Source organism: Macaca mulatta, chromosome 3 (assembly GCF_049350105.2).
Source record: "Macaca mulatta isolate MMU2019108-1 chromosome 3, T2T-MMU8v2.0, whole genome shotgun sequence".
Classification (NCBI taxonomy): Eukaryota; Metazoa; Chordata; class Mammalia; order Primates; family Cercopithecidae; genus Macaca; species Macaca mulatta.
Genome location: NC_133408.1, coordinates 43,190,996 through 43,332,754, shown reverse-complemented (window position 1 = coordinate 43,332,754; position 141,759 = coordinate 43,190,996). Strand labels below are relative to the sequence as shown.

General features: G+C 46.7%; 4 protein-coding genes across 19 annotated transcripts in view; 2 read left to right on the top strand and 2 right to left on the bottom strand.

Moving 5' to 3' along the window:
• The window catches only part of LOC100430902 (uncharacterized), a 25,800-nt gene extending 128 nt beyond the window's left edge, over positions 1–25,672 (top strand). Inside the window, exons 1-7 of one of the 2 annotated variants that reach the window (XM_077996110.1) lie at positions 1–257; positions 7,641–7,753; positions 10,522–10,563; positions 16,974–17,045; positions 17,126–17,251; positions 17,931–18,026; positions 23,319–25,672. The exon at positions 1–257 is cut by the window's left edge and continues 128 nt beyond it. In XM_077996110.1, the coding sequence (XP_077852236.1) occupies positions 17,020–17,045; positions 17,126–17,251; positions 17,931–18,026; positions 23,319–23,505 (435 nt within the window). In that variant the 5' untranslated portion in view covers positions 1–257; positions 7,641–7,753; positions 10,522–10,563; positions 16,974–17,019 and the 3' untranslated portion in view covers positions 23,506–25,672. Of the gene's footprint in view, positions 258–1,456; positions 1,531–7,640; positions 7,754–10,521; positions 10,564–16,973; positions 17,046–17,125; positions 17,252–17,930; positions 18,027–23,318 lie in introns of those variants that run through there. The other variant, XM_077996111.1, reaches the window with a different exon arrangement.
• Positions 25,673–51,157: 25,485 nt separating this feature from the next.
• RBAK (RB associated KRAB zinc finger) lies at positions 51,158–74,412 on the bottom strand. Of its 7 annotated transcripts, none has more exons than XM_077996094.1 (6): positions 74,275–74,412; positions 73,893–74,028; positions 72,236–72,294; positions 62,643–62,769; positions 62,285–62,380; positions 51,158–56,604 (listed from the first exon to the last, which is right to left on the bottom strand). In XM_077996094.1, exons 3-6 carry the CDS (start codon positions 72,248–72,250, stop codon positions 54,695–54,697), a joined length of 2,148 nt encoding a protein of 715 aa, XP_077852220.1. In that variant the 5' UTR covers positions 72,251–72,294; positions 73,893–74,028; positions 74,275–74,412; the 3' UTR covers positions 51,158–54,694. The 7 variants fall into 7 exon arrangements, with proteins under 7 accessions (XP_077852220.1, XP_077852221.1, XP_077852216.1 ...); XM_077996095.1 differs by having other exon boundaries at positions 62,312–62,380; XM_077996090.1 differs by having other exon boundaries at positions 74,385–74,412.
• A 7,517-nt stretch (positions 74,413–81,929) lies between these two features.
• On the top strand, positions 81,930–89,537 carry LOC720392 (putative speedy protein E7). Its single transcript, XM_028845079.2, has 7 exons — positions 81,930–82,200; positions 83,173–83,391; positions 84,353–84,411; positions 85,621–85,706; positions 88,082–88,325; positions 88,445–88,548; positions 89,399–89,537. The coding sequence occupies exons 1-6, from the start codon at positions 82,065–82,067 to the stop codon at positions 88,526–88,528; spliced, it is 828 nt and encodes a 275-aa protein (XP_028700912.1). The 5' UTR covers positions 81,930–82,064; the 3' UTR covers positions 88,529–88,548; positions 89,399–89,537.
• A 3,175-nt stretch (positions 89,538–92,712) lies between these two features.
• On the bottom strand, positions 92,713–125,432 carry LOC100430543 (E3 ubiquitin-protein ligase RNF216-like). Of its 9 annotated transcripts, none has more exons than XM_077996113.1 (12): positions 125,292–125,432; positions 123,479–123,597; positions 122,818–122,953; positions 114,684–114,848; positions 110,607–110,721; positions 106,483–106,622; positions 102,562–102,610; positions 100,733–100,852; positions 97,417–97,947; positions 96,819–96,897; positions 94,914–94,980; positions 93,694–93,811 (listed from the first exon to the last, which is right to left on the bottom strand). In XM_077996113.1, exons 4-7 carry the CDS (start codon positions 114,750–114,752, stop codon positions 102,578–102,580), a joined length of 357 nt encoding a protein of 118 aa, XP_077852239.1. In that variant the 5' UTR covers positions 114,753–114,848; positions 122,818–122,953; positions 123,479–123,597; positions 125,292–125,432; the 3' UTR covers positions 93,694–93,811; positions 94,914–94,980; positions 96,819–96,897; positions 97,417–97,947; positions 100,733–100,852; positions 102,562–102,577. The 9 variants fall into 9 exon arrangements, with proteins under 9 accessions (XP_077852242.1, XP_077852246.1, XP_077852244.1 ...); XM_077996117.1 differs by having other exon boundaries at positions 97,799–97,947; XM_077996116.1 differs by lacking the exon at positions 97,417–97,947 and having other exon boundaries at positions 92,713–93,811.
• Positions 125,433–141,759: the final 16,327 nt, after the last annotated feature.

Below are 141,759 nucleotides of genomic sequence, written 5' to 3'. Positions count from 1 at the left end.
GCTGAGTGCGCGAGAGCGTGGCCGGCACCCACCTGCTACAGGGCCAGCACTGCACTGGGGTCCTGGAGCGGCTCCTCCCAACGTCTCCGCGGGTTGTCGGGTTGTCGAGTTGGGCTGGGGGACGCTACAGGTAGTGGGTCCCGAGCAGCGGCTGGCCCCTTATCTCACTGCCCCTCCCCGCAGCTCTGCCTCCTCGGACCTCACCGTCCCTTGGAAGCTCGCTCAGGGCACCTACCGCTGTGACCACCTGGACGCAGGTGAGCTGGGGGCTCGTTCTCTGCACAGGGGACCCCGCTCTTCCCCAAGAGTGGGTTTGTTGCTGTCCCTTCCCCTGAAGCTTCTCTGCCCATCCAGGTCCCTGAACTCCACTGCACTCCGGTGCCTGGGTCTCTAGGGGGAAGAGGGGGGCTGTTGGGGAAAGTCCCCGTCTCTTGCAGAGGGTAACCCCCTTCTTTCTCTCCAACCTGGCTCATACAGACCTCTGATCGCAGCCAGTGGTGGGCACTGAGCTAGGAGGGAAACGAAGGCAGGGTGTGGAGGGGTTATTTCAGGCGTCTGGGCTCATTCAAAACATATTGAGTGCCTGGGTCCAATCTGGCGGAGCAAAGAGCTGGGGTCCCTCGTTGGATGCAGTCCTACAAAGGTGTTGGTCACGTTAACGTGGGGGCGATCCAGGGGTAGGCGCCCTGTCAGTTACCCCAACTATCAGGATGCCTGGACACCCAGGGGAGGGAGGGTCAGTTTCAACTGGGGAAGGAATGACTTCAGGTCGGACTTAAAGAAAAATAAGATGTTGGCCGGGCGCGGTGGCTCAAGCCTGTAATCCCAGCACTTTGGGAGGCCGAGGCGGGTGGATCACGAGGTCAGGAGATCGAGACTATCCTGGCTAACATGGTGAAACCCCGTCTCTACTAAAAATACAAAAAACTAGCCGGGCGTGGTGGCGGGCGCCTGTAGTCTCAGCTACTTGGGAGGCTGAGGCGGGAGAATGGCGTGAACCCGGGAGGCCGAGCTTGCAGTGAGCGGAGATCACGCCACTGCACTCCAGCCTGGGAGACACAGTGAGACTCCGTCTCAAAAAAAAAAAAAAAAAAAAAAAAAAAAAAAGAAAAATAAGATGTTGCAGATGAAAGGGCAATAGGGTCTTTCAGGACCAGTGAGGAGCATCCCTAAGGGGTAATGATGGGTGACACTGAGGACTCGGCACGGGAGGCGCCCGGGGCCGTGAGGCTGGGGGCGGGGTGGGGGGCTGACTGGCAGGGTCCAAGGCTGGGGTCTCCCTCTTGCTCCAGCTGCAAATGCAGTGCTTGAAGGCAGAGGCACGATCATATTTGGGTGTTGGTCAAAGCATCCCTGCAGGAAGTAGAGTTATGAGGGTTGGACCCAGGGTGTGAGAAAATTGAGTAGGGAGATGTGAGACGCCTGATGAAGGCGGGACAGTGCCAGCACCTCTGTTGCAGACTGGAGGAGGAGGCGGCAGCTGCGCCAGTTCCATGTAGACTGTTCTTTTCCAGCCCTTGGTGAAGAAAGGTGAGCAACACTCGGGGTGGTGTGAGGTGATGGAGTTAGCGGAGGATGTCTGTCTTTGATGCTTTTTTTAAAGATGAAACTGACTTGAGTTGGGGAAAGAATGAAACTGGTACTATGGTTTTAAATGTTGATAAGACCAAATGTTTTTGTGGTGGTGGTTTTTCTATCACGACTTGCTCTTGGGTCTTATTGAGAGATTTTTCTTTTCTTTTTTTTTTGAGACCAAATCTCACTCTGTCGCCCAGGCTGGAGTGCGGTGGTGCAATCTCAGCTCACTGCAACCTCCACCTCCCAGGTTCAAGCGATTCTCCTGCCTCACCCTCCTGAGTAGCTGATATTACTGGTGGGCGCCACCACACCCGGCTGATTATTGTATTTTTAGTACAGACAGGGTTTCACCATGTTGGTCAGGCTGGTCTCGAACTCCTGACCTCGTGATCCACCCACCTTGGCCTCCCAAAGTGCTGGGATTACAGGCACGAGCCACCTTGCCCGGCCTGAAGGAGGTTTTTCCTATGACATGTCCATAATTCTTTTTTGCTATTTTTGATTAGTAATATTAGAAGAGATCTAAATACAGAGCAAAGTAAAAGAAAAAGAAACCTTTGTGCTCATGATCCAGATTGAACAGATGTCAAAAGTTTACTTCATTCTGAGCCGAATGGATGTGGAAAAAAAAAAGTATGCTGGGTTCAGATTTTCTACAGAACTAAAACCTCATAAATACTGTTGACCCTTTGTACTCTCCCTCACTGAGATTAAACTGAAACTTAAAAATGCTATATATCTTTTATTTGTGGGGGTTGAGTCTCTTGTCACCCAGGCTGGAGTGCAGTGGCCCGATCTGGGCTCACTGCAACCTCCACCTCCTGAGTAACTGGGATCACAGGTGCCCACCACACGTGGCTAATTTCTGTATTTTTGGTAGAGACGGGGTTTCCCCATGTTGGGCAGGCTGGTGTTAAACTCCTGACTTCAAGTGGATCACAGGCGTGAGCCACCACACCTGGCCAAAATTGCTGTATATCTATGTTTTTGTTTATTTACTAGACAGGAGTGTAGCCATAATCAGTGTAAGATTGCTTTGTATGTTCATAACCTTTGCCTGTATTTCTTTCGGGGTTGTCTTATTCTTATTTTTAGCATTTTTTTCATATATTTTAGATATAAATTCACTTTGAGTTGTGGACATTGCAGAAATCTTCAGTAGAATGTGATACATTCCCGGCGTTTCTCCGATGGCTGTATTTTTTAGGATGGATCCACTTAATGTTGAGTGGTTTATTCTGGTTTTGTGTTTGTGAATTTTAGTAATTTATATTTTCTAGGAAAGTGTCCCATTTAATTTTGAATCTGTGGCAATTATTTACAGTAATCTTACAATTATAAAACTCGACTATGGCCAGGCACTGTGGCTCACGCCTGTAATCCCAGCACTTTGGGAGGCCAAGGCGAGTGGATCATTTGAGGTCAGGAGTTGGATACTGGCCTGGCCAACATGGTGAAACCCCGTATCTACTAGAAATACAAAAAAAAAAAAAAAAAAAAAAAAAAAAATCAGCTGGACAGTAGCGGCACACGCCTGTAATCCCAGCTATCAGAAGGCTGAGGCAAGAGAATCGCTTGAGCCCGGGAGGTAGAGGTTGCAGTGAGTCAAGCGTATGCCGCTGCAGTCTCATCTGGGCGACAGAGTGAGACCCTATCTCAAAAAAAAAAAAAAAAAATCAAACCTCGACCGTATCTGAAATTGTCTTTTTCATATCTTCTCTTGCTCAATTGTGCCTGGATTCTGGTCGATTTTATTAATCTTAAATACAAACCAATTATTTTATTAGTTTTAATAAAACCTTTCCAAGAATTAAGTTTTTTCTTTTTAACTTATTATTGTAGTCCTGATATATGTATTAAATAAAAAGTGAAACGTAATAACATTCAGCTGAGGTGGCTAGCATGGAAAAAAGAATAGGGAGCATCCACCCCCATTTGTCCAGTCTGTGTCTCCCAGAAAAAGACATTTAAAAAGGAAAAAAAAGCACAAACCCCCAAAGATAAAAGCATATGAGGAGAAATTAAAAAGAAGAGAGGAATACTTACTCTGTTTTATGGAATAAAGTGTTTTTCCACTTAAAACAAAAAAATAGAGCAGGTTAAAAAAGAAATTTCTGCCACAAATGTGTCACCTGTATCTAATCATGAGATATTAAACCTAAATTGAGTAATGTTCTTTTTTCTTTTATTTTTTTTTTGAGACAATCTTACTCTGTTGCCCAGGCTGGAATGCAGTGGCACTGCCTCGGCTCACTGCAACCTCTGCCTCCCAGGTTCAAGTGTTTCTCCTGCCTCAGCCTCCCCAGTAGCTGGGATTACAGGCGCCCACCACCACACCTGGCTAATTTTTGTAGTTTCAGTAGAGACGGGGTTTACACAATGTTGGCCAGGCTGGTCTTGATCTCCTAATCTCAGGTGATCCACCTGCCTTGGCCTCCCAAAGTGCTGGGATTACAGGTGTGAGCCACCACGCCTGGCCTGTTTTATTTTTTAATAGAGAGAGGGGTCTCACTATGTTGCCCAGGTTGGCCTTGAACTCCTGGGCTCAAAGGATCCTCTCGTCTTGGCCTTCCTGAGTGCTGGGATTATAGGTGTGAGCCACCATGCCTGGCCCCAGTGGTTTTAATCGTAGCCCAAGTACATGCAGATTTATAGTTATTTAGAGATCTCTTGCTGTGCATACCTGGGAAAATGCACCTAACATCTGCTGGCCATGTATAAGACAAACCATGTGACTATCAAGACCCCAAGGCTGGCTGGGTGTGGTGGCTCATGCCTTTAACCCCAGCACATTGGGAGGCTGAGGCAGGCATATCACCTGAGGTCAGGAGTTCAAGACCAGCCTGGCCAACATGGGGAAACCGTGTCTCTACAAAAATACAAAAATCAGCCAGGCATGATGGCAGGGGCCTGTAATCCCAGCTACTTAGGAGGCTGAGGCAGAATCGCTTGAATCCAGGAGGCAGAGGTTGGAGATCGTGCCACCGTACTCCAGACTGGGTGACAGAGTGAGATTCCATATCAAAAAAAAAAAAAAAAAAAGACCCTAAAGCTCTCAGAGATACCCAGGAGCTGGCCCTGCCCCCTCTCCTTCTGGGTCATGAACGCCAGCCATGCCACAGCCCTGGGATGGCGTCTAGTACGAGGGGCTTCCTGCCCGCATAAAGCCTCGCCCAGGTGCCGCTCGTGTGTGCTATGCCACCTTGTGGTGGGACGTTTTTCATCAGCCCTGAAGTCCCTCCAGCCGCCTGCACAAATGTGGTAAAATGTTAGTATTTGGAAGATCTAGATGAGAAGGGCATTTGGAAATTCTTTGTACTATTCTTGAAACTTTCCTTTGAGTCTCAAGTCACTCAAGTAAAAAGTTAAAAAGCTAAAATCATTTATTGGAAAGGATGTGTTTAACCCCCCCCCCCCAAAAATTTGGTTTGTATTCAAAACTAATAGACAAACTTCAGTCTGCACTGATCAAGGGAGAACAGAAATAAGCTATTTTTAGAATGGAAGACAAGATAATTTAAGATACAGTAGATTTTCTTTTCTTTCTTTCTTTCTTTTTTTTTTTTTTTGGAGACAGAGTCTTGCCCTGTTGTCCAGGCTGGAGTGCAGTGGCGTGATCTTGGCTCCACTGCAATCTCCATCTCCCTGGTTCAAGCAACTCCCCTGCCTCAGCCTCTGGAGTAGCTGGGATTACAGGTACACGCCACCACACCCGGCTTATTTTTTTGTATTTTTAGTAGAGATGGGGTTTCACTATGTTGGCCAGACTGGTCTCGAACTCCTGACCTCAGGTAATCCGCCTGCCTCAGCCTCCCAAAGTGCTGGGACTACAGGCGTGAGCCACTGTGCCTGGGCTTTTTTTTTGTTTTTGAGATGGAGTCTCGCTCTGTTGCCCAGGCTGGAGTGCAGTGGCATGATCTTGGCTCACTGCTACCTCCACCTCCTGGGTTGAAGCAATTCTCCTGCCTCAGCCTCCCCAAGTAGATGGGACTACAGGCATGTGCCACCATGTCCAGCTAATTTTTTTTTTTTTTTTTGTAGTTTTAGTAGAGACAAGGTTTTACCATGTTGACCAGGCTGGTCTCGAACTCTTGACCTGAGGTGATCCACCCGCCTCGGGCTCCCAAAGTGCTGGGATTACAGGCATGAGCCCCCGCGCCTGGCCAGTAGATTTTTTAAAAATAAGATGTTACTATAAATTATTTAATGGCATAAATCTGAAATTAAGTAAGACACATTTGTAGAAAATTGTAAATTGCTAAAATTGACTGACATAGAAAACCCGAATGAACCACTTCTACACATTGCAAAAGTCTTGAAGAGAGTTTGATAAAATTCCTAAAAAACATATAGGCCTGGTATTTCTTTGGGAATATTTTCAAGTATGGATTCATTTCATATTTAGGGGTTTAAATATTTTTTTATATTTTTATTTTCTAATTTTATTGTTTTTTGAGTTAGTGGGATCTATGCAATGTATATATTTTTGTTTTGATATTCAGGTTTGCTTTTATGCTTGCCTCTTTTTTTTTTTTTTGAGATGGAGTTTTACTCTGTCACCCAGGCTGGAGTGCAGCAGTGCAATCCTGGCTCACTGCAACCTCTGCCTCCTGGGTTCAAGCGATTCTCATGCCTAGCCTCCCAAGTAGCTGGGATTACAGGCATGCACCACCATGCCTGGCTAATTTTTGTATTTTTAGTAGAGAGAGGATTTCGCCATGTTAACCAGGCTGGTCTCAAACTCCTGACCTCAAGTGATCCACTTGCCTCAGCCTCCCAAAGTGCTGAGATTATAGGCGTGAGCCACTACACCTGGCCTGTAGTAATTTTCTATTGTTGTATGATAGACTGCCACTCATTTGGTGACTAAAACCACACCCACTTACTAACACAGAGTTTGGGAGGTCAGAAATCCTGGCAGCCTCGCCTATGGGTTCCACGCTCCAGGTAGCATCTGGCTCAAAGGAAAGCGTAGGCTGGGGCTGGGCTTTTAGCTGAAGGCTCTGGGAAGAATCTGCTTCCAAGTGCATTTAAGGTGGTTTGCAGAATTCTGTTTTAAGACTCAGATCCCCGATTCCTTGCTGGCTGTCAGCTGGGGGCCACACTCAGCTCCCTAAGCCCACCAGCTTGCTTTCCAACGGGGTCCCCCCATTTTTTTTTTTTTTTGAGACAGAGTCTCGCTCTGTCACCCAGGCTGGAGTGCATTGGTGCAAACTCGGCTCACTGCAACCTCTGCCTACCGGGTTGCAGTGATTCTCCTGCCTCAGCCTCCCTGGTAGCTGTGATTACAGGCATGCGCCACCACACCTGGCTAATTTTTGTGTTTTTTTTTTTTTTTTTTTTTTTTTTGAGACGGAGTCTCGCTGTGTCTCCCAGGCTGGAGTGCAGTGGTGCAATCTTGGCTCACTGCAAGCTCCGCCTCCCAGGTTCACGCCATTCTCCTGCCTCAGCCTCCGAGTAGCTGGGACTACAGGCGCCCGCCACCACGCCCGGCTAATTTTTTGTATTTTTAGTAGAGACGGGGTTTCACCATGTTAGCCAGGATGGTCTCGATCTCCTGACCTTGTGATCCTCCCGTCTCGGCCTCCCAAAGTGCTGGGATTACAGGCTTGAGCCACCGCGCCCGGCCTAATTTTTGTGTTTTTAGTAGAGATGGAGTTTCACCATGTTGGCCAGGCTGGTCTCAAACTCCTGACCTCAGGCGATCCACCATCTCTATCTCCCAAAGTGCTGGGATTAGAGGCGTGAGCCACCGCGCCCAGCCAGTCCCTCCATTTTCAAAGCCAGAAACAGCATGGGCTCCGTCTTGTGTTCCAGGCTTTCTGACTTTCCCTTCTGCCACCGATTGGTTTCTCTCCATCGGGGTAAAGGTATCCTGCTCATGTCTTCTCTTCCCCCTGTAGAGGCGGGGTGTTTGTTGACCAGGCTGGTCTCAAACTCCTTGGCCTCAAGCGATTCTCCTGCCTCAGCCTCCCAAAGTGCTGAGGTGACAGGTGTGCTAATGTTTTCATGTGAGCCTCACTGCGTCATTGTAATTTCGGGTTTTCCTCGTGTCTTTGCAGAAGCTCAGGATCGGACTTTGTCAGGAAGGTGGGTCCCTCCTCTCAGCACCTCAAGCTTGTTTCTACCCCGGTCTGAGAGCTGCAGAGGCTGGAGCTGGAGTCCCCACCTGAAGGTAAGTTCTCAGTAGGGGAGCGGAGCCTTGGCAGCCAAGTGGATTTGCGCAAGTATTCGAGGCCCAGGCATGCCGGAAGTAAAACATTCCTGTGAAGAAGAACTTGACCGCAGGGAGCAGGAATCTGCTTTGGAAAGCGAGACCCCAGTTCTGAGACCTCTTCACATAGCTTAGGGCTGAAGCCGGAGGGCCACGTGGAGGGTGGCAGCTCCCAACGTCCGTGTACCTGGGGCCAGGCATGGTGGTTCATGCCTGTAATCCCAGCACTTTGGGAGGCCGAGGTGGGCGGATCACCTGAGGTTGGGAGTTTCAGAGCAGCCTAGCCAACATGGCAAAACCCTGTCTCTACTAAAAATACTAAAATTAGCTGAGTGTGGTAGCAGGTGCCTGTAATCCCAGCTACTCGGGAGGCTGAGGCAGGAGAATTGCTTGAACCCGGGAGGCAGAGGTTGCAGTGAGCTGAGATCATGCCGCTGCACCCCAGCCTGGGCAACAAGAGCGAAACTCCACAAAAAACCCCAAGGTCCACGTGCCTGAAATGGCCCCTGCCCGCAAAGCCAGCGCAAACCTGAGTGGTCACGTCGAAGGATCATCTAGGTTTCAATTGAGTGGAAGCCTTGCTAGGAAGAGAAAGAGGATCTTGCTTTAGGGAGTGTGAGTTTGCAGGCTCAGGGCCAGAGCATGTCCCTGGTGCTTAGAGGACAAGCCCGGCCCACGCTGTCTCTGGATCATTTGCAATTCCCATCATCCTCTCCTGCCTGCGCAGCCCGAGCGTCCGCTCTGCCCATCCCACTGGCACCTCCGGACCTGGCTTCTACCACGATGGAACCAGGGGTGTGCAAGGGAGAGAACACAGTCATAGCTTCTTAGTTTCTGTTTCTGGTTGGGCCAGTAAAGCACCTTCCTCATCCCTCTTTTCCACTTAGCAGTAGAGACAGAAACGAAAAACCATGGCCTCAGGCTGCTAAACAAAACCAAAACAACAACAAAATAAGGTGGGTTGAACAAGCTTGAGTAAATAAACTCTTACACAATGTCAAGCCATAGAATTTGCTTTCTTTTGGGCGGGGTGGGGGGAACCAATCTTTTTTTTTTGGGGGGACCGATCTCGGCTTTCTGCAATCTCGGCCTTCTGGGTTCAAGCAATTCTCCTGTCTCAGCCTCCCAAGTAGCTGGGATTACAGGCGTGAGCCACCATGCCCGGCTAATTTTGTATTTTTAGTAGAGCTGGGGTTTCACCATGTTGGTCAGGTTGGTCTCAAACTCCTGACCTTAAGTGATCCACCTGCCTTGGCCTCCCAAAGTGCTGGGGTTACAGGCGTGAGCCACTGCCCCTGGCCCATAATTTTTTCTTTATAGATGTATGTTTACAAACTTATTACATGTGCTGTAGTTTGTGGTGGATGTATACAAACAAGAAACAGGCCGGGCACAGTGGTGCATGCTTGTAATCCCAGCACTTTGGGAGGCCAAGGCGGGAGGATCACTTGAGGCCAGGAGTTCAAGACCAGCCTGGGCAACATAGCAGGACCCTGACTCTACAAAAAGCATATATATATGACATATATATGTGCTTTTATATATATATATATACAGCATATACATACACACACACACACACACACACACACAAATGAGGTTTTTTAGACGGAGTCTCACTTTGTTTGTTGCTCAGGCTGGAGTGTAGTGGTGCGATCACAGCTGTCACTTCCACCTCCGAGGCTCAAGCGATTCTCCTGCCTCAGCCTCCCAAGTAGTTGGGATTACAGGGACAGGTGGTAGGGAGCCGAGATTGTGCCATACCACTGCACTCTAGGGCGACAGACAGAGACCCCATCCCCTTAAAAATGTTTTCTTACAATATTTTTGGGGGGATGGAGTCTTGCTCTGTCACCCAGGCTGGAGTGACACAATCTCGGCGGTACGGCTCAATCTCGGCTCCCTGTGACCTCTGCCTCCCGAGTTCAAGAGAGTCTCCTGCCTCAGCGTCTTGAGTAGCTGGGATTACAGGCATGTACCATCACACCTGGCTGATTTTTGTATTTTAGTAGAGATGGGGTTTCACCATGTTGACCAAACTGGTCTTGAACTCCTGACCTCAGGTGATGCACCTGCCTTGGCCTCCCAAAGTGTGGTGATTACAGGCGTGAGTGTCTGTGTCCAGCTGTTTCTTCAGAATAAATTTATAATAATTACATTTTTGGGTAATGGGTGGGGGTTGTAGTAAATTGCACATCGATTACTGAGACACAGATACACATACTCATTAAGAAAAACTCCAGTCAGTCGTGGTGGTTGACCCCTGTAATCTCAAGGTTTTGGGAGGCTGAGGCGGGCAGATTGCTTGAACCCAGGAGTTTGAGACCAGCCTGGGCAATGCAGTGAGACCCCCATCTCTACCAAAAAATTTAAAAATCAGCTGGGCGTGTGACACACCTATAGTCCCAGCTTCTTGGGAGGATCACCGGAGCTTGGGAGTCCAAGGCTACATTGAGTAGTGATTGCATCGCTGCATTCCAGCCTGGGTGACAAAGTGAAACCCCGTCTCAAAAAACAAAAATCCAAGTCAGGCCTCACCAGAGTGAGTCCCTATGACATTTGCAAGGTGAGGGCTTTGCTCTGATAATGGGGACCCTTCAGAGAAGGTTTTCTCCCACCTGTGCCCGTGAGGGGTGGGGTGCGGGGTGGTCCCAGCAGTTGATCAGGAGCCCCTGGACAAGCGTGGCCTCTCACATCCTCTCTCCCCATCCCGACGTCTGCCTTCACAGGTGTCTGCTTTCCCACAACAGCAGAGAAGAACCATGGCCCAGGTGAGTGTGGCATGTCTTTCTACTGCGCTTTTTCAGCAGGGATTTCGGATGCTCATAAGAACGTGTCTAATAAAGGCTGGGCGTGGTGGCTCACACTGGTAATCCCAGCACTGTGGGAGGCCAAAGTGAGCAGATCACCTGAGGTCAGGAGTTCGAGACTAGCCTGGGCAACGTGGTGAAATTGCATTGCAGCCTGGGTGACAGTAAGACTCTGTCTCAAAAAAAAAAAAAAAAAAAATCTGGTAAAATGCAAACAGAAGTGAGGATCAGTGAAAACAGGAAGGAAGGAAGATCACAGCTGTGGGAAGGACAGGGGGGAGAGACTGGAGAGGCTGCTGCAGCTGTGAGATGCCTTGTAAATTTTTGAGACAGGGTTTCACTCCGTCATCCAGGCTGGAGTACGGTGGCATAATCTCGGCTCACTGCCATCTCTGCCTCCTGGGTTCAAGCAATTCTCCTGCCTCAGCCTCCTTACAGGCACCTGCCACCACACCCAGCGAATTTTTGTAGTTTTAGTAAAGATGAGGTTTCACCATGTTGGCCAGGCTGGTCTCAAACTCCCGGCCTCAAGTGATCCACCCACCTTGGCCTCCCAAAGTACTGGGATTACAGGTGTGAGCCACTGCGCCCAGCCCAATGCCTGGTAAATTTGTATCTGACATTCCTGTCACTTGAAAAAGGCAGGCAGATTCCATCTAATATACGACTTGTGTTGTCTGTTTTGGACAACCGTGTCTACTTCTCAGGAGAAATACGGCTTTTTCAGGCATTTAAAAATATACTTGATCTTTGTATGCGAGATGTAGCAGGCCTGTTCCTCAATAACCACCACAGCAAATCTCTTGTGAGTTTCCTCCCCCTCTGTATAAACAGCAGGTATTATGCCAAAGCTGCCGTCTGTGGTTCTGTTGGTTTGGTTTGAGGATGCAGAACACTCAGGCCTACAGAGACAGCCTTGTGTGGCGCCAAGTGACCTGGATGTAACACTGCATTACCTAGAGGAACGAATGAACGAACTGCGTGTTCTTGAAATGACCTGCCATGTCTACCGCCACACCACCCGGAACGTGCCTGATCTCATCTGAAATTGCTTGCCATGATGGTTTTTATTTTTTAAATTAAAAAAAACTTTTTTGGCCGGGCGCGGTGGCTCAAGCCTGTAATCCCAGCACTTTGGGAGGCCGAGACGGGCGGATCACGAGTTCAGGAGATCGAGACCATCCTGGCTAACACGGTGAAACCCCGTCTCTACTAAAATACAAAAAAAATTAGCCGGGCGAGGTGGCGGGCGCCTGTACTCCCAGCTACTCGGGAGGCTGAGGCAGGAGAATGGCGTAAACCCGGGAGGCGGAGCTTGCAGTGAGCTGAGATCCGGCCACTGCACTCCAGCCTGGGCAACAGAGCTAGACTCCGTCTCAAAAAAAAAAAAAAAAAAAAAACTTTTTTGAGATGGAGTCTGGCTCTGTCACCCAGGCTGGAGTGCAGTGGCACGATCTTGGCTCACTTGCAACCTTCACTTCCCGGGTTCAAGTGATTCTCCTGCCTCAGCCTCCTGAGTAGCTGGGAATATAGGCAGGGACCAACACGCCCAGCTAGCTTTTGTATTTTTAGAGATGGAGTTTCATCATATTAGCCAGGCTGGTCTCGAACTCCTGACCTCAGTTGATCCGCCTCCTTGGCTGCTAGCTCTCTTTGCATGTGAGTGACATCAGTGTTTTCCATCAGTCTGGAAGCTTTCTCCTTCTTCCGCTCTTCACCCCGGGTTCTAGGAATGTGTGAGTGTGGAGTGCACTGGTCAGAAGTTCTAATTCAAGTTCTAATCCTTGAAGTTTTAAGAGCCAGAAATCCAACTAGAAGTAGGTTAGGATTAAAAAAAACAAAAAGTAATTCTAGAACTTTGGGAAGCTGAGGCAGGAGGATTGCTTGAGGCCAGGAGTTCAAGACCAGCCTGGGTAATGTGGCAAGACCCCATCTCTACAAAAACAAAAATTAGCCAGGCATGGTGGCACATGCTTGTATTCACAGTTGCACAGGAGGCTAAGGTGGGAGGATCACTTGACCTTAGGAGGTTGAGGCTGCAATGAGCTGTGATCATGCCTTTGGACTCCAGCCTGGGCAACAGACAGAGAGCCTGTCTCAAAAAAAAAAAAAAAAAAATCTATAAGGCAGCATGCAAGCCTTGGGAAGAGCAGGTGTGCAGTCGGGCTCCAGAGGCATCTGGCAACCCAGGTATCGCCAGGAATCTTTCTTGTTCCCTGTTCTCTGCTTCTGCGACTTTCTCCTCAGGCTGACTTTGTCTATGTGGCCAGAAATAGCGTAGCCACAGCTCGTCTCCTGACAGCTGCAAGTTCTGCCGCGGTGAGGGACTGAACCTCCTTTCACTGATCCAGTTTGAAAGCTCTCTGGGGAGGATTCCATTGGTCCAGCCTGGCTCAGGTGTATTAGGCCCTCTGTCCGGGCAGCTGTGCACAGGGCAGGAAGGGGTTGGTCCCAGAGGAAGATGAGGCCTCGTGAAGTTTACCACTGTCCACTCCAGGAAGGAAAATGCTCACAGAGCCTGGGTTTCTTTGTGCTTTGTGAAGCCAGGGATGTCTGGGTGTTTCACACCAGAAATGTCTCAGAGCAGTAGAAGAGGCTAGAACAAGGTGGCGAGCCACACCTGCCCTGTCTGTGAAGCTGGACGTTTCACTTGCTGTCTTCCTTGGAAACACTTTTTTTTTTGAGGTGGAGTCTCACTCTGTCACTCAGGCTGGAGTGCAGTGGCACAATCTCAGCTCACTGCAACCTCCGCCTCCTGGGTTCATGCCATGCTCCTACTTCAGCCTCCTGAGTAGGTGGGACTACAGGTGCCCACCACCACGCCCAGCTAATTTTTTTGCATTTTTAGTAGAGACAGGATTTCACCATGTTAGCCAGGCTGGTCTCGATCTCCTGACCTTGTGATCTGCCCGCCTCGGCCTCCCAAAGTGCTGGGATTACAGGTGGGAGCCACTGCGCCCAGATGGAAGCCACTGTTTTGTAGGAAGCCAAGTGCCACTGGGAATGACTCCCTGTTAGGGCAATCTGGGCACTAAAGATGACAATGACCCGTTTCAACGCTGTCTGTCCAGCACTTTTGTGGTCTCTGTGCTTTTCATATGTTATTTCATGAATAAACCCATGAGAGGCATATCTACAGAAATTATATATTTACTTAGCATTATATATTTATATAGAAATCATATATGAATAAATTACATAGAAATTGCAAAGACATATGTATTAACTATGTAGACATTGTGTATATATATACTAGACATATGTGAACTACATTATATATTTATATGTATGTATGTATATGTACATATACTACATAGACGTCTGACATGATAGCTCATGCCTGTAATCCCAGCACTTTGGGAGGCTGAGGTAGGCAGACCACCTGAGGTCAGGAGTTCGAGACCAGCCTAGCCTCATGGCAAAACCCTGTCTCTACTAAAAATGCATAAATTAGCTGGGTGTGTGCCTGTAATCCCAGCTACTTGGGCGGCTGAGGCAGGAGAATCACTTGAACCTAGGAGGCGGAGGTTGCAGTGAGCCAATACTGCACCACTGCATTCCAGCCTGGGCAACACAGTGAGACCCCATCTCAAAAAAAAAAAAAAAAAAGGCCGGGTGCAGTGGCTCAAGCCTGTAATCCCAGCACTTTGGGAGGCCGAGATGGGTGGATCACGAGGTCAGGAGATCAAGACCATCCTGGCTAACACGGTGAAACCCCATCTCTACTAAAAAACACAAAAAACTAGCCGGGCGAGGTGACGGGCGCCTGTAGTCCCACCTACTCGGGAGGCTGAGGCAGGAGAATCGCTTGAACCCGGGAGGCGGAGCTTGCAGTGAGCTGAGATCCGGCCACTGCACTCTAGCCTGGGCGACAGAGCAAGACTCCGTCTCAAAAAAAAAACAAACAAAAACAAAAACAAAAAAATCCAGTCACTGGCTTCAGCAGCCTTTAGCCCTTGGTCATAAGTTTTCTAGAGATCGGAGTGTGGAAGAGAACCCAGGCTCCTCAGGGTGATTGGAGATCTGGGCTTCTTTATGGATTGCCTCTCCCCCTCCCACATAGCTCCCGGTCCCTGCTGCTGCCCCCGGGCTGTGCCCTGCTTCCTGACCCTCCTCTGCACGTACTTGTCCCACTTTTGGGGACACTTTGGGTCACCCATTTGCCTGTGAGCATCCCTCACCACCCCAGCAGCCTGTGTCCGGGGCGCCCACTGCAGCCCTCTCTACCCAGCATCCCCCCTTGATCTCCGCCGCAGTGACGAAAGCACCCCAACCCTCACTTTTGTTTTTTTGAGGCAGACTCTTGCTCTGTGGTCCAGGCTGGAGTGCGGTGGCGCCATCTCGGCTCACTGCAAGCTCCACTTCCCGGGTTCAAGTGTTTCTTCTGTCTCCTGAGTAGCTGGGATTACAGGTGCCCAGCACCATGCCCAGCTAATTCTTTTGTATTTTTAGTAGAGATGGGGTTTTACCATGTGGGCCAGGCTGGTCTTGAACTCTTGCCCTCAAGTGAGCCACCTGCCTCGGCTTCCCAAAGTGCTGGAATTACAGACGTGAGCCAACCTGCCCGGCCTCAAATTATTTAAACTTTCATTAAACAACATAGTGAGACCCCACCTCTACAAAAAATTTAAATAAAATTAGCTGGGTGTGGTGACATATGCCTGTAATCCCAGCTACTCGGGAGGCTGAGGCGAGAGGATCACTTAAACCCAGGAGTTAGAGGCTCAGCAAGCCATGATCACACCACTGCACTCCAGCCTGGACAGAGACAGACCCTGTCCCAAAAAGATCTAAGGCCAGGGGCCGCGGCTCACACCTGTAATCCCAGCACTTTGGGAGGCTGAGGCGGGCAGATTACCTGAGGTCAGGAGTTCAAGACCAGCCTGACCAACGTGGAGAAACCCCTTCTCTACTAAAAATACAAAATTAGCCAGGCGTAGTGGTGCATGCCTGTAATCCCAGCTACTCAGGAGGCTGAGGCAGGAGAATCGCTTGAACCCGGGAGGCAGAGGTTGCGGCGAGCCAAGATTGCACCACGGCACTCCAGCTTGGGTGACAAGAGTGAAACACTCTCCAAAAAAAAAAAAAAACAAAAACAAAAACAAAAACTCTATATGTGTGTATATATATATCTCTATATATACAATATATAGATATAATAGATAATATCCTTGTATTTTATATATACACACACACACACACACACACATACATACACACACACACCTCTTATATTTTCTTCTAAAAGGTATAAATTAAAAATGTTTAAATGGGGGTCTTTAATTCATGGAGAGGGGATGGGAGGGGTGAAGGACCCAAGCCCTGTTCTGCATCTGTGGAATCCCTTCTCTGCATTTCTCTTGCTGTTTTAATTTTGAGCATAGCTTATATTGAGGATTAGAATCGTGCGCTAATTTAGCTCCTGCTATCCTCTTGTCTGGCGCCTCCCACCTTTTTTCCACATCAGATCATCTGTAGTTCCCCTCCTTAAATACCGTGAGATGCGAGTCCCCATTTCCTACAGGGGGAAAAAAAACCAGGCACTTCTACGCACGCTCTCTCCCTCTCCCGCACACACCTTACACCCTGCATTTTCATTCTCTTTGTGGCTCCTACCAGACTTTTCCGTGCCTCCTTTGCCCATGCCAGGCCTCTTGCTAGGAATATCCTTCAGACCTCAGATCACTCTGTTTATCTTTCATGATACTGCTCGCCCGTGACCTCCTAGGAAGCTTCACTTGACAGTACGTTGGATCTGGCTGCTGTCTTCCTCGTGTCCATTCTGTATGTAACCACATGTCTACCACCGCCTACAGCGTAGTCTTACGGTACAGCTCTCTTCATGTGTTCATCTGCAGCAACACTTCTAAGCACCTGTAGAACAGGAACGATTTTGTGTTTAGCCCTTGACCCCAAGCACCTGGTAGAACACCGGCAGCGTGCCAGGTCCTTGAAAGGTGCTTGATTGTTGAAGGAATGAAGAGATCCAGTAGGAATGAAGAGATCCAGTAGTGATTTTTTTTTTTTTTTTTTTTTTTTTTTTTTTTTTGAGATGGAGTCTTACTCTGTTGTACAGCCTGGAGTGCAAGGGCAGGATCTCAGCTCACTGCAACCTACGCCTCCTGGGTTGAAGCGATTCTCCTGCCTGAGCTTCCCTAGTAGCTGGGATTACAGGCACCCACCAGCACGTCCAGCTAATCTGTTTTTTGTAGAGACGGGGTTTCACCATGTTGGCCAGGCTGGTCTCAAATTCCTAACCTCAAGCAATCTGCCCGTCTCAGCCCCACAAAGTACTGGGATGACAGGCGTGAGCCACTGCACCCGGCCGAGATATTTTTTCTAATGATTTTTTTGTTTTCTCTTCCACAAAGTGTAGTACAAAGTTAGGGGCGTGCTCAGCTTCCTACCTAACCTAACATGGGGAGAGCGGACCTCAGAAGGTGGTAAGAGCAATCTCCTCTACGCCTTTGCCATGGTACCCAGTGCCAGCCACTCCACATTCATCAGCCATGTGCTGTCCCAGGGGTCACTGTCATTCGGGGACGTGGCTGTGGGCTTCACCTGGAAAGAGTGGCAGCAGCTGGACCTGGAGCGGAGGACCCTGTACCGGATGTGATGCTGGAGAACTACAGCCACCTGCTCTCTCTGGGTGAGGAGGACTTCCCCGTGGTCCTCGGGTTACATGAACTCTTTTTCTTAGTTGTATAAAACTGGGGAACTGCTCACACACTAAAAGTGCTAGGCTGGGCATGGTGGCTTATGCCTGTGATCCCAGCATTTCAGGAGGCCGAGGTGGGAGGATTGCTTGAGCCACAGGTGCAAGACCCGATCTATACAAATTAAAAAATGAGCCAGGTATGGTGGCATGTGCCTGCAGTCCCAGATACTTGTGAGTCTCAAATGGAAGGATCACTTGAGGCCCAAGTTCAAGACTAGCCTGGGCAACAGAGCAAAACCCCATCTCTACAAAAAAATTAAATTAGTTGAGGGTGGTGATGCATGCCTGTAGTCCCAGCTATTTGGGAGGCTGAGACGGGAGGATCACTTGAGTGCAGGAGGTTGAGGCTGCAGTGAACTGTGATTGTGCCATTGCACTCCAGCCTGGGCAACAGAGCAAGACCCTGTGTCAAAAATAAAAGTGCTTGGCCTTGGGTTTCAGTGGTCAAAGAGTCTCGATGCCACTTGGGGTCCTTGTGAAGTTACCTGCCAAGCGAAACAGCTCTTCTCTGGCTGAGACGTCCACCGTTTGTTTTGCAAGCTGAACTGTCTGCTTGCTTGGAAGGCCCAGCTGGCTCAGCACAAATCCTTTAACTGTTTCTCCCGAACAGGGTGTCAAGTCAGCAAACCAGCTGTGATCTCCAGTTTGGAGCAGGGGAAGGAGCCATGGATGGAGGAGGAAGAGATAAGGACGTGGAGCTTCCCAGGTGAGTGGGTGGCCTGCAGGGGGCTGCGGGATGAGGCTCCTGGAAGTCTACAAAGCAGAACGCATGGATGTTTTCGGTTTTTTTTTTTTTGAGATGGAGTCTTAGTCACCCAGGCTGGAGTGCAGTGGTGTAATCTCAGCTCACTGCAACCTCTGCCTTCCAGGTTCAAACCATTCTCCTGCTTCAGCCTCCTGAGTAGCAGGGATTACAGGTACATGCCACCATGCCTGATTAATTTTGTATTTTTAGTAGAGACTGGGTTTCACCATGTTGGTCAGGCTGGTTTCAAACTCCTGACCTCAGGTGATCCACCCACCTTGGCCTCCCAAAGTGCTGGGATTACTGGCGTGAGCTATGGCACCCTGCCGGATGTCCTCTTGTTTCAGGCAACTGTTCTTAAAAGCCTGGAATCTTGGCTGGGCGCGGTGGCTCGCGCCTGTAATCCCAGCACTTTGGGAGGCAAAGGCGGGCGGATCATGAGGTTAGGAGATCGAGACCATCCTGGCTAACACAGTGAAACCCCATCTCTGCTAAAAATTAGCCGGGTGTGGTGGCACGCATCTGTAGTCCCAGCTACTCGGGAGGCTGAGGCAGGAGAATCCCTTGAACCTGGGAAGCAGAGGTTGCAGCGAGCCGAGATTGCGCCACTGTGCTCCAGCCTGGTGACAGAGCGAGACTCATCTCAAAAAAAAAAAATAAATAAATAAATAAAATAAAAGCCTGGCATCTTTGCAAGCAGCTGTGGACATTTGGCCCTAAACCGTGAGATGCCTCAGTGATCCTGCCACCTGCACACATCACTACACGATTCCTTTCCTGTCCTTGGATTTTAGAGAAAGGCGCATTCTATTTTTTTTTCTTTTTTTGAGACAGTCTGGCTGTTGCCCAGGCTGGAGTACAGTGGTACGATCTCGGCTCACTGCAAGCTCCGCCTCCCAGGTTCAAGCGATTCTCCTGCTTCAGCCTCCTGAGTAGCTGGGATTACAAGCACGTGCCACCATCATGCTCAGCTAATTTTTGTTGTTGTTGTTAGTAGAGATGGGGTTTCACTATATTGGCCAGGCTGGTCTTGAACCTTTGACCTCAGATGACCCTCCCCCACCTCTGCCTCCCAAGGTGCTGGGATTACAGGCATGAGCCACCGCTCCTGGCCCTCTTTTTTCTTGTTTTGAGAGAGGGTCTTGCTTTGTTACCCAGACTGGAATGCAATGGAGTGATCATAGATCACTGCAACCTCCAACTCCCGGGCTCAAGCGATCCTCTTACTTCAGCCTCCTGAGTAGCTGCTACTTCAGACACATGCCATCACACTGAGCTCTTTTTTTTTTTTTTTCATTTTTGTAGAGATGGAGTCTCCCTATGTTGTCCAGGATGGTCTGGAACTCCTGGGCTCGCGCGATCCTCCTGCCTTAGCCTCCCAAGTAGGTGGAACTACAGGCATGAGCCATATGCCTGACTGTCTATTTTCATTTGTCCTTTGATTCTGCTTTGCTGTCCCCACTAAGACCTTGATTGCTAAGTCTTCCTGTAGAATCTTCCGTATTTTCCCTGTGGTTATAAAACAGGCCTTCTCCTGTGTTCAGAGATTCATTCATCTGCCCTTTGTTAAAACAGCTATTACTTTGTGCCATTTGTTGTTCTTTTCATCTTTTTCTTTCACTGTGAAGTGCCTTAAAAACATATTTGCTACATGTATAATTTAGTCCCCATTCTCTTCTTCACACCCACAAACTGGTGAAAGCTATTCCTGTCCTTTAGTGTACTTAATGACTTTATTTATTTTTGAGATGGAGTCTCCCTCTGTCGTCCAGACTGGAGTGTAGTGGCGCGATCTCGGCTCATTGCAACCTCTGCCTCCCCAGTAGCTGGGACTACAGGTGCGCACCACCACACCTGGCTAAGTTTTGTATTTTTAGTAGAGATGCCATTTCACTGTGTTGGCCAGGATGGTCTTGATCTCCTGACCTCGTGATCTGCCTGCCTCGGCCTCCTGAAGTGCTGGGATGACAGACATGAGCCCCTGCGCCTGGCCAACTTGATGACTTTAAATCACTGCTGTCTCCCTCTCAGCTCACCTTCGCGTGGCATTGGTTCATGCTGATCACCAAGTTTCTGCTGTAGAAAATGAAGGGGCTGGGTTATCTGGAGCTGGCAGCATCTTTTCTATTAAACGCTCATTCAGGGGCCAGGCATGGTGGCTCACGCCTGTAATCCCAGCACTTGGAGAGGCTGAGGCAGGCAGATCATATGAGGTTAGGAGTTCAAGACCAGCCTGGCCAACATGGTGAAATCCCATTTCTACTAAAAATACAAAAATTAGCCGGATATGGTGGCGTGCGCCTGTAGTCTCATCTAATCAGGGGGCTGAGGAGGGAGGTTTACTTGAGCCCAGGAGGTTGAGGCTACAGTGAGCTATGGATCCTTCAGCCTGGGCAACAGAGCGTGACCCCATCTCAGAGAAACAAAAATGGAAGTTCAGCTAGCACCAGTAATGGAATCAGAAGTAATTAAACCCTCCAGGCATGGCAGCTGTCACCTGTAGTCCCAGCACTTTGGGAGGCTGAGGCTGGAGGATTGCTTGAGTCTAGGAGGTCGAGGTTGCAGTGCGCTATGATCACACCACTGCACTCCAGCCTGGACGAGACCCTGTCTCTTTAAAAAAAAAAAAAAAAAAAAAGAAAGAAACTTGGCTCATCTTCCAGGTTTTTTAGTAGAGATGGGGTCTCACGATGTTGCCCAGGATTGTGTTGAACTCCTGGGCTCAAGCGATCCTCCCACCCCGGCCTCTTAAAGTGCTGGGATTACAAGTGTGAGTCACTGTGCCTGGCTGATCTTAGAGGTTAATGTCAGCTTTGTCTACTTCATGCATCTGGTTACTCTACTGTCCAGCCTGGTATATGACCTTTTATATGACTTTTACATTCTTCTTTCAAGACCGTGTAATATGGCTCTATTCTGCCTAATGGGCTATACTCAGTATAACCCCACGGGGAGAAGAGCTGTTATTTCATTTGTCCATGTTTCTTCAAGAAGCTCTGGGGGACACTCCTTTAAACCCTCTTTGGATCAGGACAAGGATTCTTTGTCAAACATTTGTTCAGGACACTGCTAATTAATTGATGATCCACACCGAAATTACTTGGGGAACTTTAAAAATACCCCTGGCCTGGGTCTCACCCTAGAAATCTGATGGAGATGAACAGGTGGTCTTCACCTCAGAAATTTAGCAGTTCGGCTGGGCGCGGTGGCTCACACCTGTAATCCCAACACTTGGGGAGGCCGAGGCGGGCAGATCACAAGGTCAGGAGATCGAGATCATTCTGGCTAACACGGTGAAACCCCGTCTCTACTAAAAAATAAAAATAAATTTTAAAAATTAGCCAGGCGTGGTGGTGGGCGCCTGTAGTCTCAGCTACTCGGGAGGCTGAGGCAGGAGAATGGCGTGAACCTGGGAGGCGGAGCTTGCAGTGAGCCAAAATCACGCTACTGGACTGCAGCCTGGGCAACAGAGTGAGACTCCATCTCAAAAAAAAAAGAAAAAAAAATTCAGCAGTTCAGCTCAGGAACTTTTTTTTTTTTGAGACAGAGTTTCACTCTTGTTGCCCAGGCTAGAGTACAGTGGTGTGATCTCAGCTCACCGCAACCTCTGCCTCCCAGGTTCACACGATTCTCCTGCCTCAGCCTCCCGAGTAGCTGGGATGACAGGCACCCACCACCACACCTGGCTAATTTTTTTGTATTTTTAGTAGAGATGGGGTTTCTCCATGTTGGTCAGGCTGGTCTCAAACTCCTGACCTCAGGTGATCCGCCCACGTCAGCCTTCCAAAGTGCTGGGATTATAGGCATGAGCCACCGCGCCTGGCCAGGAACTTTTTTTTTTTTTTTTTGAGACAGAGTCTTTCTCTGTAGCCCAGGCTGGAGTGCAGTGGTACAATCGTGGCTCACTGCAACCTCTGCCTCCCGGGATCAAGCAGTTCTCCTGCCTTAGTCTCCCAAGTAGCTGAGATTACAGGCATTCACCACCATGCCTGGCTAATTTTTGTATTTTTAGTAGAGATGGGGTTTCACCATGTTGACCAGGTTGAGTCTCAGACTCCTGACCCCAGGTGATCTGCCCACCTTGGCTTCCCAAAGTGCTGGGATTACAGGCGTGAGCCACTGCACACAGCCGGGAACTTCTAAACAGAGGAGTGACTCCCTTGAGTCGGACATGAGCCTCAGAGGTGAGGCAGCAGGTAGTGTCTTTGGTTTAAAATGTAAATGAAGATACACCAGGTGTGGTGGCTCATGCCTGTAATCTCAGCATTTGGAGAGGCTGAGGCAAAAGAATCACTTGAGGCCAGGAGTTCGAGACTAGCCTGGGCAACATAGTGAAACTCCATCTCTACAAAAAAAGAAACTAGGCATGAGCCACTGTGCCTGCCTAATTTTTATAATCCCAGCTAATTGGGAGGCCAAGGCAGGAGGATCACCTGAGGGCAGAAGCTCAAGACAAGCCTGGGCAACATAGTGAGACCCCCATATCTACAAAAACAGTTTTAAAAACTAGCTGGATGTGGTGGCATGCACCTGTAGTCCCAGCTACTTGGGAGGCTGAGGTGGGAGGATCGCTGGAGCCCAGGAGTTTGAGGCTGCAGTGAGCCATGATCGTACCCCCATTCTCCAGCCTGCATGATGGAGACCGTGTCCCCCCAAAAAACCCAACAAAGTGGTAATACAGGCATCAGGAGACAGCAGGGAGTCTGACTCTGAGGCCAGGATGGCTTGTGTGGACTTTAGTATTCTTCTGTTAGACATCTTAAAGATCCATAGGTCCATGTGAGGATAAGTCACTGCAGAAAATGCCTCTAGCTCCAAGATAATTCCTTTAATAATAAAGATCTCACGGCTGGGTGCGGTGGCTCACGCCTGTGATCCCAGCACTTTGGAAGGTAGAGGCGGATGGATCACCTGAGGCCAGGAGTTCGAGACCAGCCTGACCAACATAGTGAAACCCTGTCTCTACTAAAAATACAAAAAATTAGCCGGGCATGGTGGCGGGTGCCTGTAATCCCAGCTACTCAGGAGGCTGAGGCAGGAGAATCGCTTGAACCCAGGAGGCTGAGGTTGCAGTGAGCTGAGATCGCACCACTGCTCTCCAGCCTGGACAATGGTGTGAGACTCCATTAAAAAAAAAAAAAAAAAAAGCTGTCTTAAATCTCTTTAGGGGTGATCATGTTCCACATGCCTGCAGCATCTGGGGAGAAGGCTGGGAGGCTCTCCTGCTCCAGGGCTACGGCTTTTGTGTTTCAGGTTCCCTGACACCAGCCTTAAGAAACCACAGAGAAGGATGGAAAATGGTATGAAGAAGAGACTCTTCCTCTTTCCCAAGACTCCTGAAGCCATTGGTGGCTTCCTTCTTGGTGCGCCTCACTGGCATAGACGTAATTCTTCCCAATCAGCCTTGACCGGCATGCACGTTCGCCAGCCAGGAGGTTAGGTAGGCAGAGGCTACCTGCACTGACCATGCCTCTGAGGTTCCTGGCTCCTAAATGGTATTTGTTTTTGAGACAGGGCTTTGCTTTGTTACCCAGGCTGGAGTACAGTCCTGCAATCACAGCTCACTGCAGCCTCCACCTCCTGGGCTCGTGATCCTCCCGCCTCAGCCTCCCATGTAGCTGGGACTACAGGCACACAGCATTACACCTGGCCAATTTTTATAGAGGTGGGGTTTCACCGTATTACCCAGGCTGGTCTCAACCTCCTGGGCTCGAGATCCTCCTGCCTTGGCCTCCCAAAGTGCTCCAGTATGCCGAGCCCAACAACATTTTTGATCATCACGTAGGGGAGTGGGGTGGAGGGTGCCACTGGCATCCAGTGAATAGAGAAAGATTCAGGGTGTGGCTGAGCATTTTATAATGCATGGGACATCCCTCAACAGCAAAGAACCATCCAGCACAAGACATCAACAGACGCAGCAGCGCTAGGCTGGTGTTGGATTGGCGGTCCTTGCGTGCCATACTTACGTTTACATCCAGTAGGCGTTGGGGAGGCTTAGATGGCTCCGAAATGGTGAGATTCCCCTCAGTGGGGGAAATCTCAGGACAGATACTGCTTGGCACCCAGCATCAGACGAAATCCACCTGGTGACCCATCCCCGGCGTCCTCTGGCCGACCATGCGTTGCAGGGCCTCCTCCATGTCCTGGTTCCGCAGTGTGTAGGTGGCTGGTACAGCAGCAGGGTGACGACGTAGATGAGCGAGACCAGCTTGTCCTCCTCAAGGGAACGGCTGCTCAGGGGCCTGGCATACATGGCTGTGGCACAGCCGTAGTGGAGCACGGCCACGGTGAGGTGGGATGCCACCGTGTTGAAGGCCTTGCGGCGGCCTGCGACCCTCCCAACGCCCAGGACGACCACCAGCACCCAGGTGTAGGAGAGCAGGATGAGGAGCAGGGGCAGCAGCAGCAGGCAGGGCACCAGGAGGACGCGCTCCTGTGGGGCCCGGGACCCGCAGGCCAGCACCAGCATGGCCGGGAGGTCACAGAAGACGTGGTTGACCAGGCCGCCACGGCAGAAGGCCAGCTGGAAGATGGCCGTGGTGAGGCCCAGGGCCGGGATACAGCCACCCGCGCAGCAGGCGGCCAGCAGGCCCCAGCAGACGTCTACGGTCATGAGCTGAGGGTAGTAGAGCGGGCAGCAGATGGCCAGGTAGCGGTCGAGGGCCATGGCAGCCAGCAGCAGGCACTCGGAGCCCCCCAGGGCCACAAAGAGGCCCATCTGGGCAGCGCAGGTGGAAGGGGCAGGAGGACGCCGGCCAGCATGCGTGGCATGAGCACTAGCGTGTAGGCTGCCTCCACCGCGGGCGCTGCCCCCAGGAAGAAGTACATTGGCGAGTGCAGGGCAAGGTCCACCAGGGCCGAGCCCAGGATCAGAAGGTTCCCCGCCAGGGTGGCCAGGTAGAGCGGCAAGAGGAGGGCGAAGAGCAGCACGCGGAGCAGCCCAGGATCACCAACTCCTGCAGGGCTGTCCCGTTGGACTCAGGCCAGCAGCTCGCGTTGGGGTCAGCGGCAGGGACAGGAGTGCAGGCTGGAAAGGTGTCACTGTAACACCTCCCTCCCAGACACCTGCATGCCTTTTGCTTGTCCTAGCCCCAGAACCCCATGCCCAGCCTTCCGGGGACCCCCCCCCTTGCTTCTCACTCTGACCCCACATTCTCTCAAGAACCCAGAATCCTCCCCTCCATCAGTCCTGGGCATCCCTCACTTCCCACTGTCCAATGTCCCCCGGAAATTCAGATGGCTGGAGCTGCTGTGCTGTGCCCTGCATGCTTCCAGGCACCCAGGGGTCTCCTTCAGACCTGGCCACCCGCCCTCCCCATTCTATCCCACCTCGTCCATACCTAGGGAGCCAGGCATCCTGGTTTCCAGCCTACAGTGAGGAGGAAGAGCTGCACCCGGCGGGGAAGAAGGACTGGAGGGAGTCCGGGTTCTCCCGGGTGATCTCTGCGTGGAGTGGGCTTGGTTCTGAGCGGCAGGAAGGACCAGTCCTGCAGACAGAGCCATGTGGGTGAAGCCTCAGGAGCAGTGGGAGTATCCTCTGTGCACAGAGGCCGCCTGACCCCTGCACGCCTCCCAGCCCCATGCTGATAAAACAAGCGCATCCGTCATCTCTCCTGCCCTGGGATGAGTGCTTTATGAGTCCCTTTACTTCCCCTTTGCTGGATTCAGGACAAACCCATTGCAATCCTGGGTTCATCATTTCTCCCTCAGTCGCAGAGAAAATAACTACCAGGGAGGAGCATCCATCCTCTCCAGGGAGGCAGCCGCCTCGTGAGGAAGAGCAGCCTTCACGAGTCAGAGCACCTGCTGCCATGGTCGTGAGGAGAATTCCAGTCCTTCCTCTTAGATGCAGAGTCATATATCATCATCACTACTGAGACTGGGTCTTGCTCCATTGCCCAGGCTGGAGGGCAGTGGTGTGATCTTGGCTCACTGCAATCTCCACCTCCTGGGTTCAAGCAATCCTCCCATCTCAGTCCCCCAAGTAGTTGGGACCACAGGTGTACACCACCACATCTGGCTAATTTTTTTAATTTTATTTTTTGAGATAGTGTCTCACATCACTCTGTTGCCCAGGCTGGAGTGCAGTGGTGCAGTCTCAGCTCACTGCAGCCTCTGCCTCCCAGGTTCAAGCGATTTTCCTGCCTCAGCCTCCTGAGTAGGGGGGACTACAGGCATGTGCCACCATGCCCAGCTAATTTTTGTATTTTTAGTAGAGACAGGGTTTCACTGTGTTGGCCAGGCTGGTCTCAAACTCCTGACCACAGCTGATCAGCCTCAGCCTCCCAAAGTGCTGGGATTACAGGCATGAGCCACTGTGCCTGGCCTAGTTTTTCTATTTTTTTGTTGAGACAGGGTTTTGCCATGTTACCCAGGCTGGTCTTGAACTCCTGGACTCAAGTGATCGTCTGCCTCGGCTTCCCAAAGTGCTGGGATTACAGGGGTGGACTACTGCACCCTGCCTTTTTTTTTTTTTTTTTTCTTTTGAGACAGGGTCTCACTCTGTTAACTAGGTTGGAGTGTGGTGGTGTGATCACAGCTCACTGCAGCCTCAACCTCCCAGACTGAGGCAGTCCTCCTCCCTCAGCCCCCAAGTAACAGACCATGGGTGCATGCCACCATACCTGGCTATTTTTTTAAAAAATTATTTGTAGAAAAAGGGTCTCCTTATATTGCCCAGGCTGGTCTCAAGTGATCCTTGTGCCTCAGCCTCCCGAAGTGCTGGGATTACAGGTGTGAGCCGCCACACCCAGCCCATATGTTTAAAAAATTTTTAAAAACTTTACATTTTTTAAAATTTCAAGACTTTAAATTTTTTTAATTTTAAAAAATTTAAGCATTTTTAAAATTTAAAGAAACTAAAAAATTTTTAAATTTTAAAAATCTTAAAAATTTTTAATTTCAGAAAAGCTTTAAATTTTTTTAAGTTAAAAAAAAAAAGTTTTTTATAGAGATGGGGTCTAGCTGTGTCACCCAGGCTGGTCTCAAGCTGTGGGCTTCAAGTGAAACTCCTGCCTCAGCCTCTTAAGTAGCTGGGACTACAGGTGTGTGCCACAATGCTCAGTTAATTTTATTTATTTTATTTGTGTAGAGATGGGAGTCTTGCTATGGTGCCCAGGCTGGTCTCGAACTCCTGGGCTCAAGTGAGCCTTAGCCTTCCCAAATGCTGGGATTACAGGCGTGAGCCACCACACCGAGCCCAGAACCATATTTTCCACCGCCTCCTAAACACTTCCACCAACCCTTCCAACTCAACCTGTCCCAAGTTCAATGTGTTATTTCTAACCCAAGCTTCTCCCATCTTTCTGGGAATGGAGCTGGCCCAGTGCCAAAATCAGGAAGATTTATTCCAGATTAATTCTCCTGCACCCTCGAATGCAACTGGGCCCCACAGACGTACCTCCACCTTGGAAGTTCTTCTCTTTCCCCTAAGTACTGTTTTCCCTTTCCTTTCTGAGAAAGAGTCTTGTTCTGTCACCCCGGCTGGAGTGCAGTGGCGAGATCTCGGCTCACTGCAACCTCCGCCTCCCTGGTTCAAGCAATTCTCCTGCCTCGGCTTTCTGAGTAGCAGGGATTACAGACGTGTGCCACCACACCCGGCTAATTTTTGTAGTTTTAGTAGAGAAAAGAGCTCACCCTGTTGGCCCGGCTGGTCTCGAACTCCTGACCTCAAGTGATCCACCCGCCTTGGCCTCCCAAAGTGAACCACCGGGCCTGGCCATGTCTTTCTCTTTCCTAACAGATCCTCCTTGATCTTCCAGTCGCAGCCAACTTCTGAATCACTTTTCCATGCCACCAATTGGAACGGCCCTTTGGATCCACAGGTATCAATTCTTTGCTTAACAATCCCTCTCGACCATCAGGGTCGAGTCCACACTCCTTAGCATGGCATGCGTGTTTTTTTTTTTTTTTTTGGAGACAGAGTTTCGCTCTTGTGGCCCAGGCTGGAGTGCAGTGGTACAATTTCAGCTCACTGCAACCTCCGCCTCCTGGGTTCAAGCGATTCTTCTGCCTCAGTCTCCCAAATAGTTGGGATTATGGGTGCCCGCCAGCACGCTTGGCTAATTTTTGTATTTTTAGTAGAGATGGGGTTTCGCCATATTGGGCAGGCTGGTCTTGAACTCCTGACCTCAGGTGATCCACCCACCTTGGCCGCCCAAAGGCACTTGGGGTCATTCATAAGGTCATGCCCGGCATCATTTTTTGTTCCCTTCCCCTGTGCAACACGTACCCGGGTTGGAGTGAGGGACTCACATCCTGAATACACCGTGATTTTGCTCAAGCTGTTCTCGTTTCCTGAATTTACCTACCTGGAAAAGTTCTAGTCGTCCTCCAAGGCTGCATGCATACGCCACATCCTGGGTGACAACCCTTGTTCCCCAGGCAGACTCGGTGCCACCCTCTAATCCCACCGTCATTTAGGCAACTCCACTAAACTCCGTTTCCTGCAATCAAAGATTTGAATTGTGTTTATCTGTGTTGTTTGCTGAATTATCGTAAGTGAAGGAATGGCCAGGCGCGGTGGCTCACGCCTGTAATCCCAGCACTTTGGGAGACCAAGGTGGGCAGATCACAAGGTCAGGAGTTGGAGACCAGCCTGGTTAACATGGTGAAACCCCGTCTATACTAAAAATACAAAAATTAGCTGGGCATGGTGGCAGGCACCTGTAATCCCAGCTACTCAGGAGGCTGAGGCAGGAGAATCACTTGAACCTGGGAGGCAGAGGTTGCAGTGAGCCGAGATCGCGCCACTGTGCTCCAGCCTGGGTGACAGTGAGACTCCGTCTCACAATAAATAAGTGAAGGAATTAGTTATGCTATCCTTATTTCTCCCTAATGTGTGCCTCCTCTCAATGTTCCCCTGACTTGGGGTTCTGTCCCTGGAACCTCAGAGAGCCAGAGGCTCCAGCCTTGTGCTGCAGCCAATTGCTCCAAATTCTGTTGGATCCTCCCCTAAAAATGCCCCTTGGCATTTGCCATCAGTTACCATCAATCTCAGATGAGGTACCTGCAATAAATCAGCTTCATGGTCAGTACTGCCTCAAATTACTAGAATCACGTCCATCTGCACACCCAGCCAAAGGTCAACCACCCAGTCTTCCTCTGGACTCACTGAACTGAGGCACATCCTTCTCCTCCTCCTCTGTTTCTTCATATATCCCAATCCTCGAGACTTTATATTCCTTTAAAGATGCCTTAAAGAATTAAAGGTAGATCTACCATTCGATCCAGCAGTCGTACTCCTGAGTATCTACCCAGAGGAAAAGACATCATTATATGAAAAAGACACGCATATTTATAGCAGCACAATTTGAAATTGCAAAAATATGGAACCAGCCCAAATTCCCATCAATCAACGAGTAAAGAAAATGTGTGTGTGTATACATATACATACACATACATATGCATATATACATACACACACATACATATACATATACATATCACAGAATACTACTCAGCCATAAAAAGGAAAGAAATAATGGCATTTGCAGCAACCTGGATGGAGTTGGAGACCATTCTTCAAAGTGAAGTAACTCAGGAATGGAAAACCAAACATTGTATGTTCTCACTTATAAGTGGGAGCTAAGCTATGTGGATGCAAAGGCGTAAGAATGATACAATGGGCTGGGCATTGTGGCTCACGCCTGTAATCCCAGCTCTTTGGTAGGCTGAGGTGGGTGGATCAAAAGGTCAAGAGATCGAGACCATCCTGGCCAACATGGTGAAACCTTGTCTCTACTAAAAATACAAAAATTAGCTGGGCATGGTGGCAGGCGCCTGTAGTCCCAGCTACTCGAGAGGTTGAGGCAGGAGAATTGCTTGAACCCAGGAGGCAGAGGTTGTGGTGAACAGAGATCACGCCACTGCACTCCAGCCTGGCAACAGAGCAAGCAAGACTTTGTCTCAAAGGGGAAAAAAGAAAGTCATTTGAGTGGGGCTTTTCCAGGCAGTTGCCTTATAGGTGAAGTACTGACAATTCTCTGAAGATAGGGCTTTTTGGCGAGTTTCAAACCCATTTTCTCTCAAATGGTTGCTAATTTTTTTTTTTTTTTGAGACGGAGTCTCGCTCTGTTGCCCAGGCTGGAGTGCAGTGGTGCGATCTCGGCTCACTGCAAGCTCCGCCTCCCGGGTTCACACCATTCTCCTGCCTCAGCCTCCCGAGTAGCTGGGACTAAAGGCGCCTGCCACCTCGCCCGGCTAGTTTTTATATTTTTAGTAGAGATGGGGTTTCACTGTGTTAGCCAAGATGGTCTCCATCTCCTGACCTCATGATCTGCCCACCTCAGCCTCCCAAAGTGCTGGGATTACAGGCATGAGCCACCACGCCTGGCTTTTTTTTTTTTGAGATGGAGTCTTGCACTGTCATGCAGGAGTACAGTGGTGCAACCTCGGCTCACTGCAATCTCTGCCTTCTGGGTTCACGCCATTCTCCTGCCTCAGCCTCCCAAGTAGCTGGGACTACAGGCTCCCGCCACCACGCCCGGCTAGTTTTTGTATTTTCAGTCGAGGCGGGGTTTCACCGTGTTAGCCAGGATGGTCTCAATCTCCTGACCTTGTGATCCGCCCACCTCGGCCTCCCAAAGTGCTGGGATTACAGGCGTGAGCCACTGCGCGTGGCCTAAATTGCTGGTGTTTACAGCTACTGTGGGTTTTTTTTTTTGAGATGGAAGGATCTCACCCCCCATTGCTCAGATTAAAGTACAGTGGCATGATCATGACTCACTGCAGCCCCGACTTCCCAGGTTCACGCAATCCTCCCACCTCAGCCTCCCAAGTACCTGAGACTACCGGCTTGTGCCACCACGCCTAACTAATTTTTGTATTTTTTGTAGACATGGGGTCTCGCCATCTTGCCCAGGCTGGTCTTAAACTCCTGGGCTTAAGCAATTTGCCCACCTTAGCCTCCCAAAGTGCCGAGATTACAAGTGCGTGTCTGGCCAAGTCTATTGGATTTTAAGGCTATCACAGAGCTGAGAAGAATGAAATGGGAAGGTCGTATGTCACAAAGCTCATTGGTCGTGTGAAAGGAAATTGAATCTTGGGAACCCAGGCTGGGCATGGTGGTTCACGCCTGTCACTCCAACACTTTTGGATTTATCTGCCAGATAACCTGGGGTCAGGAGTTCGTGACCAGCCTGACCAATATGGTGAAACCCCATCTCTGCTAAAAATACAAAAATTAGCTGGGTGTGGTGGTACGTGCCTGTAATCCCAGCTACTCAGGAGGCTGAACCAGGAGAACTGCTTGAACCCAGGAGGCAGAGGTTGCAGTGAGCCAAGATTGTGCCACTGCACTCCAGGTTGGGTGACAGAGTGAGACTCCATCTCAAAAAAAAAAAAAAAAAAAAAAATAGGCTGGGTGTGGTGGCTCACACCTGTAATCCCAGCACTTTGGGAGGCTGAGACGGGCGGATCACGAGGTCAGGAGATCGAGACCATCCTGGCTAACACGGTGAAACCTGGTCTCTACTAAAAAATACAAAAAGTTAGCTGGGCGCGGTGGCGGGCGCCTGTAGTCCCAGCTACTCGGGAGGCTGAGGCAGGAGAATGGCGTGAACCCGGGAGGCGGAGCTTGCAGTGAGCTGAGATGGCGCCACTGCACTCCAGGCTGGGCGACAGAGTGAGACTCCGTCTCAAAAAAAATAAATAAATAAATAAATAAATAAAATCTTGGGACCTCAACCTCATTAAGCCAAAGGGAAAAGTCAAGCTGGGAACTGGGTTGTGCAAACCTGCCTCCCCATTTTTGGGTTTCTAAATAAGATGGTTACAAGATGAAAAGCTACAAGCCTCCCCCACATTTTGCCCACAAGGAAATTCCTAGTGAGCTGCAAGATCTTTAAGGTGTTTCTGTTAAAATTTCACCATGGCAATGGAAACTGATAGCATATCTTTTAAAGGGGCAGTCAACCCGCTGCCCACCAGACACAAATGCATATCAGATTGCTCCCCTGCCCCATTTTCTCTATGTTATCTTGTGTAAAAAAAATGCCAGGCAGGCATGGTGGCTCATACCTGTAATCCCAGCACTTTGGGAGGCCGAGGCAGGCTGATCACTTGAGGTCAGGAGTTCGAGACCAGCCTGGCCAACATGGTGAAACCCCGTCTCTACTAAAAATACATATATTAGCTGGGCGTGGTGGAGGGCACCTGTAATCCCAGCTACTTGGGAGGCTGAAGCAGGAGAACTGCTTGAACCCGGGAGGCAGAGGTTGCAGTGAGCTGAGATTGTGCCACCGCACTCCAGCCTGGGTGACAGAATGAGACCCTGTCTGGGTGCGGGGGGTTGGAGGGAGAGCAGATTCACTGAGCCAGACAAAAGGCATGAATGACTATTTTTCCTGCCTCCTTCTTATACGAAAATTGTGTACTTCTCAGTATCTCACCCCTTCCCCTTTAAAGGTGGAGCCCTCAAAATTATCTCTGGAGAAAGACATAGACGTGTCTCCCTGGCATGTATCATTAACTTTGGCAAAGAAACCTCCTAAAATGATTGACAACTTGTCTCATCATTTTTCTCTGTTGACAATCTTAGAGATATTCAGCTATTTTTCTTAAACTCCCCGAATTGTTATAAGCCTTTGGTTAATTTCTAAAGTTCTGAAAAAGTTGGTTTTGACTATTTTTGCCAGGGTTTGTGTGGCTTTTATGGAGATTTTCAGTTGTTTTTGGGGGCTTGTTTTGAGACGAAGTTTTTGCTCTTGTCGCCCAGGCTAGAGTGCAGTGGTGTAATCTCAGCTCACTGCAACCTCCACCTCCCGGGTTCAAGCAATTTTCCTGCCTCAGCCTCCCGAGTAGCTGGGACTACAGGTGCACACCACCATGCCTGGCTAATTTTTGTATTTTTAGTAGAGACTGGGTTTCACCATATCGGCCAGGCTGGTCTCGAACTCCTGACCTCATGATTCGCCTGCCTCAGCCTCCCAAACTGCTGGGATTGCAGGCATGAGCCACTGTGCCTGGCCAAGGTGCTATTTCTGTTCCTATCTTATGGATGAAGAAATGAGATCATAATGGGGTGTTTGGGGTAGAGGGCTGGAGATCTGGAGTAGAGGGCTGGAGATTTGGGGTAGAGGGCTGGAGGAGTCACTTCTCAGCAGAGACCCTCATAGGGCTACAGCCAGAGTCTTTGCCTGCAATATTGTCCCCCATTTCACACATCCCAACACTGAAACTTACCCCATTGCTCTTGCAATAGACTGAACGTGTCGCCCCCCCCAATTTATATGTTGAAACCTACCCTCCAAGGTGATGAGACAGGGGCCTTTGGGAGGTGATGAGTCATGAGGGTGTTACCCTCACCAATGGTATAGTGCCCTCATATTAATAAAAGTGATGGCTGGGCGCGGTGGCTCATGCCTGTAATCCCAGCACTTTGGGAGGCCAAGGCAGGTGGATCACGAGGTCAGAAGTTCAAGACCAGCCTGCCCAACATGGTGAAACCCCTTCTGTACTAAAAATACAAAAAATTAGCTGGGTGCGTGGTGGCAGACGCCTGTAATCCCAGCTACTTGGGAGGCTGAGGCAGGAGAATTGCTTGAACCTGGGAGGCAGGGGTTGCAGTGAGCTGAGATCATGACACTGCACTCCAGTCTGGGCAACAAGAGTGAAACTCCATGTCAATCAATCAATCAATCAATGGGACCCCAGAGAGTTCCCTCCCTCTTTTTCCACCACGTGAAGACACAAGAAGTCTGCGATCTAGAACCCAGAAGAGGGCCCTCACCAGAAGCTGACCAGGCACCCGGATCTCAGATCTTCAGTCTCCAGAGTTGCAAGAAATAGATGTCTATTGTTGATAAGGCAGCCAGTCTATGGGACTTTGTTATGGCAGCCCAGACTGTGAAAGACAGCTCTAGAGGGGCTATGTGTCCAGGAGGGGATGAATCCGTCTTTTTCGTCTTCTTAAGTCAGGGTCTCGCTCTGTCACCCAGGCTGGAGTGCAGTGGTGTGATCTCAGCTCACTGCAACCTCTGCCTCCTGGGCTTAAGCAATCCTCCCACCTCAGCCTCCCCAGTAGCTGGGACTATAGGCACGTACCACCACACCCAGCTAGTTTTTGTATATTTTGGTAGAGACAGGGTTTTACCACATTGCCCAGGCTGGCCTTGAACCCCTGGGCTCAAGCGATCCACCCACCTCAGCCTCCCAAAGTGCTGGGATTATAGGCGTGAGCCGCCGAGCCCGGCCTCTCCTTTAGTTCTCAGCTGTGAATGTTCTCCCACATCGTCAAACTCCCAGCCTGCCCCCAGGCTTCACAGAGTCTTATCTGATGAAGTAAGGGAGCACAGCCACCCCCTTATCTCCCTGGCTCAGTCTATCCCCTCCAGGGCGTCTGGACTTTTCTCCAGGGCAGCATGACCTAGGGGCGACATGGGAGTTTCCTTGACACAGGTACTATCTCTGAACATCTCTGCCTCCATCTCTGTTTTGAGACTGGTCCCTGGAGTCAATGAAGGGGTTCCCTCCTTTCTCCCAAAACCCTTATCTTAGCTCCTGCTTTTCCCAGGCCCTAAGATCCTGGGGGCAGGTCTTGTAGAGGGGGAGCCCTTGTGGGGCTTCAGGGACTTGCAGTCTTTAGGAACGGGCACAGGTCTGGATGTTGATGGGAAATTGCGGTCAGGGTAGATACACCGCTGCCACAAGCGCCTTCCATCCAGGGCTGCTGCCAGGCAGACGCTGCAACGCCCGTTCCCGGCATCTCCCACGATCTGGTCTTCAAGCCTTCATCTCATTCTCTGCCCACCTGGGTCTTGTCAGCCCCAGAGAGAACCTGAGTTCAGAGGAGAAGCGGAACCCAGGCCAATGGGCAGTGGCCACCTCAGACACACCGACATCCCTGGGAGAGCCTGAGCCCACCGCCCAGAGTTCAGAGCCTGAAATAAGCAGCCCAGCTAAGAGCCCCGCTCCACTGCCCAGAGGAGAACCAGAGTGAGCTTGGCCTGGAACCCAGAGACCATCTTCAAAATCTCATCCCAAACCTCTTATAGATGCCACTGTGTCCCTGGCCCCTCTGTAATTACTTCCTTCAGCCCCTTGTTCCCTTCACAGTAGTAATTTTCTTTTTCTTTCTTTCTTTCTTTCTTCTTTTTTTTTTTTTTTGAGACAGAGTCTGCCTCTGTCGCCCAGGCTGGAGTGCAGTGGTGCCATCTCAGCTCACTGCAACCTCCCGCCTCCCGGGTTCAAGCAATTCTTCTGCCTCAGCCTCCCAAGTAGCTGGGATTATAGGCCCCCATGCCAGGCTAATTTTTGTATTTTTAGTAGAGAAAGGTGGACTCAAACTCCTGACCTCAGGAGATCCGCCCGCCTGGGCCTCCCAAAATGCTGGGATTACAGGTGTGAGCCACCGCGCCTGGCCGATTATTTTAATAAGATGATTGACCATCTTTCTTATTAGACTGTAACCCACAAGGGCACTTCTGTTGCCGTGGTGTCTCCAGATCCTGAGGCAGCCCACCTGCTGATGCAGTTCTGAGTGCTGCCACCAGGTGGCAGGGCTGCCTCACACTTGTCCCGGGGACAGAGGCAGGAGGACCCTCACCTTGAGGGCTTTTCCCTTGGTTGGTTTCCTACCTGCACTCCACTCTCTCCCTGAGGTGTGAGTAGGGATGCTCCCAGCTCCAGGAGACACAGCTGTGGTGTCGCTGGCCAGGATGAAGCTTTCTAGAGAGGTTCCACTTTCATACCTCCAAGTTCAGACATTTTCTTTCCCTCTTATAGGCTGGGGCGAGCTACCACCCAGCCCACAGTGTAAAAGGGGTCTCATGTCTGTCTTACCATTTTTTTTTTTTTTTTTTTTTTAAGACATAGGGTTAGCTCATGCCTGTAATCCCAGCACTTTGGGAGCCCCAGGCAGGCAGATCACGAGGTCAGGAGATGGAGACCATCTTGGCCAACATGGTGAAACCCCATCTCCACTAAAAATACAAAAATTAGCCGGGTGTGGTGGCCGGCACCTGTAATCCCAGCTACTCAGGATGCTGAGGCGGCAGAATTGCTTCAACCTGGGAGGTGGAAGTTGCAGGGAGCTGAGACCACGCCATTGCATTCCAGCCTGGCAACAGAACAAGACTCTGTCTAAAAAAAAAAAAAAAAAGACAGGGTCTGGGGTCTGGCTCTGTCTCCCAGGCTGGAGTGCAGTGGTGCAATCATAGCTCACTGCAGCCTCCAGCTCCTGGGCTCAAGCAATCCTCCCACCCCAGCCTCCCGAATAGCTGGAACTACAGGTGTGCACCACCACACCTGGCTAATTTTTCTATTTTTATGTTTTGTAGAGATGGGGGTCTCACTATGTTGCCCAGGCTGGTCTCAAACTCCTGGGCTCAAGAGAGTCTCCTGCCTTGGCTTCCCAAAGTGCTGGGGTTACAGGCATGAGCCACTGTGCCCAGCCTTCACTCTGACTTTGAACAGGTCCCCTGTTTGCAGCCCACTGCACATCTCCACCCTCTGGCATACATGTTTCCTCCAATCCCAGAGCCTTTTCCTCTTTGACTCCCCTCCCAAGGAGTGTTTACCTCTGCAGAACTTGGGCTTCTGGGTTTTTGTTTGTTTGTTTGTTTGTTTTTTTGAGACAGTCTTGTTCTGTTGCCCAGGCTGAAGTGCAGTGGTGTGATCTCGGCACACTGCAACCTCTGCCTCCTGAGTTTAAGCGATTCTCTGCCTCAGCCTCCTAAGTAGCTGGGATTACAGGCACCCGCCACCACACCCAGCTAATTTTTGTATTTTTAGTAGAGACGAGGTTTCACTATCTTAGCCAGGCTGGTCTTGAACTCCTGACCTCGTGATCCACTTGACTCAATCTCCCAAAGTGCTGGGATTACAGGCATGAATGACTGCACCCAGCCTGGGCTTCAGTTTTGCTCTGCCAGGCGTTGCCATTAGCAGTGTTTCTCCTAACACTGTGTGGACATTTCTCTTCTACCTTCAACTGTATTCATGTTCCCTTTATCTTGGTGGGGTTAAGCCAAAAAAGGGGGATGGGGACTGCATGCAGTGACTCATGCCTGTAATCCCAGCCATGGCAGGAGGATCACTTGCGCCTGGGAGCTCTAGACCAACCTGAGCAATATAGCAAGACCCTGTCTCTACAAAATAAAATTAAAAAAAATAGCTTGGTGCGGAGTGTGTGCCTGTAGTCCCTATTACTCAGGAGGCTGAGGCAGGAGGATCTCTTCAGCCTAGGAGTTCAAGACTAGTCTGGGTGACAGAGCGAGACTCTGTCTCAAAAAAAAAAAAAAAAAAGTCCTGGTTGTGGGTTGAGTGAGATGCAGTGGGGGATTGTTTGTGCCAAATCAGTCTCTTACAAGCTCCTCAGTAGGTTTCAGGGGAAGCTTCAATGTCACGTCCCTCAGATTCTGGGGGACAGTTGCCGCTTTGGCCTGGTGATTATCGTGAGGCAGTGGGATGGAGAGAAGCAAAGGCGATGCAGCTGGTCCATATCCCCAGCAAGTGCAAGAGCACATAACAGACGCACTGCAATCACACATAACCGTGCCAGACACATTGCAAGTGCAGATAACCATGCTGGATGCAGGCAAGCACACGTAACCTTGCCGTATGTATTGCAAGCACAGATAACCATGCCAGGAGCCATGGCAAGCACTCATAACCATGCCGGAGGCACTGCAAGTGCACATAACCATGCTGGACCCATTGAAAGTGCAGGCAGCCATGCCAGACGCATTGCAAGTGCAGATAACCACGCTGGATGAAGGCAAGCACACATAATGGACGCATTGAGAGACTGCAGGCGCATATCATCATGCTGGACTCATTGCAATCCACTTAAGCATGCTAGTTTGGGGGTTGATACCAACCCCTTTTCCTTTCCTAACTTTGTAATCCCCCAAGCCATGAACACCAGCGTCAGATGTATAGAAGTCAAAATCTGTTTTATTATGAACGATACTGAATTGGAGGAAGTAGAGGGACTGGGGTTGGGGGCAGGGGGTGGCGCGTGGGTTTCCCAGCACTTTGCACCTGCCAGTCACAGGTGAAGTTAGAAAAACACAAATTCTGTTAGAAAAAGCAGAAGGAACTGTGGACAAGGCTATCCCAGAGAGACCAGCTAGGGAGGGGACAAGGTCTGCTTGCTCACTTGGCACTTTTGCAGCACTCACCAGCATGGTGAATCCAGGTGAGAAGAGGACTAAGGGACTGGAGACACCCCCTGCTTCCTGGAAGGCGTGAAAATAACCCCCACCCCTCCCCAGCGGGAGACAGAAGCCCATCACCTGAGGCATTTCTAAATCCCAGTTTCTTTCACCCAGGCCGGCTGTATTGCAGTTGCGCAATCTCAGCTCACTGCAACCTCCACCTCAAGCCATTCTCCTGCCTCAGCCTCTCGAGTAGATGGGACTACAGGCACCCACCACCATGCCCGGCTAATTCTCTCTCTTCTCTCTTTCTTTCCTCTGTTTTTCTTCTTTCTTTCCTTCCTTCCTTCCTCCCTCCTCCTCCTCCTCCTTTTTCTTAAATATATTTTAAGTAGAGATAGGGTTTTGCCATGTTGGCCAGGCTGGTCTTAAACTCCTGGTCTCAAGTGATCTGCCTGCCTCGGCCTCCCAAAGTGTTGGGATTACAGGCACGAGCCACTGCGCCTGACCCAAATCCTATTTCTCAGTGGCAAAACCTGGAAACCCAGTTTTTGGAAATAATTGAATCCCTGGCACTTTCTTCTCAGATGACTGGGCATGACGCACCCCAAACACATGGTAAAGGGAAACTGGGATACAGCAAATAGTGACTTTTTTTTAAGCAAAGAGGCCCAGCATGGTGGCTCAGGCCTATAATCCTAGCACTTTGGGAGGCCAAGGTGGGAGGATCGCTTGAGCCTAGGAGTTTGAGACCAGCCTGAGCAATAGAGTAAGACCTTGTCTGTACAAAAAATAAATTAGCCAGCATGGTGGCATGTGCCTGTAGTCCTAGCTACGTCGGAGGTTGAGGCAGGAGGATTGCTTGAGCCCAGGAGGTGGAGGCTGCAGTGAGCTACGATTGTGCCACTGCACTCCAGCCTAGGCAACACAGTGAGACTCCATCTCAGAAAATAAAAATAAAAAAGTAAAAATAAAAATAAACACAACGCTTTAACAAAGAAATATCAGCAGCCTAAAAGTCATCAACTGTGTGCTTCAGTGGACTCAGGCTGTGGGGAGGGATGTCTTTTCTTTTGAGGTGGAGTCTCACTCTATCACCCAGGCTGGAGTGCAGTGACCGGATCTCAGCTCACTGCAAGCTCCGCCTCCCGGGTTTACGCCATTCTCCTGCCTCAGCCTCCCAAGTAGCTGGGACTACAGGCGCCCGCCACCTCGCCCGGCTAGTTTTTTGTATTTTTTAGTAGAGACAGGGTTTCACCGTGTTAGCCAGGATGGTCTCGATCTCCTGACCTCGTGATCCGCCCGTCTCGGCCTCCCAAAGTGCTGGGATTACAGGCTTGAGCCACCGCGCCTGGCTGAGGGATGTCTTTTCTGAAGACTGGAAGGGAGTTGAGGAGCTCCATACCTTTCAGGTGGCCACAGAGAGAGCCCCAGCAGAAATACCCACGGGGAGAGGGAACCTGCCATTCTGTGGGTCTGAAGGGTGAAGAGGTTCCCCCATTCGTTCAGAGCCAGGTCCTCAGAAGGCCATTTTCTAAAGTCTTAAAAAAAAGAGACAGGGTCTCACTGTCACCCAGGCTAGAGCACAGCAATGCAATCACAGCTCACTACAGCCTCAACCTCCTGTGTTCAAACAATTCTCCCTCCTCACTGGGACTACAGGCATGCACCACCATGCCTGGCTAATTTGGAAATTTTTTGTAGAGACAGAGGGGGTCTTGCCATGTTGCCCAGGGTGATCTTGAACTCCTGGCCTCATGAGTTCTTCCCACCTTGGCCTCCCAAACTGCTGGGATTACAGGCATGTGCCACCAAGCTGGGCCATCGTGGGGGGATTTTAAGTTACAGATTCAATTTCTTGTGTCAGTTTCAGTAATTTTCTAGAAAGTTGTTGGTTTTATCCAAATATTTAAATTCATTGGCATGGCCAGGCACGGTAACTCACACCTGTAATCCCAGCACTTTGGGAGGCCCAGGCGGGTGGATCACTTGAGGTCAGGAGTTTGAGACCAGCCTGGCCAACGTGGTGAAACCCCGTCTCTACTAAAAATACAAAAATTAGTCAGGCGTGGTGGCACATGCCTGTAGTCCCAGCTACTTGGGAGGCTGAGGTGGGAGGATTGGTTGAACCCGGGAGGTAGGGGTTGCAGTGAGCCAAGATCATGCCACTGCACTCCAGCTTGGGCGACAGAGCTAGACTCTGTTTCAAAAAAAAAAAAAAAAAAAAAAAAAAAAAAAAAAAAATTAAAAGCAAATTAAAACATTAAAAAGGAATTGACATAGAATGTTGATACTATCTTATAGGCTCTGCAATGATGTCTCACTTTTCTCCTTCCTAATGGACCAGAGGTGAGGACAGAGGCTGGCATTCCAAGCAGTGCAACAGTGTGAGCCAAGCTCCAGCACAAACGTGGGAACAGCAGCTGGCCCTGCCCGTCTGGGGGTTTAGGCAAACACCGGGGATGCAGAGGAGGGTCCCAGTGCCAGGTCCTGCTGATACCTGATGGCATTCACCTGCTGGTAGAAGTAGCTGCCATATGATTGGGTAGTTTTATCAGCCTGGGGTCATGGAGGCAAACAAAGTGCCACCTAAGCCACATTGTTTCTTGAAGCCAAGGGACAGGGAAGCTGTCACATCTCCTGAAGCCTCTCCTTGCACCATTCAGGGTCCCCCCTTGCTCCTGATGTCTGCACTACGCACATTCACCCAGGCCCAGTGTGGGCTGCTCCTCCACCACCAGCCCCACCAGCCACACCTGCCCCACCTGAGCTCAGCTGATTGTCCCAGCCCTGCCTGTGCACAGTTCTGCCCTCTCTAGGTTTTTTTTTTTTTTTTTTTAAAAAGGGATCAAGTCTCGCTCTGTAACCCAGGCTGGAGTGCAGTGGCATGATCATAGCTCACTCTAGCCTCAAATGCCTGGGCTCAAGCAATCCTCCTGCCTCAGCCTCCTGAGTAGCTGGGATTACAGGCACAGGTCACCATGCCTAGCTAATTCTTAAATTTTTATGTAGAGATGGGGTCTTGCTTTGTTGCCCAGGCTGGAGTACAATGGCATAATCATAGCTCACTGCAGCTTCCAACTCCTGGGCTCCAGCAATCCTCCCACCTCAGTCTCCCGAGTAGCTGGGACTACAGGCCCTTGCCACCACACCCGGCTTAGTATTATTTTTTTATAAAGATGAGGTGTTGCTATGTTGCCCAGGCTGGTCTCAAAATGCCTGGACTTAAGCAATCAACCCACCTCAGCCTCCCCAAGTGCTGGGATTACAGGTGTGACCACCATACTTACCCCTTTTCTTTTCTATTTTGAGACTGAGTCTTACTCTATCACCCAGGCTGGAGTGCAGTGACACGATCTCGGCTCACTGCAACCTCTGTCTTGCAAGTTCAAGCAGTTCTCCCATCTCAGCCTCCGAGTAGCTGGGATTACAGGCACCTACCACCACGCCCAGCTAGTTTTTGTATTTTTGGTAGAGACGGGGTTTCACCATGTTGGCCAGGCTGGTCTCGAACTCTTGACCTCAAATGATCCACCTGCCTTGGCCTCCCAAAGTGCTAGGATTACAGGCATGAGCCACTGCGCCCAGCCAAACCCCTTTTCTAGATCCTCCCACATCTCCCTTGCTCTGCTACTGAGCCTGGTGAAGGCCAATGTCACCCTGGGCCTGCTCCTCTGGCTTGGCTCAAGTGAAGACCTACTAGACAGTGAGCCTGTGGCAGTGTAGAAATGCCCAGCTATGCCCCCAGCGATGTCCAGGACACAGCAGGAGGAGAAGGTGTCATCACTTTAACCACAAAGCTTTAAGAAATAGTGGTTTTAGGTCAGGCACTGTGGCTCTTACCTGCAATCCTAGCACTTTGGAAGGCCGAGGCAGGCAAATCACTTGAAGTCAGGAGCTCAAGACCAGCCTGACCAACATAGTGAGACCCTGTCTCTAGTAAAAATAGAAAAATTAGCTAGGCATGGTGGCACACACCTGTAATCCCAGCTACTCGGGAGGCTAAGTCAGGAGAATCACTTGAACCTGGGAGGTGGAGGTTGCAGTGAGCTAAGATTATGCCACTGCACTCTAGCCTGGGTGACAGAGGAAGATCCTGTCAAAAAAAAAAAAAAAAAAAGGAAAAAAAGGAAAATAAAGAAAGAAGGGAAGGAAGGGAAGGAAGGGAAGGAAGGGAATGAAAGGAAGGAAGGGAAGGAAGGGAATGAAAGGAAGGAAGGAAAGGAAGGGAAGGAAGGGAAGGAAGGGAAGGAAGGGAAGGAAGGGAAGGAAGGGAAGGAAGGGAAGGAAGGGAAGGAAAGGAAGGAAAGGAAGGAAAGGAAGGAAAGGAAGGAAAGGAAGGTTGGTTGGTTGTAGGCTGGGCGTGCCTGTAATCCCAACACTTCGGGAAGCCAAGGCAGGTGGATCACCTGGAGTTCCAGGCCAGTCTGGGCAACGTGACAAAACCCTGACTCTATTGAAAAGAATTGTAAAGAAATAGTGGTTCTTTACCTCCCAGGAGAGATCAATGTGCTCCTGTGAGTGGTCAATTTATTTTTTTGATACGGTCTTGCTCTGTCACCCAGGCTGGAGTGCAGTGGCGCAACGGGCTCACTGCAACCTCTGCCTCCTGGATTCAAGCGATTCTCCTGCCTCAACCTCCCAAGTAGCTGGGATTACAGGCATCCACCACTATGCCTGGCTAATTTTTGTATTTTTAGTAGAGATGGTGTTTCACCATGTCGGCCAGGCTGGTCTTGAACTCCTGGTTTCAGGTGGTCTGCCCGACTCGTCCTCCCAAACTGTTGGGATTACAGGCATGAGACACCACACCCAGCCCCATTAATTTTCTGTCACTGCCAACTCACCCATCTATCCATGAGTGTAAATTTCGCTTTTCGGCCTTTGAACAAGAGGACTCTAGCATTCTACGCAGTCCCACGCAATCACCATTGGAGCAACAGTAACGTGGAAATAGGGGCTGGAGCGTCTGGGAACAGCCTCTCTGCACAGTGTGTGGCAGACACAGTCACCTGAGTGCTTGTCCCCGGTGGGAGAAAAAGCCTTTGAGAACTGAAGGTCTGCCAAGCTCTCTGCTGAGCGTCGTGTGACACAGCAGGAAACACGGCCCATTCCTGCCATCAGGAGCTTGTAAGACGGTTTATGGCAAAGGAAAGCAATCATTTTCGTGCACACACACACTTGTATGCAGAAGACATCCTATCCTGGGTTTGTGGCTACAATAGTCAAATGCCGTTTCTGCAAACTATTGGTCAGGACATTTCAGTTAAAATGGACAACAGGGCTGGGTGTGGTGGCTCACGCCTGCAATCCCAGCATTCTGGGAGGCCAAGGTGGGCAGATCACTTGAGGCCAGGAGTTTGAGCCAGTCTGGGCAACTTATGAGACCCCCGCCTCAAAAAAAAAAAAAAAAAAAGAAAACAAAATTTTTTTTTAAAGATTAGCTGAGGGTGGTGGCGCATGCCTGTCGTTTCAGCTACTTGGGAGACTGACACAAGAGAATCACTTGAGCCCAGGAGTTTAAGGCTGCAGTGAGCCATGACTGTACCACTGCACTCCAGCCAGGGTGACAGAGCAAGACTCTGTTGAGAGAAACAGGAAAAGGAAAGGGGAGAAGGAGAAAAGAACATTCACGACGCGGGTGTTGGCCCGAAGGTTTCAGCATGGTCAGCAGCTGTGGGTGTGTTGGGTTTGGGGTTGTTGGGATGAGGAACAGATGAGCTGCATCACAATCAACCACTTGGGAGTGGAAGCTTTACCTGGGCCAAAGATGATGGGATACAACTGGGTCTCAAATAACTTATATCAGGCCTAAAAACGGAATGCCAATTAGCAACCATATGAAGCAAATAGACAACACCAGGAGATGCCAGACCTCAAGGCAGGTCCCTTAAATTGCATCCCTCCTTGGACACTGACTGTGCAGTGCCAGAGCGGCCAGGCAGGAGGCCAGGGCAGACCTGCAAGGTGAGGCATGCCACACAGAGGGAGCAAAGGCTACGCCACTCTCAGTGCTCTTGGGGTGCAGGGGCAGTGGCAGTGACATCCTCCCAGGCATGATGACGGGCAGGGACGATGGTGGGGGGTGCCTCCACCCACTCGCCATTCTCCATGGTGCAGAGGGAACCTGGCCCAGGTTCTCATCAAGACCGAGGGGACTGGGAGGAACAGACAAGGACCTGAAAAGGCTGCAGGGTTCCTGCCAGGCGTCGCTCCGAGCACAGAGCTGGCATTGTTAGTTTACTGAGGTCTGATGGATATAGAGAACTGCATCCATTTAACTGTGTGGTTTCCATGAGTTTTGACATAGATATGTACACCTGTGAAGCTGTTGCCACAAAGAAGATGGGCCAATCCATTGCCCCCCGTATTAGTCTGTTTTCATGTTGCTATAAAGAAATACCTGATACTGGGTAATTTATAAAGGAAAGAGGCTCAATTGACTCACGGTTTGCATGGCTGGGAGGTCTCAGGAAAGTTACAGTCAGAGCAGAAGGTGGAGCAAACACCTTCTTCATGATCTTGGGCAGGAGGAATTGGCACTTATAAAACCATCAGATCTCGTGAGAACTCCCATCAGATCTCGTGAGAACTCCCTATCATGAGAACAGCACGGGGGACGCCACCTTCATGATTCAATCACCTCCCACCAGGTCCCTCCCCTGACACCTGGGGATTACGATTCAGATTACAATTCGAGATGAGATTTGGGTGGGGACACAGCCAAACCATATCATCCCCAGAAGCTTCCCTGTGCCCCTGTCACCCCATCCTCACCCACCCTCATCCCCAGGCAACCTCGGATCTGCTGTCAGGGTAGATTCAAGTTTTTTTTTTTGAGGCAGGATCTCACTCTATTGCCCAGGCTGGAGCGCAGAGGTGTAATCATGGCTCACTGCAGCCTCAACCTCCTGGGTTAAGTGTTCCTCCCACCTCAGCCCCCTGAACAGGGACTACAGGAGCTCACCACCACACCTCATTAATTAATTATTATTATTTTTGAGACAGAGTCTTGCTCTGTTGCCCAGTCTGGATCTCGGTTCACTGCAACCTCCCCCTCCCAGGTTCAAGCAATTCTCCTGCCTCAGCCTCCCAAGTAGCTGGGATTACAGGTGTGCACCATCATGCCTGGCTATTTTTTTTTGTATTTTTAGTAGGGACAGGGTTTCACCATGTTGATCAGGCTGGTCTTGAACCCCTGACCTCAATCCACTCGCCTCAGACTCCCAAAGTGCTGGGAGTACGGGTATGAGCTATTGCACCTGGCCTGAGATTTTGCCTTTTCTAGGATTTCATCAAGGATAGAATTATATGCAGTATTTGGTCGGGCATGGTGGCTCACGCTTGTAATCCCAGAACTTTGGGAGGCCGAGGTGGGCGGATCACGAGGTCAGGAGATCGAGACCACGGTGAAACCCCGTCTCTACTAAAACTACAAAAAAATTAGCCAGGCGCGGTGGCGGGCCCCTGTAGTCCCAGCTACTCGGGAGGCTGAGGCAGGAGAATGGCGTGAACCTGGGAGGCGGAGCTTGCAGTGAGCCAAGATCATGCCACTGCACTCCAGCCTGGGTGACAGTGAGACTCTGTCTCAAAAAAAATAATTATATGTAGCATTTTTTATTGGCTTTTTTTTTTTTCAGGGTAACGTTTCTGAGACCCATTCATGTTGCATGTGTCAGTAATTCTTTCCTTTTTATTGCTGTTGAACATTCCCTCATGAGGCTGTATCATGGTGTTTATCCATTCTACCTGTTGATATTTGGGTTGTTTCTAAAATTCGGCAATTATAAATCAAGCTGCCATGAGCATTCGTGCACAAGTGTTTGTGAGGCATACTTTCATGCCTCTTGGGTAAGTGCCTAGACCATGGAATGGCTGGGTCGTAGGCAGGTGTGGGTTTAACATTTTAAGAAACCCGCCGGGTGCGGTGGCTCACCCTTGTAATCCCAGCACTTTGAGAGGCCGAGGTGGCTGGATCACCTGAGGTCAGGAGCTCGAGACCAGCCTGACCAATATGAAACCCCCGTCTCTACTGAAAATACAAAAATCAGCTGGGCATGGTGGCAAATGCCTGTAATCCCAGCTACTTAGGAGGCTAAGGCAGGAGAATCACTTGAACCTGGGAGGCAGAGGTTACAGTGAGCCAAGATGGCACCACTGCACTCCAGCCTGGGCAACAAGAGCAAAACTCTGCCCAAAACAAAAAACAAAAAACAAAACCCAAAAACAAACAACACAAAAAAACACCCACCAGGGCTGATATTTTTGAAATCATTGAGACAGAAAGTAACAAGGGTGGCTCCGGCGTGTGCTGTTACTGAGGCTGGGGCCAGGAGGCTCAGTGTGGTGAGCAGTGCCCCGTGGGGGAGCAGGACTAGACATGCTTACTGTGCCCAAGTCAGCACGCTCCTCTGAGATCTCAGGTGGTCTTGAGCAAGAGCTGAGTGCCCCACCATTGGAGACGTTAGGGACCAGCAAATGGGACATCCACAGGCTGCAGCATCTAGAGATGACAGAGTCAGGGGCAGAGTGTTCAGACAGGGCTGCAGGTGACAGTCAAGGACAGAGCACAGAGTGGCTGCAGGTGACAGGTCAGGGACTAGGTACATGGCTGGAGCTGCAGGTGACAGTCATGGGCCAGATGCACAGGCGGGGCTGCAGGTGACAGGGACCTGGTGGACAAATAGGACTGCAGATGACATTGAGGGATCAAGTACACATATGGGGCTTCAGGTGACATGGGCGGACTGAGTGCAGAGAAGCGTCTGGGGATGTCAGCATCAGGGACTGGGGGACACAGCTGCTTCGTCAGAAGACAGTGACAGTGCCTGAATAGGAACACCAGGCCTCAAGAGCTCAACCAGTGCAGGTGCCTCCTGGCGACAGGGCCAGGCCTGGAGCTGGGAGGAACCCAAGACAGCCTGGCCTACCAGGCACGGGCCCATCCAGAAAGGAAAGAGCACCGCTAGTTAACAAAGAACTTTATTATTTCTAATAAATGGTGCTGAGGGTGGGGTCTGGAGAGGGCACACAGCTGTCCCCTGTCAATGCGTTGAGGCCCACACTCCTTGGGAGGGGACGGGGGAAGCCCCATGTTCCCCGGAGCCTGTCGCCGTGGCCTGCAGCCCTGGATGCCTCTCACGGAGCCGCAGGTCTTCCTCCCCGGCTTTCTGGTCGCGTGGCCACCACAGCCCCATTATTACAGCCAGAGCCCGGGGCCAGGTGTGAGTCGGCCTGCAGCTCTCCGTCTCCGCCAGCCTGGACTCCTGGGAAAGGGGATAAAAGGGGGGCTTCCTGGTGCTGGCTAGAAAGCGTGATGCTCTCCAGCCAGGCAGCCCCCTGGTCCTCTGTGCTGTAGCTGTGCCTAGGGGGGCATCGGGGACGCTGTCCCTGTCCCGCAGCAGGTGCCCTGGGGGTTCCAGGTGTGTGGCCGGCCTCAAGCCAAGGGGCCCAGCAGGCCCACCCCGTGTTCTCCACCCTCTGACCCTCGAGGCCCAACCAGTCACCCTCCCACCCCTGTCTGGTCCCGTCCTTATCCAGGTCCCTGTGCTGGGTCTGTAGTGCCTCATCTTTGTCTCCGTCTCTTCCTTTCTCCGGGTCCCTGACTTCCTCTCTTCCCGTTCATCCCCCCGCCCCCAGTCCCCTTCCCCGCCCCTCCCCTGCAGCTTGGGGCGATTGAAACCTTGAAGCAGGTTCTGAAGGCCTTCCTGGGTGTTAGCATCTGGGAGGGGAGCGGCCTTGGCGGTGGGGACCGGGGCGGCCGGGAGCAGCAGCAGCAGCAGCAACAGCGGGGGCCACATGGCCTGCGGGCCGGGCGGCTGTGGGGGGACAAGGTGGGCGTTAGAAGCCCCGCCCCCTCTCCACGCCCTTTCCTCTCTGCCCTCTCACTTCTGCGTGCCAGGCTTGCACATCCAGCACCCTTCACCTGCCACCACGGCCCGCCTGTGTCTCTCGAGCAGCCCTGAGTCAGCCCACAGACCGGTCACCGGTCTCCGGCTCCCCAGGGATTGTTAGATCCAGACAGTTCTGCCCCAGAGCTGCCCTGGAGCTCGGACGCCTACACAAGCCAGAGCCACGCCCCCGCGTGCTGGCCACGCCCTCGAGCCCAAGCCATGCCCACCAACTGTTAACGCTTCACCCAAGCCCCTACGCAATGACCACGCCCCCACACATAGCCACACCCATTCCCAGCCACGCCCCCAGAGTCCCGCAGAGTCTCCACTCACCAGCCATGCCCCTACTGCAAAAGGCCACGCCCCTGAGCGCGGCCCTGGAGACCCACGCGGGCCTGGCCCTCTTCTGTGATCCCCAGTCCAGCCCCAGTGCAACGGCCCGGGCCCCCGAGTTGAGCCTCATCCAGCATCCGGGCCAGCCTCTGCCACCCTCAGCATGGAACACAGTCGTTTCGGGTCCCTCACTCCTGTTCATTCTCCATTTTTCTTGAACATACGGGGAATATTCATAGTAGCTGTTTTAAGGTCCGGATCACTAATTCCATCATCTATGCCACTTCTGGGTCTTTATTTTTCTACTCACTATGGGTTCTGTTTTTCTGCTTCTTTGCATGCCTGTTTTTTTGCTTTTGTGTTTTCGAGACAGGAGTCTCACTGTTGCCCGAGCTGGAATGCAGTGGCATGATCATAGCTCACTGTTAATTCCTGGGCTCAAGCGATCCTCCCATCTCAGCCTCCTGAGTAGCTGGAACCACAGGTGCACGCAGCCATGCCCAGTTAATTTTTAAAATTATCTTTTGTAGAGATGGAGTCTCACTCTGTTGCCCAGGCAGGTCTTGAACTCCAGGCCTCAAGAGATCCTCTTACCTCAGTCTCCCAAACATTACCAATATATTCTTATTTCTTTGAGAATCTTTAGTATAGGTGGTACAGTTTTTTCTTTGGTGATTGAGTTCCTCAAATGTCTGGTTATTTTTGTCAGAACTCATTTTCTCCAGGGAAGTGCTGCAATCTTGACTGGAAAGAAAAACCAATCACATAGCTACTTCCTGGTTGGGAGGTTAACCCCATTTCTGCTTCTTAGAAGGGTTTTATAGAGGATGTTGGCCGGGCTCAATGGCTCAGGTCTGTAATCCCAGCACTTTGGGAGGCCAAGGCAGGTGGACCACCTGAGGTCAGGAGTTTGAGACCAGCCTGGTCAACATGGTGAAACCCCATCTCTACTAAAAATACAAAAATTAGGGCCGGGCGCAGTGGCTCATGCCTGTAATCCCAGCACTTTGGGAGGCCGAAGTGGGCGGATCACGAGGTCAGGAGATGAGACCATCCTGGCTAACACGGTGAAACTCCGTCTCGGCTAAAAATACAAAAAAATTAGCCAGGCGTGCTGGGGCGGGCGCCTGTAGTCCCAGCCACTCGGGAGGCTGAGGACAGGAGAATGGCGTGAACCCGGGAGGCGGAGCTTGCAGTGACCCGAGATTGCGCCGCTGCACTCCAGCCTGGGCGACAGAGCCAAACTCCGTCTCAAAAAACAAACAAAATAAATAGAGAAGGGGCCTGGCTGTGCTGCCCACGGTGGTCTTGAACTCCTCAGCTCAAGATCCTCCCATCTCAGCCTCCCAAAGTGCTGGGATTACAGGTGTGCCTGGCCTGCTTCCCTTCTTTGAAGAGCTTGGCTTCCTCGTATCTGGACATAATTTAGGATGGAATAAGGAACAGTGGATGAATTTTTGGCCTCAGGTATAAAGAAGTAGTCTTGCGTTTGTATCTTTTGACATAAAGACAAAATTGAAAAGTTCGCCAACCCCCAAGCCAAGCACCAGCAAATATGGGCGTGGGTGGAGAAAATCTCCTGTGAAATGGGCACTTCCGGTGGGGGTGAAGGGTGAGCCCCTGCCTTGCTTAACACTGCCTGGTAGTTCTGCCCAAAGGACTGAGAGAGCAAAGTGAGCCACTGTGGGGGAATCACACCCCCAAGTCGCAACCAACTCCCAGATTCCCCCTCCTTCGCAAAGCATTAGTCACCTGTTCACACTTCAGCTTAACCCTCAATGAGTAGGGTGGAATGAAAAGCACACGGCCAGGCGAGGTGGCTCACTCCTGGAATCCCAGGACCTTGGAAGGCCAAGTTGGGTGGACCACTTGAGCCCAGGAGTTTGAGTCCAGCAACACAGCAAGACCCCGTCTGTATGAAAAAAAAATAAAAAATAAATTAAAAAATTAGCCAGGTGTGGTGGCATGCACCTGTAGTCCCAGCTACTCAGGAGGCTGAGGTGGGAGGATCATTTGAGCCCAGGAAGGCGGGGCTGCAGTGAGCTGTGATTGCACCACTGCACTGCAGGCTATGGTGAGAACCTGACTCTAAAAAAAAAAAAAAAAAAAAAAAAAAAAAAGGCCTCCCCACCAAAAAAAATTAGGCACACATAGTCTATGCCATCCAATGTCACGTCCTTTTTGCTGTGCTTTTACAAGCTCAGCCAGCCCCCAATCAAAGTGTTTTTTTTTTAATGGTGCAAAGTCTTCGTGACCAGTTTCTTTCATTCACTTACATCTGTGCTGTTAATTGTGTAACTGAGATTTCCTCAAAGGTTTAACTGAATACTTTTTAAGTAATTTTCCATCAAATCAAACTCAGCATTATATTCATTCACTGCCAAGAAAGGTCACCTCTAAGGTAAAAGTTAAGATGAATCCCGAATTTAGAAATGCGGAAGAACAATTTGTTTAGGGAAATATGAAATGTTACATACTAGCTTCTTTATTGAAGAGGCAGCTCAGACCCATTTATATATGCAAAAGTATAGGATGACAAAGTATGTAATGATTCTTTAACCTTCTCAAATATTTCACTTAAAATATACATTATGCTAAGCCTTAAGGACAGCATAGGAAATCTTAGTAGTTGCCATCAAAATTACTATAAATATGTATTTTCTGCACAGAATTATGCAAAACCTACCATTTAATTCCTGTTATGCAGCATATTCATACACATCTAGAAAAATATGAGTAGAGTGACGAGTAACACAAATGTTAGCCATTTGTGATTTTAAAAAACTTTTATGGAAAGTGCAACACACATGCAGAAAAATACACATACCTTAAGTGCACAGCTCAGAACGCACTCAGATATTTAGCACCCAGGTTTAGAAACAGATTATTCCCAGCACCAGATAAATGCCCCCTTTCAGCCTTGGCCAAGACTAACCGCTATCCTAATTTCAAACCACATAGACAAGTTTTGCCCGTCTTTATAATTTATACAGAAGGAATCATACAGCATGTTGGCTTTTGTGTCTGGAGTCTTTCATTCAGCAAGGTTTGTTAAGTTCAGCTACATTATTACATGAACTTCTAGTTCATTCGTGCTGTTTTACAGTATTCCATGGAAATAATGCCACTTGTTTATTCATTCCATTGCAATGTGCCTTAAGATAGTTCTGTTTTGTGCAGTTTTATGCTATATTCTGCGTGTCTTTTGGTGGAGACACATGCCTTTTTGCTGGGTTTGGGTAAAAGGGTATACTTGGTTTTAAGTACCAGCTTTCAAAAATGGTTTTATGGATGAGCAATTCCACCAGTAACGTACAGTTCCTCTTGCTTACATCCTTGCCAAAAGGATGCTTTTTCATGCTTTTCATTTTAACCATTTCCATGGATGGGTAGCAGTACTACATGGTGTTTTAAATTTGCATTTCCCTGATTACTAATAAAGCTAACATCTTTTCATGCTTAGTGGCCGTCTGGATATCCTCTAAAATGAGTGGATATCCTCTAAAATCTTTTGCCTTTTCCATTTTCCCCCTTGATTTGTAGGTGCTCTTTACATATTCGAGATCAGGGGCCAGAAAACTATGAGTGCAGACCAAATCCAGACTGCCACCTGGGTTTATGAATGGTGTTACTGGGAAGCAGTCACGCTCATTTTTTAAAATGCATGGTGTATGGATGCTTTCACACAATAGCAAAGATAAGCATTTGTGACAAAGCCAAAAATTTTCACCATCTGGTACCTTGCTAAAAAGTTTGCCAACACTTTTGCTATACTCAGTGCTGTTGTCACATACATGAACTGCAAATATCTTTTCCTCCTCATGGTTTCCTGTTCATTTTCTTACTGGTGGTCTTTCTGATAAAACAGAAGTTCTCAAACTTACTATTAAGTTCTATTTTATGGGTTAATGCTTTTTTGGGTCTCAATAAACCTTTGCTTACTCCAAGATTACAAACTGTCCAAGATTTCTTTGTAAAGCTTTCACATTTCATATTCAGATGTGCAATCCACCTTCAACTGACTTTTTATTAAATTACAAAATTTAATTGGCAAAGCACATTTACTGGAAAGAACACCCTTTCCCCCACTACACTTCAATGTCACCTTTCTCAAAAGTCAGGTGATGGTATACATGTGGGTCTACTTTTGAATCTGTATGCTATTCCACTAGTCAGTTTTTTCATCCTTGTGCCAAAATAACACCATCATAATTTATGTGGCTTTATAACAGGTCTTGATATTTGGAAATATCAATCCTCTCTGTCCATTCTACAAGATAGCTTTGACAATTATTGGCCTTTTGAATATGCATATGAATTCTAGAATTAGCTTGTTTATTTACATTAAAGAATTTGCTAGGATTTTAATTAAGGTTGCAATGAATTTAGGGAAAAAGCAACAGTTTTGAGATTGTCCTGGAATCCTATCCCTCTCCTCCTTTGTAATTTTCTTTTCTGGATACAGTTCTTCAAAGCTTATTAACTCATTTTTCCCCCCTAGGCACTTGAGGGATCATTTAAGTGGCACTGCTTTTCAAAATTTCATTTTCCTTGATTTTTGCTGGTATATCATAAAACGCTTTTTGCATAACTTTTATGCAGGGAACTTACCAAATTTACTCATGGCATCTGCAAATAGAGATTTATATTCTTTTTCTTTTTTAAAATTTTACTTCTTTTCTAATCTTTATGCCTTTTGTTTCTGTTTCTTGCATTAGTTTTCTGGTTAGGTCCTTCTGAACGATGCTGAATAAAATCATTGACAGCAGATATCCTTGTCTTATTTTTATAATCTTAGGAGAAATGTTCACTATTTCATCATACTGTTTGTTGAAGTCTGTTTATGCAATTAAGGAAGTCCCTTTCAATCCATCATTTGCTAAGATCATAAATGAACATTAACTTTACCATAAGAATGTTCTGCATGCCAGATTACTTTTCTACAGGTGGTGTACAATAGCAACTGATTTGTGAATATTAAGCCACCTTTGCACTCCTGGAACACAATCTATTTGATTACCATTTTACCTGTTTCCAGAACAAATGATCTTTGTTTTGTTTACCCAGTATCTGGTCATATGACCACTATAAAACAAGTTACTGGCAAAGAGAATGGAATCATTATTATTTTGACTAATCAGGATTCCCCTGTGTAATGTGAAGAAGCAGTAGCTACCTAAACTGTTCCAGCAAGAAATGGAGTGAGGACATTAAGTTAATTGACCAAAAAATATCTGCTAGAAACTTGAATCAATTTGTTCCAAAATACTGGGAAAAAGGGGAATGCACACAACAATGACACTGTATTTGTATCAAAGAGAAGTTTCTGAATAAAATTTCTAAATTACAAAATATTGGCACTAGGCACACTGAAAACTATGGGTTAAAAAACATGGGTGGTGTGAGAGCTGGGGATATTTTAGAGTATGGGCAGTATGCTTGTTCTCTTTCACTGAAACAGACTTAATTCCAAATTATGTTATGTATAGTTTATCAAAATAGTCTTTTAGAAAATCTTATCTTGCTCAGATGCAGTTGAAAACTTTACAAAAACACTGCCTCTTCTACTAATGAGGCATTTGTTAAAAACCCATTTGTAAATTCCTCTAAATAGAAAACTAGGTATTTTACCATTTTATACCTACTAAATATTATCTGACCAACAATATATCCTGTCTTAGTACATTTGCCATCCTAATATTCAAATAAGAAAACTGCCTCTTCACAAGTTGCCCAATTCCAAACTTGCATAGAATTACCATTAGATAGCATTTTAAAGACATGATAAAAAATGGCCATACACTTATTTAATGCTACTGTCCTCATGATCAACTCCTGATAATTTAAAAACTTCATTTTATACAACGAAGATTTATTCAGAGCTTATAGCCTCTGAGATCTTTCCTATAAACACCTGATTTTACATTAGAAATATGGCTTTTAGTAGAACAAATTTCCAAGACAATATATTTTCCACATTCACCATATTGACAGATTTTGCCTTTGTATGATTCCCTGATATGTAAATACAATTTGAATCCAAAATAAATATTAAATATTTATAAAACTTCACTTCTGCATAAATTATCTAGTGTCTGATGAGTCGTATGATCTTGCTGAAGGTTTTGCTTCTTGTTACATTCTTCGGGATTCTTCTCTGTGAAAATCCAGATTAAAATGAATCTAACGCCTAAATGCTTCTCACCATTCAGGAACATGAACCCTCAGATAAACACTTTGACTTTCTATTGGATTTTCCATATTCATTATATTCAGAGAGTTTTCTAAAAATTGAGATCTGACTTCAGAGACTTTCCACATCAAGTACATTCATATTTCCTCTTCTGTGAATTCTCTGATGGCTATTGAAGGCTGATCTGTGGTGGAACTTTTTCCCACATTCATTACATTCATAGGGTTTCTCTCCTGAATGAGTTCTATAGTGTACAGTGAGGTATGACTTCTGAGAAAAGACTTTCCCACATTCATTACATTCATAGGGTTTCTCTCCTGAATGGCTTCTGTAGTGGACAGTGAGGTTTGACATCCGAGAGAAGACTTTTCCACATTTACTACATTCATAGGGTTTCTCTCCTGAATGAATTCGATGATGTATGGTGAGATATGATTTCTGAGAGAAGAATTTTCCACATTCGTAACATTCATAGGGTTTCTCGCCTGTGTGTACTCTTTGATGTCTGAACAGGGATGAATTATGGGAAAAGGTTTTCCCACATTCGCTACATCCATAAGGTTTCTCTTCTGAATGACTTCTATAATGTTCAGTATAGTATGATAACTCAGAGAATAACTTTCCGCATACATTACATTCATAGGATTTCTCCCCTTTTGGAAGTGGCTGGTGCCCATCAAAGGCTGAATTTACAAGGAAGGTTTTCCCACATTCATTACATTCATAGGGTTTCTCTCCTAAATGAGCTGTATGATGGTCGGTGAGATATGACAACTGAGAGAACTTTCCACATTCACTACATTCATGGGATTTCTCTTCCGTGTGTACTTTCCGATGTCTAATGAAGGCTGAATTTAAATTGAAAGTTTTGCCACATTCATTACATTCATAGGGTTTCTCTTCTAAATGACTTCTATAATGTATAGTGAGGTATGACACCCGAGAAAAGAATTTCCCACACTCGCTACACTGATAGGGCTTCTCTCCCGTGTGTGTTCTCTGATGTGTAATCAGGGTAGACTTTCGGTAGTAGGATTTCCCACATTCATTACATTTATAAAGCTTCTCTCCTGTGTGAGTTCTCTGATGATCACTGAGTGCGGACTTGCGGGAGAAGGATTTCCCACATTCGTTACATGGATAGGGCCTCTCTCCTGAATGATTCCTCTGGTGTAGGGTGAGATGTGTCTTTTGGCAGAAGGTTTTCCCACATTCACTACATTCGTAGGGTTTCTCTCCTGAATGAGTTCTTAGGTGCTGAGTGAGGTGTAACTTCTGACAAAAGGTTTTCCCACATTCATTACATTTATAGGGCTTCTCCTCTAAGTGTGATCTCCGATGTACAGTGAGGGTTCCCTTTTGGCTGAAGGATTTCCCACATACATTACATTCATAAGGTTTCTCTCCTGTGTGAGCCCTCTGGTGGATGATGAATTTTGACTTTTTACAGAAGGATTTTCCACATTCACTGCATTCAAAAGGCTTCATTTCCATTTGTGATCTCTGATATGCATTAAAATTTGACATCTGTATGAAGTCTGGTCCAGAATCATTCCACTCATAGGGCTTCTCCCCCACGTAAGCTCTCTTATGAGCAACAAAAACAGCCTCATTGTCTAAGACTTCCATGCATTCATTATATTCAAAGGGTTTCTCCAAAATATTAATTTTCTGAAGAATATTTTCTTCATTTTGAGAATAGGTATCCCCATTTTGATTAAATTCATACATTTTCTCTCCATGATATGTTTTCTCACATTCATTACACTCATCAGGTTTTGTCTTGGCATAGCTTCCGTCACTACTAATTAATTCTGAAATAGATTCTAAATTCTTTCCACATGAGACACAATTATGAGCTATTATGCTTGAAGGGACAAGGCTTGTTTCCATATAAGTTTGACAAAATGTATTCTCTTTCTCTTCAGTCAGGGTTTTGCTGTTGATACAAGCAGCTTGCCTTGAATGTTTATCTTCATTTTCTTGGATTCTCTCTATCAGGTCATCAAATTTCCAGACTTCTAAAAAGGAAAAATAGTAAACAAACTTTGTAAATCTAAACACACTAGCCATGGAAAGGTACTGGTACTCAAGAGCCCCCATTGTGGGGTTGACTCTGGCTTTAGAGCCAATCTCCATAAATAAAAATAATTACAAATGCATAGTTCTCTTTGTCCTTTGATTTCTAATACAAAACATAAACACACACACACACACACACACACACACACACGGTGAAAGGATAAAGATGAGATAGTGGTAGAAAATAGAAGAGCAACTTCATATTGAATACAGGTAACTTTGTTGCTTTACAAATATTATGTTTCAAACTTTGGTAGAAAAGGTGAAATAAAACCAAATGATGAGCAGAGAAGTGGCTGAAAGTGTGCCAGATCCAGGCAAAGATGGGAGGATTTAGATCAAATAGAATCAGGAGGAACAAAAACAGGTGCTAGGTCTCCATACAAAGGAAATCCATTATGGATTACATTTGGGAAACATCTATTACAATTTATATTAAACTGCGAGATATTGCTTCATATCAAGATACGATGGTAGCATCCCCACTAGCCTAGACCCTTCCAAAATCTGTGCCTTACTAGTCTGCATACAAATGCAAATAAACATTCTGAATGCTCTGATTTCTTCATGTTTACAGAGAAGATTCGCATTCATCTGGAGGAGACCCAGGCAAGTGAATGTCCAAAAGAAATGTAAGCTAGACCAGAGGGCAAGGTATCTTTTTTTTTTTTTTTTTTTTTTTTTGAGATGGAGTCTCGCTGTGTCACCCAGGCTGGAGTACAATGGCACAATCTTGGCTCACTGCAACCTCCACCTCCCAGGCTCAAGTGATTCTCCTGCCTCAGCCTCCCAACTGGCTGGGATTACAGGCACACACCACCGCCCCCAGCTAATTTTTGTATTTTTAGTAGAGACAGAGTTTCACCATGTTGCCCCGGCTGGTCTTGAACTCCTGACCTCAGGTGATCCACCCACCTCAGCCTCCCAAAGTGCTGGGATTACAAGCATGAGCCACAGTGGCCAGCCAGCGGGTATCTTAAAAACAAGATCATGCTGGGCATGGTGGCTCACGCCTGTAATCCTAGCACTTTGGGGGCCCAAGGCGGGTGGATTGCCTGAGCTCAGGAGTTTGAGACCAGTCTGGGCAACATGCAAAACCCTGTCTCTACTAAAAAAAGAAAAATAAAAAACAAAACAAAAAACCCAAGATCAGATCTTTGAAGTGTTCTGAAAGTCGTATTTAATACTAGCTAACCTTCTTAGCCATTAAATTCTGCTTTCCCTGATTGCACAATAAAGCACAGTGGTTAAGAGCATGAACACCAAAGCAGGCCACCTCAGTTCAAACCCCCAACAATTTACTAACTAAGGCACCGTGGTCAAGTTACGTAACTGTGATGCAGTTTCCCTCATCTGAATTCAGTGTGAATACGAGTGCCTAAATCATGGGGTTGTCAAAGGACTGAATTAGTACATGTAAACTGCTTAGAACAGTTTATAACATAAAACAAATGATCATTAAGTTCAGCCATTAATTTTCTTTCAATTTGCTGACTTAAATTTCCTAAAACCATTCATGTCTCTATAATTCTTTTACCTAATTCTGAATACAAACAAGAGTTCCCAAACTCCTGGGTTTCATTTGGTGTAAAATCTTGTATCTCAGATTCCTAAAGCTGCCCCTATGATGTACTTTTATTTTTATGTATCTTACACATTTTTGGATCCACTAAACTATTGTTAGCTGCTATCACCCACATTCAAAGCAACCCTGATGGTACTCTGCTCAGAAATCTACAACATCTCTGAGCTCCAGCACCCCAAACTCCAACAGAAGAAACAGAAAGGTTATTAATGATATTTTTCACTACCTGGATTCATGATATATATCCAAGCTAGCATTCCACTAATCTGCCAACATCTTCTGCTCCTGGAAGCCTAGGCTATGCCTTGCATATTCTCAGCCACAAGTCTGTGCTAGTGATCTTCCCCGCTCAGTTTGACCTCTGGTGTTGGCTATACTCAAAATCTATCTATACTTTGGGGGAAAGTTGAAGACACTTATCAAATCTCTTCCCAGTTCATTGAATCTCTTTCCCTTACATTTTAAAATAGCTTTTACATAAAGTTGCACAATGTGCATTGGAGTATAAATTTTCCATGTGAAAGCTGAATTTTATAGTTCATGCAGCTATGATCCTATTTCCTAACCAACACCTATGCTCCTGGAAAGTATTCATATTTTCTTTGTATCTCTCTGAACAGAAATTAAAGTAGTTCCTAATCTGATGGGTGCTTACAGGTTCTAATCTAACCCCTATCTGTTTTATCAGAATCTATAGTTCAGAATAAATGATCTCTCAATGGATTAATGATAAAGATCTTTCTTTTACCTAGCTCCTTGGCAAGTCAATAAAAAAACCCACTGAATACCTACTGTATGTTGCATTATCAAAGCAAGAAAAGTAAAAAGGTCTTTCCTCTTTGGAGGATTATAATTCTGGTAGAAGAAGCTCAAGCAACAAATATATGTACCTATATAATCATTTAGAGCATATATTCCTATCAAAGCATAGAATCACAGAGCATATACTCCTATCAGAGCTTATACTCAGAGCATATACCACTCCTATCACAGCATAGAATCCTATCAGAACACACAATCTCAGAATATATAATCCTATCAGAGTGTATAATCATATTGGAGTATATAATCATATCTAACTTTTTGTGGAAACAATCGCTGAGTGGAATAGGTATTAAGAGAAGGAAAGACTGGAGTGGTCAACAAATCATGAAGGAAACTTCAAGGAGTTAACCTTTTAAGCTCAAATGTAAAACATAAAGTTCTAAAGTTTATTGCTCAACAATGCAAATACAGTTAACATTACTGTACACTTAAAAATGGTTAAGATGGTAAATTGCATGTTACGTGTTTTTTTTGGTTTGTTTGTTTTGAGACGGAGTTTTGCTCTGTCGCCTAGGCTGGAGTGCAGCGGCAATCTCTACTCACTGCAAGCTCTGCCTCCCGGGTTCATGCCACTCTCCTGCCTCGGCCTCCCAAGTAGCTGGGACTACAGATGCCTGCCACCATGCCTGGCTAATTTCTTTGTATTTTTAGTAGAGATGGGGTTTCACCGTGTTCGCCAGGATGGTCTCGATCTCCTGACCTCGTGATCCACCTGCCTCGGCCTCCCAAAGTGCTGGGATTATAGGCGTGAGCCACCGTGCTGGGCCATGTTATGTGTTTTTTAAACCACAATTTAAAATTAAATGAAGGGGCTGGGTGTAGTGGCTCATGCCTGTAATCTCAGCACTTTGGGAAGCTGAGGAGGGCAGATCACTCTGTTGAACTTCTGGCCAACAGACTGAAACCCTGTCTCTATTAAAAATACAAAAATCGGCCGGGCGCGGTGGCTCAAGCCTGTAATCCCAGCACTTTGGGAGGCCAAGACGGGCGGATCACGAGGTCAGGAGATCGAGACCATCCTGGCTAACCCGGTGAAACTCCGTCTCTACTAAAAAATACAAAAAACCAGCTGGGCGAGGTGGCGGGCACCTGTAGTCCCAGCTACTTGGGAGGCTGAGGCAGGAGAATGGCGTAAACCCAGGAGGCGGAGCTTGCAGTGAGCTGAGATCCGGCCACTGCACTCCAGCCTGGGTGACAGAGCGAGACTCCGTCTCAAAAAAAAAAACAAAAACAAAAACACGCCGGGCGTTGATGGTGCATGCCTGTAATCCCAGCTACTCGGGAGGCTGAGGCACAAGAATCACTTGAATCTGGGAGGCAGAGGTTATCCTGAGCCAAGATTGCACCACTGCACTCCAGCCTCAGTTACAGAGACTCTGTCTCAATAAATAAATAGGCTGGGCACAGTGGGTCAGACCTGTAATCCCAGCACTTTGAGAGGCCGAGGCAGGTGGATCACAAGGTCAGGAGTTAGAGACCAGCCTGACCCATATGGTGAAACCCCATCTCTACTAAAAATATAAAAATTAGCCAGGCATGGTGGCATGCGCCTGTAATCCTAGCTACTTTGGGAGGCTGAGGCAGGAGAATCGCTTGAACCTGGGGGAGGAATGCTGCAGTGAGCCGAGATTGTGCCATTGCACTCCAGCCTGGGCAACAAGAGCGAGACTCCATCTCAAAATGGAAGGAAGGGAGGGAGGGAGGGAGAGAAAATATGCATTATCTGGGCAAGTAAAATGCAGATGAAGGAAAACGACAATGATCATTTGAATGGAAGATGGATCCACTGTAATCCAGGTATGGGAGAATAGTGAACATTAATGTCAAAAGGAACTGAATGTGCTGATGATCTGCAAAGCATTTCACAAAGGACAAAGAATACAAACCATGGAGAGAAGACTAGCACAATCAAATACTGGGAGGTGAGGAAGGTAGACAGAATTCATGATTTTGGAATGTGCACAGTTTATCATCAGACATTCTGAGAAGGAAGGAAGTGAACTGTCTCACTGGTACTGCTGTTATCAAGCAAAATATTCAACTAGACTTCTGGTTAAAAGTGTTAGACATATCAATTTGGAGGCAAGCTGCAAAAATACACAGGAAAAAAGGTCTTAGAAGTTGAGATCAGATAAACTCTTTTAAGGGATACAAAGAAAACCAAAAAAGTGGAAAACAGGTCCTAGGGTGACACTCCTGAAAAGGCAAGAAAAGGAACAGATATTCACTTATGAAATTCACACTTCCTGAATGTCTACTACGGACAGAGCATGATTCCAGTTATGGGGAAGGGGAAATGAACACACAGACAGGTGATAAATGAGCACTGGGGAAAGAGAGGAAAGCTGAGGAGTGCTATATTGTCACATCAACTGAGCATGGACTTTGGGAAATGACGTACACTACAAGCTGTGACTGAATTCATAAGCATAGGTGGAAGATGAGGTTTTGGTATCTGAATGCCTAAAGACGTAAATAAAATTAAGGGCAGAAAATAAGTCCAAGGTATTTTTAAAGGAAGGAAGGAAAGAAAATGGAAGATAAAAAAGAATGAAGATAAAAGTCTCAAGTTAATTTTTATGTCAGACTTCTGAATGCCCCAAAACAAAACAATTCTGTAAGGCTGGGAGCAGTGGCTCAGGACTGTAATCTTAGCACTTTGGGAGGCTGAGGTGGGTGGATCACTTGAGGCCAGGAGTTCAAGACCAGCATGGCCAACACGGTGAAACCTCGTCTCTACTAAAAATACAAAAATTAGCCAGGCATGGTAGCATGCACCTGTAATCCCAGCTACTCAGGAGGCTGAGGAAGGAGAATTGCTTGAACCTGGGAGGTAGTGGGTGCAGTGAGCTGAGATCGCACCACTGTACTCCAGCCTGGGTGACAGAACAAGACTCTGTCTCCAAAAAACAAACAAACAAACAAAACCCCACAACAATTCTGTAATGGCGAGGGAGTAAGTTACCAATAATGCTGGAGAAGGAGGAAGTGAATAGGTCTCCAGTACAGGTTAGAATGGAAAAAATCCCTACCAATGTAAATCAAATGTAAAATCAACAGAAGAGTTCATGTATGTGTGTGGGAAGGAAAGTGATATTTGGGTGTTGGGAGGTGTGCCTGAGGGTACTGAATACATGTCAACAACTCTTTAGTCACTCCCAAAGGTCTGGGATGAGCATTTTTTAACATTTGATACTCTACTAACTTGCCTGGACTATGTTGACATGGAAATTCACCTTCCATTATCCACGGCTCTTCTCCCTGCTCCAACTTAATGATGACGTTTGGCTTGGTGATATCATACCCTGTTAATGGGAAAAGAAGGAGGACTTGGGCAAGCTGCTTGGCTTCAGAATCTCCGAAGTACAAGATGTTGCTACCTCATAAGCTGCATAACAGAAGTGCTCCATTTTTTACCTTATCAAAGTTAGAACCTTTTAATGAATAGTAATATAAATACTCCAGCTAGTGCCCACAAGGAATTAAATGGTGTCATCACTTATTTCTTCAAATTCAAGGATAAAACCCCATTCAACCGAGAGCATTCAGAAAGCAAGCTATCCTCACCCACAGAAACTAGATGGCTATAGTTCTCCAACATCACATCCCTGTATGTTATCTTCTCATCAGGGTCCAGTTGCTGCCACTCCTCCTGGGTGAAATCCACAGCCACATCTTTGAATGACACTGGCCCCTGTAATGGCAACATGATCAGAATTGGGAAATATGGAAAAGGGATGGGGGGATAACATTTTACAAAGCTCACTGGTAAAGTTAACCATGAACATTGTATACCTTATTTTATGTTACAGATTATGGAAGGGAAATCATATTGGAAATCATATTGGAAACATATATCCTTTGGGATCATGTATATACACGTATATATACGTGTGTATATGTACACACACACACATATATATATATATAAAATATATATTACCCACAAAAACAAAAACCCCAAACACAACTGAACTCCTATTTTGAAACTGAACTGAGTTTTGGGGATATGAGTGAAACATCATGCCTGCTCTCAAAAAGTGGACAACCTAATAAGGAGATAAACATGTAAACAAACATATGCATTTTACTCCTGGTCACTTCTTTTAGTCTTCTTTGCTGCCAGACCCTCCCCTTCTCCTGGACCTCTTCATGTTGGAGTGTCCACCACTCAGTTCCTGGTCTTCTTCTTCCTAACTCACTGCTTTGGGGCTCTCACCTAGTTTCAACTCCTTGTTCTTCTGGCTCTTTTATTCTCATGGCCAGTGGCCTCTGGCTATCTGCATGGCAGAGTTTTATCTCAAACATCTCAATCTTACAGCAATAAGTATTCATTAAATGAATGAATGCCCAAAGCTGTTATTAGAGTAATGCAGACAAGGTGCAGAATGATTTAAAAAAAGAGAATCAAATTATTTTAACTTTATGCCATCATATTAGGCTTCAGACTCAGTTAACTGGAAGTCCTTAAAGATGCACTGTGTATTCTATGGGATGAAGGGGAAGAATATGATGAGGTGTAAAAAGTACCAATGGCAAACATGAAGCAGCTTCAATTTTTAAGAGGTTGGGGCTGGGCATGGTGACTCATGCCTATAATCCTAGCACTTTGGGAGGCTGAGGTGGGAAGATTGTTTGAGCTCAGGAGTTCGAAACCAGCTTGGGCAACACAGTAAGACCTCATCTCTGCTAAAAATAAAATTTTTTTTAAAAAATTGGCTGGACATCATGGCACATGCCTGTAGTTCCAGCTACTTGGGAGGCGAAGGCAGGAGGATCGCTTGAGCCTGGGAGGTCAAGGCTTCAGTGAGTTGTGAACACAACATCGCACTCCAGCCTAGGCAACAGAGCGAGACCTTATCTCAAAAAAAAAAAAAAAAAAAAAAAAAAAAAAAAAAGAAAAATACAAAACTCCTGGGCTCCAGCAATCCACCTGCCTTGGTCTCCCAAAGTGTTGGGATTACAGGCTTCAGCCAGCATGCCCTGCCCAAACTTGTAGTTTAGAAAAAGAAAGTGCCCAGTAAGCATGTTGCATTATCCTATTATTTATAAAGAACATATCAACAAGGGGTTCAAACCCAGTGATACAGCTAGGACCAGGTAGATCCCAAGAGATAGCAGAGGCAGAGCCACTAGGCTGCTGGGCTGAGAAACTAAAGCAGGACACCCAAGCTTATCCATAGGCAGGCCACAGGAGCTGATAAAATCACTGAGAGAGAGCTATAACCTTCTGGGTTAAGTTAGTCCAGAATGTAAGAAGGCGGTAGGGGTTAGAAGACTGATCAACCAATAAACAACATAAAATTACATGCCAATACCACTTACATCAATACAAATACCCAAAATGAAACATAACCAAACAAAATCCAGTATCAGTTTAAAAACATAATATACAACAGCCAAATGGGACTTATTCCCATTTGACTAGTTTAATATTTGGAAATCTATTAATATGACAAGCCACTATAACACAGCAAAGAAGAAAAGTCTTGTATCCACAAAGATACTTGAAAAAGCTTGACAGAAAAAGCTGATTTAAAAAAACAAACTAAAGAAAATAGAAACTTCATTAACATCAATATTATGTATATACACAAATATAACTATTGTACCCTAATATGCAATAGTACGTATGATATATATGTGACATACATATTTCAATTACACACAAGCACATATATACAGTTTGCGTGTACACACACACACACACACACACACACAATTTACGCCTCAGTCTTCTTGGTCCAAAAGTCAGGATTTTACTTAACAGGGAAAAATGACATACCTTCCCACTAAGATCAAGAACAAGGTATTAATAAAATGCTCACTATCTACAATTAGAGAAGAGAAAACAATAGAGGAATATAAGAAAAAGTAAAAGTGCTTGGGCATGGTGGCTCACGCCTATAATCCCAAAACTTTGGGAGGCCGAGACAGGCAGATCACCTGAGGTCAGGAGTTTGAGACCAGCCTGGTCAACATGGTGAAACTCCATCTCTATTAAAAATCCAAAAAAAAAAAAAAAAAAAATTAGTTGTATTATTAAGGTCAACTTAATCAGTTACCCTAAATTACTTTATAAATATGCAATCCCAATAAAAATACCAAAAAGCTTTTTCCTGGAACTAGATAAACTGACACTACAGTTCATATGAGGTGGAAGAAAATCAAAAACAGCTCAGGGAAAAAAATCATTTGGACATGGATAAAACTGGATCCAGGCCAGGTGCGGTAGCTCATGCCTGTAATCCCAGCACTGTGGAAAGCTGAGGCAGAAGGACTGATTGAGGCCAGGAGTTTGAGACCAGTCTTGGCAACATAGCAAGACCCTATCTCTACAAAGAAAAAATACGTATATTAGAAAAAATATATATAGAGAGACATTAGGACTTCTGCCCTCAGTTGTGATAAACTAACAGGTACTGGATATACCCTCTAACCTGAAACAGCACATACCAAAGAACAACAACAAAAAAACAAAAACAGAAAGAAACATAAAACGGAGAACATATATGAAGCAATTTTTTTTTTTTTGGCGAAGTCTCACTCTCGTCTTCCAGACTAGAGTGATACAGCACAATCTTGGCTCACTGCAACCTCCGTCTCCCGGGTTCCAGTGATTCTCCTGCCTCAGCCTCCCGAGTAGCTGGGATTATGGGTGTGCACTAGCACGCCTAGCTAATTTTTGTACTTTTAGTAGAGACGGGGCTTCACCATGTTGGCCAGGCTGGTCTCGAACTCCTGACCTCGTGATCCACCTGCCTCAGCCTCCCAAAGTGCTGTGATTACAGGTATGAGCCACCACGCCTGGGCTGAAGCAATGGTTTTCAAGGCACTGACTATCAGGCAGTAGAGTTATCTATGAGTGATGGGAAATAAACAAGGTGAACCAATCAACTTCTGCCTTGAGCATTACCAGGCCACGGAGCAGGGAAGAAGAACAGAGGCAGATGTGAGGAGAAAGAGTTGCAAGATGGGAAAATGGGCAGGAAATTGCAACCCATAAGGAAGAAAAGAATCAGTCCATCAAAACTGGCCCAGAATTGACACAGAGTTTACAACTGGCACAGAGCACTGAGAGAGTTCATCATTCTATTCCAAATGTTCAAAAAAATTGAGACAGGCAAGATGTAAAAAAGACCCATGTGAACTTTCTACAGATAGAAACTAGAATATCTGAGATGAAAATTAAACTGGACAAGATTAACAGCATCGTGGAAAAAAGACATTAGTGAATATAAAGATAGCAACAGAAGTTACATAAAATGAAACAGAACAAACAATTAAAAGCAAATAAAGAGCAACAGTCTGTTGTGGGAAAATTTCAAGTGGCCTAATATACAGGCAACAAGAATCAATGGAGGGGAGGTGGTGGATATTTGAAGAAAAAATGATAAAAATGTTCCCAAAGTGATGACACCATAAACCCAAGATCCAAGAAGTTCAATGATCCCCAAAACAGAAACATGAAAAAAATGATACCATGACATATTGCAATCAAATTGCCCCAAACTAATGATAAAAAGTTTAAAACAATAAGGGAGGGAAGACAAAAAGACATGTTATATACAGGGGAACAAAGATGAGTATGACATCAGATTTCTCTTAGAAAAAAATGTAAGCAGGAAGACGATAGAGAAACATATTTAAAGCACTGCAGAGAAAAATCCAGCAAAAACACCTTTAAAAGGAAAGACAATGAAGACATTTGCAGACATACAAGAATTCATCATCAACTAGAAGAAATGTTAAAGAAAGTCCTTCAGGCAGAAGTAAAATGACAGCAAATAAAAATTTAGATTTACACAAAGGAATGAAGAGTACCAGAAATGGTAACTGCCTATTTTCTTTCATTATTTAAATCTCTTTAAAAGATAACTGGGTCGGGTGTGGTGGCTCACACCTGTAATCCCAGCACTTTGGGAGGCTGAGGCAGACAGGTCACCTGAGGTCAGGAGTTTGCGACCAGCCTGGCCAACATTGCGAAACCTCGTCTCTACTAAAAATATAAAAATTAGCCAGGTATGGTTGTGGGTGTCTGTAATCCCAGCTACCCGGGAGGCTGAGGCAGGAGAATCACTTGAACCCAGGAGGCAGAGGTTACAGTGAGCCGAGATCACACCCCTGCACTCCACCATGGGGGACAGAGTGAGACTCTGTCTCAAAATAAATAAATAAACAAACAAACAAACAAATAAAAGATAACAGTTTAATTAACAACAATGTAATAGATTCTGTGTGGCACTGATACCACCTGTAAAAATAAAATGAACAATGGTGTACAGACCAAGAGGAGACAAATGGAAGTATCCTATTGTTAAGCTTCTCTTACTCTAAGAAAAATGGTACATTACTTAAGAATAAACTATGATAATTAAAGTTGCACACTATAAATTCTAACTCACTAAAATAACAAAACAGTGTGATAGCTAAAAACCCAACAAAAGACATAAAAGTAGAATCATAAAACATTCTCAATTAATCAAAAGGAAGGAAGACAAACAAAGACATTTTAAAAAGAAACAAAGAAGATGAGACTAAAAGAAAGCAAAGACAATGGACTATAACCTAACTAGTTTTATCAATAATCACATTACATGTAAACAGTCTATACATCCCCAATTATGAGACAGAAATAGACTGATGAAAACAAGCAAGATCTAAATCTTGCTGCCTACAAGAAATAATACTTTATATATAAAGATGCAAATACGTTAAAAGTAAAAGGATGGAATAAGATATACCATGCATGTATTACTAAAAAGAATGCTACATAAATAACAAAGTACATTTCACAGCCTGGAATATTAGCAGGGATAAGGAAGGCCATTTTACAAAGTGGTTTATTAATCAACAGGACGTAACAACCTTGAACATTTATGTATCTAATATAACACATAAAGCAAAAAGTGGTAAAATTGCAAAGAGAAACAGAACCACAATTGCAGCAGGAGATTTCAGTCCCCTCTCCCTGTGTGCCTGATACAAATAGGCACACAATAAACAAGGATATAGTACACCTCAACAACACAACCAACCAACTTGATCTCATTAACATTTATCAAACACTCTACCCAACCAGAGCAGAACAAGCCATCTTCTCAAGATGCGTAGAATTTTCCCAAGACAGATCCTATTCTACGCCATAAATTTAAGAGGTTCCATGTAGCATTCCAGACAAAAATTCACAATCTAAATCTAATCATGAAGAAATATCAGGGAAACCTAAATTTAAAGACTTCTATAAAATCACTGGCCTGTATTCTTAAATTTATAATGGCACTGAGGAACAAATCCATATTAAACAGACTTAAAAAGCATGAAAACTAAAGGCAATTGACAGTCCTAGACTGAATCTTCTACCAAAAATTAAAAATTGCTATTAAGGAAATTATTGGGAAATTGGCAAAAACTGGAAAATGAACTATAGTTGAGATAAAAGTATTAAATCAATGACAAATTTCCTGAATTCAATTATCGTGCTATGGATATTTAATAGAATGTTCTTGATTTTATGAGATATAATGTAAAACTTTATAGGGTAAAGAGACATGACACTCCCAAATAGTTCAGAAAAAAAATATAAATACATATACACACATATATGTATATATCCATATAAATGATTGTGGGAAAATGTTAAGAATGAAGTATCTGAACAAAACGAAGTATCTGGTATTTCTTTGTAAAATCTTTGCAATTTTTCTGAAAATTTGAAATGATTTCAAAACGAAATGCTGAACAGAAAATAATGCTATCAAATACATATTACATGTATATATTTGCTATCAAATATATCAAATATATTTCAAAAGGACTCAGAAACCAACTTAAAGGGATTCCATCTGGCCAAAGATGGAGCCATTTAATTTTCTAAAAGAATCACAACTTCGATGTACTGAAATATTTACTATCTGTTTAAACCCATGAGCTCATAATGGTAACAAAACAAAAAAACCTTCCTGCTTAGAAGCCTACTCAATATTTTAGAAACTGTCTTTCCTGCATGAATTACATAACCAAATAGAGAATAGAAATTTATCTTCAGAAAAGTATTCTAGGCCAGCTGTGATGGCTCAGGCCTATAATCCCAACACTGGGAGGTCAAAGAAGAGGATCACTTGAGCCCAGGAGTTCAGGACCAGCCTGGGCAACATAGCGAAACCTGTCTCTACTAAAAATTAAAAAATTAGCTGGGCATTGTGGCACATGACTATACTTTCAGCTACTTGGGAGGCTGAAGTGGGAGGATCACTTGAGCACAGGAGTTTGAGGCTGCAGTGAGCCATAAACGTGCCAGCCTGGGTAACATAGTGCGACTCTGTTTCCAAAACAAGAAAAGAAAAGAAAGTTATTTTGGCTAGTAAATAAAGAAATGGTAGAATTAGCAGATCACCATTTTGCCTCCCCTAATGAATTAGTAAATCACAGCAATAATCAATAGTCGATAGTTCTTAAGTTCACAAAAACAAAGAAGGTAACACGTGCCTCCAGAAGTAGACAAATGCCACGTATGGTACAGCTGTGTGAAAAGAATTGAACATAAACCTGATTAGACTTCCAGATCAAACTACCAATTTTACAAGGCATACAAGATGTTTTTTTTTAAATGTGCTAAAGGTGAAACAAGGGTAACACAATCTAAACTGAGGATAACCAACTCAGTTTCTTCAAAACAATGAGCACGCAAGAGACATACTATGGGAACTATTGAAAGATTTAACTCAACTGCCACATGTATTAAGAAAGGGAGTATTATGGGTTATTCCTAGCCCCTTTTAAAAAGATTCCTTATTGGCCAGGTGTGGTGGCTTACACCTGTAATCTTATAGCACTTTGGGAGGCCAAAGTGAAAGGATTGCTTGAGGCCAGGAGTTTGAGACCAGCCTGAGCAATACAGTGAGAATACATCTCTAGGCTGGGAGCAGTGGCTCACGCCTGCAATCCTAGTACTTTGGGAGGCCGAGGCGGGCAGATTGCCTGAGCTCAGGAGTTTGAGACCAGCCTCAGAGTGACACGGTGAAACGCAGTCTCTACTAAAATACAAAAAAATTAGCTGGGTGTGGCAGCGTGCACCTGTAGTCCCAGCTACGCGGGAGGCTGAGGCAGGAGGATCGTGTGAGCCCAGGAGATTGAGGCTGCAGTGAGTTGTGAGAACGTCTCTACACTCCAGCATGGGTGACAGAGCAAGACCCTATCTCAAAAAAAGAAAAAAAGAAGGCCGGGCATAGTGGCTCACGCCTGTAATCCCAGCACTTTGGGAGGCGGAGGCGGGCAGATCATGAGGTCAGGAGATCAAGACCATGGTGAAACCCCGTCTCTATTAAAAATACAAAATATTAGCTGGGCATGGTGGTGGGTGCCTGTAGTCCCAGCTACTCAGGAGGCTGAGGCAGGAGAATGGCGTGAACCCAGGAGGCGGAGCTTGCAGTGAGCCGAGATCACGCCACTGCACTTCAGCCTGGGCAACAGAGTGAGACTGTCTCAAAAAAAAAAAAAAAAAAAAAGGAAAAAAGAAGAAAAGGAAACAAAACAAAACAGACTTCATCATTTAAAGACAAATAAATACTTACAGATGAATCATTTTAAATGCCAAGAAAAGAGAGACTCCATGGAGAAATATCAGTTTGGAAATAACAGATGTCAAAGGCAGACAAAGGGTCCTGTGAGGTAGGGCTAGGAAATGCCCGCTGGATTTGACTGCAATTAAATCATCGGTAATGTTTACTGATTGACTCAGCAATGTGAAAAGGACAAAACTAAAACTCTGAGAACTGAAATGAGAAACAGAAATGAGGAAATCTTCACAAGAGAGTAACTATATTGCTTGCTATGCAACCCAAACAAAAAGAAGAACAAGTATTTGAAGGATGACCACGTCATTCATTCCCTCCATGATCTAGGACTCAAGAGTAAAAACAGAATTCTGTCTACTTGGACCACAGTATTTCCATCCCTGGAAAAATGATATGCACCAAGTTCTCCTTGGGCAGCAGGCCCTCTGCTTACCTAAGCACCAAGAATAAGCCATAAGTTACGGTAATTTAATGGTTGTTATCAGGAAAGCTATCCATAATTACATCAACTTGAATGAAGAAATTTTTCCAAGTCCTAAAAAATATTTTAAATCCACAAGTAACAAAATTGGTTTCTCCTTATAATCAATGCAAATGATGTCACGGATGGTGACAATGCAAACGATGTCACGGATGGTGATATGGTTTTGGTTTGTGCCGCCGCCCAAATCTCACGTTCAATTGTATTCCCCAATGTTGGAGGTGGGGCCTGGTGGGAGGTGACTGGATCATGGGGGCAATTTCCCTCTTGGTGCTGTTCTCCTGATACTGAGTGAGTTATCACAACACGTGGTTGTTTAAAAGTGTGTAGCGCCTCCTGCTCCCTCTTCCTCCTGCTCTGGTGATGGATGCTGTATCTGCTTTCCCTTCGCCTTCTCCATGACTGTAAGTGTCCTGAGGCCTCCCCAGCCACGCTTACTATGACAGAGCCTGCAGGTGGGAGCCAATTCAACCTCTTTTCTTTATAAATTACCCAGTCTCAGTTATTTCTCTATACAGTGTGAGAATGGACTAATACAAATGGCATTTTCCTTTTGTGATGACTGCAAAGAATATCAGCCCTGGGTGCGGCTCAATTTCAACAGCCTTAAAATATATTACCCATACATACAAGCTTCACAAATCACTTTTGGTGCTGATCTGCCACACTCACTACATTTTACAGGGTAATGTCTAGTTCCACATTCCCATTTTAAAGTATGAATCCTGGCTGGGCGTGGTGGCTCATGCCTGTAATCCCAGCACTTTGGAAGGCTGAGGCGGGGTCACCTGAGGTCAGGAGTTTGAGACCAGCCTGGCCAACATGGTGAAACCCTGTTTCTTCTAAAAATACAAAAAATTAGCTGGGCATAGTGGTGCATGCCTGTAATCCCAGCTACTTGGGAGGCTGAGGCAGGAGAATCGCTCGAACCCAGGAGGTGGAGGTTGCAGTGAAGCGAGGTCATGCCACTGCACTGCAGCCTGGGCAACAGAGCAAGACCCCATCTCAAAAAAAAGAAAAAAAAAAGTATGAATTCTTACAAATCTCTGAAAATGCATCATAAAATAAAGTAGTTGGACATATACACAAGCAGGAAAACTCACCTGCAATGTGTTCATTTTCTGCTGCTCTTGGAAACGTGCAGAGACTGTGGCTGGTAGACCTAGAGGGGGAGAAGCAGGTCATTGAAGTCATAAGTGCTCTGGCTTGCAAAGGCAGAAATCTCGTGTGTAAGAACCACGAAAGAAAGCTCAATAGGCTAACACCCTCTGAACACTCAGCCTGCAAACACTCAGAAGGGCCTAAAAGAGTGATACAGGGTTTCGCCATGTTGGCCAGGCTGGTCTCGAATTCTGGCCTCAAGTGTTCAGCCTGCCTCGGCCAGCATGGTGAAACCCCCTCTCTACTTAAAAATAACAAAATAATTAGCCAGGCGTAGTGTCATATGCCTGTAGTCCCTCAGGAGGCAGAGGCACAAGAATCCTTCGAACCTGGGAGGTGGAGGTTGCAGTGAGCCGAGACCACGCTGCTGCACTCCAGACTAGGTGAGAGACACTGTCTCAACACACACACACACACACACACACACGAGTGATGGGGAAGCATGCACTTGTAACTTTGTAACTCTAAGATAATCAGGTAGTAATTAGACGAGTTAGACTCTCATGGGTAACATGACTCCTTTTACAAATAGTCTGCCATCATCAAATACAACATGCAAAAAGAAAAAAAAAATCCCATCATACGGCTCGTGATTTTTGTGGTTTGTTGAGACAGGGTCTCAATCTACCACCCAGGCTGGAGTGCAGTGTTGCATTCACAGCTCACTGCAGCCTTGACCTCCTGGGCTCCATCGATCCTCCCACCTCAGCCTCCTGAGTAGTTGGGACCACAGGTGCATCCCAGCATGCCTGGCTACTTTTGTATTTTTTGTCGAGTCAGGGTCTCCCTATGTTGCCTAGGCTGGTCTCTAACTCCTGGTCTCAAGGGATACTCTTGCCCTAGCCCCGCAAAGTGCTGGGATTACAGGTGTGAGCCACTGTATCCGCCCGCATTTCCTTATTGTTTCTTTAAACTGCTTCAAATCAAAAAAGCCATAGGAATCGAGTATGTGAGCTCTCAGAAATGAATATGTATAAAATATGGTTTTGTTTCTAAATTATCTAACTGAATTTGGTTATTGCTGCACCTAATAATCTTCTATTAAGAAAACTAGGATACGGGAGAAAGAACACTGGCCTGGGAGATAAGACTCCTGAGTTCTACTATGAGCACCTCTACCCACAAAGCCGGTGACCTGGTCAAGTCGTCCACCTGCTAAGGCCCAGCCTCTTCCCCTAGCAACTGAGGCAGCAAGAGAGAATCCCTGCATACTGTTCCTGTATTACTACCATTCTCCAGGGCAGATCTAAGGGGGGAACCAGCAGACACTTAAATGAGAGAAGAGGTGCTGACAGACGTTTAGAGGCGGTCGAAATCTGGAGCACGGAGAGGAGAAAGGGCTATTAGGGGTTAGTGGGGAGTGGAGACGACGTCCGCAGCTGAGGCTGGGGACACCCTCCACGTCCCCGTAAGCCTCGTCCTCCCAGATCTTCCCATGTAGCGCCTGTTCGGTGCAGCCGGACCCTGCCTTCAAACCGAAACACGCGTCTCTCCTGCAAGCGATCGGGACCCTCCCCCTGCCCTACACTCTAAGGTCCCCAACGCACGGTGACTTTACCCAGGCCCTTCTCGCTCCAGGCCCGAAAACCCAAGACCTACCCGCCTGCGGCTCCGCAGCCTCTGCCCCACGGCTCCCAAGAAGCCGGGGCGGGCCTGCTGTCGCGCGTCTGCTCGCGAGGTCCCCTCCTCTCCACCTCACCAAGGCTGTTCTGCTCCCGAGGGACCCCGGCCGGGCCTACAGGGCAAATCCAGGCGAGTGTCCTTCCCGCGGCCCAGATCCGCCTCCCTGGGGCTCACCGTACAGCAGCGGCCTGGTCCAGGCCGCCAAGGACACAAACGGGCCAGGCCCGGGTCCCACCGCCCCTTCGCCTCCGCCACCTCCCGCCCGGTCCCTCTGGCCCCAGCGCCGCCGGCTCCGGGGCTCACGCTCCGGGGTCCCCGCTCGAGCCTCCACCCGGCACGCGCGAACCCTGCCCCGCACAGCTCTGCGCCCGCCTAGGTGCTGGCCCTGGCGGTCAGCGTCCAGCCCCGCAAGCTCCGCGATTCTCGTCCACTGGAGGCCAAAGCCTGGGAACTAGAGTAAGCGGTGACCTGAAGACGCACAGGAAGCGAGGGCAGTGCGGGGGCGGCGCGCATGCGCGAACACGCACACAGGGAGAAGTGCACACGCGCAGCACTGCACCGGAAGTCCGCCTCCCAGGGCCCGCCGCTGGGCCCAGGACAGGTATCGGACTCTATTTCCCAGGAGCCTATGCGCCCCCCAAGTTTAGGGGCCGTTTTAAATGTCTCTACCCCGCCTAAAGGGTAAGAAGCTCCAGGCTATGAGCTTTGGCAGCCCTGAACCCCGGACTGAATTTCGCATTTGTCTTTATTCCCTTTTAGGGTCAAGTCCAGGGCTGCCTGACTGGGTCCTGGAGCCCAAAGCCTCTGGGTTAGAACCGAGTTTCCCATAAGGAGAAGGAAAGGAAAAGGTGTATCATGGTTACTGCGCTGAAATGCTAAGATTAAGTTTCACTCAAATACTAGGACAGGATAAATGCTCAGCGATGCTTTCCAAGAAAGAAAAAGAAAACAATTTGTGGCCGGGCGCGGTGGCTCACGCCTGTAATCCCAGCACTTTGGGAGGCTGAGGCGGCGGATCGCGAGGTCAAGAGATAAGAGACCATCCTGCTCAACATGGTGAAACTCTGTCTCTACTAAAAATACAAAAATTAGCTGGGCGTGGTGGCGCGTGCCTGTAATCCCACCTACTCGGGAGGTTGAGGCAGGAGAATCACTAGAACCCGGGAGGCGGAGGTTGCAGTGAGCCGAGATCATGCCACTGCACTCCAGCCTGGCGACGGAGCGAGACTCCATAGCTTTTCTAGATCACACAGCGAATGCCTAAAAACTGTAGAGAAATCAGGAAATACACATACAAATCGAACGAAGAAAAGAGATGCCTGTGATCTTACCTTCCCCAAGAAGATTATGTTTAGGGTTAGGTTATGTTGACCAAAAAGAGTCGAAGTCTGTAAAGAGTTTTATTCTGGGCCTGTTTGAGAGACCATGGCTGGTGACACAGCCTCAGGGGGTCCGCAAAACGTGAGCCCAAAGTGGTTGGGTTACAGCTTGGTTTTATACATCTCAGGGAGACAGCAGTTACAGGCAAAGACATCAATCAGTGCATGGGAGGTATACATTGGGTCAGCCAGGAAAAGGTTTCAGGTCACTAGTAGATTCAAAGATTGGCAGTTGGTTCAGATTTAAGCATTGGCTGAACAGCTGGAAGACTACATAAAGAAATGGGCCATTGCGATGGCTCATACCTGTAATCCCAGCACTTTGGAAGGGGGAGCTGGGAGGATCCCTTGAGGCCAGGAATTCAAGGACAGCTTGGGCAACACAGCGAGACCCCCACCTCTACAAAAAAAAAAAAAAAAATATCCAGGTGTGGTGGTGCCTGCCTGTAGTCCCAGCTACTCAGGAGGCTGAGATGGGAGGATCGCTTGAGCCTGGGAAGTTGAGGCTACAGTGAGCCATGATGGTGCCACTGCACTCCAGCTTGGGCAACAGAGAACAAAAGAAAGAAAGAAACAGAAAAAGAGAGAGGGGAAGAAAGAAGGGAAAGAAAGGAAAGGAAGGAAGGAAGGAAAAGAAAGAGGGAGGGAAAGAAAAGAAAAGCATGAGTTAAGATAATCAGGATTGTGGAAACCAAGGTTCTTGTTATGTAGGTGAAGCCTCAGAACAGGCTTCAGAGAGAATAGATGATAAATATCTCTTATTGGATCTTAAAAGGTGTCAGACTCTCCAGAAAAGTGTAAGAGAAGGAGATTCTCTACAGAATGCAAATTTCCCCCAAAGAGATGGCTTTGCAGGACTATCTTAAAGTGTGTCAAAGAAAATATATTATAGGGTAAAATACTATGATTTCCTTCAGGGACTGCTATCTGTCATGTGGTGCTATATCAGAGTCTGTTGGAGTTGGGTATCTTACTGATACAAAAAGCCTGTTTTGTCAGTCTTATGACCTGTATTCTAATGCTAATGTTGGTCAGCTGTGCCTAAACTCTGACGGGAGGAGAGTATGACAAGTTATGTCCGATCCCCTCCTTCCCGTCATGACCTGAATTAGTTTTTCATGTTTATTTTGGATCCTGTTGGCCAACAGGGGAGTCCATTCAGTCTGTTGTGGGGGCTTAGAATTTTATTTTTGGTTTACAATTAAAATGTCAATTTTCAAACATGGGATCATAAGGACAATGTTTCATCACAATTTTTTGGTGAAATCTAACAGTATTCTTGCCCAGTTGTTTCATAAAAACTGGTAAGGAAAAGACTAAAAATAAATTCTTCTGAGGCCAGGCGCAGTGGCTCACACCTGTAATCCCAGAACGTTGGGAGGTCGAGGTGGGTGGATCATGAGGTCAGGAGATCAAGACCATCCTGGCCAACATGGTGAAACCCCAATTCTACTAAAACACAAAAAATCAGCTGGGTGTGGTGGTGCACCCCTGTAGTCCCAGCTACTTGGGAGGCTGAGGCAGGGGAATCACTTGAACCTGGGAAGTGGAGATTGCAGTAAGTGGAGATCACGCCACTACACTCCAGCCTGGCAACAGAGCAAGGCTCCATCTCAAAATAAAAATAAATAAATAAATAAATAAAATAAATAATTCTGTTAACCTAGAATATTCTCTCCACAAATTCAGAAAATAAAACAATTTTATTACTGAATAAGCGTTAAACCAGACTGTGATGCCCATCACAGGTGATCCATTAATGAGATGCAAAGAGAAATACAGCCTTTTTTTTTTTTTTTTTTTTTTAAGACAGAGTCTTACTCTGTCGCCCAGGCTGGAGTGCAGTGGTGCGATCTCAGCTCACTGTAACCTCTGCCTCCCCCGTTTAAGCGATTCTCCTGCCTCAGCCTCCCAAGTAACTGGGACTACAGGCATGTGCCACCACACCTGGCTAATTTTTTTGTATTTCTAGTAGAGACGGGGTCTCGTCATGTTAGCTAGGATCGCCTCGAAATCCTGACCTTGTAATTCGCCCGCCTAGGCCTCCCAAAGTGCTAGGATTATAGGCGTGAGCCATGGCGTCTGGCCAAAGCCTCCTTTTTATATAGCCTGGCAGATACAATCCATTGCATACATGCTCTCAAGATAAACAGTAACTCATCCTCATGTAAAAGGACTTGCTATGCGTTTTTTTTTTTTTTTTTTTTTTTTTTTTGAGACAGGGTCTCATTCTGTCATCCAGGCTGGAGTGTACTGGTATGATCTTGGCTCACTGTAACCTCCATCTCCTAGGTTCAGGTGATTCTCATGCCTATGCCTCCCGAGTAGCTGGAATTACAGACATGTGCCATCATGCCCAGCTAATATTGGTATTTTAGTAGAGACAGAGTTTCACCATATTGGCCAGGCCGGACTCAAACTCCTTCTTTCGATTTCTGTGTGGCATCAAGTGATCCGCCCGTCTCAGCCTCCCCCAGAGTACTGGGATTACAGGTGTGAGCCACCGCGCCTGGCCTGCTATGCATTCTTAAACACTCATCCTAAATCCACCTGGAAATCAAGGTGGCCATCCATGCTAGTTAATTACCTGTATCCGATGAAAAAATAAAACTTCTCATATCTCCTTGACGAGCAGGTAGTAACAGCTCAAGGTGCCTAGGCTAAAATCGCTAGGCAACAGGAAGATAGGGACACTACCTTCCTCGAGGTTTACATTTCAAAGACAAGACTCTCAGGCTCTTAAGAAAAAAATTCCTGGGTTGTGATCCAGAGTGGTGGCTCATGCCTGTAATCCCAGCACTTTGGGAGGCCAAGGCCGTTGGATCGCCTGAAGTCAGGAGTTCAAGACCAGCCAGACCAACAAGGTGAAACCCCGTCTCTACTAAAAATACGAAAATTAGCCAGGCATGGTGGCAGGCGCCTGTAGTCTCAGCTACTCAGGAGGTTGAGATGGGAGAATTGCTTGAACCCGGGAAGGGGAGGTTGTAGTGAGCCAAGACCACACCACTGCACTCCAGCCTAAGTGACAGAGCAAGATTCTGTCTCCAACAACAACAAAAAATTCCTGGGTTGTAATCTTGGCAAGAAGTTCGTTTACATTTTTAAAAGATTTAGATACATATCAAAGGCACAAAATAAGTTATTTATATTACAAGGTTTATCAAGGAAATACTGTTTAAAAGAGAGGAGAAAAGGTTAATTTACTTTTTGGTCAAATAAGATAAATTTAATTTTTTTTTTAGAAAATCCATACAGTGAGGGCTGGGCATGGCGGCTCACATCTGTAGTCCCAGCACTTTGGGAGGCCAAGGCAGGCGGATTGCTTGAGACCAGGAGTTTGAAACCAGCCTGGGCAACATGGCTACTACAAGTACAAAAATTAGCTGGGCATGGTGGTTTGTGCCTATTGTCCCAGCTGCTCTGGAGGTTGAGGCACGAGAACCGCTTGTGCGGTGGGAGGCAGAGGTTGCAGTGAGCTGAGATTGAGCCATTACAATCCACTCTGGACAAGAGCGAGACTCTGTCTCAAAAAATAAAAAACAAAAAAAAAACCCCCAAAAAACCCCAAAGAGCCTCTTTTCCATCTCCCCGCCACAGGGTTGTCTTCAGTAATTTCATTCGCTTTTTTCCTCAGGGTTTCCAGGGTTTCTGGGTCCCAGAAGGGGAAGTTCTCTTCAAGGTACAGAAACCATGACTCCGCAGAGAACCGCAGAGACGGCAGCATGACCAGAGCCCCGTCAGGTGCGGGGAGGCTGCTGGGCTGAGACTCGGGCTGAACTTCCGCTGCAGGTCGACTTATTCCCATCGGCACCAAAGCCGCTGGAGGGGGTCATCCAACAGCAAAGGAAGCGGGGGCGCGGCTTGGAGGCTGTTTCAGAAGGTCCCACTGAGCCGAGGACTCAAGGCCTGGCCACAGCCCTCCCAAGTGAGGCCCAAATCATATTTCACCACGCTCAGAAAACCTTGTCTGCTCATTTCAGTCCACAGCGGCTTTGCTTTATGATCTCTCTTGCACTGTCCAACCAAGAAAGTTCCAAACCTGAATGGATTCCAGTGAGGGAGTTAAATCAGGCCCCACCTCAGTTTCTGAACTACAATCAATAGGGCTGGGTCCCAGCATCTGCATCTTAATGTTCCTTCGTGTCATCCCGAAAGGCTGGTATTTGCAAATCCTTTTGGGGAGCGAAGGGTTTTTTAGAGACAGGCCTCACTCTGATGCCCAGCCTGGAATGCAGTGGTGGGATCACAGCTCACTGCAGCCTTGAACTCCTGGCCGCAACAAATCCTCCCACCTTGGCCAACCAAAGTGTTGGGATTACAGGAGTGACCACTGTGTCTGGCCAGGAAAGCCCTTCTGTTTCACTTGAATGATATTTTGGCAGCATATCTACAGCCATTGTTGTATGAAACTGCATCATTGCCGGAAAAGAAAAGGTCAGAGGTGGCTGTTTTGCTTTTTTCTGAATGTATCAGACCGACCAAATCTGGGCTAGCCTTTTTTTTTTTTTTTTTTTTTTTTGAGATGGTGTCTCGCTCTGTCACTCAGGCTGGAATGCAGTGGCGTAATCTCGGCTCACTGCAACCTCTGCCTTCCAGGTTCAAGTGATTCTCCTGCCTCAGCCTCCCAAGTAGCTGGGATTACAGATGTGCACCCCAACACCCGGCTAATTTTTTCTGTATTTTTAGTAGAGACGGATTTCAACATGTTGGCCAGGCTGGTCTCGAACTTCTGACCTCTGGTGATCTGTCTGCCTCGGCTTCTTAAAGTGGTAGGATTACAGGCATGTGCCACCGTGCCTGGTTTGCCCATTTTTTGACAATGTGTCAACATCATGTAAGATGGGCACTGCCTCAGTGTAGTGTGTCTAGACAAGGTGGCCAGAAGAGAGAGGAATATGCAAACCAGGCTTGAAGATGAGTTAAATCAGAGCTTTTCATTCCACAAAAGAGAAATTTTAACGGGGTCAGAACATTGATCTTCTAATCTTTGAAAGCCTTTTAACTAGGAGAGAGACAGCAAACTGTTTGTTGTAGAAAGACCCACCCAGCTCTGACGGTTTAAAGGGTCATGAATGCAAATTTGAACTCTAGAAAAGCAGAGCTTCCTAACGATGGGACTTCCACAGCCTGGGATCTGCTTCCTCGTTCAGTTTGTGCCTTTCCCATGAGCGAGAGACTCCCAGGAGAGCCGCAGCCCGCTAGGAAGCCGTGTGGGACTCACTCACAGCTTCTTTTTTTTCAGACGGAGTTTTGCTCTTGTTGCCCAGGCTGCAGTGCAATGGTGCGATCTTGACTCGCTGCAACCTCCGCACCCCGAGTTCAAGTGATTCTCCAGCCCACCACTCCCAAGTAGCTGGGATACAGGCACCCGCCACCATGCCTGGCTAATTTTTTTGTATTTTTAGTAGAGATGGGGTTTCACCATGTTGGCCAGGCTAGTCTCAAACTCCTGACCTCAAGTGATCCACCCACTTGGGCTTCCCAAAGTGCTAGGATTACAGGCGTGAGCCACTGAGGCTGGCCAGGAACCCCCAGGTTTTTCGGATGGTCTCTGAATGTCATACAACTTTTATTTTTTATCAAAAAAATTTTTTTGACACAACATCTTGCTGTATTGCCCAGACTGGAGTGCGGTGGCCAGATCATAGCTTACTGCAGCTTCCAACTCCTGGGCTCAAGCCATCTTCCTGTCGCGTGAGTCTCCCAAGTAGCTGCAACATAGGTGCCAGCCACCACACCTGGCTAATTTTGTTTGGTTTTGTTTTTTTAGAGATGGGGTCTTGCTATGTTGCCTACACTGGTCTTGAACTGCTGGCCTCAGGCAATCTTCCTCCCTTGGCCACCCAAAGTGCTGGGATTACAAGCACGAGCCACTGCACACAGCTGAGATTTTTCGATTTAGTCTTTTTGTACATGTGATATTAATAGAATCCATAAATGGTAGGGAAATTTCTGAGTTTAGAGCAATACATATGATAGAAAATGTGATATATATGGACTAGAGTTGCTTAGCCGAACTGGAGGGGCTGGCTTTAGGTAATCCACGGACTCCCTGAAATTGGGGACACCAGTAGAAATATGTGTGAGCTCATGGGCAGATTCCTATGATTTTCAGGCCTCAAAATGTTTCCTCTTAGGGCAGAGGATGCGTGTACCCCCAGTACAGAATCTCGGACAGTGAATGTCAGTGAACATTCGGCAGAAAAGCTCTGCCAAATTGAGTGTTCTGATGTGACTTTTTCATCAAGTCAATGTTCCTGGGATCTCTTGTACATGATCATCTCACTCTTGTAAGGTTTCATCGTTTCTGCTTACCCTAGTTCTTTCCCACCCTGTTCTCTGAAATGGGCATGTACAGAGAAGAGGAGACCCCAACATGCTTCAGGCTTTGAGTGGAGAGAACACAGCCTCTGCTGGGACAGGGAACAAAGGGATACAGAGACCCTGAAGATGCTTTTGGACAGTGGTCTGAGGTCGGGACAGTGGCAGGAGATACCATTCACTCAGCATCTCCGGGACAAGAGATCAGCCTGGCAGTTACATGTGTTTTTCTTCAAACTGGTTGCCAGGTTGGAATGGCCAATGACATCAGAGATTCCAACCTTCCTGATTGGAGGACCGGACTCCGTGGGCGCCTGGGAGCTGAGGTGGACAACAGTATCTTCTCAGAGCTGTTCGCCACTCCTGACTTCTCCCAGCCTCGAGAATTCATAACACACTTCTGGCTCCTAGCAGAGTCCAGAAAAAGGCCTTGGACAGAACAGAGACTATGTTCTGTGGGATGGAACAGATTTTGGGAAAGATCACGACCCTGCTGCCCGAGGATAAGGAGGAGAGCCCCCAGTCAAACACCTCAGGGTACTCCCTCCAGGAGGTGGTGGATGATGAAGTGTCGGGACCATCAGGTGAGGTGACTGGAGCAAGAAGAGGTGTGATAGGATTGACTAAGACGAAGAAAGGGGGCTGGGTGCAGTGGCTCACGCCTGTAACCCCAACACTTTGGGAGGCCGAGGCAGGCAGATCACCTGAGGTCAGGAGTTCAAGACCAGCCTGGCCAACATAGTGAAACCCCATCTCTACTAAAAGTACAAAAATTAGCTGGGCAGTAGTGGTGCGTGCCTATAATCCCAGCTACTCGGGAGGCTGAGACAGGAGAATCGCTTGCGCCTGGGAGGAAGAGGTCGCAGTGAGCCGAGATTGCGCTACTGCACTCCAGTCTGGGTGAGAGAGTGAGATGCTGTCTCAAAAAAAAGAAGGGTCAGAGGTCAGGAAGGAGAACCTGAGGAGGGTGTGTGGGAAGAATGGAGAAATTCAGGCCATGCAGTGGCTCACACCTGTAATCCCAGCACTTTGGGAGGCCAAGGCAGGCGGATCACTTGAGGCAAGGAGTTTGAGGTCAGCCTGGCCAATATGGTGAAACCCCATCTCTACTAAAAGTACAAAATTGAGCTGGGCATTATGGCAGGCACCTGTAATCCCAGCTACCAGAGAGGCTAAGGCAGGAGAATAACTGGAATCCGCGAGACAGATGTTGCAGTGAGCTGAGATTGCACCACTACACTCCATCCTGGGAGACAAAGTTAGATTCTGTCTGAAAACAAAACAAAACAACAAAACAAAACAAAAAAAAAGAGGGACTCAGAGAGCCAGGGACCAGGGAAGGACGTGAGGAAATGTTCTGAGGACAGAGAAACGGAAGAATGGGGAGGAGAAGGAGCAGCACATGGGGTTGACAGAGGAGAAAGTCAGAAAGATGGCTTGGAGAAGCCAGCAGTCTGCAAGGCTGGGGAGGATGGAGAGTGCTTTGGGGTTTGGGGTCGGGGTCTAAGGTGATCAATTGCAGAAGCATTACACGCTAGTCTGGTTTCTTTACTCAGCCCTTGGGGTAGATCCCAGCCCCTCATGTAGGTCCCTTTGCTGGAAAAGGAAGAGGGAGTGGTTGGATCAATCTGATGAGGAGCCAGAGAAGGAGCTCTCCCCTGAACCTGAGGAGACCTGGGTGGCGGAGACGCTGTGTGGCCTCAAGATGAAGCTGAAGCGACGGCGAGTGTCGCTCGTGCTCCCTGAACACCACGAGGCCTTCAACAGGCTGCTTGGTAGGAGGACACCCCAGAGAGCACCTCCAATCCTGTTCTTTCTAAAAAGAGGAAATTTCCAATAACCACACTTTTCCAATGGGAAAAATATGCCCCCAGTGGGTGAGCTCTCCATGTGGGAGGACTCTGAAGTGATCACTAATGAGGGACGCTTAGGAGACGATAGAGGATTAGGCTAGACTTGATAAAGATGGGTGCTTGGGATAAGAAAGCTTGGTTTTGGGCCAGGTACGGCGGCTCATGCCTGAGATCCCAGCACGTTGGGAGGCTGAGGCAAGAGGACTGCTTGAACTCACGACTTTCAGTCTGCAGTGAGCTATGACTGCACCACTGCACTCCAGCCTGGGTGACAGAGCAAAACCCTGTCTCAAAAAAAAAACCAAGGCTGGGCATGGTAGCTCATGACCCGAGATCGCGCCATTGCATTCCAGCCTAGCCCACAGAGAGAGACTGTGTCTCAAAACAAATAAATAAATAAAAATAAAAATCAAATAAAGAAAAACAAAATCAATAAACAAAGACAGCGGTTTCAGCTGTGCCCTCTGAAACTTAATGTCTCTTACTAACTTTTCTAAACCAAAGTGTCTCCATCCATAGTGGGGGATACCAAGGCCATGGTCACACCCTGATGTGACTGTCTCATGAGGAAATGATGGGAATTCCTTTATGACTCTGCAGCGGTCCCTCCGGGTCTGCTGGGAGGGTGTCCTGGCTTATTCCCAGCCCTACATCCTGTAGATTCTCACACCCAGGGCCTCCTTCGGCCTCTTCCCAGGGGAGTCTCAGAGCAGGAGCCTCTCTCCCTTGCCCAGTGAAAGTCATTCTCCCCTCTCCCATCCCCCTCACCCATGGCCACAATCCTGAGACTTCCCCCCGGGAGGCACACTTCTCCTCGCTGCCCTGCTGCTCCCACGGAAACCCTGCCCTGCTTCTCATGCTGACATCTGCTCTCTAATCACAGAGGATCCTGTCATTAAAAGATTCCTGGCCTGGGACAAAGATCTGAGGATGTCGGACAAGGTAAGGTTGTTCTCCATGTAACTGTGCTCCTGTTCTAATGCACGGCTTGGGGGAGGGCACCGCTTCCAAACCCACAGTTCTCCCTCCACCACCTCCCAGCAGATGCTCCTTTTTTTTTTTTTTTTTTGTGAGACAGAGTCTTGCTCTGTTGTCCAGGTTGGAGGGCAGTGTCTTGATCTTGACTCACTGTAGCCGACGCCTCCCAGGTTCAAGTGATTGTCCTGCCTCAGCCTCCAAGCAGCTGGGATTACAGACGTGAACCACCACGCCTGGCTAATTTTTGTGTTTTTAGTAGAGACGGGGTTTTGCCATGTTGGCCAGGTTGGTCCTGAACACCTGACCTCAGGTGATCCACCCACCTTGGCCTCCCAAAGTGCTGAGATTACAGACGTCAGCCACTGTGCCCGACCAGCTCCCACAGTCTTGAGTCTTGGCACTCAAATATTTTTTTTTTCTGAGAGTCTAGCTCTGCTCCCCAGGATGGAGTGCAGTGGCATGATCACAGCGCACTGAAGCCTCTAATTCCTGGGCTCAAGCAATCGTCTTTATTCAGTCTCCTGAGGAGCTGGGACTAGCACATGCCACCATGCTGAACGAATTTTTGAAATCTTTGTAGAAACAGGGTCTCTCTATGTTGCCCAGGTTGTTCTTGAACTGTTGGGCTCACGTGATCCTCCTGTCTCCACCTCTCAAAGTACCGGCATCACAGGCTTGAGCCGCCACTCCCGGCTGTTCTTGGTCTTTTTATGATTTGTCAGCATCTCTCTCAGGACTCTGCTGGTCTCTTGCCAAGTGAATGAATAGCCCATCTCTCCTACGGGTCCTCTGGGATCTGAGCCCTGCGCCACAGTCTGGCCGCAGTCCTGGAGCTCCTGGCCCCTCTACTCTCAGCTCTTTGGGACACTTCTCTGCCTGGCACACAAAAGACCCTCCTGACACCAGCCCACCTAGACACACCCCCTCCAAAGATCCCATCTGGAGTCCACCATCCTGGGAGCATCACCGAAAACCCTTCCTCCGGCTTCTCAGATTTGCATCCAACCTTCGAATATCCCTCCAACCCGCCATTTCCAAATAAGTACAGCTACCCCAACACTGAGGTCCCTTCTCTGAGGTGCAGCCCTTCCCCAGACCCTCATTCCCCCTCTCCACAATCTTCCTCTTCCAAGATGTGACCTCTCCCTCTCTGTGTTCCTTTCTCTCCATCAGTATCTCCTGGCTATGGTCATAGCATATTTTAGCCGGGCCGGCCTCTTCTCCTGGCAATACCAACGCATTCATTTCTTCCTGGCTCTGTGAGTGGTTTGCTTCCTCCTATCCATCAATATCCAATGCCCTGGGACAGCGGGGGAAGTGGGATTCCAGCCTTTCATTTATCCTTTCACCTATTTGTCCTCTTTACTCTGTGTACAAAAAAGACAGGATTATACTATCTTGTTCTTAGACTGTTGTTTCTAAAAAGAAACTCAGGCTGGGCGCGGTGGTTCATGCCTGTAATCCCAGCACTTTGGGAGGCCGAGGTAGGCGGGTCACCTGAGGTCAGGAGTTCGAGACCAGCCTGGCCAACATGGCCAAACCCTGTCTCTACTAAAAATAGAAAAATTAGCCAGGCACGGTGGTGTGCACCTGTAATTCCAGCTACTCAGGAGGCTGAGGTGGGAGAACTGCTTGAACTCAGGAGGGGGAGGCTGCAGTGAGCTACGGTTGAGCCACTGCACTCCAGCCTGGGTGACAGAGTGAGACTTTTCCCCAAAAAAAAAAAAAAAAAAAAAAGCCAAAAAAAAAAAAAAAAAAAAAAAAAAACTCCAACACCGGTGTACAAATAAAAGAATAAAACAAAAGGAACCATAAACCACTCCTAAGGGGAGAAGAAAAGGGAAAAGGAGCAGAGAGGCGGACACAACACTTCCCCCAGCAAGCAGCCTTTCTGATTCTTCTCTCTCTCCTTCCCACATCAACTGCAAACGCCATCGACCTCCTCCGGGTTCCCATGATGGAGACCACAGTTCAGGTCCCCCCTGCATCACTCGAATCCACTGTCAAATGCTCCCTGACGGGGTCTCCTGGAGTCTCTCCCCAAGCCAGGGGGCTTCCTAGTGCAGCCTGAGCATCTTTCCAAAGCACAACGCCCTCACTGCCCACCTGAACAACTTCCTTAGCAGACGTCTTTCTTTTTTTCTGAGATGGAGTCTCACTCTGTCATCCAGGCTGGAGTGCAATGGCACAATCTTGGTACACTGCAAGCTCTGCCTCCTGGGTTCACACCATTCTCCTGCCTCAGCCTCCCGAGTAGCTGGGACTACAGGCGCCGCCACCACGCCCGGCTAATTTTTTTTTTTTGTATTTTTAGTAGAGACGGGGTTTCACTGTGTTAGCCAGGATGATCTCGATCTCCTGACCTTGTGATCCGCCTGCCTCGGCCTCCCAAAGTGCTGGGATTACAGGCATGAGCCACACCACTCGGCCTAGCTGATGTCTTTCTAAATCGAGGCCAGGGTCCACAGTGCCAATTCCACCCTCTCTACAATCTCTAGAACCACACTGGCTCGCCATCTTGGTGTTTCCTGGCTTGGCTTCACTGCTCCTTCCAAATGCCCTCCACTGACTTTGTGTTTGTGTTTTCTGTCTGGGTGTCCCGCACACATGTGGTTCTGAAGGGAAGGACACAGTCCTTGAAGTCAGTTCACCCCACAGCCTCTGTCATGCCTTCCCTCATCTTCCAACTTCGGCATGCCCGTAGCTCTCCAGTTACATCCTATGATAATGTGACATTGGGATTAGGTCATCTGCCCTGATTTCTCCCAGTCTCATTAGACTAGATGAATGTAGAAGGCAGGGTCCTGGCAAAATATCAATGTATCCAATTTCTTTTATTTTTTTGAGACAGAGTTGCCCTGTCCCACAAGCTGGAGTGCAGTGTTGATATCAAAGCTCAGTGCAGCCTCTATATCCTGGGCTCAAGGGATCCTCCCACCTTAGCCTCTTGATTAGCTCCGACTACAGGGCTGTGCCACCACACCTGGACATTTATTTATTTATTGAGACAGTGTTGCTGTGCCTCTCAGGCTGGAATGGAGTGGCCCAATCTCAGCTCACTGCAACCTCTGCCTCATGGGTTCACACAATTCTTATGCTTCAGCCTCTTGAGTAGCTAGGACTAGCGGCTGTGCCACCACACCAGGTTGATTTTTGCATTTTTAGTAGAGATGGGGTTTCTCCATGTTGACCAGGCTGGTCTCGAACTCCTGGTCTCAAGCAATCTACCGGCTTGAGCCTTCCAAAGTGCTGGGATTACAGGCATGAGCCACCACGTCCGGCGTATATTTTATATTTTTAATAGAGACGAGGGTCTTGCTATGTTGCCCAGCCCCATCTCAAACTCCTGGCCTCAAGTGATCCTCCTGCTTCGGCCTCCCAGTGTGCTGGGATTCCAAGCGTAAGCCATCACTCTTGGTCACCAGTTGGGTTTTTGTCTCTATCCTGAAGGAGTGGGAGATGCCCTTCAGCAGGTCTCTGTCCAGCAGAGCCCTCTGAGGAAGGCGTGACTCTCTGCAGGGTGGGTGTCAGTCCTTAGCTGAGGACGGTCCCCTGCCCTCCTCTGGGAAGCTGACCTCAGCCGGAGGTCTCTCCTGGTGGTGCCCCTAAGCAGTAACCTGATTTCTGTCCCCAGCTACCTGGCCAATGACATGGAGGAGGACAGCGAGACCCCCAAACAAAACATCATCTACTTCCTGTACAGGAAGAACCGCTCTCAGATACCCTCGTTCCATAAGCGTCGGTTCCAGTTCTTCTATTCCATGCGCTCGGGGGCCGAGAAGAAACCCTCTCAGAAAGCCTTGTTCCATAAGCTTCGGTTCCAGTTCTTCCATTCCATGCACTGCAGGGCCTGGGTTTCCCTGGAGGAGTTGGAGGAGGTGGGTGGGGCATGGGGAGGTGAAGATGGGGGGGAATCGGGTGGGTTGGAGGCTGGATGAGGGGAGGGAGGGGTATCCTGGCGAGTCCCCATCTTCTCAAAGGGCATTTGTTTTTCCAGATCCAGGCTTACGACCCAGAGCACTGGGTGTGGGCGCGAGATCGTGCCACCTTTCCTAGAGCTCCAGGGACCATGGAGGCCTGAGGTCATCGGCCTGAGAGAAGGTACATCTGCGTCCTCCGGGGTAAAGAAAGAATATTGGGGTCTATTTCGGAAATCCGAGGAACCAATTGCTTGATCCAGCTTCAAGCCTGGGCAACATGGCAAGATTCCCTCTCACCAAAAATACAAAAATTAGCTAGGCATTGTGGGAGGCATCTCTACTCCCAACTACTCAGGAGGCTGAGGCGGGAGGATCGCTGGAGCCTGGGAGGTTGGGGCTGGAGGGAGCCCTGATCCTGCCGCAGCACTCCAGCTAGGGCAACAGAGTGAGACCCTGACTCAAAAATAATCACAAATACTGAGTTTGGGGAGCTTCATTATGATTGATGCACTTGAGTTACCGATTTGGGTTGAGGGTTCAGTGGAGCTTTGGTTTACATCTTGTGCAGCTGACCACGTTGAGCAGAGCATGAGACTTCATCATGAGGAGGTAGGATGATGGATTAGGCTTCTAGACTCGTGGTTCGTGATGTTGTCACATTAGAAACGGATCTAGCATGGTTACAAGTTTAGCTCTGAAGTGACACAAAAGGCCCCAGCTGTGATGAGGTCCAAAGCCACATTCTCTGAGGGTGCCCTACTCCCTGGGCAGACCCACCCAAAGTCCTTGCTATAAAGCAGATCACTGGGGCTGACCTTGGGTGTACTGAGTTTTGGAGTCAGGGTCACCAAAGTGCAAGTATCACAGTTGAACACAATGGTTCAGAAGCAGGGTATAGAATGAAAGTCAGGAGATAAAATTGCATTTCCCAATTGCTCTGAACTCTAGTTAGACTTGACGTGGGACGTGAATAACCTTCCTGTCTAGAGAGCTGCCTCCCTGAAGTGTGACATCCTCTCTCTCACTTCCAGAACACCGGGCCCAGGGAGATGCGGATTTTCAGCAGAAAGTTTATTCCAATGCTAATGGCAGACACCAGGAAGGAGGAGAGCAGCCATTTGTGCAGATCATCTACAAGAACCTGGACTGTTCTAGATGGAGCTGAACACAGTGATCATGTTGTCCTCTAAGGACTGGGGGGCTACTTCTAGGAATCCATAGAGAACAGTGAGAAACCAGGGGTGTTTCTGGTTCCACCCCTTCCTGCAGCACCACCTCCCTTTTGATATTGCTGAATTCCAACCTCCCTGGGGCCAAACCTGGAGGTCCTGTTTCCTATGGACTTGGTTGCCACAGTCCAGGAGCATTTGAAGGCACATGGCAGATACTCAGATTGGCACGGAATTCTCTGTGAAATATGAGTGCCATAGACCGTAACAGATAGCTTCATTCACACTATGCATTTTATTGGTTTGTTTGGAAAATGTGGGCCATTGAATTATTAATAGGTTTGTTTTAAATAGTTTGGAAATTGTTGTACTTTTGAAAACATGCTGTTCCTGTAGAGTTTTTTGATGAGAGTTATAGCTGTTATATATACATAAAGATAATTTTCTTTTCATTTTTAAGACAGAATTCTTTTTATCCTAAATCTTTTATCTTTAAGTTGTTTTCTGTATTATTATATGCACCTCTGAAGCGAGTACACTTTTTATCTATGATACTTACATAATAATCTCTTCTATTTATAGCTATTGGTAGTTCCCCTAAGTTTTCATCATAGACATTTTTATTTGCTGTTTAGGTTTGTGACTGAATTGTGAGAATTCAAGTTGTGATTTTTAACATGTCTTAGATATATATACTAACATGTCTAATATATACTATATATTTTATTGGTTTATTTTGAAAAAGATGGGCATAGAATTATTACTACACTTATTTTAAATATTTTGTAAATACTGGTATTTTTGAATAGAAGCTGTTTCTATAAAGTTGTGTGATGGGTGTTATAACTGTTATACACACATAAATATCATTTTGTTTTCCTTTTTAAGAGAGGATTCTTTTTATCCTAAATCATTTACCTTTCAATCTTTTTATCTATTATTACATGTGCTGCTGAAGGGAGCACACTTTTTATCTGTGATACTTGGTTAATGTATGTATTACATTTATAGCTATGCGGTAGTTCCCCTAAATTATTGTAAAAATAAATTTTTATTTGATATTTAGTGTACGTTTGAAATGTGAGAATTCAGATGTAATTTTTTACCTTGTATTGGCATGTTTGTATGTTACTTTAAAGAGGATGTGTGTTCTAAAGGAGGACATGGGCCGTGCGTTTTCAAGAGAACAGTGCAGTGCGTCTCTTGGGGAAACGTAATAAAGATGAACTTTTCTCACCTTCACAGCAAGTGTGATCATATTGGTCTGGATTGATTATTTGCTGTCGAGTGACATTTTTCCTTAATGGGGTTGGTGGTTATTTGAACATATTAATTAGCTCTGGAAGATAATCCTGTACTGTTTTTTACGTAGAATAAAACACAAGGCTGGGTGCAGTGCTCACACCTTCAATTCCAGCAGTTTTGGAGGTCATGGTGGGAGAATCACTTGAGGCCAGGAGTTTGAGGCCAGCCTCAGCAACATAGCATTTACATCTATTTTTAATTTTTAGTTTTAAAAAAAAAACAATAGAAGAGAAGGCTGATCCCAAGCTACAGGGTTTGTTTGTTTTGGATACAGACTCTTGCTCTGTCTCCCAGGTTGGAGTGCAGTGGCACAACCTTGGCTCCCTGTGACTTTCACCTCCAGGTTCAAGCCAATTCTCCTGCCTCAGCCTCCCAAGTAGCTGGGACTACAGGCACCTGCCTGTACGTCTGACTAACTTTTGTAAAAATAGTAAAGACAAGGTTTCAGCATGTTGGCCAGGCTGGTCTCCAACTCCTGACCTCAAGTGATCCGCCCACCTCGGCCTCCCAAAGGGCTGGGATTACAGGCATGAGCTATTGCGCCTAGACTCCAAGCTAGAGTTTTAAAGCAGGAAATGAGAGAAATATATTGAGAGAAAAACCAGGTGGTAAGAAAACTCTAAAGGTGGCCAGGCATGGTGGCTCATGCCTGTGATCCCAGCAAGAGTTCAAGACCAGCCTGGCCAACATGGTGAAACCCTGTCTCTACTAAAAATACAAAAATTAGGCAGGCGTGGTGGTGCACGCCTGTAATCGGAGCTATTTGGGAGGCTGAGGCAGGAGAATCACCAGCAGAGATTGTGTCTCCCCACCCCCTCTCAAAAAAAAAAAAAAAAGTTCCTGCAACAGTTAAAGCTGTTAAAGACAGGCAGTCTGCCATGCAATTCTTTGCAATTTTTCTTTTTTCTTTTTGGAGTTGGGGTCTTGTCCTGTCACCCAGACTGGGGTGCAGTGCTGCGGTCATAGCTCACTGTGGCCTCAGACTCAAGCTCAAGCCATCCTCTTACCTTGCCTCCCAAAGTGCTGGGATTATAAGCATGAGCCACTGCACCTGGCCTGTGTGATGCAATTCTGATGTCAACTCCCTGATGTTACATCAAATGCCACAGGTTAAGGCCACAAGCCCCCACTAGACTGCCCTCGCTTTAGATGTAAGCCGCAAGCTTGGGTGTCCTCAGACCACATGTACTTCTCACCAACTGCCTGCAAATCTGGAGGTTCCCACGGTGCCCTCAGGTTTGATAATTCACTATAACAACTCACAGAACTCAGAAAAGCAGTTTCTTTTTTTTTTTTTTTTTTGAGATGGAGTCTTGCTCTGTCACTGGGGTGCAGTGGCCACCACGCTTGGCTAATTTTGTATTTGTATTAGAGACGGGATTTTGCCATGTTGGCCAGGCTGGTCTTGAACTCCTGACCTCAGGTGATCTGCCCACCCTGGCCTCCCAAGGTGCTAGGATTACAGGCATAGCCACCATACCCAGCCGACTTCTAGAATTTCAATAACAGAGATGTGGTTCAAGAAGACAAGGCCTTGACTGTTTCTACAGACTGACAAGACGTAATCTCTGTGGTCCATGCCCATGGTGCGATCTGGAAAATGGGGCCTTCTAAATGCCAACAACAAGGAAATCAAATGTGCAACAAACAGAAATACTAACATTGATGTGAGCCATGGAGAGGCCTAAACAGATTACTGCAGTCAGTCCATTTCCAAGGTCATCAAAGGGGTAACTCTAAAATAACAAATTTCAGACACCATGGCCCCAAATAGCTGCATGGGGTGGGGAAGTCCTCCACATGCCTCTGCTTCCTTCAGTACCTCTTTATGAAATAAGCCAAAGTACTTCCCTGGGAAATTTCCTCTTCTCTTTTCTTTTTTTTGAGATGGAGTCTTGCTCTGTCACCCAGGCTAGAGTGCAGTGGTGCAATCTCAGCTCACTGCAACCTCTCCCTCCCAGGTATTAGCAGTTCTCCCGCATCAGACTTCTAAGTAGCTGAGATTACAGGTGCGTGCCACCATGCCCAGCTAATATTTGTATTTTTAGTAGAGACAGGGTTTCACCATCTAGGCCAGGCTGGTCTTGAATTCCTGACCTCGTGATCCACCCACCTTGGCCTCCCAAAGCGCTGGGATTACAAGAGTGAGCCACCGCACCCAGACTTCTTTTATTATTTTGTTGAGGTGAAGTTTCTGTCTTGTTGCCCAGGCTGGAGTGCAATGACGCAATCTCGGCTCACTGCCACCTCCTCCTCCCAGGTTCAAGTGATTATCCTGCCTCAGCCTCCTGAGTAGCTGGGATTACAGGCACCCACCACCAAACCCAGCTAACTTTTTGTATTTTTAGTAGAGATGGGATGTGGCCAGGATGGTCTTGAACCCCTGACCTCTCATGATCCACCCGAATTGGTCTCCCAAAATGCCGGGATTACAGGTGTGAGTCATTGCGCCCAGCCCCTCCCATACCTCTTTTGGCCAACGCAGTACAATTCAGAAGAATCTTGCCAGGGAAGACTGGTAAATGGACGTCAACGTGATGCCTATGGCTCCTAGTGGATTTAGATACCTCCTGGTGCTCACTGATACCTTTACCAGTTACACGGGGGCTTTTCCATGCCAGACTGAAAATGCAGGAGATCACTGATCAACCTTCAACTATTCACTAACAGAACACTGAGGGGACTGTGTGGTCCCCAATACCTCCTATTGCACTTAGATAAACACTTCCTGGGAAATAGAGATGAATAGAAAGGAAATACTCAAACAAGTAGAGATGGCTGTATTCCCTCAACCAGAAGGGTCCATTAGTCTGTTTTCATACTGTTATAAAGAACTACCGGAAACTGGGTAATTTATGAAGAAAAGAGGTTTAATTGACTCACAGTTCTGCAGGCTGTACAGGAAGGATGGCTAGGGAGGCCTCAGGAAACTGACAATCATGGCAGAAGGCGAAGGGGAAGCAGGCACGTCTGGCCATGGTGGAGCAGGAGAGACAGAGAGAGTGAAGAGGGAGGTACTGCATGCTTTTAAACAACCAAATCCCATGAGCCCTCACTCACTATCATGAGAACAGCAAGCGGGGAAGTCGGCCCCCATAAGGCAATCACCTTCCACCAAGTTTCTCCCTCAACACTGGGAATTACAATTTGACATGCGATTTGGGTGGGGATACATAGCTGAACCATATCAACGGTAGTTCAACCACGAGATTGATTGACTGAGATGGAGTCCCACTCTGTTACCTAGGCTGGAGTGCAGTGGCACAATCTTGGCTCACTGCAACCTCTGCCTCCCAGGTTTAAGCAATTCTCCTGCCTCGGCCTCCCGAGTAGCTGGGACTACAGCATACGCTACCATGCCTGGCTAATTTTTGTATTTTTAGTAGAGACGGGGCTTCACCAAGTTTGCCAGGCTGGTCTTGAACTCCTGACCTCATGATCAGCCTGTCTTGGCTTTTCTTTTGCTGGAATTACAGGCATGAGCCACTGCACCCGGCCAACCACTGAGATTTAGAAGGCAGTCGAGTCCACTATACCACACCTCACCTGGTTTCTTCCTCTGATGGGGCCCCTCGTGGCCACTGTTCTGTTACTTTTCGGTCCTATTTATTTAAATGGATGGTGAGCTGTCTGCCCTCCAGGCTCCAACACTTCCATCTTCAGCTTGTATTACAACAATACCAGCCCTTCAAGCTACTCCAGGTGACCCCAGAACTCATTTGAACTCAGAAGCTCAAGAGTTTCATTCCTCTCACTTTCCTCTCACTTTAGGGGACTCAGTGCCCCTGGTCAGCATGAAGTCAGTACGGAAACATGACCTCCATCCCTAATCCCTCAACAATGAAGAGTGGAAGGTGTAGGCAAGAGGGTGGGGGCACGGTTTGTAAATCTGTAACTGCATCAGACCAAATCTAGTTCAACTTTTTTTTTTTTTTTTTTGACGGAGTTCGCTCTCGTCACTCAGGCTGGAGTGCAATGGCACAATCTCAGCTCACTGCAACCTCCACCTCCTAGGTTCAAGCGATTCTGCTGCCTCAGCCTCCGGAATAGCTGGGATTAGAAGGGTACTCACCATTTTGACCAGGCTGGTCTTGAACTCCTGACCTCAGGTGATCCACCTGCGTAGGCCTCCCAAAGTGCTGGAATTACAGGCATGAGTCACTGCACCTGGCTCAGTTCAACTTTTATGTAATGAAGTTGTCAGTTGCTTTTCAATTGCCATGGACCCGCAGGTTAAAGGTCATGTACCCTGTGCATTCTCAGGTTAACCAAGCATGCCACCACAGAGTGGAAACTAAGAGCTCAGCCTGAAGAGCTGGGACCGATTTAAGAACCGGACACCCCGTGGCAGGAGCCAGGATCCAATCAGATTGAGTTCTGGTGTCCCCCATGGCAGGATCCAGTCAGATCACACAGCCCAGCATGACTTTATTGCAAGATCCAATCAAATCACACCTCATTACCGTATGCTTATAAAACCTGACACAGCCCCCAGTTGTGTAAGGGAGATCTATTTCCATGTGTGGCGTGTGTGCATGTGATGTGTGTGCATGTGTGGTGTGAGCGCATGTGTGGTGTGAGCACGTGTGGTGTGAGTGCCTGTATGGTGTGTGCACATGTGTGGTGTGTGTGCAGGTGTGTGTGTGCATGTGTGGTGTGAGTGCACTGGTGTGTGTGCATGTGTGGTGTGTGTGCACGTGTGGTGTGAGTGCATGTGTGGTGTGTGTGCATGTGTGGTGTGAGTGCACTGGTGTGAGCGCATGTGTGGTGTGTGCATGTGTGGTGTGAGTGCATGTGTGGTGTGTGTGCATGTGTGGTGTGTGTGCATGTGTGGTGTGAGTGCATGTGTGGTGTGTGTGCATGTGTGGTATGTGTGGATGTGTGGTGTGTGTGCATGTGTGGTATGTGCACATGTGTGGTGTGAGTGCATTGGTGTGAGTGCATGTGTGGTGTGTGTGCATGTGTGGTGTGAGTGCATGTGTGCTGTACATGTGTGTGTGTGCATGTGTGGTGTGTGTGCATGTGTGGTGTGAGTGCATGGGTGGTGTGAGTGCATGTGTGGTGTGTGTGTATGTGTGGTGTGTGTGCATATGTGGTGTGAGTGCATGTGTGGTGTATGTGCACGTGATGGAGATGAAGGGGACTGGGTGGGTGAGTGGGGACAAGCTTTAAGGTTTTAAACTCAGGGCAGTTAGTAGTGTGAAAGAACATGTAATTCCTCCCACTTCTAGTAGGTACAATATACTCTGAGTTTCCTCTCAGGAGGTTGCTAGCTATGTGTATTCAGATGGAGGTTACGAACACAAAATCTAATTCAATCTTAAATATAATTGAGACATTGTAATTCTCACATAAACTTAAGAGTCTTGCTTAAAACGTCCTAATAGAAAACATGCTTGGCATTGGACAGTTCACAGCAATGACACTGATACAACTCTGCCACAGACAGACAATACAGATCACTGCCCTTGAGTGCAGTGACCTGTTCCCACATGATACAGTCAGTTCTTATGAGGAGAAACAGTTAAATAAATAACCTACTAGATGTGATGGAGATGCCACTATGATGCCCAGTTCTTTAAACAAAGAAGCGTCATCTGGACTTTGAAAATGGCAAAAGGTGTTTGGGGAGGGGGTAGCGGGGGTTATTTGAGCACAGGTGGTGAAAAGAGCAAGAAAAATATTGACACAGTGGAAAAGAAACTAAACACTTCCCACTTTACATTACAGTATCTGTCCTTAAGAAGATGATATAAAACAGGAATCCAGAGCTTTGTAACTGGAGTGCCACAAGTAGCTGCCATCTCAGTAACCATGTCAACCGTTACTCACAAAGTACTCATCCTCATTTGCTTATGAAAAGGAAAGCACTCAAATCCTTCTTATACATCAGCGGTCAGGTAAACAGCAGATATCTGGGCCATGAGGGCAGCCCATAATACCATAATATACATCTAAAAAAAATTTGCCTCCCTACCTTTCGGCAGCGAGGATTAGGACAGCTGAACCTCTTCACATCACTGTCCAACAGAGCAGGAAAGCTACAGGAGGGGCACCTACAGTCAGAACAGCAGAAGTGACATTACTTCAAACATTAAAGACTGACTTGGTTCCACCTCCATGTGGCTGTTCATATGAAGATGGAGTTTTGAGCTGGACATTCACATCCCCTTTATACTTGTTAGTTTTCCTGAAAACACAGATTGAGCCTCTTCTTTGTGCTGGCTCTTATCAGGAAACATAAACACCACCTGCGGTCCTGACTCAATATAAACCACTCAATAAACACATCTCAATCTCAATGAGAACTCCTTGCATATATCGATTTCCCTCCAGCCCAGGGCACCATGATTGTATCTATGGGCCAGAAGATCGGGGGTGCCAAGACATGTAGACAGAAGTTTGAGCTGCAGGCCGGGCGCAGTGGCCCACACCTGTAGTCCCTGCACTTTGGGAGGCCATGGTGGGCGGATCACTTGAGGTCAGGAGTTTGAGACCAGCCTGGTCAACATGGCAAAACCCTGTCTCTATCAAAAAAACAAACAAACAAAAAAGTTGGACATGGTGGCGCACACCTGTAATCCAGGCTACTCGGGAGACTGAGGCATGAGAACTGCTTGAACTTGGGAGGCGGAGGTTGTAGTGAGCCGAGACTGCGCCACTGCACTCCAGCCTGGGTGACAGAGTGAAATTCCATCTCAAAAAAAAAAAAGAAAAAAAAAAGAAAAAAATTTGAGCTGCAGAGTTTTCCATTAACAAAATCACTGGTTACTCAATGGTTTCAAGGTGTTAAAAAATAAAAATAAATAAATAAAATCATTGATAATCTTATTTCTCAGCAAGAAATGCCAAAAAACCTGGAAGACATACTCAATTTTCATCATCTGATGCAAGTGCCCAGGTAGTTTTCACAATGGGGAAAGGTTGGCAGATGGCACGCTCTGCCTGAGAACGAACCCGACAAGCTCATCGGTGTGGGCTGCTGCAACCTCCTCCTCGGCTTTTCGTTCATAGTACTTATATAGGATGGTCTGGGGGAGCACCTTCTCCAGCTCACTGGTTGGGAACGAACACGTGCAGCTGCCTTCCATGCAGCTGAGCTCCGACTAGAAAAAGGTGAACAGGCAAAGAAGAAAAAAATCAACACCGTTTATAGAAAAATAAAAAGCGTCAGTGGTTAAAAACATAGATCCTGAGACAGTAGAGCAAAGATCTCTCTGAGAAATCACAATTAAATCACGAAAACCATGAAACAAAAATCTAGTACATCTTTGATATCACTAGAGGATCTCTATTAGCCCAAATCACAATCCACAGAGGTTGAAAGTGGAGGAAGGGTAAATGGCTTAGCAGACCAGACAGAGAAGCCCATAGCTTAGGGTCTGAAAAGGAGATGCTGGGGAGAAGTTGGTCCCCTCTACAGATGTTAGAAAGCTGGAGACCCTCTGGAAAGCAGAGCTGAGTGGTGGGGAGGGGTGGGGACTCAAAGTAATAAACTGAAAACAAGAAGATGGGTGGAGCCTGTAGTTCCTACCCCCTTCAGAAGGAACTGGCTGACTCTGAGAGAAATGAGGAAGATCTGAACAGCTGGACCACAAGGCTCTGGCCTGGGAACCAGTCAGAGAGGAGAGCAGAGCTGAGGGGCTCTGACTTGAGGAGAACAAGTCAGGGTCTGAAATGAAGTCTGCATAATGAACAGAGAATTCTCCAGCTCCTTCCTCCCACTCAGTTTCAGAATGCTGGAAAATGGGCTCACACCCACTAGGCAGGAGGCAGACTGAATCACCCCAGGGAAGAGACTTAAGGGCCATTCAGGTTTATAATATAAAAGCTAACTGGCTCCCAGGCACCTAGAGTCAAACCTACTGTTCTATAAGCCGCACTATTCACACAGCTTTCCAACAGCTCTTTAACATGAACAAAGAGTGTCAGACATGAGGAATGCGTCCCACATGAATGAAAGACAGACACCAAAGAAAACAAATGGAAAAACACATCCTAAAAATAACTAGCTAAAATTTATGAGGCATTTACCATGTGTCAAATAGTAAGTTTATTAAATTCATGACCTCATTTAGCTTTCAAAACAATGCCATGATTATTTCCATTTTACAGAGGAAGAAACTGAGGCTTAAGGTATTTAATTTGCTCAAGATCACAGAGCTGGTATGGCTGACGGGGGGCATGGCCCAATGCATTCTGCTTGACTCCAAAGGTCATGCTCTTTGAAAAAACAGAAACTTTATTTATTTATTAATTTTTCTGAGACAGAGTCTTGCCCTGTCCCCAAGGCTGGAGTGCAGTGGTGCGATCTCGGCTCACTCAGCCTCCTGAGTAGCTGGATTACAGGCACCCACCATCACACCTGGCAAATTTTTGTATTTTTAGAGCAGATTGGGTTTCACCATGTTGGCCAGGCTGGTCTTAAACTCCTGACCTCATGATCTGCCCAACTCAGCCTCCCAAAGTGCTGGGATTACAGGCATGAGCCACCGCACCTGGCCTATGTCTTTTTCTTTTTTTGAGATGCAGTTTCCCTCTTGTTGCCCAGGCTGGACAGCAACGGCACAATCTGAGCTCACCACAACCTGTGCCTCCTGGATTCAACCAATTCTCCTGCCTCAGCCTTCCCAGTAGCTGAGATTATAGGCACGCGCCACCAGGCCTGGCTAATTTTGTATTTTTAGTAGAGACGGGGTTTCTCCATGTTGGTCAGGCTGGTCTTGAACTCCTGACCTCAGGTGATCCGCCCACCTTGGCCTCCCAAAGTGCTGGTATTACAGCCATGAGCCACCATGCCCGGCCCCTAATGTTAACATCTTATGTCAAAACCAGGAAGTTGACAGTGGTCTGCTACCATTAATGGGACCAGGCTTTCCACTCATATCTTCTCTTCTGGCCCAGGATCCCACAAGGCATCTAGTCGTCATGTCTCCTCAATCTCTTCCAACCTGAGTTTCGCAGTATTTCTTGGTCTTTTACAGCCCTGACACTTTTGAAAAGTACTGGCCAGTAAGTTTGTAGAGTGTCTCTCAATTTGATTTGTCTCATGATTAGACCTAAGTTAGGCACTTTTTGGCAAGTTCTCAGCATACGCCAGACAGATGTCAATGTGTCTTATGTATGGTTGGGGATGTAAAAAGCCCCCCAGCTTTTTGAGATGGGGTCTTACTCTGTTGCCCAGGTTGAAATGCAGTGGCTCCCACCTCAGCCTCCTGAGTAGCTTGACTACAGGTGTGAGCCACCATGCCCAGGTAATTTTTGTATTTTTTGTAGAGACGGGGTTTCACCATGTTGACTAGCTGGTCTCAAACTCTTTACCTTAGGTGATCCACCTGCCTCAGCCTCCCAAAGTGCTAGGATTACAGGCGTGAGCCACCGCGCCCGGGCAAAAAGTCATATGCTTAATCACTGTGTTAGATTTCTATTGCTGCTGGAACAAAATATCACAAACTTAGTGGTGTAAAACAATGTAAAATTCCCATACTGTGTTTGTTATGCTGGTGTCCAGAGAAACTGACTTTGGAGAGAGAAATATGATCTTGTTGTAAAGTAAGTTATGTTATTTTAACATATATTTAATCCAATAGGCTGCAAGGTTCTCTCTTTCGGAGGTAAGCTTCCCTCTGATTATGAATAAGATGATGAGTGAAGCGGGTGCTCCTCTGTAGCTAGGCATGGGGACGTGGAAGAATTCTACTGCTACCTGAAAAGAAATCTGCTGTGCTTAGAGAACCCACATAATCACACACAACAGGTAATGCACACATAAGCACACCAGCAGAATTCCACCTCACCCTGAAAGAGGCACTTACACTTATCTATCAACATGGTCTTCTTAGACTCCAGGAATGTGTCCTACATACATGGGACATATTACACAGTTCTTACCTTTCCAGATCCAAAGACTGCCTCTTGGGTGTATCTGAACAAGTGAGCATCTGTGCACTGCGTCAGCTCCTCGAATGGAAATTCCCCATAGCAGCAGCGACACTCAATCAGCTGGCCGTCCTGTAGGCAGTCAAGAAACACATATGAAATGTCCTGCACTTAAGCAGAGGGGGAGCCTTGTCTCCCATCCTCATCTCTCTCCCACCCCCCCCACAAATTCTGAGGTAAAAAGCAACCCATTTTAGGGGCCATAAAACAATGATATGCTGTTTCATGCTATATAAATTCAGCTCAAGATACTAGCACAATAGTAATCCATACCTAAACCAGCGACGTTTTCATGGGTTTTGTCTGGTATTCTTTAGAGTAATTCTTTGTATAAAGTTATCATATTTGATATGCATCCCATGGTGCAAAGGGAACTAGAACATCTGCACTCAGATGCTAATGTGATTATAAAAAGCAAAGATAAGGGGCACGAGAGATGTTACCCAAAATGCTTTCAAAAGTTTAATTTTGTTCTTGTCATAAAGAGTGTGAATGGGTCATATCCAAGTCTGAGCTTTATTTTAAGGGACTATTGAAGCTATAACTAAAGCAGCAACCTCAAGTAATGTACCAGGCTATTGACTCCTTTTATTAACTATATCAACTGATCCAATCACCAACTCATTCTTTTTTTTTTTGAGACGGAGTCTTACTCTGTTGCCCAGGCTGGAGTGCAGTGGTACGATCTTGGCTCACTGCAACCTCTACATCTCAGGTTCAAGTGATTCTCCTGTTTCAGCCTCCCGAGTAGTGGGGGTTACAGGCGCCTGCCACTATGCCCAGCTAATTTTTTGTATTTTTAGTAGAGACAGGGTTTCACCATGTTGGCCAGGCTGGTCTCGAACCTTGTGATTTGCCCACCTTGGCCTCCCAAAGTGCTGGGATTACAGGCATGAGCCACTGCATCCAGTTCCATTCTTTTATTTATTTATTTTTTATTTTTATTAGAAATGGGGTGTTTCTATGTTGACCAGGTTGGTCTTGAACTCCTGGGCTCAAACAATCCTCCCATGTCAGCCTCTCAAAGCGCTGAGATTACAGGCACGAGACAGGGTGCCCGGCCACTAACCCATTCTTAATGCCACATTAGAAAAGGTCACTAGCTGGGCGTAGTGGCTCACACCTGTTCCCAGTACTTTGGGAGGCTGAGATGGGTGGATCACCTGAGGTAAGGAGTTTGAGATCAGCCTGGCCAACATGGTGAAACTCCGTGTCTACTAAAAATACAAAAATTAGCTGGACATGGTGGCACATGCCTGTAGTTCCAGGTACTCGGGAGGCTGAGACAGGAAAATCGCTTGAACCCAGGAGGCAGAGGTTGCAGTGAGCCAAGAAAGCGTCACTGCACTTCAACCTCGGTGACAGAGCAAGACGTTGTTTGGAAAAAAAAAAAAAAAAAAAAGAAAAAGAAAACTCACTGTATGAGGGCGGCAGACACCATACAGAAACCCATCTTGCCCTGAGGTTAGACATATCTCTTTGTTTTAACTCTAAAGTGATATCTAAGTTGTAAACTTTCCTTTATGAGTCTATCTAATGACCGTCAGGTAATGATTTTTAACGGGAACATCTATTATCTCCCTTCAATTCTGATTCAGTGTGATATAAGAGTGACTACATTAGATCATGTATCTGACTATAACTTGGCTGAACTGCAAACTCGGCAAATCAACAGGAGGTTATCCAAAAACAAATTTGCCATCAAAAATGCTGACAAAACATAGTAAGAGAAAACAGCCCATGAAAATATCCAGAATAAACAAAGTGAGATTTCAAACTACCTTTTGATACTATTCTTCATTCATCTGCAGGGCAAGCTAAGTCTTCATGCTGAAGAACAGAAAAAGCACACACTCAGACACAAATTTAGTAAAAATGACATTAACCATTTAGTATTCATTTCCATAAACATAACTCCAGTATTGTGATCTCTTCGATTACACAGTTTAGCAGTTCAAAAAGTTACCTATGAATAAACTGTAAGTGGACGAGAGAGCTAGAAAATACAGGACAATTTTTCTTCAGTATGACTCAAAATGTAGAATAAATAAGGGAAAAGGTTGACACATAAAACACTTTGAATAGCAAAGAATAGCATCAACAAAAACAAACTGAACAAATAAAAACTAAGTTTGGCTGGGTGGGATGGCTCATGCCTGTAATCCCAGCACTTTGGGAGGCTGAGGCAGGCAGATCACATGAGATCAAAAGTTTGAGCCCAGCCTGACCAACATGGAGATACCCTGTCTCTACTAAAAATACAAAATCTGCTGGGCATGGTGGTGTACACCTGTAATCCCAGCTACTTGGGAGGCTGAGGCAGGAAGATCACTTGAACCCGGAAGGCAGAGGTTGCAGTGAGCTGAGATCGCCCTGTTGCACCCTAGCCTGGGCAACAAGAGTGATACTCCATCTCAAAAAACAAACAAACAAACGAAAACTATGTTTGACAATAGACTTCATTGGTGAGGCTGTGTGGTAGTAGGCACCCTCACACGTTACTGGTGAAAATGCAAAGCAGGACAACCACACTGGCGGGACACTGGCACAGAGTCATCAATGCCACTTCCAAGAGTCTAGCCCAAAGATGCACCTGGGCAGAAACAGGGAATGATGTATGCATAAACTTATCATGGCGCTATTTATAATCACGAAAACCTGGAAACAACCCTAAACGTCTATCAACAGGGGAATGACTGAATAAACTGTGGTATTACATAAAATGGTATACCAGCCAGTTTCAAAAAGGAAAGAGAAAAATCCCTATGAATTGCCATAGAGTGATTGCCAGGATGCATGGTTAAACGAAAAATGCAGTCACAGAAGAGTCTGCCACCATTTGGGATTACATTAAATTATTTGTGAGACAGTGTCTCACTCTGTCGCCCAGGTTGGAGTGCAGTGGTGTGATCCTGGCTCACTGTAACCTCAACCTCCCAGGCGCAAGAGATTCTCTCGCCTCAGCTTCCCGAGTAGCTGGGACTACAGGTGTGAGTTAATATGCCTGGAAAACTCTGCTACTATCTGGAAAAGAAAGATGGGTAAATAAAAATATACATATTTGCTTTTCCATAAAATAAGGAAAGATAAACCAAAGACTAACAATAATGGGTATATATAAACAAAGTGGGGGGCCAGGTGCAGTGGCTCACGCCTATAATCCCAGCACTTTGAGAGGCCAAGCTGGATGGATCGCTTGAGGTCAGGAGTTTGAGACCAGCCTAGTCAATGTGGCGAAACCCTGTCTCTACTAAAAATACAAAAATTGGCCAGGCATGGTGCCGTGTGCCCGTAATCCCAGCTACTCAGGAGGCTGAGGCAGGAGAATCCCTTGAACCCAGGAGTCAGAGGTTGCAGTGAGCCGAGATCCTGCCACTGCACTTCCAGCCTGGGTGACAGAGTGAGACTCCGTCTCAAAAAACAAACAAAGGAAAGTGGGAGAAAAGGACAGCACAAAAGCTAGATTTTTCTGAATGTTCCTTGTTTTATAGTTTTGATTTCAGAACTAAATTTTTTTTTTTTTACAAAATTAGTTAAAAAAACAAAACCAATTCTCTAAAAGTTCAAAATAAACAGAAAGAAATAAACTTTTTTTTTTGAAACAGTTTTGCTTTGTTGCCCAGGCTGGAGTGCAGTGGCATGATTTTGGCTCACTGCAACCAACCTTGACCTCCCAGGTTCAAGCGATTCTCGTGCCTCAGCCTCCCAAGTAGCTGGGATTACAGGCATGTCCCACTATGCCCAGCTAATTTTTGTATTTTTAGTAGAGACAGAGTTTTGCCATGTTGTCCAGGCTGGTCTTGAACTCCTGGCCTCAAGTGATCGGCTGCCTTGGCCTCCCAAAGTGCTGGGATTACACACATAAGCCACCATGCCTAGCCAGAAACAAATAAACTTGTTTATCAAGTTAATGGCACAAGCACCAAGACTTACTTCAAGTGACTTTAAGATATTTGAATTTTATATTCTCAGATATAATCTGACAATAATGTTATTAAGAACCAAGACTTTTAGCATCAGAGAAAAGAAAACAAAGTTAGCAGCGCATGGTGGTGCGTGCCTATAACCCCAACAATTTTGGTGGCTGAGTCGGGAGGATGGCTTGACGCCAGAAGTTCAAGACCAGCCTGGACAACATGGGGAAATCCAGGCTGTACAAAAAAAAAAAAAAAAAAAAAGAAAAAAAGTGCTGGGATTATAGGCGTGAGCCACTGCACCTGGCCCCCCACTTTGTTTATATATAACCATTATTGTTAGTCTTTGGTTTATCTTTCCTTATTTTATGGAAAAATACTTAATCTAATAAGATTGATGATATTAATGAATGTCATTCTGTAACAGATTAAGATAATAAATTCTAATTTCTGCTTAAAATCTAGAATTTTGGTCAAAAATAATCACTTCATTCATTTTTGAGAAAATGCCTGCCAAATACCTAATTTTGAACAATCACAGTTTTTCTGTCACTTTTTTCCAAGTAAAAAGTGGCTAATGCAGCTGCTTTGCGTCTCAATTGCACAAGCACTTTCCTCATACCTGGATATAAGACAAGCTTCATATCCTGGGATGTGGCGGAAGCACTTTATGAAGACTTCATTTTATTACACAGAATATTGAAAAGATGTTTTCAAGGGTCAAAATTTGGTAAAATAATTTTTACTGCTTTATCAAAGACATTTTTAGGTGAAACTGGTGTGTCTTAAAAATGTAAGCTCATGGTGGTGAAGAAAACAAAGATTATGAGGATGGCTCTATGCCACTGGTCTGATTTATGCCAAGGCACCAATGCTTTGCTTCTGCTGGTACAAATTCAATATGGTGAAAAAGCAAATACAGCTGACCTTGATCAACAGAGGTGTGAACTGTGGGGACCCACTTATGTGCTCGTTTTCTTCTGCTTCTGCCCCCTGAGACAGCAAAACCAGCACACCCCTCCTCCTCAGCCTACTCAACGTGAAGACCATGAAGATAAAGACCTTCTCATGCTGATCCACAGTACCATTTAATGAATACTAAATATATTTTCCTTATCATTTTCTTAATAACATTTTCTTTTCTCTAGCTTACCTTATTGTAAGAATACAGCATGTAATACACAAAACATACCAAACGTGTTCATCGACTGTTATGGGTAAGGCTTCCTGTCAACAGCAGGCTGTTCACAGTGAAGTTTTGGGGCAATCAAACATTATATGCAGACTTTCAACTGCACAGGGGGAAGCACTCCTAACTCTCATGTTGTTCAAGGGTCACTGTAATGTCTTAGTATAGTTATAAGAGGTTTGACCTCGTAGACCCCCAAGAGAGTCTTGGGAAACCCAGGGATCTCTGGGTCACACTTTGGGAGCCACTGGTTTAGAAGATACTTATTAAACAATCAATATATACATTCCAGCTGACTTGCACATTTGATACTGTATTTAGAAAAATCAAAGGGTGAAACGGAACCGAGGCTGAGGGAGGAGGTGAAACAGATACACTAAGCTCCAATTAAAATTTTCTAACATAAAGCTGATTTATGAAACCACAAACATAAGTATTATGACAAAACCCAGGTTTTTTCTTTTAAAAATTTTGCATATATCCAAATTCATCACTCTGAAGAAAAGGGAAATCTTAAAAGACAGTTTTGTACTAACTAAACCCTAACAGCAAACCAGAATCCCGGAAACATACCCCAAGACCAGAGCACATCTTCCTACCTCTGCCATCTCTTTGATTTTCTGCTCATAGAACTCCTGCTCTTGTTGCACAGCTGGAAGGAGAGCACGCCGGTCATAGGACCTACAATGTCGTCGCTTATTTTCAAAACAGAAGATCCTCTTTTCTATTTTTATGTCACCTAGAAGATATACGACAATGCAAAAGCATGCAGACAACTGTGTGTTAGGAATCTGGGCCAGCCATGTCCATTCTTCCCGGCCTCATCCTCCCTCTTCTCTCTGGCGGTTCGTTTCATGACTTCTCTATCACACTCTACCATTTGGGAAGACTGGGCTTCTTACCATTTGCCAACCTACTATCCATTTTTTGACCTTTCTGGTTCTTTCCCTCTGTTTATGCTCCATTGGAAGGCATCTCCTATTCTGTCACTAGTGTACTATGTGAATGTACCACAATTTATTATCTATTTCACTACTGAGGACATTTGGGTTTACTGTTTTGGGTTAATCTGAATAGTGCTGCTTATAGCCATGTGTTGGTGAATGTATGTCCACAATTTAGCTGGGAATTGCTAGATCATGGGATAGGCTTACTTCCAGCTTTTAGAAAATAATGCCAGTGTTCCAAAGTGGTTGTACCAGTTTACACCCTTCCTCCATCAGCAATGCATGTGAGTTCCAGTCTCTCCCACATCCTTACAACACCTATCATCGGTTTTTAATTTTAGCCATTCTGATGGGTGCAAATGTGCCATATGTTTTTCAACCATTTTTATTTTGAAAGCATTCAAATATATAAGGGGTGGAAGGAATAGTACCTAGATTCACCACAATATATTATAACATGAGAATAAAAGAAAGCAGAATGACAAATATCAGACATATAATTGATCTGTTTAGGTTCTGTATTTCTTTTGCTGATTTGGCAAATTATGATTTTCTTTTTGGAGACAGAGCCCCGCTCTGTTGCTCAGGCTGGAGTGCAGTGGCACATTCATAGATCACTGCAGCCTCGACTCCTGGGCTCAGGTGATCCTCCCGCCTCAGCCTCCTAAGGAGGTGGGACTATAAAGGCAGATGCCACAACGCCCAGTTAATTTTTTTGTATTTTTTTAGAGATGGGATTTTTCCCGTGTTGTCCAGGCTGGTCTTGAAGTCCTGCGCTCAAACCATCCACCAGTCTTGGCCTCCCAACCACCAGCCTTGGCCTCCCAAAGTGCTGGGATTACAGGTGTGAGCCACAATGCCTGACCAATTTATATTTTCCTAGAAAACTTTATCTCATCCAGATTTTCAATGTACTCTTGTCTTTTCTTGGTAATCTCTTGATTTTAACATTTACTATCTGGTTCCTAATACATTTTATTTTGATTCTCCTTTTCTCTTGCTCATTCTCACATTTTTTTTAATTCAAACTTTTTCTTCAGAAAACCAGTTTTTGGGGCCAGGCGCAGTGGCTCACGCCTGTAATCCCAGCACTTTGGGAGGCCAAGGAGGGCACATCATCTGAGGTGAGGAGTTCAAGACCAACCTGTACAACATGGTGAAACCCCGTCTCTACTAAAAATACAAAAATTAGCCAGGCGTGATGGCACACACCTGTAATTAATTCCAGCTACTTGAGAGGCTGAGGCAGGAGAACTGCTTGAGCTTGGGAAGCAGACTCCGTCTCAAAATCAAAAACAAAACAAAACCAGTTTTTGGTATTATGAGAATAGAAAAGCACATGATTAGAGAGTAAGCTTTGAAGCCAGATTCCCAGCTCGGCTACTCGCTAGCTGTGTAACATGTGCCAAGTTACTTAACCTCTCTGTGTTTCAGTATTTTTTCTACAAAATGATAATAATGGCACATACATCTCATAAGGTTATTTGAAACATAAACGAATTAATCCATTAAAGCACTTAGAAAAGTGACTGGTACATATTAAGTGCTAAATAAATGTTAGTTATTATAATTATCAATGCTACAAATTAAAAAATTCCACCCTCTATTATTTCTTTTGTCTTTACTCAGTTCTTTTTGTAGTTTATCATGTTAAAGTAGTAAGATTTATTTTCAGTCCTTTAATTTTATTTATTTACTTTTTTAGAGACAGAGTCTTGCTCTGTCACCCAGGCTGGAGTGCAGTGGCGTGATCCTGGCTCACTGCAAACTCTGCCTCCCAGGTTCACGCCATTCTCCAGCCTCAGCCTCCCGAGTAGCCGGGACTACAGGTGCCCACCACCACGCCTGGCTAATTTTTTTGTATTTTTAGTAGAGATGGGGTTTCACTGTGTTAGCCAGGATGGTATCGATCTCCTGACCTTGTGATCCGCCTGCTTCGGCCTCCCAAAGTGCTGGGATTATAGGTGTGAGCCACTGCGCCTGGCCTCAGTCCTTTATTTTTAAAAATAAATGCAATTAAGTCTATACACTTCCCTCTAATTTATTTTCCTGAAGGACCATAAAAAGGACAGAGGAGGGAGAACCCTGTCTCACTCTGAGTCAAGCAATTATAGCCCAAAGAGCAGTGCTTAGATGGAAAACAAACTGAATAGGAAAAAAATGGGATGCCTGGAACAGATAAGGGATTCTTAGCCTGTGTCCTTATAAAAAGCTGTTAAAAAAGGCTAAGTATGAGTCATAGACATTAAACTACTAACATAAATCAAGTGTATTTTTTATCTCATACTTACAGGGTCCTTAAAGATTATCTGATAATTAAATTTAAGACTCAGCATCTAAATTAAAGTGCTATACCTAAAACAAGGGACTGAATCAAATAAAATGAAGTTAACAGGGAAAAATGTGAGATGCAGCGAAACTGAGAGAGTAATATGACCTGACAGCAATGTGGGTGAAAAGAGCAAGGCTGAATGTGAGCAGACCTCATGTGGAGTATGATGTCCAGTCTTCTACACCCCAGCTTTCAAAAAGACCCTGACAAGCTAGAGAAGGGCACGTAGGGACAGGGAGAAGAGCAGTCAGGCTGACGAAGGGGTAACAGCCAGAATCTGTCTCTCCATAGGCAAGAACTACAACCACAGCTGGAAACTTCAGGAAGTACATGCTGACTTAATACAAAGGAAGAACTGTCTAAAAGACGGAGCTGACCAACAAGGGAGTCAACTATCTTGCAAAGTAGCACTTTCTCCACCACTGAAGTCAGAAACAAACGCTATATGGCTATGTACAAGGATGCCTGTTCTGAACTGTGGGTAAATTTGGCTGAATGAAAAACCACCCGCACAGTGCCCCTAGTTCTACATTCTGCCACAGGCCAGGAGAATGTCATGTCAGCAGGGCACTGCTCCACAGACTGGCTTAGGAACCTCAGGAGTCATAGCCTAAGGGATTTGCTTTTAGATCCTGAAAAGTTCATGGTAAATACAAATACTGCCGGGCACGGTGGCTCACGCCTGTAATCCCAGCACTTTGGGAGGCCAAGGCGGGTGGATCACGAGGTCAGGAGATCGAGACCATCCTGGCTAACATGGTGAAACTCCGTCTCTACTAAAAAATACAAAAAACTAGCTGGGCGTGGTGGCAGGCACCTGTAGTCCCAGCTTCTTGGGAGGCTGAGGCAGGAGAATGGTGTGAACCCAGGAACCAGAGCTTGCAGTGAGCTGAGATTGCGCCACAGCACTCCAGCCTGGGCGACAGAGCAAGACTCTGTCTCCAAAATAAATAAATAAATAAAAAGCAAATACAAATACTTTCCAGCTTTATATAGTCACCTGAGTTTCCACTTAGTCATACCTGAAATCAAGTGTGGTAATTAAGTGCACACATAACAGAAAGGGATGATCTCTAGAAAAGTTGTAGTAACTCCTTTACTGGGTAGAAGCAACTCAGATAAAATCTGAGTTGTTATAAAACTCAAGTTTACATTTCTGGGGATGAGACCTGAAGTAACCTCTTCGAAAGGGTTTTCAGCAGTTATTTCATCAATAAGAATGACAGAATTTTGGAGAAACATGTGGCTATTGGCCATTCTCTCAAGCCACTTTCTGAAAATTTTGATGTGCTTAGAAAATAGTTCCTGTCAGTCACTCCTTGGACTGGCCTGGCCAGATGCTCAGCAATGGCAGACACCTGTAGCACGGCTTCCTTCACTGACTGTGAAGAAGAAAAGATACAGTTTTGCAGCTACACACTGCCAGCAACACAGTTTACATTACCTTGTTCAAACTTGAAATCGATGTAAGAATACTGGTTCATTTCTTTTCTCTTCTTCCTTTTTCCACCGCTTTCTGGTGATAGCTCCTGACATTTTTTCATGGCATCAGAAAAGGCCTAAAAATTGAGAAAGCGAGAGGTTACTTCTGTAAATGGAAAGTAAGAATACACAAGACAGGCAATCCCCAAATGCCATTTTAACACATCTTCAGCCTTCTTCCCAGCACGGCTAACAACAGGTAGTGGTGGCTGGGTGCGGTGGCTCATGCCTGTAATCCCAAAACTTTGGGAGGCCAAGGCGGGTGGATCCTTTGAGGTCAGGAGTTCAAGACCAGCCTGGCCAAGATGGTGAAACTCCATTTGTACTAAAAATACAAAAATTAGCTGGGTATGGTGGTGCACGCCTGTAATCCCAGCTACTCAGGAGGCTGAGGCAGGAGAATGGCTTGAACCCGGGAGGCGGAGATTGCAGTGAGCCAAGACTGCACCACTGCAATCCAGCCTGGGTGAAAGAGTGAGACTATGTCTCAAAACAAAAACAAAAACAAAAACAAAAGAATAGGCAGTGGTAAATAGGCAGAATTTATTTTCATTTTCTCTGACTTTCATAAACTGGTACAGTGGTGGAAGCAAAACACTTAATGACAGATTAAAGAGTAACTAGGGAAAAGAAAAACTGTTGGCAGGGTGCAGCGGCTCACACCTGTAATCCTAGCACTGTGGGAGGCTGAGGGGGATGGATCGCTTGAGCTTAGGAGTTCAAGGCTAGCCTGGGCAACATGGGAACACCCCATCTCTACTAAAAATACAAAAAGACAGCTGGGAGTGGTGGTCCACAGCTGTGGTCCCAGGTACTCAGAGGCTAAGGTAGGACAATCACTTGAGCCTGAGAGGCAGGGTTGCAGTGAACCATGATTGTGCCACTACACTCCATCCTAGGTAACACAGGAGACCCTGTCTCAAATAAAACAAAACTGTCCAAGCTCTCCTTGAATAAGTACAGGTTAAATCACACAATGGGCTGGTGAGTTCCATTCTGTAGGTAAATCTCCATGTTGTTTCTCTGGTTAATGCTCCTCTTTACTCTCCCCTAACCTGCTTCCCCCACGCTCTTCTCTGCGTGTACCTATATCCACCCCACCCTTGGACAGGATGCTGAAGTATAAAATCCTTCCACTGGTGAGGATCCCTTTTCTTTCCTACCTTCAGCTTCTCCCTCTTAGATTTTGCTTATCAGGATTTAAATGCATTCAAGTCAGGGGGGCTCACGCCCAGGGTGGCTCATGCTTGTAATCCCATCACTTTGGGAGGCTGAGGCAGGTGGATCATCTGAGGTCAGGAGTTTGAGACCAGCCTGGACAACATGGCAAAACCCTGTCTCTACTAAAAATACAAAAAAATTAGCTGGACGTTGTGGCATGCGCCTGTAATCCCAGCTACTTGGGAGGCTGAGGCAGGAGAATCGGTGAACCTGGTAAGCGGAGGTTGCATGAGCTGAGATCGTGCCATTGCACTCCAGCCTAGGCAACAGAGCGTGATTCTGTCTGGGAAAAAAAAAAAAAAGTGCTCAAGTCTTTGCCATCCTAAAAAAGGGACAGAGAAGGGGTACCTGATTTGAACAGGAAGGAGGGGTGTGTGAGGTAGGGCCATTCTGCCTGGAAGAGAAGAAGGAAGAGTGGGAACCTTTCAGGAAGACCGGGTGGGACTCCTGAGTGTGGCAGGGGGTAGGAGGCCCTGGGGCTCGTGTCCTGTGGCTACGCTGTTAGGATGCAGGGCAGGCTGGGGTCCAAGCCTGGGCGGCATGAGAAGGGGGGTGGCTATGATGGCAGTGTTTGTCTGAAACTCCTGCTGAAACTTAATCCCCAGTGTGGCAGTGTTGAGAAGGTGATCTCATCTCTCTTTCAATGCCAGCCCCTCTTTCTTCTTCCCCTCTTTGTAAAGAAACTTATCAAAGGAGCTGTTTATCTTCTGTTTCACCACCTCACCCTTATGACCACAAGCTTTCCAGCTGTCTCTAATCTGGCATCTACCCTGCCTTTGCACTTACTAATCTATGCTTATTATTGAGTGGCCAAGTCTACAAGTCTACCATCTGCATTTTAGTCCTCATCTTGCACAATCTCTTAGCAGTATTTAATAACAGGCTGGCCATGGTGGCATCCCAGTGCTTTAGGAGGTTGAGGTGGGAGGACAGCCTGAGGTCAGGAGTTCAAGACCATCCTGCACAATCTAGCAAGACCCCATTTCTACAAAAAACAAAATAAAAAGATCATCCAGGTGTGGTGGTATGCACCTATATCCTAGCTACATGGGAAGCTGAGGCAGGAGGATGGCTTGAGCCCAGAAGGTCAAGGTTGCAATAAGCCATGATTGTGCCACTGTACTCCAGCCTGGGTAACAGAGAGAGACCCTGTTACTAAACAAGAATAACAATGATGATGATGATGATAATACAGACTGCTCCAGTCTCACAACTTCCTCCTTCCTGTCTGCCTGCCTCCTCCGCTTGCTCTTCACATGTCACCAGTCCTCTCTTCTCACCTGATATCTCTGGGTACCTCATCCTGGCTGCTGAGATTTTCCATATGCTAATGACTCTCAAAGTCCTATCACCATAAAACCCAAGGAGACACACACACACACACACACAGAAACCTAAAAACTTTTCTACAGTCTGTATTTTCTAAACTTTTTAGTCCATTCAACCTTCCAGTGAATTATTTTTACTTAGATGTCTCACAGGCCCTTCTCAGCACACTGGCAACCAGTGTTTCCCAGACTGAATGCATGATTATTTCCCTCCAAAGCAGATGTTTATACTAGTTCTCACCCCAACAAATGATACCAACATCTTCCACCAAACTCCTACTTGGGTCTGTGATTAAATGTTCCTTGCTCAGGGAGGCCCTTCTGGAGACCCTTGGTCTACCTTAGGTTGCCTCCTGTTTTACCCTTTCAAAGCCCCTCTATTTTTCTTTCAGTCTTTTTTTGGCCAGGCACGGTGGCTCATGCCAGTAATCCCAGCACTTTGGGAGGCTGAGGCAGGCGTTATCATCTGAGGTTAGGAGTTGCTGACCAGCCTGGCCAACATGGTGAAACCCTATCTTTACTAAAAATACAAAACTCAGCCAGGTGTGGTGGTGAGCATCTGTAGTCCCAGCTACTCAGGAGGCTGACGCAGGAGAATCGCTTGAACTGGGGAGGCAGAGGCTGCAGTGAGCCAAGATCGCGCCATTGCACTCCAGCCTGGGTGACAGAGCGAGACTCCATCTCAAAAAAAAAAAAGGTGGAAGGGGCTTGGCCTACCTCAGCATGAGCCACAGTCCTCAGCTTGGTTCTTCCCTTCCTACAGGTAAAACCCAATGAGTATTTTAACCACTACGATAATTCCACGTTTGTCCTTTGGACAAAAGAAACATTACAGTATTTGCTGAGAATCACAAGAATTTCAGTAGAATAGAATTTAATGGCAGTAAGAGCGACCAAGAGGAGTAAGCCAAGGTCTCTGCTAGTGCATGCACTCCTGTTCTGGCCACAGCTACAAAGCGGGCACCGTGTGCTGTCCTTCATGGAAGATGTCTGTGTTACCCACCACGAACCAGCACCCTTCTCACCCTTAACAAAGGCCTTTAAGTGCTATCTATTTTAGGATCCTGGGGGGAAAATGCTAGGAGCTGTCAGCAGCTGCCCATTCTTGTTCCCGGACTCTTTACAGACCTTACGTCCTATCACTGATAACTGAGCCATCTGGGGGATGGATGGTCGTGTGACCTGTCCCAAGTCGGAAAGCAAATCAGGAAGGAGCAGGATTAGAACGCATCTTTCATACTCCTGCGTTCCACAGTAGAATGTATTACCCTCCATGTTTTTATGGTCAAACTAGAGCTTCTCTGCTTCTCATCTATCTATTATTTCTTTTCATTTAGCCCTTCATGACCAGCAAATACCTATTTATTTTCACCCTAACTCCTTAGCAATCATAAACCATCCCAATTTCCACAAGCTGGACTGTTCATTCTGTTATCATGGGAAGATGTAGCCAAGAGGTGTGACCCCAAGAGGAAGACCAAGTAGAGCACCTTTCGGGTGATTGCATAGTGTCCTTTGAGCTCGTGCAGGGCCCACTTGATATCCTGACTACTGAGCATTTTGAAGTCTGCTATGAGGAGGTCAGCAGCTTGGATGAAGCAGCGCTGGTCAAGAGGAGTCAATTTAGAATAGTCAAAAAAGTCTATTTTAGGCAACTGAAACGAGAGAGAAGCATAAAATCAGAGGCCAGGCAGTACATTTCCCATGTAAGTGAAATCATTTTAAGAATTACATGTGTAGAAAAGAATAACGTTTGTTCTAATTACTCTATAAGGAAGTTACCAGCCCTATAAGAGAGATGAGAAAATGGTGGCTCAGAGAGGTTAAACGAACCTGTCTGGAGCCGACAGACTAGTTTTACTAGTTATAATTAGTAAAGAAGTATAGTTGGGGATTTAAACCAATATTTCAGCCATCTTCTTTCCATAACATATTTACAAACAACTATTTTTTTCTATTATAGAATATGTAAGAGATATAATCAAAGAATCTATGGGGAGTTGGAAGATCAAGCAACAGATCTTAATAAAGTTAGTTCTCAACCATACTTTACCATATAATACACTAAATGCCAGTTTGGATCACAAATAATGACAATGATTAAAGTTTTTAAAAACCAAACTCTTTACATCTTGATATGAGATCTGGTTAAATAGATGTATAGTATACACTGTATACAAATCTCACATTAGAAGAAAAAAGATATTCAACTCTAGGTAACAATCTGCATGCTGACGTATTTACAGGGAAGTATACTGATGTTTTTGCAATTTACTTTGAAATGCATTATAATGAAATGAAACATAACAAAGATGTGCTGATGGACAGACAGAGGACATATGTATGATAAAGAGGACAGAGTAAACTGTTAACTTTCTAGTAGCACCAGTGGTAGGGATATAGGTGATCGACGTAAAATATTTCAACTTTTCTGTAGGTTTGAAAATTTTCATAATAAAATGTTAGTGTCCTGGCCAATTCTTGGAATTTGCTTTGTAGGATTAAAGATATGGAAGATTCGTTTAATTCTTTGTGGAAAAAGGAAGATAAGAATTACAAGGAAAGATAGAAGTTAAAGACAGAATTCAAAGTGGCTCAGAATGGGAGATCGCACTGAAGTATAGACATATTCTGAAATCCTATGTCCCTCTGCTAGTCTTTAAAAACTTGTCCCAACAAAGCACTTTCTTCCCATACAGATAACAACAACAACAACAACAACAACAACAAAAAAAAAAAAAACCAGGGCATTTCCAGGTAGCGACTGCAAAACAAGAACACGACACTTGCCTTTGTCTCATCCTGGCTGGCCAGCAGACTGCTACTGGGATTTATGATGATTCTATCTTCTCTCTTTGGATAATCTGGGATTTCCAGAAGAAAATTACAAAGTCCGCAAAAACAAATGATGTTACTTTCATACTGCTTCCAAATCCCACACCTGCCCATTGCTTCAAATGCAATGTTTGAAGAATATAGTCCTTAATCACACATTACAACTGGCCTATCAAGAAATTAAGATGTGTGCAGCCCAGAAAAACTAAACAGATAAATAAACAAACAAGTGCATTGAATTCCTATCTTTGTGGAAGAGAAAAAATTTAAAAAGCAATGAACATACTGATTAAGGCAAACTCCTCTGAAGTTTATGTATCAGTTAGGTGTTAATGTAATGAAGTCACTGAAACTATTATTGGTTAAACTTCAAAATTGGAAAATTTGTAAGAAAAGTAGCTATTCTTTGTCAAGAAAACTATGAACAAGTAAGAAGTGGAAAACTATTCACATTTACAGTAAAAAACGGTCTGCTAAGAAATGAAATAAATAAATGAAATATAAAAGATCTTCTGTTAATTCATTAATACTTTTTATACCCCTCTGGTAACATAAATCTCTACAGTAATATAAAGCTCTATGAGCCACTGAGTTATACTCGGTTTATTTAGTTAGCTGTTAAGCTAGACTGATGAACAGACCATGTTTTCCTACGAACAGACACTCTTCACACCAAACCCATTAGCTTTGTCTATTATCATCATGAAATACTTCCAAAGTAAGGATATATAGAGTGAGATAACACACATTGACGTATCACCACCCAGACCCAACAAATGTTAACTATTCAGGCTCTTCATAGTCAAATCAGACAACCACCTTGGAATGACTGCACAGTAGTGAAGACAGAGTGAGTGGGGTACAGCTCTAGCCACATTCAGTAGCAAGGAAGTTCCTTTGCTCAGAGGTTAATGGGGACTTCCCCTTTTCTCTGTTCTTTCTCTTGCTCCAGTAGATTCCTAGGATGAACCCCTAGGTGCTATACCTGCAATTCTCACACACCTCCTTTCCACTGATTCTCTTTTGCCAGATGTCAATAGTAAGGCCTATAATAGTAGGACAGGAGGTCTGGCAGAAAGAGGGCAGAGAAAAAGTGTCCAGCTCTGGCTCCTTTTCTCACCCAGGTGCCAGTGTTTGGGGACTGGTTTACACAGGTTCGTTTATTCTGCAACCCCTGCCGGGGACCCATATCAAAGTGCTCTCGCTCATCCTGACATCTCACTGCATTTCCTTTTGCCATTACTTCTGGGAGTCCCATACACTTTTTGTCTCTAAGCTCCCCGCTTCCCTACCACCACAGCCTGCCCAGTCTATGGTACACAACACTAGAGGCCCAAAGAGAGCAAAAAAAAGCAGGAAACTCCTCCTATTACAGAGGGAGACAAGAATTCAGAGTACATTTTCCTTTAAGACCATTGTAATCAGTGGTAATTCTCCGTCCTAGAATTCACTGGTGTGCACTGAGGTTATGCAAACCTTTGAAGGCTGACCTGAGAATTAGCCACCAGCAAAAATCCTGTCTGTAGGGAAAGTCCTGAGTTCTAGACAACTCATTACATGTGCATATTTAACGTGGCGACAAACCAGACACGAACTAGCTTTAAAATGGTCTGTGTTCACATGTTTTCTTAAGTACATGATACATAAGTACACCTCTACATGAAATACAGGTGGAACAGCAGATATGATTTCTTGAAAAAACAAACATGTTTGAGAGGTTCATCTCTCCCCAATTCATTTTATATTTTCAACAATACTAAGAACTTCAAACACTGAAATGCTACAGATGCGAAGTTCCACATGGCAGAAATCAGAAGCTCTCACTATAAACTGTAAGAATTCATTTCTAGTTTAATCCCTTCATTATGCTTACCAACAGAAATGTTCTGGAGGTTAAGTGATATTTGGAGGCCCAGAAAATGAAGGACAAAGAAAGGACAGGACAAATGAAGGACAGAAACAAGTGGTAGCCTCTGTTCTAATATCTGCACCCTGGGGCAAAAGCAGTGGGGAAGCCTGTCAGACTTCAATCTGCCCACCTCTTCATATGATGTCACGCTTAAGCTGATTTGACATGCTAGCAGATCTAAAGAAGGCACTCCTGCAAAGTAAGCCAGGCTAGTACTCTAACCTTTTTTTTTTTTTTTTTTTTTTGAGATGGAGTCTCGCTTTGTTGCCCAGGCTGGAGTGCAGTGGTGTGATTTCAGCTCACTGCAAGCTCCGCCTCCCAAGTTCATGCCATTCTCCCGCTTCAGCCTCCCGAGTAGGTGGCACTACAGGCACCTGCCACCACGCCTGGCTAATTTTTTGGATTTTTAGTAGAGACGGGGTTTCACCGTGTTAAACAGGATGATCTCGATCTCCTGACCTCGTGATCCGCCCATTTTGGCCTCCCAAAGTGTTGCGATTACAGGCGTGAGCCACCGCACCCAGCTGTACTCCAACCTTTCAACCCTTAGATAGCTGTTGCTGCCTTCATCCAACTGAAGTTGACCCCGTGTGAGTGAAAGGTCTAAGTTAACCAGCCAGAGTAGATTACCTGCCATGTGGTTCTCCACAGGCCCTTCCTGCTTAAAATGTCCAGATGGTTCCATTTGAAGGCCATTTAAAGACACACAAATAAAGCAACTGAGACTGAGCTACAAGAAAATCCCAGGCTGCTCAATCCAGCTTTGGGCCTTATTTCCAGTTTCCATTAACATTTTAGTTTAGTTGTGGAATTAACATTGCCCTAGGAGTCCAGAGACTAATGGAAAGGAAAGCAGTCTCAGGAAAACAAGATTGGCTTGAAAAAAAGCAATACACGGACTGTACATTCCCCTGCTTTTTGGATTTCACAAGAATTTTTATGTGTTTAAGGATCAATATTTGCTTCTGAGTGACACAAAAAGCACAGAGGGTCAGCAAGTCCCTAAAAATAAGTACACGTGTGAGACTCAGGAAGTAGGAGAACAGAACTGTAACAGAAGGTGTCAATTTGATTACATTTTAGTGATTTTTATAGACAATCTTGAAGATATATTTAAACATGATGTTCATTTGCAGAAGGAGAGAAAAACATTGAAGTATACTCAATTTTGATGAGGTTAAATTGTTAAAAAATACTAAAATATGGTATCTGGTATTCAAATCATTGTTCTATAAATGAGCTAAGTTTATACTTTTCTCTATCATTTACATTTTCTGTAATGAATAAACCAGTATTCCATTTCATAGCCAGGAAAACATTAACCAAAAAAAAAAAAGGAATTCAAAGAGAAGAGAGATGTAAACAATTCACACACAAGGGAAATACAATTAGTAAACAAATATATGAAAAACACAGCCAATTATCAAAGAAACATCACTTATGCTACTTTATGCCTACCCTAGTTAACTACAAAAAATAACATCATAACTCAGTAATGTCGAAGAGCTGTTAAAGCAATTCACACATTTAAGTTGTTTTAAATGAGTGGAAGTCTACGAGAAAGTTTTCATTGTAAAAATGTAGTCATTGCTGCTCAATTTTCCTGTAAACCTAAAACTGCTCTAAAAAATGAAGCTTAGTAATTTAAAAAAATGTAGTTATTATCATGCCACTTAGAAGCCCAAAAAGAAAGTACTTTAAAAGCTTAGGAGGGAAAAAAATCTCCAACAAACAATTCTGCTGGAAGACAGCAAACATAGCCAACAGGAAGGTGGATGCCAGGGCGTGGGGCAAGTAGAGTTCAGGAGACAAGCAGGAGAATGTTCACAGCTACATTATTTGTGACAGTCAGAACTCAAATCCCTATCAAAAGTAGATGGAAAATTTCATTGCTAAGTGGTATAAATGGAATACCACTTAGCAATGAAAAATATATAAACTATGGTTCTACCCAACATGAATAAACCTCACAAACATAATGCTGAGCGAAAAGAAGTCAGACTCAAAAGACTATAGACTACACAAAATCTTTATGTAGTGTTCAGAGAGGATAGCAATGTTCTATTTCTTGAAGATTTCTGGGTTGTGGTTACATAAATTTTTGAATTGTGATAAATTATTGAGCTGTCATCTTTAATTTGTTTATTTTTCTTTTTTCTTTATGTATATTATAAACACATTGCTATACAATAACCAAGTTTAAAAACTATACACAATAAAGAATATGTGGAAAGCCTTGAGAAGAGTGAGTAACTGGCATGTAAATAACAAAATGGCTTTCTTTCCTCACTGTATGGAAGGTTAAATACCCAGGTAGAGTCTCTCACTGAAAAATAAAAAATGCTTTAAGAGTTTGGGTAATCCAAGCTGGGTGAGGTAACACATGCCTGTAATCCCAGCTATTCGGGAGCTGAGGCAGGAGAATCATCTGAACATGGGAGGCTAAGGTTGCAGTGAGCCAAGATCATGCCATTGCACTCCAGCTTGGGCGACAACGGCAAAACTCCGTCTCAAAAAAAAAAAAAGAAACCAACTATATCAAGAACTCAAGACATGAGCTTAGAGTCAAACAAGAAAATGAGGCACCATGGGAGCCAGCAGGAAGAACAGAATATGATTCCCAAGAACTTAACACATCAGAACAATCAAACTCACAAAGAAACTAGGCTTATTGTTTAAAGAAATAAAAGAAAAAAAAAAAGACTAAAAATAAAGTCAAAGAGCAAAACTCGAGGAAAATAACCAAGAGAATTAAAAGCTAAAACGTCATAACTGAAAAACAGTAACACAGTGGATGAGTTAAAAGATTACACTCTGCTGAAGAGAAATTTGTGGGCTAGAAGACACCTGTGAAGAAATTATCCAGAATACATCTCAGAGACAAAGAGGTGGACTTAGAGACATAGAGATCGTGGGAGAAGAGTTACAGAAGACAGGAAACAGCTACAAAATTTCCAGAACTGACAATATCACCAATCTATGGCCTGGTAGTATATACTCTTAATGGTTTTGCCTTACTGAGAAGCATGTTAAGTAAAATTGATAAAGATTAAGGGAAGGCCAGGTGAAGTGGCTCACACCTGTAATCCCAGCACTTTGGGAGGCCGAGGTCGGTGGGTCACCTGAGGTCAGGGGTTCAAGACCAGCCAGGCCAACACGGGAAACTCCATCTCTACTAAAAATACAAAATTTAGCCAGACATGATGGCGCATCCCTGTAATCCCAGCTACTTGGGAGGCTGAGGCAGGAGAGTCACTTGAACCTGGGAGATGGAGGCTGCAGTGAGCTGAGATCGCACCATTGCACTCTAACCTAGGTGACAGAGTGAGACTCCATCTCAAAAATAAATAAATAAGTAAATATCTGATGACAGTGGTTGTACAGAGGTGGGATCAGACAAGGCCACTACTGGCTCCAACAGAGTCATTGTACAAATTAGAAAAAAGTACCTACATTGGGTTATGCACTTGGAAAAGGGTCCTTCCTTCTCAGCTTGGCAGGGAAGAAACCCACCTGCACCCCTGACTGAGAACTACACTATAAGATAGGAACTCAGAGGAAAGGTGTTTAGTGAACTGTCTATTTTGTTTAAATTTACCACCAGGCTGGGCACGGTGGCTCACAGCTGCAATCCCAGCACTTTGGGATGCCAAGGTGAGCGGATCACGAGGTCAGGGGTTCAAGACCGGCCTGACCAACATGGTGAAACCCTGTCTCTACCAAAAATACCAAAATTAGCTGGGTGCGGTGGAGCACGCCTGTAATGCCAGCTACTCAGGAGACTGAGGCAGGAGAATTGCTTGAACCCAGGAGGCGGAGATTACTGTGAGCCAAGATTGCACCACTGCACTCCAGCCTGGGCAAAAGAACGAGACTCCATCTCCAAAAAAAAAAAAAATTTTACAACTATTTCACCTCTGCAGATCAGAAGGAGGGGAAAGAGTCTATTTGTCTCCCAGGCTGGAGTGCAGGAGCATAACATAGCTCACGGCAGCCTTGAATTCCTGGACTCAGGCAATCCTCTTGCCTCAGCCTCCCAAAGAGCCAAGATTAAAGGTGTGAGCCATGTGTCTGGCCCATATTTATCCCTTTTATAATGAAAATTAAGAAATGTGGCCAGGCGCGGTGGCTCACACCTGTAATCCGAGCACTTTGGGAGGCCGCAGCAGGTGGATCACCTGAGGTCAGGAGATCAAGACCAGCCTGACCAACATAGAGAAACCCCATCTCTACTAAAAATACAAAATTAGCAGGGTGTAGTGGCACATGCCTGTAATCCCAGGTACTTGAGAGGCTGAGGCAGAAGAATCACTAGAACCTGGGATGCGGAGGTTGAGGTGAGCCAATATTATGCCATTGCACTCCAGCCTGGGCATTTAGTGAAATTCCATCTCAAAAAAAGAAAAAAACAAAACAAAACTGCAGAACAAAAAAATACATGTTCCAAAATTCCCCTCAAGGCTAAGCCAGAATCTTCTGGCAAAAAAGAAATTAAGCATCATGGGAAGACAAGACCAGTTCAGCATCACCTGTAGTATTTCAGGTCATAAAGGCCTAGTGGAGCACTCCTTTATAATCAACACGCCTTCAAAAATTGATGCTGACACTCTCTCTTAAGACTCCATGACTGCACATTAACAGCGTCTTATCAGCAAATTAATAGCTTATTAATCTCGTTGTAATGAATGAGTCTTACACTTCATTCATGCCAGCAATATCATTATCTGATATAATTCTGGTCTAACTAGTCTTTTTACGTCTCAAAATGAAATGTCCCTGGATTCTAAATGGTACAAAATAGGATCATTTCAAAAGAAATAACTGTGATAATAAAAGAAAAAGCCATAGGTAAAGGGATAAAGTGAGAGCAAACAACTTACCTTGTCCCCGATGGCAGTGAAAGTTGTTCAAGTGAATCACCTCTTCATTGCTGTTTCCCTCTGCCATTTTCAAACGCAGACCTGCACATACGGGACTGCTAATATCTAAACATGGTGACCATCTGTTTCAAAAGGTCTGAAAAGGAAGCAAAGAGGAACAGTAAGAAAGAGGGAGTATCAAAACTCTTGCCATGTATCTGGTCAGGGAACATCTGAAGCTTATGCTGAAAACATTCCTTGGGAAAACACATCCAAGGAAGTACGTCAAAAAAAAAAAAAAAAAAAAAAACCCACAAAAACTCAAAACGTATGTCATTAAAACATATTTTTAAAATACACATATTAAACAGACAAAGTACAGACAGATAATTTACATCTTGATACAAATATGCTAACAAAAAAATTGGCTAAGGGTACTAATAGGCAATTCACAAACAAGAAAACACAGAAGATGCTCAACCTCACTAATAATCAGGGAAAGGCAAATCAGAAAATGAATTATGTTTCAGCCAGACGCAGTGGCTCACGCCTGTAATCCCAGCATTTTATGAGGCCGAGGCGGGCAGGTCACGAGGTCAGGAGTTTGACACCAGCCTGACCAACATGGTGAAATCCCAGCTCTACTAAAGCACAAAAATCAGCCGGGCATGGTGGTACGCACCTGTAATCCCAGCTACTCAGGACACTGTCGCAGGAGAATCGCTTCAATCAGGGAGGCGGAGGTTGCAATGAGCCAAGATCAGGTGGCTGCACTCCAGCCTGGGCAACAGAGTGAGACTCCTTCTCAAAAAGAAAAAAGAATTATGTTTCAAACCACTGGTGTGGCAAAAAAGGCAAGCATGTAAGAAATGGGGAATCTTCTACATTGCTGGTTTGGAGAGTAACTTGGAAAAGATATTCTAAATAGCAATTAGCAATACACCCTAAATTACAAATGTACATCCCTGTGACTTAGCAATTCCACTTCCAGATATATTAGCTAAAGAAACCTCTGTGTGTTCTCCAAGAAATATGCATAATCGAATACATGGACAAGGAAGGTCATTACAGCAAATATGTAATAAAAGCAACTTGAAATGGCCTTACTGGACATCAGTAAAGGAATAAATAAAATTCATATGAGGATACAACACAGTTAAATTAACTAATGTTAAATGAAAACAAGTGTGATACCATTTATGTAAATTCTTACACAAATTTAAAATACATTATATTTAAATATTAAATTAAAAAATACAGCCAGGTGCGGTGGCACACACCTGTAATCCCAGCTCTTAGGGAGGCCGAGGCGGATGGATTACCTAAAGTGAGGAGTTCGAAACCAGCCTGGCCAACACGGTGAAACCCCAACTCTATTAAAAACACACATACAAACGCCGGGTGCGGCGGCTCACACCTGTAATCCCAGCGCTTTGGGAGGCCGAGGCGGGCGGATCACGAGGTCAGGAGATGGAGACCATCCTGGCTAACATGGTTAAATCCTATCTCTACCAAAAAATACAAAAAATTAGCCGGGTGCGGTGGCGGGCGCCTGTGGTCTCAGCTATTCGGGAGGCTGCGGCAGAATCGCTTGAACCCGGCAGGTGGAGCTTGCAGTGAGCCAAGATCGCGCCACTGCACTCCAGCCTGGGCGACAGAGTGAGACTCCGTCTCCAAAAAAAAAAAAAAAAAAAAAAAAAAAAGAAAAAGAAAAAGAAGAAGAAAAAGAAGAAGAAAGAACGTTCTCTTTGCACGATCGAAGTACCTGGGACAACTGCTATCCAGGCCCTCAGGTATGCACAGAGCCCTGGCGGATTTGTCAGAAATTTCTGTAACCCGCACGCCGCGCACGCTACAGGGTTGGTTGCAAGTGGCCCAAAGTCTTGGATCCCTGGTCCCGTTACACCGGGAGCCGGGCCACCTCGACGCGGGGACAGCGGCCTAGCTCCCTGCCCAGCGCCCGGGCACCCGAGCCGGGCCAGCCCCCAGCGCCCCGTAAAAGGGTTTGACGCACTTGCGGCGCCCTCGCGAGTGCCCGGTGACAGTCGCCAACTTTCGCGGAACAACACCCGCTCCAGATGTGAGGGGAGAGGTGGAAAAACGCCGCCCGCCTGGGCTGGGGTTCACAGGGACCGGCCGCCTCCCGCCGCTTCTCCAGGTCGCGCTCGGGTGCACGGACCCCGCCTGCGTGGCAGCCTCGGGCCCTGGAGAGGGAAGCGCGGTCTCCCGGGCTGTCGCCCTCGCGCAGCCGACCCAAAGGGCCGGCCCGCGAAACTTCGCGAAGAGGCGGGAGGGGGTCGCCCGGCCGCTCAGCGCCTTTGTAGCTCCCGCCTCGCCTCCGCACGGGGCTCGAGACGCCCAGCCCAGTCCTTTGGCCCGATCCCGCCCGGACCTCGGCCCGCGCCCCTCAGCTCCACGGAGGCGTCCCGCAGAGAGGCCGCCTCGCCTCACAGACCCGCCCAGGAGCTCGAGTGCGCCCCGCGACCGACACTCACTCGCCACTCAACTCGCCGGCTAACCAGGTGGGTTCAGCGGCTTTCCCTACCGCGCCGCTTACTCTTTAGAAGCCGCAGCGGCAAGCTCCATCGCCGCCGCTGAAGCAGCAGCTACACTCCTTGCGGTCCTGCCGCGCCGTTACCTCGCTCCTGCGCACAGCGCCCCCTCCCGACTAAGGACAGGAAGAACCATAGAGGCACTACGGGTGCTGTGGAGGAGCGACCCGGGGGCTCACCATAGAGAGGGCCGCCTAGCCGCGCCTGCATCCGGGCTCTCCGCTTGCGGAGCCTTGACTCCCCCATCCCAGAACCCACAGGAGCCGCCGTCTCCCCAGAGCTTAAAAGGGTATGGGGCAGGTGGTTGTGGACGTTTACTCGATATCTACTTATTTGTCCTAATTGCTTTGGCAAGTCATTCATTCATTCTGCAGATATATTCTGTGGATTTCCTGTGGGCCACGCACTGTTCTAGGATTTGGGGAAATTAAGAGTAAAGTGGGTCCCGTGGCTGGGCACAGTGGTTCACGCCTGTAATCCCATCACTTAGGGAGGCCGAGGCACGGATCACTTGAGGTCTGACGTTGGAGACTAGCCTGGCCAACGTGGTGAAACCTCGTCTCTACCAAAAATAAAAAAATTAGCCAGGCTTGGTGGCGGATGCCTGTAATCCCAGCTACGCAGGAGGCTGAGGCAGGAAAATCACTTGAACTGGGGAGGCAGAGATTGTAGTGAGCCAAGATGGTGCCACTGCACTCCAGCCTGGGCAACAGAGCTACACTACATCTCAAAAAGAAAAAAAAAAAAATATATATATATATATAGAGAGAGAGAGAGAGAGAAATTGAGAGAGAGAGAAATGTGCTTCTGGCCTCAGGAAGTTTAGGTTTTAGTGGGCAAGTGAATAACTGACTAAAATACTGCTCCTGCTGGGCACAGTGGCTCATGTCCATAACCCCCGTGCTTTGGGAGGCCAAGGTAGGAGGATCGCTTGAGGCCAGGAGCTCAAGACCAGCCTTGGCAACATAGCAAGACCCCAACTCTTAAAATAATTGCTGGCCAGGTGCGGTGGCTCACACCTGTAATCCCAGCACTTTGGGAAGAAGCCGTGGCAGGCGGATCACTTGAAGTCAGGAGTTCGAGACCAGCCTGGTCAACATGGTGAAACCCCGTCTCTACTAAAAATACAAAAATTAGCTGGGCATGGTGGAGCGTGCCTGTAATCCCAGCTACTAGGGAGGCTGAGGCACAAGAATTGCTTGAACCCAGGTGGGGGAGGTTGCAGTGAGCCAAGATCAGGCCACTGCTCTCCAGCCTGGACAAGAGAGTGAGACTGTGTCTCAAAAAAAAAAAAAAAAAAAAAAAAAAAAAAAAAAAATTGCCAAGTACACCTTTAAGTAGAGATGTCGTCAAGTCAGTAATTAGATAAATGAGTCTGGGCTGGGCACAGTGGCTTATACCTGTAATCCCAACACTTTGGGAAATAGAGGTGGGAGGATGGCTTGAAGCCAGGAGTTTGAGACCATCCTGGGCAATAGAGTGAAACCCCAGCTGTACAAAAATAAAAGTTAGCCAGGCATGGTGGTGTGCACCTGTAGTCCCAGCTACTCAGGAGGCTGAGGCAGGAGGATTGTTTGAGCCCAGGAGTCCGAGGCTGCGGTAAGCTATGATCGCACCACAGCAGTCCAGCCTGGATGACAGAACAACAGCCTGTCTCAAAAGAAACAAACAAAAACAAAACAGGGAAATGAGAGGAACAAGAGTCTTGATGTGGCAATGTGTGTTCCTTCTTTAAGACAGTAGAGTGTGGCTTATGGGGGCTTGCATGGGACAGAAAAAGACCACTGCTTACAGTGCTCTGGGGAAGCAGTGTCCTGAGGGAATAGTCATGTTTCGGTGAAGTAGAAATTGAAGGGCTGCGGGCCGGGCGCGGTGGCTCAAGCCTGTAATCCCAGCACTTTGGGAGGCCGAGACGGGTGGATCACGAGGTCAGGAGATCGAGACCATCCTGGCTAACACGGTGAAACTCTGTCTATACTAAAAAATAAAAAAACTAGCCGGGTGAGGTGGCGGGCGCCTGTATTCCCAGCTACTCCGGAGGCTGAGGCAGGAGAATGGCGTGAACCCGGGAGGCGGCGCTTGCAGTGAGCTGAGATCCGGCCACTGCACTCCAGCATGGGCGACAGAGCGAGACTCCATCTCAAAAAAAAAAAAGAAATTGAAGGGCTGCTTACAGAACAGGATGAGGATCTAGGGATCTTACAGATGTCAGGCCCTGAGTTACAGGGTGCAGTGCATGGGAGACGTTAGATGGTGAACAGGAGAGAGAGCTTAAGATAGACACTTATCTGAGATGAGATCCTGGAATAATCTGGAAGGCATCTAAAACGAGGGCATTGGCCTTGATGAGCTTATTCTCCATGCTGGTCCTCTTGGGGAAGGTGGATAATCGCTGTCAGTTACAGCCTTCTTCTTAGGATGGTCCTCATAAGCCCTTTGAGATGTTGGAAGAAGGCAGTATTGGAAGGAGAGCTTGGTGATCTTAGCAGGAGTGCAAGGTTCTTTCTGGACCCCTGAACCCCTCTGTGGTTGGTGTCACATCCAAGGCAAGTAAGCTCGAGTAACCTCTCTGAGTCTTGAATTTTTTATTTGTTTAGGCTCTTTGGAGACTCTGACTCAGACATGATGGCAATGAGAAGAGAGACTTTATGTATTTATGTATGTATTTATTTATTTTTGAGACGGGGTCTCCTTCCATCACCCAGGCTGGAGTGCAGTGGCACGATCTCGACTCATGGCAACCTCTGCCTCCCAGGTTCAAGTGATTCTGCTGGCTCAGCCTCCCGAATAGCTGGGACTACAGGCACCCACCATCACACCCGGCTAATTTTTAAAATAGTTTTTGTAGAGACGGAGTTTCCCCATGTTGGCCAGGCTGGTCTTGAACTCCTCACCTCAGGTGATCCGCCTGCCTTGGCCCAAAGTGCTGGGATTACAGGTGTGAGCCACCATGCCAAGCCTTTATTTTGAAGTTTAATTTAAAAAAATATTAATAGATAGCTAGGTGTGGTGACACACACCTGTAGTCCCAGCAACACAGGAGACTGAGGCAGGAGAATCACTTTAATCCAGGAGGCAGAGGTTGCAGTGAGCCGAGATTGTGCCACTGCATCCCAGCCTGGGTAACACAGCAAGACTTTGTCTCAAAAAAAAAAAAAAATAATAATAATAATAGAAACAGACTTTCAGCTGGGCACAGTGGCTCACGCCTGTAATTCCAGCACTTTGGGACGCTGAGGCGGGCGGATCATGAGGTCAGGAGATCGAGACCATCCTGGCTAACACGGTGAAACCCAGTCTCTACTAAAAATACAAAAAAAAAAAAAAAAAAATTAACCAGAAGTGGTGGTGGGCACCTGTAGTCCCAGCTACTCTGGAGGCTGAGGCAGGAGAAGGGCGTGAAACCAGGAGGCGGAGCTTGCAGTGAGCCGAGATTATGCAACTGCACTCCAGCTTGAGTGACAGAGCAAGGCCCTCCTGTCTCAAAAAAAAAAAAAAAGAAACAGAATCTCACTTTGTTGCCGAGTCTGGTCTCGAACTCCTGGCTCCAAGTGATCCTTCCGTCTTGCCCTCCTAAAGTGGTGGCATTGCAGGTGTGAACTGCCACCTCTGCCTGGGAATTTTTTATTTGTAAAATGGGAATTTTAAGATATTATCTATTGCCCAGTGTTGTTGCAAGGATGAAATGGGATCATGTGTGAATTCAGAAGCTCTCGAAGGAGTTGTTCGTGTCTTAAGCATTTTCGGAGTCATAAAGACAATTATCCTATCTCTGCATATTTCCCAGTGAGGGCGAGAGGAAGCTATTCCCTCCTTCTAGGTTGTCTGGATCATTCTGGTTAATTTTGAAGCCTCTGACTTTTTTTTTTTGAGACAGGGTTTCACTCTTGTCACCCATGCTGGAATGCAATGGCATGATTTTGGCTCGCTGCAAACTCTGCCTCCCGGATTCAAGTGATTCTCGTGTCTCAGCCTCCCAAGTAGCTGAGATTACAGGTGCCTGCCACCACATCCGCCTAATTTTTGTATTTTCAGTAGAGACAGGGTTTCACCATTGTTGACCAAGCTAGTCTCGAACTCCTAACCTCAGGTGATCTGCCTGCTTCCACCTCCCAAAGTGTTGGCATTACAGGCATGAGCCACTGTGCCCAGCCCTATTTTTCTTTTTTTTTTTTGTGGGGGTGGGGTGGGGTTGGGGTCTCACTCTGTCACCAAGGCTAGAGTGCAGGGACTCAATCAATCATAGTTCACTGCAGCCTTGACCTCCCAGGCTCAAGTGACCTCCCATCCCAGCCTCCTGAGTAGCTGGAAATACAGGTGTGTGCCACCACGCCCGGCTAATTTTTTAATATTTGTGTATAGATGGGGTCTCCTATGTTGCTCAGGTTGGTCTCAAACTGCTGGCCTCAAATGATCCTCCTGCCTCGGCCTCCCAAAGTGCTGAGATTATAGGCTTGAGCCACCGCACCTGGCCTGTTTTTGTTTGTTTTTTTGAGATGGAGTTTCGCTCTTGTTACCCAGGCTGGAGTGCAATGGTGTGATCTCGGCTCACTGCAACCTCTGCCGCCCAGGTTCAAGCAATTCTCCTGCCTCAGCCTCCCGAGTAGCTGGGATTATGGGCATGTGCCACCATGCCCAGCTAATTTTGTATTTTTAGTAGAGACAGGGTTTCTCCATGTTGGTCAGGCTGGTCTTGAACTCCTGACCTTAGGTGATCCACCTGCCTCGTCTTCCCAAAGTGCTGGGATTACAGGCGAGAGCCACCGTGCCCAGCCTGTTTTCTTTGTCTTAATGTTAACCAGCACCAACAATCAGAAAGGGCAAGATAGCTACCTGCAGAGTAAACTATTGTTGACAAGTGATGTTTTGCTGTTTTCCTGGGAAGAGCATGGAAGTTCCATCTATGAAAATCCATATGATCCATGCTGGCTGTAATTCCGTGCAGTTATGGCCAAAGGCGTGCAACATGCGCTCACCCCTTGAGCCTGCCAGAGAGCCGAGGCTGTAACTCCCCGCCCTGTGAGTCATCACAGCATGGCTTCGTTGCATTTTCTGGTTACAGTTAAGTTTAATGTGCATCTGACCTGTGAAATCATGGACGGTAGTGGAGGACCGCCGTTATTCACAATTTGCCCATCATCATTTTGTTCCCAAGAACTGTCATCAGCCATATCTACATGACGGTGTGCTGATGTTGTCATAGAGGACATTATTCCCAAACTCAGTCTGCTTTCAGAAGAAGTAATTTCCTGCCATTTTGGCCCATTACTTGCAAAAAAAAAAAAAAAAATCAATGTTATTGAGGTGTAATTTATATGTGGCACTAGGCACCCCGTTTCTATCAGTTTTGACAAATTTATACACCCTCGTAACCCCCCACAATCAAGATAGAGATTAATTCCATCACCCCAAACTATTCCTTCCTGTTCCTTCTAGTCCATCCATAACCCCCATCCCTGGCGCTAGGCAACCACCTGCTTTTGGGCACCTGCCTTTTGTCACTTTATATTATTTATTTGTTTTGAGATGGAGTCTCGCTGTGTCACCCAGGCTGGAGTGCAGTGGTGCGATCTGGGCTCACGGCAACCTCCACTTTCCAGGTTCAAGTGATTCTTCTGCCTCAGCCTCCTGAGTAGCTGGCACCCCTCACCACACCCAGCTAATTTTTTGTATTTTTATTTTATTTATTTTTTGTTATGGAGTCTCACTGTCACCCAGGCTGGAGTGCAGTGGCATGATTTTGGCTCACTGCAACCTCTGCCTCGCAGGTTCAAACGATTCTCTTGCCGCATCCTCTCAAGTGGCTGGGATTACAGACATCCACCACCATGTCCAGCTAATTTTTTAATTTTTAGTAGAGATGAGGTTTTGCCATCTCTACTAAAAAGGTGGCCAACTAAAGTTGGCCAGGCTGGTCTCGAACTCCTGACCTCAGGTGATCTGCCTGCCTTGGCCTCCCAAAGTGCTGGGATTACAGGCTCACGTGAGCCACCCACCGTGCCTGGCCCTTTTTCTCATTTTAGACTAGAATTTCTCTTTCTGTAGTTTCACATACATGGGATCGTATGGCATGCACTCTTGTGTCTGGTTTCTTTTGCTCAGCATGTTTTCTGTTTTTTGAGACAGGGTCTCACTCTGTTGCCCAGGCTGGAGTGCAGTGGTATGATCTTAGCTCACTGCAGGCTTGATCTCCCAGACTCAAACCATCCTCCTGCCTCAGCCTCCTGAGGAGCTGGGACTACAGGCATGCATCACCATGCCTGGCTAATTTTTTTTATTTTTAATAGGGACGAGGTTTTGCTATGTTGCCCAGTCTGGTCTCGAACTCCTGAGCTCAAGTGATCCACCTCAGCCTCCCAAAGTGCTGGGATTACAGGCGTGAACCCCGTGCCTGGCCTCCTCATGCTTTTGAGATTATTCAATGTTATGTGTATCAGTAGTTCATTCCTTTTTACTGCTGAGTAGTATTTGACCATAAGGATATGACACCGTTCATCCATTCACCAGTCGATGCACATTGAGTTTCTTTCATTTTGGGGCAGTTATGAATAAAACTGCTATGCACACTCATGTACAAGTTGTTGGGTGAGTACATGTTCATTCTCTAAGTGTGGAATTGCTAAATCATATGGTAAGAACCAAACTGTTTCCCGAACTGGTACATCAGTTTACTTTCCCCCTGGTGCTGAATGAGAGTCCAGTTGCCATTCTTGGTGTCTCTAGTCTTTAATTTCAGCTGTTGTAACGGATGTGTGATGGTATATCACTGTGGTTTTGATTTGCATTTCCCTGGTGGCTAATGATGTTGAGCATCTTTTCTTGTGCTTATTGGCCTTTTGAATATCTTCCTTTTTAGACACAGCATTGTCTAGGCTGGAGTGCCGTGGCATGATCATAGCTCATTGCAGCCTTGGATTCGTGAGCTCAAGCAATCCTCCCACCTCAGCCTCCTGAGTAGCTGGGACTCCAGGCACATGCTGCCACTCCTGGCTAATTTATATGATTTTTTTTCTTTTTGGTAGAGATGGGGTCTTGCTATATTGCCCAGGCTGGTCTTGAACTTCTGGCCTCAAGCGATTCTCCCACCTTGATCTCCTAAAGCACTAGGATTACAAGTGTGAGCCACTGTGCCCAGCCCTGGCCTTTTGTATATTTTCTTTTGTGAAATTTATGTTCAAATTTTTAAAATCCCATTTTAAAAATTGATTTTTTTTTTCTCTTCTCATAGTTGACTTGTAAGCATTCTTCTTATAGTTTGGATGTAAGATTTTAGTATTGCATACATTTCCTCTGGCTTACTTTTCATTTCCTTTTTTAATTTAGTTTTTAATTTTTCATTTTCCAAGGCTGTCCTATGCCACGTTTTTCTCCCCTCCCCTCCCCTCCCCTCCCCTCCCCTCCCCTCCCCTCCCCTCCCCTCCCCTCCCCTCCCCTCCCCTCCCCTCCCCTCCCCTCCCCTCTCCTCCCCTCTCCTCTTTCCTTCCCTTTTTTGAGACATGGTCTCATTCTGTTGCCCAGGCTGGAGTGCAGTGGTGCAATCTCGGCTCATCACAGCTTCAACCTCCGAGGCTCAAGCAATCCTCCCACCTAGGCCTCTCAAGTAGCTGGGACCACAGGCGTGCGCCACCACACCCAGTTAATTTTTGTATTTTTAGTAGACATGGAGTCTCTTGATTTTGATGAGAGCAACATAGTGAGTACTGGGATTACAGGCGTGAGTCACCATGCCCGGCTGAATTGTACATTTAAAAATAACTAAAAGAGGCCGGGTGCGGTGGCTCATGCCTGTAATCCCAGCACTTTGGGAAGCCGAGGCGGGAGGATCACAAGGTCAGGAGTTCGAGACCAGCCTGGCCAACATGGTGAAACCTTGTCTCTACTAAAAATACAAAAAATTAGCCAGGCGTGGTGCTGGGTGGAGGGTGCCTGTAATCCCACCTACTCGGGAGGCTGGGGCAGGAGAATCGCTTGAACCCAGGAGGCAGAGTTTGCAGTGAGCCGGAATCGCACCATTGCACTCCAGCCTGGGCCACAGGGTGAGACTCTGTCTCTAAATAAATAAATAAATAAATAAATAAATAAAAGAGGCTGGGTGCGGTGGCTCATGTCTGTAATCCTAGCATTTTGGGAGGCTGAGGTGGGTGGATCACCTGAGGTCAGAGGTTTGAGACCAACGGTGAAACCCTGTCTCTACTAAAAATAAAAAAATTAGCCACGTGGTGGCGTGTGCCTGTCATCCCAGCTACTTGGGAGGCCAAGGCAGGAGAATTACTTGAACCAGGGAGGCAGAGGCTGCACAGAGCCGAGATTGCACCACTGCACTCTAGCCTGGGTGACAGAGCAAGACTACGCCTCAAAGAAAAAGTTATTATTGACTATAGTCACCCTGTTGTGCTTTCAGATACTAGGTCTTATTCACTCTTTCTATTTTTTTGTTCCTTTTAACCATCCCCACTCCCTACCCATCCTCGCACTACCCTTCCCAGCCTGTGATAACTTTACGTCCTTCTACTCCCTATGCCCATAAGGTCAATTGTTTTGATATTTAGGTCCCACAAATAAGTGAGAATAATAATAAGTGGGATTACAGGCATGAGCCACCCTGCCCAGCCCTAGCTATTTTTTTTAAAACTTTTCTGTAGAGACGGGGATCTTACTATATCGCCCAAGCTGGTTTCGAACTCCCAAGCTCAGGCAATCCACCCGCCTTGGTCTCTCAAAGTGCAGGGATTACAGGTGTGAGCCACTGCACCCGACCACCTGTGTGCATTTCATCTAATGCACCTTATGAGTGTACATGTGCATCTTTTTGGGTTGAACGTCCTCCATAGCTACCATTTGTCCCTCCAGATCCACTCTCAACCTTTTTCTACCTTGTTGTCTACACTGGAGGCCAGCATGTGAACACTACCATGTCATCTGGCTTCAGGGCCCTGTGGATTCTGGTTGGGTTTGGCCAATGAGAGCTGAGACCAAGCAGGCCTCCCCTTAAGGGGTTGTTGAGTCCCCCAAGTATGGAAATAAAGAAAAATTCTGAGTTCCTTCAAGGAAAATTCCAGGCATCTGGGAAGCCCTGAGCACTATCTTGATAAGCAAGATGATAATAGTAGCCTAAAACAATAGCCAAGGGGTCAGGCAGGGTGGCTCACGCCTGTAATCCCAGCACTTTGGGAGGCTGAGACGGGCAGATCAATTGAGGCCAGGATCGAGACCAACCTGGCCAGCATGGTGAAATCCTGTCTCTACTAAAAATACAAAAATAACCTGGGTGTGGTGGAATGTCCCTGTAGTTCCAGCTACTTGGGAGGCTGAGACACGAGAATCACTTGAACCCAGGAGGTAGAGGTTGCAGTGAGCTGAGATTGTGCCACTGCACTACAGTCTGGGTGACAGAGTGTGACCTTGTCTCAAAAATAAAAACAAACAAAAAAAAATTAAGGAATTTTCATTTTCAAGTTGATCAACCCAAGCTGACTGAGAGAGGGAGGCACCCTGGCTGTTTCAGTTTGGACGTTCTGGGGGGCTTGTTTGTAATTGTGTGTGTGTCCCGCAAGTGAGTGTCTTTTTAGTGAGTGTCTTTTGTGGGTACCAGACGGTGGGATTGGCCCCTCTCAATTTGGGAAATTTCATTTGCTTGTTGAAAAAGCCCATCTAGCCTGGGCGCGGTGGCTTACACCTGTAATCCCAACACTTTGGGAGGCCGAGGAGGGTGGATCATAAGGTCAGGAGTTCGAGACCAGCCTGGCCAGCATGGTGAAACCGTCTCTACTAAAAATACAAAAATTAGCCGGGCATGGTGATGGACACCTATAATCCCAGCTACTTGGGAGGCTAAGGCAGGAGAATTGCTTGAACCCAGGAGGCAGAGATTGCAGTGAGCCGAGATTGTGCCACTGCACTCCAGCCTGGGTGGCAGAGCGAGACTCTGTCTCAAAAAAAAAAAAAAAAAAAAAAAAAAAAAAGCCTAACTAATGGAGAGAGGAAAGCACCTGTTTGCATTTGGATGCTCTTGGGGCTTATTTCTTGCCAAAGTAATTGGATTGTGTTTTACTGATCATTTGTTTGTGCGCATATCAGTATAGTCATGGGAAATTAGAATTCGAGAAACTGATATTCTTCTTTTTCTTTTTTTTTTTTTGGCCAGGCTGGTCTTGAACTCCTGACCTCAAGTGATCCACCTCGGCCTCCCAAAGTGCTGGGATTACAGGTGTGAGCCACCATGCCCAGCCTGGAGAAGCATTGTTTCAATGAAGGTAAATGACATGGAGGTCCAGGTTCCCTACAAATGTAACTTACTTTGCCCTCTGGACAGAGGCCTTACGTAGAATATGCCATCTCCATTGCATAACGGATTGCTGCTTTGCTCATTCAACATTATAATTTGATGGTTCTGGTAACGCACAGCTGCAGTCTGGTTGTCTCTTGATGCCCCATGGTCAAGTGCTTAGTCTCCACCAGGACCCTGTGGCATGCAAAGAGCTGCATTTTGAATCATAAATGTGCTAAAGAATGGGGCTTTTGTTCTATAATCCTCGGCATCTCCACTGTGGCAACAGCCTTTCTTTTATTTCTTTCCCTCTCCTTTCCTCCCCTCTCCTACCCTCCTCCTCCCTTCCTTCCTTCCATCCTCCCTCCCTCCCTTCCTCCCTTCCGTCCTTCCTTCCCTCCTTCCCTCCCTGCCTTCCTGCCTTCCTGTCTTCCCTCATTCCTCCCGTTCTTCCTTCCCTCCTTCCTCTTTTCTCTTTCTTTCTTTCCAGACAGGGCCTCACTCCAACCCCCAGGCTGGAGTGCAGTGGTAAAATCACGGCTCACTGCAGCCTCCACTTCCTGGGCTTAGGTGATCCTCCCCGCTCAGCCTCCCGAGTAGCTGGGACTGCAGGCATGTGCCACCACACCCAGCTAATTTTTTGTATTTTTTTGTAGAGAAAGGATTTCCCTATGTTGCCCAGGCAGGTCTTGAACTCCTGGGCTCAAGCTGTGCTCTCATCTCAGCCTCCCAAAGTGCTGGATTATAGGCGTGAGCCCCACGCCCAGAGCTGCAGCTTTTCTATTAGAGCATGCCAGAGACTCCACGTACCATTGTTATCTCTAGCACCGTGGCATGTTCTGTGGGTATATGTGGCATTGTGGGATATAACACATAATGTGTCTTTAGGCAGCAGGGCCATCTGGAGCACACCAGAACCTGCTGCAGAGCTCTCTCTCAATCAAAGGAACACCAAAAACTGCCATCCTAGGCTGGGTGTAGTGACTCATGCCTCTAATCCCAGCACTTTGGGAGGCCGAGGAGGGTGGATCTCCTGAGGTCAGGAGTTTGAGACCAACCTGGCCAACATGGTGAAACCCCTGTCTCTACTGAAAATGCAAACAATTAGCTGGGCATGGTGGTATGCACCTGTAATCCCAGCTACTCGGGAGGCTGAGGCAGAAGAATCTCTCGAACCTGGGAGGCAGAGGTTGCAGAGATCTTGCCACTACTCCAGCCTGGGCAACAGTGCAAGATTCTATCTCAAAAAGCAAAAACAAAAACAAAATCAAATGCCATCTGGAGCCAGGCATGGTGGCTTACACCTCTAATCCCTGCACTTTGGAAGGCCAAGGCTGATGGATTGCTTGAGGCCAGGAGTTCAAGGCCAGCCTGGCCAATATAGCGAGACCCTGTCTCTATTTTAAAAACTTACTGCTGGCCTAGAAGTCTAAAAGAAAAATCATTAAAAAAAAAAACCTAAATAGATAAATAAATAAAACTGGCCTAGCGTGGTGGCTTATGCTTGTAGTCCCAGCACTTTGGGAGGCCGAGATGGGCAGGTCATTTGAGGTCAGGAGTTCGAGATCAGCTTGGCCAACATGGAGAAACCCCATCTCTACTAAAAATACACAAATTACCTGGGCGTGGTGGTGGGCACCTATAATCCCAGCTACTCTGGAGGCTGAGGCAAGAGAATTGCTTGAATCCGGGAGGTGGAGGTTGCAGTGAGCCAAGATTACACCATTGTACTCTAGCCTGGTGACAGTGAGGCTCTGTCTCAAAAAAAAAAAAAAATGTCTTGCGAGAACAGGGAAAGGAGACTGGCTTTGGGTTTTTATGGTGGTTGGTGGGTGCAACTGGGTGAGGGTTTGTGTGCGCTCAGGGTCTTGTGTGGTTTAAACCTCCCCTTGGCGGCAAAGGAGGGAGCACTGAGGCTTCTTATCAATTTCCCCAGGTGTCAGTCACAGGGGAAGAGGGAAAATGATACTTAAAAGCCTTCAGCACTATATAAGATTTGGCCAGGCGCGGTGGCTCACACCTGGAATCCCAGCACTTTGGGATGCTAAGGTGGGTGGATCACTTGAGGTCAGGAGTTCAAGACCAGCCTGGCCAACATGGTGAAACCCCGTCTCTACTAAAAATACAAAAATTAGCTGGTCATGGTGGTGCACACCTGTAGTCCCAGATACTCGGGAGGCTGAGGTAGGAGAATCACTTAACCCTGGAGGCGGAGGTTGCAGTGAGTTGAGATCGTACCATTGCACTCGAGCCTGGTGACAGAGGAAGACTCTGTTAAAAAAAAAAAAAAAAAGATTTAACAATAGAACAAAGCCAGGCATGGTGGTTTACACCTATAATCTCAGTGCTTTGAGAGGCTAAGATGGGAGGATTGTTTGAGACTAGGAGTTTGAGACCAGCCTGGACAACATAGCAAGACCCTGTCTCTACAAAAAAATAAAAATAGGCTGGGTACACTGACATGACTGTAATCCCAGTGGGAGGCCGAGGTGGGAGGATCACTTGAGACCAGGAGTTTGAGACCAGCCTGGGCAACAAAGTAAGACATCATTCTCTACCAAAAAAAAAAAAAAAATATATATATATATATATATATTTTTTTTTTTTTTTGGAGACAGAGTCTCTCTGTGTTGCCCAGGCTGGAGTGCAGCAGCATGATCTCGGCTCACTGCAATCTCTGCCTCCCAGTCTCAAGTGATTCTTATGCCTCAACCTCCCGAGTAGCTGGGATTACAGGCATGTGTCACCACACCCAGCTAATTTTTGTACTTTTAATAGAGATGGGGTTTTGCCATGTTGGCCAAGCTGGTCTTGAACTCCTGTTCTCAAGTGATCCACCTGCCTCAGCCTCCCAAAGTGCTGGGATTACAGGTGCGAGCCACCATGGCCGGCCAAAATTTTTTTTTATAATAAATAAAAATAGGCAGTGTGTGGTAGCTCATGGCTGTAATCCCAGTACTTTGGGAGGCTGAGGCACAAGGATCACTTGAGGCCAGGAGTTTGAGACCAGCCTGGGCAACACAGTGAGACCCTCATTCTCTACAAAAAAAAAAAAAAAAAATTGCCAGGCATGATGGTGTGCACTTGTAGCCCAAGCTACTAGGGAGGCTGAGGTGGGAGGACGGTTTGCACCTAGGAGTTTGAGGCTACAGTTAGCTATGATCATACCAGGTGACAGAGCCAGACCCTGTCTCTGAAATAAAAATAAAATAAGACCAAAGTGTGTTGCCTATTCTCACACCCCTCAATACTTAACACAAAGCACTTTTTGTTTGTTTGTTTGTTTTTTAAGACGGAGTCTTGCTCTGTCGCCCAGGCTGGAGTGCAGTGGTGTGATCTCGGTTCACTGCAGCCAACCTTCTCCTCCCGGGCTCAAGCGATTCTCCTGCCTCAGCCTCCCAAGTAGCTGGGTTTACAGGTGCCCACCACCACTCCCGGCTAATTTTTGTATTTTCAGTAGAGACAGGGTTTTGCTATGTTGGCCAGGTTTGTCTTGGACTCCTGGCCTCAAGTAATCCGCCCACCTCAGCCTCCCAACGTGCTGGGATTATAGGCGTGAGCCACCATGGCCATGGCTGACCTGTTTACCAGTTTACTATAAAGGGCATTACAAAAAATGCAGAGGAATGGCCAGATGCCAAGGCTGATGGGGCAAGTTTTATGGGAAGGGGTGGAGCTTCCATGCCCTCTCTGGGCATGCCATCCTCTCTGCACCTCCACATGTTCAGCATCGAAGCTCTCTGAGTGCTGTCCTTTTTTGTTTTGTTTTGTTTTTTTGAGACAGAGTCTTGCTCTGTTGCCCAGGCTGGAGTGCAGTGGCATGACCTCAGCTCACTGCACCTTCACCTCCTGAGTTCAAACAATTCTCCTGCCTAAGCCTCTCCACTAAATGGGTCCACAGGCACACCCCACGATGCCTGGCTAATTTTTTAATTTTTATTTTTAGTAGAGACGGGGTTTCATTATGTTGGCCAGGCTGGTCTCAAACTCCTGACCTCAGGGGATCTGCCCACCTCGGCCTCCCAAAGTGCTGGGATTACAGGCATGAGCCACCATGCCTGGCCCTTTTTGGGTTTTTTGGAGGCTTCATTTCATAGGCATGATGTACTGAATCATTGGCCATTGGTGATGAACTCAACTGCCAGTCCCTCTGCCTTCTCTGGAAGTCAGCAGGAGTAAATGTTCTAACCCTCTAATCATATGGTTGGTTCACCTGGCAACTAGCCCCCACATCCTGAGGCTACCCAGGAGCCCACCCAGGAGTCACCACATTAGAACAAAAGATGCTCCTATCACTCAGGACATTACGGAGATCTTAGGAACTCTGTGTCAGGTAACAGTCAAGTATCAAATATTAGAACTAAAGATTCTCCTAGTGCCCCCATCTACAAAGGTTTTAGAAGCTCTGCCTCAGGAACCAAGGGCAGGAACCAAATATATATTTCTTATTATGTAACAATATCACAAGCAGTTAAACATCAAAAAGGGAGTCAAGGCCAGGCAGGGTGGCTCATGCCTATAACCCCAGCACTTTGGGAGGCCGAGATGGGAGGATCGCTTGAGCCCAGGAGTTTGGGACCAGCCTGGGCAACATAGTGAGACCTTGTCTCTATAAAAAATTAAAAGATTAGCGTTGTGTCATGGTGTGCATCTGTAATCCCAGATACTTGGTAAGCTGAGGTGGGAGGATTGCTTGAGACCAGGAGTTCGAGGCTGCAGTAAGGCATGATTATGCCACTGTACTCTAGCCTGGACAACAAAGCAAGACCCCGTCTCAAAAAAATGGGTGGGAGGAGTTAGACTATTATACTTAGTATCAGTGTCAGTTCAGGTTCTGTATGCCATAACCTGACACAAATGTGGTATTCTGTTTTCTTTCTTTTTCGTTTCTTTTTTTTTTTTCTGAGATGGAGTCTCTCTCTGTCCCCCAGGCTGGAGAGCAGTGGCATGACCTGCAACCTCTGCCTTCCAGGTTCAAGCATTCAAGCCATTCTTCTGCCTCAGCCTCCCAAGTAGCTGGGGGGACTACAGGCACGTGCCATCGCACCCAGCTAATTTTTGTATTTTTAATAGAGATGGGTTTTCTCCATGTTTGTCAGGCTGGTCTCAAACTCCTGACCTCAAGTGATCCTCCTGCCTTGGCCTCTCAAGCAGATGGGATTACAGGCACCTGCCATCATGCCTGGCTAATTTTTGTATTTTTAGTAGAGATGGGGTTTCACCATGTTGACCAGGCTAGTCTTGAACTTCTGACCTCAAGTGATCCGCCTGCCTTGGCCTCCCAAGTGCTGGGATTACAGGAGTGAGCCACCATGCCTGCCCACAGGTGCTGTCGATGCTATTCCCTTCACTTGGAACTCACTTCCTCACCTGGATGCCTTTTTCTCACTTGCCCCCTCTTGTCCTCCTGCCTTCTCAGCTGAGAAGACTTCCCTGACTTCCTTCAGACCCTAATACCCCAGGCAACGTTGTTTCCCCATCCTGGGGCCACCCTCAGACCCCCGGCAAAGACACTCTCCTTGGCCAAACTCCAGCCAGGCTCTTCTGAGCCTTTCTTGGCTGGGCCTCAGCCTTGGCCCATAAAGACTTGAACAAACACAAACCTCGTTTCCAGCCGCTTAAGGTTGCATCCCTAGGATGGCCCCTGTCCCTCGTAAAGTGCCTGCCTGAGAACGCTCAAGGTTGCCAGAAGTTACAGTTTGTTCCAACAACACAGGACAAGAGGACCCCTGTGTCCCAGCCTCCGCAGGAGGGCAGGAACCTAACTTTGATAAGCACGTTAGCAAACCCAAACCCAGATGGTTTCACGTGGACCAATGCCCGCTTCATGCTTTTTCACTCCCCGATCCTCCTGAGCCCTATCCACCCTCTCCCTTTTCCATGTTTCTCCTTTTCAAAAAATGTATTTGTTTATTTATTTTTGAGACAGAGCCTTATTCTGTCGCCCAGGCTGGAGTGGCAGTGGCGTGATCTTGGCTCACTGCAACCTCCACCTCCTAGGTTCAAGCTATTCTCCTGCCTCCGCCTCCCAAGTAGCTAGGATTACAGGTGCACACCACCATGCCTGGCTAATTTTTTGTATTTTTAGTAGAGATGGGGTTTCACCACGTTAGCCAGACTGGTCTCAAACTCCTGACTTCAAGT

What these genes read in the sequence shown, in the direction of transcription:
- RBAK (XM_077996094.1), bottom strand. An exon ending in TAGCCATCTAGTTTCTGTGG is followed by an intron (nt 62,381 to 62,642) that starts GTGAGGATAGCT and finishes TCCCATTAACAG; the next exon opens with GGTATGATATCACCAAGCCA. An exon ending in TCCATGTCAACATAGTCCAG is followed by an intron (nt 56,605 to 62,284) that starts GCAAGTTAGTAG and finishes TTTCCTTTTTAG; the next exon opens with AAGTCTGGAAATTTGATGAC.
- LOC720392 (XM_028845079.2), top strand. Translation starts at nt 82,065, where the DNA reads ATGTTCTGTGGGATGGAACAGATTTTGGGAAAGATCACGACCCTGCTG. An exon ending in ATCTGAGGATGTCGGACAAG is followed by an intron (nt 84,412 to 85,620) that starts GTAAGGTTGTTC and finishes TCTCTCCATCAG; the next exon opens with TATCTCCTGGCTATGGTCAT. An exon ending in ATTCATTTCTTCCTGGCTCT is followed by an intron (nt 85,707 to 88,081) that starts GTGAGTGGTTTG and finishes TTCTGTCCCCAG; the next exon opens with CTACCTGGCCAATGACATGG.
- LOC100430543 (XM_077996116.1), bottom strand. Translation starts at nt 114,752, where the DNA reads ATGCTCAGTAGTCAGGATATCAAGTGGGCCCTGCACGAGCTCAAAGGA. An exon ending in CGATTTCAAGTTTGAACAAG is followed by an intron (nt 106,623 to 110,606) that starts GTAATGTAAACT and finishes TATATCTTCTAG; the next exon opens with GTGACATAAAAATAGAAAAG. An exon ending in AAATCAAAGAGATGGCAGAG is followed by an intron (nt 102,611 to 106,482) that starts GTAGGAAGATGT and finishes TCTGTTCTTCAG; the next exon opens with CATGAAGACTTAGCTTGCCC.